Source organism: Silurus meridionalis, chromosome 7 (assembly GCF_014805685.1).
Source record: "Silurus meridionalis isolate SWU-2019-XX chromosome 7, ASM1480568v1, whole genome shotgun sequence".
Taxonomy (NCBI): domain Eukaryota; kingdom Metazoa; phylum Chordata; class Actinopteri; order Siluriformes; family Siluridae; genus Silurus; species Silurus meridionalis.
In genome coordinates, this window is record NC_060890.1 from 4,301,989 (window position 1) to 4,430,447 (window position 128,459).

Genomic DNA, 128,459 nt, shown 5'->3' on the forward strand with positions numbered 1-128,459 from the left:
TTATTTAAATTATTTAATAGCATGCAGGGTTTTAATGGATATATACAGGCTTTATTATTATTATTATTATTATTATTATTATTATTATTATTATTATTATTATTATTTCGTCCATGTGTAAGTTTAAGTTTAAGTAAAAAATCTATGAAATATGACATAATATTTTAAGAATAAGTGCATGAATGAATGAGTGCATGAAGGAATAATTTAAGGAATTAGTGCATGAATAAATGAGTCCATGAATGAGGAATGAGTGCGTGAATGAATGAGTGCATGAATGAAGAATGAGTGCGTGAATGAATGAGTGCATGAATGAAGAATGAGTGCATGAATATGTGCAGAATTAATGAATGAGTGCATGAATAAGTGCATAAATAAGGAGTGCATGAATGAATCAGTGCAGGAATGAGGACTGAGCACATGAATGAGGAATGAGTGCATGAATGAGTGCAGCAATGAGGAATGAGTGTATGAATGAATAAGGGCATGAATGAGGAAAGAGTGCATAAATAAGTGCAGGGATGAGGAATGAGTGCATGAATGAATAAGTGCATGGATGAGAAATGAGTGCATGAATGAGAGAACTGAATGAGACTTTTTCATGTGTCACTCTGCCATCATATGTTCACTCCTCCTCTGGTCTCGTGCAGAGAGAGGAAACAAGTGTAAGAAGCACTTTATGCTGCGCGCGAGCCCGTAGGAACAATCCCTCCTGGACTGCAGGAACATCAGCCAGCACCCCCCCACCCACCCTGGGTTCTCCGACCTGACTGGACTGTTCTGCTGGACCCTTCGGCGTTCAACAATGCGGTTCAAGTTCCTGCACGCGCTGCACGTGGTTTTGCTGTTGGACCTGGTGGAAGTGAAGCAGAGCGACTCGGTAACACCGGAGCAGGACGCGCCGAGAGACATGAGGAGTGTCCACATGTTCAAACTGTACCATCAATTCAATAAGGAGCGACACTCGCACCGGGACCAGAACACGGTCAGGAGCTTCCAAGCAGTGCAGGGTAAAACACTTTATATACTGTGTGTGTGTGTGTGTGTGTGTGTGTGTGTGTGTGTGTCACTCTCGCTCTCTTTCTATACAGTATATATATATATATATATATATATATATATATATATATATATATATATATATATATATATATATAGATAGATAGATATAGATATAGATATAGATAAAGATATATATAGATATAGATAGATAGATAGATAGATAGATAGATAGATAGATAGATAGATAGATAGATAGATAGATAGATAGATAGATGGTGGGAAACCTATAAAAACTAGCAAAATAAAATAACAAAGTAATAATTAAACAAATGTTAGACATTGACTGTACATATCATATATGTGTGATAGATATGTATGTATATATGTATGTATAATAGATAGATAGATAGATAGATAGATAGATAGATAGATAGATAGATAGATAGATAGATAGATAGATAGATAGATAGATAAAGTTACAAATATAAAAAAAAGGAAAAATAAAATAAAGTAATATTTAAAGAAGAAATTTTAGACAATAACTGAACAATATTGTGCTAATATTGACTATTGACAGTGACTCTACAATGTTTTTTTATATATATTTAAACATAACTATGTTGTAATATTATAAAAAAAAACAATTTTATGCAATTTATACATTTCTTACACTTTCGCACAAATTAGTTTTTCTCAGTTGCTTTGCAGCATTTCCCGAATCAGCCTTAACATTTGCAAACTAGTAAGTGCATTTCTCAAAGCAATTTGTACAAACAGCACCACACATTGGATTTCTTGCAAAAGCCTCTACTTTTCTCAAAATCATCAGTTCATCTCTCAAAAGTAAGTATGTGTTTCAATGAACATGTCATTGCCATGAAAATAACAAGTCCTTTTGTTATTATTCACATACAAGATCGTCAAAAAGTTTAGTCATGTCAGTATGACGGCGCACAGTTTCAGTATTTTCGGTGTTTTGCTCTGTCGCTAATTGAAGGTTCCCGAGATTCACCTTTGACCTGTTTTAAAGAACTAGTTGATCATTGGTTGATCTGATTCCTCACTCGCCCTGTATATTAGTCAATTCATCAATTTAAGTCACATTTACAATAAAAGTTTAATAGAAATTTAAGATTGACAGATGATGAGAACTGGTTTAACCTTTTTGCATTGAAAGAATTATGCAATGAACTGATGCCGAGATGTTTTGGTGGTTAAGAGTATTCAGGTGAAAACCAGTATAATATATTTTTATCAACATAAACAACTGATAATGTAGGAAACAACAAACAATTGTACACAATCAATGAAATTAATGTACAAAAGCATTCACAATTCACAAGCATTCACAAGAATTGATTTTTTGGTGTATGATGTTGAAGTTGAACAAGTAGTTTTAAGAATTTCATTACTGATCTGAGAAATGCTCCAAAGCAACTGAGAAAACTATAAAGTGTGTTCACCTCAAACAAATGCACAAACTACACACAGGAGATTTATTTGCATTATTTATTTGCACAGTAAATGTTTTTGCTTGATTGTTTGTTTATCTCTGCTCATGAGCTTTTCAGTGTAACAGTGTCTAATTTTTAACACAACGCCACCATGAACACATCGAATTTGTAAAAAAAAAAAAAGAAAACAGTTTGTACCCTACTCACTGTTTTTTTATCACTTATTTCAGTGTCCTTCAACACCAGTGTCATCTTTCACTTTAATCTGACTTCCATGCCTGAGTCAGAGGTGATCCTCTCAGCAAGCCTACATTTCCTCAAGCAGCACAACCGGCCCTTGAGCTGCCGACGTTCCAGAGGCTCCTCGTGTCACAAGCAACACCTTTGACCCCTTTAAAGCTGGTTTTCGAGGGCTGTCTCAAAACACAACCTTCCCAGCCTTTTTGGGTAACGTCACATTGTCTCCTCATAAAAAAGGACACTGGCAGATGTCTGACGTGTCCTCGGTTGTCCAATGGGCTCGTGCTCGAAATGAGCTTTTACTTTTGGTGGAACTTGACTCTGGAGAGAAGCCACAGGATCGCATCCCACCTTCCATCTTGCCTTATATTCTTGTTTTTGCTAACGACCTGGCCATAAATGAACCGAACAGCATCGCTATGAGCTTACAGAGATACAGCCCTGTGGGAAAAGAGAGAGCAAACAGACCACCCTCGGTCACTCCGAGCTCCAGGATCAGACGAGAAGCAGAGCACTTACAGAATTTCCTTCCCAACCTCCAGTATGACGATCAGAAAAACAAGCAACTATGGTACAACACTTACTTTGCTTTAAAACCCAAAACCTCGTCCAAGAGTCACTCTGCGAGACAAGGTCCTGAAGTCCGGACAGGAGGAAGTGTGACTCGGGAACTGAGCTTCGATAAAAGGACCATGAAAAAGGCTCGGCGTAAGCAGTGGAGTGAACCACGGGCATGCGCAAGGCGTTACCTGAGAGTGGATTTCGCCGATATCGGCTGGAGCGAGTGGATTCTGGCTCCCAAAGCGTTTGATGCGTACTACTGTGCTGGAACCTGTGGATTCCCCATGCCCAAGGTGAGACCCGAACTAAACATTTAGTAGTGAAGAATATATTAGATTACTGTTTTTTCTCAGTTGCTTTGGAGCATTTTTCAAATCATCCATAATATTTGCAAACCAATTTGTGTCAAATGAACAAATGAATGCTTTCAGAATAACAAGTCCTTTTGTCATTGTTCACAAATAAGATCTTCGAAATGTTTTGTCATGTTGTCAATATGACTGTGCACAGTTTCACTTTTTCCTGATTTAAACAAAAGGAGGAATTTCTTCAGCAGCACAACTGCATTTATTTGATTGTTTATTTGATTTGTATTGGTTGCAAGAGACCGGAAAGGATTTACATTTTTACTGTACTGTACAAGTGTTTTTGTTCCTGGTTGTTCATCCATTTTCAGAAATTGTAATTCTGTGTTTTGCTCAGTCGCCAATCGAAGGTTCACGAGATTCACCTTTGACCTGTTTTAGAGGACTCTTTGATCATTGGTTGATCTGATGCCGTTCACTCGCCTTCATTAGTGACATTCAAGATTCTGCACAATTCATTGGTTTCGGTCACATTTACAAAAAAAAAATTTTTATTAGAAATTTTAGATGACAGATGATGACAACTGGTTTAACCATTTTACATTCAATGAATTATGCAATGAACTGATGCTGAAATGTTTTGGGGGTAAAAACTATTCAGGTGAAACCAGAATAATATATTTTGATCAACACGACATAAACAACTGATAATGTAGGAAACAGCATATAATTGTACACAATCCATTAAATAAATGTACCAAAGCATTCGCAATTTGATCAAAGCAACGAGAAATGTTTTTATGATAAGCACAAGAGACTATTCACATGATGTGAATCCAAAGCAACTAAGAAAAAAGTTAATCCTCATAACATCTAGGCAATGTTTAAATCAGTTATCATAATTTGTCAAATTTCTATTAACCTTTTTTTTTGTCTTGAATTGATAAATTCTGAAGAGGAATCTTGAATGTCACTAATGAAGGTGAGTGAACGGCATCAGATCAATCAATGATCAACTAAAATATTTTCCTAAACAGGTCAAAGGTTAATCTCGGAATGAATGAAGAATGAATGAATGAAGAACCAGAAAAAGAAAGTGTTCGGTCTCTTAAAATCAATATCCCACATACAGTAAAGTGTACATTTGTGTACACTGGAATCTAAACAGTAGTTTACATCAGGACATACTGACAACATGACCAAACATTTTGTTGTGTGAACAATGACTAAAGGACTTGTTAGGAATAACAGGTCCTTTCCTGATGTAAACTACGGTTTGGATTCCACTGAGGCTGAATTTCTTCTGTATTGCCTCTATGAATTTCCACAGCACAAACGTACACATTACTATATGTGGGATATTGATTTTAAGAGACCGGACAGGATTCACCCTTTTACTGTACTAGTTTTCTCTCTTTTCCGTCTGTCGCCAATTAAAGCTTCATGAGATCCAGCATTGACCTGTTTTAGAGAATATTTTAGTTGATCATTGGTTGATCTTAATGCCGCTCACTCGCATTTATTAGATGGTTTTGACATGTTCATTGACACAAATACTTACTTTTGAAGAATTTTGAGAAAAGTACAGGCTTTTGCAAGCAATCCTGTGTGTTTTCCTGTTTGTACAAATTGTTTTGAGAAATGTAGGGAAACTGGTTTGCAAATATTAAAGATGATTCAAGAAATGATGGAGAGAACTAACACTGACACTACTCTTTATCATTCTAGATCTTCTCAGGGCTTCAGTTTACACTTAATCCAGCAATATATTGCATCTAATATTTATTTTTGAACAAGCCTTTAACTCTCACCTCACATCTCTATCTCCAGGTGGTCCGTCCTTCGAACCACGCCACTATCCAAAGCATCGTGAGGGCAGTCGGGATCGTTCCCGGCGTCCCCGAGCCTTGCTGCATTCCTGAGAAAATGAGTGAACTCGCTGTGCTGTTTCTTGATGCCAGCAGGAACATGGTGCTCAAGCTTTACCCTAACATGTCTGTGGAGACCTGCGCGTGTCGATAAACGCGAATGCAGTGGGAGTTTTGGTGTTCCGGAGACCACGGACAAGCCTTCAGAAGCTACCAGGAAGGCAAACGATATATTAGATCAGGTGTGATCATGTTTGACACACAGCTCAATGGTGGATTATAAAGTTGTATAAAAGAGTGTATACATTGTAAGTTTATTCCTAGTGAACAAGGAAAGTTTCTCCCTGAGACTCCTAATTATCTAGGTGGCACCGAATGAATCTAAGACCTATGTAGAATGATGCTGTGTGTATTTACAGGATGTTTTTATTTTTTCTGTTTTTATTTTTTAATTTTTATTGATGTAAATTATACAGAAAAAAAAACTGTAGAAACCTTCTGAAATCTCACTCAGAATTTAATAACAAGCAGCGAAATCATCTCGTGAATATTTTGCAAACATTATAGCCCCCTAACATCATTCTTTTCATAGGAAAAATAGAAGTGGATTAAACAATAAAATATACGAATGCTTTGTGAGAAAATGCTTATTTGATTCAAAACATAGCACGAAACAATGTATTATACATGGATATACATGGATCAATACCTGATACACATGTTCATCTCTGGGAGATCTGCTTCATATCAGAAAATGTATTCAGACCAGAGGACGCCTGGACACTGGAGTGGTGCAATGCTGCTGCCACCTAGTGCCTTTTTCCAAATTCAGAAGGTCCAGTTGAATATCTAAATATGAACACTTACATTGAAACAATATTTAATGAAATTAATTTTTATTTGTAGAGCTGTTCTAACAATAGACATTGTCTCAAAGCAGCTTTACAGCACTAAAGAGGTTATAAAGTAGTATTAAAGCCTTTATAAATGTAGTGCCTATAAGTTTATTTCTTATAACTGTAATTTTGTCCTTATTTAGTGAGCCAGTGTCGACTTTGACAGGAAAAAAAAAACCCTGTGATAGCTTGAGGAAGTAACCAGACTCAAAAGGTAACCCGTCCTCATCCACAACACTGAATGTCTATTCATTACAGTTCCATCATTGTTGAGCTGAAATGTTCAGTGATGGGAGCTGTTCATTCAACCTGTGGTCCTGAGCCATTGTAATAAACTTGATATTCATTTTAGTCCAAATCCATCCTCAAAATCATCGAGTTGCTCAGTAACTTTATGAATCTTTAGGCTGTTGATGTTGATGTGGATCCATTTCCCGCTGCACAGAGTGGTCTCCAGTCACCATTTCTAGATTTTTGGTCTAAGTAGAGAGTTTGACACAATTTCAAAAACCATTTATAATTATTAAAGTGAAGAACAAGACTATCTATCTATCTATCTATCTATCTATCTATCTATCTATCTATCTATCTATCTATCTATCTATCTATCTATCTATCTATCTATCTATCTATCTATCTATCTATCTATCTATCTATCTATCTATCTATCTATCTATAATGTTTAGAAAGATAGACGGATGGACGGACAGACGGACGGACAGACAGACAGACAGACAGACAGACAGACAGACAGACAGACAGACAGACAGACAGACAGACAGACAGCAAAAAAGAATGGGTCATAGGGGTATTCCATAAAATATTTACAAACCATTGAATTGTGTACATTTGTATGTATGGTAAAATGAAAAAAAAACAAAAAAAAAAACATACGTTCAGTATCCAATACTATAAAGTTTAGAGTTGAGTTTTTTTTACACTCATTTTACCAGTGTGTGTGTGTGTGTGTGTGTGTGTGTGTGTGTGTGTGTGTGTGTGTGTGTGTGTGTGTGTGGTGTACTGGGTTGAAACCAGTAAAACTCAGTTAAAGAAGAGAAATGACTCACACAGTGGCACACATGCAACTCCAATTTATATTATAGTCTTGGTTCAGGCAGGATCCTGCACTCATACACACCTCTGTGGATGTGTGTATGGTGTGTGGGAGGAGTCATGAAATAAATTGTATTCCAATTTGTTCATGAATAGAATTCATTTCTTTAATTAAATATATTCAGATGGGGAAAATGGTAGCTTAGTGGTAAAGGTATTGGACTTTGGACTTTAAAAGTTCTCCTAGACCCCTGAGCAAGGTCCTTATCCCCTTAGCTGCATAGTTGTATGAATGAGATAAATTTAAGTGGATCTGGATAAGGGCATCTGCCAAATCTGCAGATTATATGTTCAGTTTTTTATCAATTTCTCATTTATCTGAGCTTGTAGTCTATTCATAGCCTTATATTTACGAGGACATTCCTTTGAACACAGAACCCGTCCTTCCATTCCAATTATGTGATTAGGAAACAAAACATAAATTGGTATGACAGTACACAGGCCAATGTCCTTAATCCCATGAACCTAACAACTGGCCAAATCCATGAATTCAAAGCATGGAAAAAGAAAGCATTAAAAAGTTAATAAAAATGGATCTGGATTACTAATTGACCTTTGCTCTTCATCAAATGTATTTTTTTTTTTGTATATGAATTTTTTATTTACTTAAATGGACCAAAGGATCAAAAATCAAAAGGCAAGAAAGCAAAGTCAAAAATTCTACAGCTGACCCTGAAGGGGGATCAACATTCTTGTGTATCCTTGTGCACTCATTAGCCTCGCTAACGTCAGTGAAATGTTTACAAAAACTTCATTAACCACAAGACCCCGAAGGATAACAAACCTTAAAACACAACATCAATTGTCCAGATAAGAAGAGCCGAACTGTTGCTTCGGTCATCTCAAGCATGCGCTGTTTAATGTACGAGTATGAGAGTGAAATTTCGACGTTGAAAAAGCCAGATGTAAAGCGCAGAGCTAGAGAACAATGTGGGATTTCGTTATTTCTGGCTTCACCTATGCCTCATTTCGATTTGGTTCTGTGACGGGAAACCGATAACCCGAGCCACTCGGCGAAAAGACGGAAAGATCGATCTGGAGGACGCTCTGGAGGACGCTCTGGAGGACGCCCTAGAGGATGGCCTAGAGGAGCGAGACAGCTTGGAAAGCTTTTCGGAGCCTATGAAAGCAAACTTTCTGAAGATGCTGAAGCTGTCGGGGGTTCCTGAGGAAGACAGGAAAGTTCAACCTCCTCCATTTATGATGGAGCTGTACAACAAGTATGCCTCGGATATGTCCTCGGTTCAACGTTCGGTTGTCATACGCAGCTTTGTCGTACAAGGTAAGGTCACATTTTGAATGGCACACAATTAACTTTATGTATTAGTGAGCTATATTAAGGTCCTTTTTTGTAGGATCTCATATATTAGGGCCCTTATTATACCAGTAATTCCTTAAACATTGAGTTTTCTGTTCTCTGTAATCATTTATGATCTTGTGAAATTCCTAGTACTGAAACATTGGCGTGGCTATTATCGTTTGGTTTATTTCTTCCACAGAGGTGACCGTTATCAGTGAGAATAAATCTTCACACAGGCTCCGATTCAATGTCTCAATCCCCCGCTATGAGGAGGTCACCGTGATCCAACTCCGACTCTTCATGCTATGGCGAAGAAATCACTCATCCTGCGAAGACAGTCTGACTTCCATTAACGTTTATAACGTGGTGCAGACAAAAAAACAAGAAACGTCGCATCTCCTGGACAGGAAGGACATCCGTGACACGGGGCACACATGGGAGGATTTTGATGTGACGAGTGCCATTCAGAGCTGGCTTTATTCGCAGCATGGAGTAGGCGAACTGGAAGTCGAGGTGAAGAGTCAAGGCTGTGCAGCCTTCCAAGGCGAAGGCTACGAGATCTTCCTGGGTTTGGCGAATGCCACCTCGCCTGTTTTAATCGCCTTTTCGAATGACCTTGAGAAACGCAAACTCAAAGCCAAAAACGAGGTGCAAGAGATGATGACTCACGAAAACAAGAAGTTTCTATGGAGCACGGACGCCTTCGAAGATGAGACAAAGCACCATCAAAGAACAAAGAGGCACGCTGGTAAGAACTACTGCCGGAGAACCTCCCTGAAAGTCAATTTTAGGGATATCGGATGGGATAAATGGATCGTCGCACCCCCCGAATACGATGCATACGAATGTAAAGGCGTGTGCAGCTTTCCTCTTACAGAAGATGTGACCCCTTCCAAGCATGCAATCATTCAAACTTTGGTCAACCTGAGCAACCCGAAAAAAGCCAACAAGGCGTGTTGTGTTCCGACAAAGCTGGACCCTTTAACCGTTATGTACCAAGAGAACGGCATTATCACCGTGAGGCATCTTTATGAGGAGATGAAAGTGGCGAAATGCGGCTGTAGGTAGTGAGAAAGAAAACAAAAATCTAACTATGATTATGCTGCTCATGTTTTATTTTTGCTCTTTTTTTTTTTTTTTTTTTTAAATGGAGGCTTTAAGTTAAATATCATTTGTCCATTCAGCATTAAAACACTTCAATCATTTAAAAAATAGGGGGGAAAAATTTGCATTGTTATGTTTATGTATTCGACATTAGCCTTGAATTCCACACCATAGCCTTTTACCTTCTTTTATTACTTTGGATTATTATGGCTGCATGGTGGTGCTGATTTTAATTGACTTTCATTATCTTTGGTGAGATTTTCACGCTGGACAGCGTCACATCGAATCCAGATACACAATACAGTCCACCATGCACACACATATTCTCCCATTCATTCACACTTAGGGCAATTTTAAGTAGACAGACCACTGCCTGGCATATTTTTGGGGGACGGCAAAGGAAACTGAAGAACCTGGAGGACATGCAAATCTAGACAGACACTAAACTGACCTTCACCAAAACTTATTATGCAGTAATGAATCCCAGTGTCGCACCATTCCATGTTAAATTAATCATTCACTATATGAAGTTATATTTATTTACCCAGTTTTATACTAAAACACTAAAAACTCTGTGTGTGTGTGTGTGTGTGTGTGTGTGTGTGTGTGTGTGTGTGTGTGTGTGTGTGTGTGTGTGTGTGTGTTGCTCCTTGGAGAATATGTAATTAGCGCCCTCTACTGAGCAAAGAGGGGATTAGATGGAGATATTAGCCTCCTACATGATTCTGATGTGCAGTGAAATAAGTCTTAATAATAAAATCTATTTAATCCCAAGCATCTCTTATGGAATTCTTCTTTTCGGTTTATCCACGCTTGCATTTATACAGTTTTTATGTCTACCCTATTTGGTGCATTTAATAGGGATGTAAGATCCATGTGATGCATTGATATTTGCATCAGTAAAAAAAAATTATATATATATATATATATATATATATATATATATATATATATATATATATATATATACACTGATATACTGATATATACTTGACTGGTACCACCTTCTCTCAGGGGTAGAGGTAAGTATATTTCACTAATGCTTTTCCCTGGCTATCTTTAAGCGATGGTTGAAGACTTACCTCTTGCAGAAAAACACTTTCCAAGTTGTTGTTTGTGCGTTGTTGAAAAAAAAACAAAAAAAACTCAAGAGTTGTAGTCTGATTTATCCTAAATTTGTAATCTAGCATACCAGTGTGGATTTATTCATTGCTAGAGATTCAAAACACTTTTGTATGTCACTCTGGACAAGGGCGTCTGCTAAATGCCACAAATGTAAATGTATATAAAAAATGTGTGTGTGTATAATATATTTATATATAATTATTAGTAGATGCACTATACTTATACATTTTGTTAGTTAGAAAGTGAACAATATATGCTATGTAGGTTGATTTCTTCTCGCTGTTTCCTCCCACGTTCTCTCGGCACCACTGCTGCTACATAAATATATGATGTATCACAACACTGGCGAAAGAGGCGTGTCCTGAGAGTCGCAAAAAATATATATTAACATGGCAGAGGTAGAGCTGCATCTTTCTGGAGATGAAACAGTAAAAGAACGCCTGGTTTTATATCTTTTTTCTTTCTTTTTTTTTTTTTTTGTCTTTTGTCCTAGAAATCAGAAGGCAGTTAAGTAAATTGATGATTTGCTGTCTGTCTAAAACAAAGAAATAAAAGCAGACTATCTGTACTATATTGAATTGCATAGCATGTTATTTTTTCCTTTGCACCGTATTGATTCGCATTGTGTCGAACCGAAATCAGATCGCACTGCATCGTAATGGAGTGAATCGTATCGCATCACACCAGAAGCTGCTTCATATGTATATTTAATGTATCGTATCGTTGGCTATTCCGAGGTGGACTTTTATGTTTTGTGTAAACCTGATGCTTCTTAGCACTTTATCCCCTTTCCATTCCCAAGTATCTGTATATAGGTCAAAGCTCCTGAAGGTAAGACTCTGGCTTTCCATTGGCCACAGGGAATCAGCAGATGGCGCTGAATAAGAGATGAGGTATTAAAAGATCAGACGGGATAAAGAGCACAATTCGCCAATTAACAGCCTGCAAAGAGGAATTGCATCAAATGACAAAGGGCTTTCAGTTCCTGCGTAAATCTTCTACAGTATTATGTAGAAGCAGCTGGCCACAATAAGTCTGAGCAATTCTGTAGCATTTTATTGTATTTTTTTTATGGTTTCCTGAGTGCATTTTAATGGCAACATGTACAGTGATACACAATGTCAATCATCCAAAATAATAATTTTAGTGTAATAATAGTGTAATAATAAATCAGAAAATAGTGTGTATCAAACCTTAATGTTTGTAAATCTCTTCCTTTGGGACTGGTAAAAAGGCAATGTACAAAGACATTAACAAACTCAAATCTGGCTTTATATTTGCAAATCCTTTTACACTGGCTTTTTGGACAGCAAAGAATACCTGAAAATCCTACTTGAGCAGATACCTTACTGCAAACGTATTCTATTACATTCAGTTAAAGTTCACCAATTCCAATATAACTTGAGTAAATGTCTTCGAGTATCTGATTTGAACAATACTTAAGTATTTGACTCATATTGAACGTAGCTATTAGGGTTGCACAAGTCAGTGCACTCTTAGTGCCTTAAACAGGGAGAGTTGTGTTATAAAGGGCATCCAGCGAAAAAAAAAACGTGCCAAATCAAATATACGGATCACAAACCAGAGTTCCATACCATATCGGTCGAGGCCTGGGTTACCAACGACCGCCAGAGATATTGTTAGCTAACAGGGTAGCAGTAGAAATTGGGATACTGGTGGCCAAAGGAGGAGAAGGAGAGGAGAAAGACGTCTACAAAGACAGCAGGGAAATGAGAAGTGTAGGAGAGTGGAGGTTTGGGAGGGCACTTTAAATGTTGGTACTATGACTGGTAAAGGGAGAAAGGTAGCTGATATGATGGAGAGGAGAAAGGTAGGTATGTTATATGTTCAGTAGACCAGAACATTGTTCAGAAGTTCAGAAGGCACCGAACATTGAAGGTGGGTTTAAACTGTTCTATCATGGTGTGGATGGAAAGAGAAATGGTGTAGGGGTGATCCTGAAGGAAGAGTACAGTAAGAGTGTAATGGAGGTGAAGAGAGTTTCTGATACACTGATGAACGTGAAGCTGGAAGTTGAAGGAGTGATGATAAATGTCATCAGTGCCTATGCTCCACAAGTGAGTTGTGAGATGGAGGAGAAGGAAAAAAATTCTGGAGTTTGTTACATGAAGTGGTAGGTGTACCTAGGAATGAAAGATTAGTGATTGGGGCAGATTTTAATGGCTTTCAATGGTCTAATGGTTGATGGACGAGTGTGTGAATGAGAGGGAGGGCAGTGGAGTGGTGCAGTTGCAGGGAGAAGAGGTGGTGAAGGTGGATGAGTTTAAGTACCTGGGTCAAAAGTGCAAAGGGTTGGAGAGAGTGTTAGGTAGGGGAAGAACAGAGTGCAGGCAGAGTGGAGATATGCATAGGGGTGTTGCACCTTAATGACATCTTCAACAGAGGTGCAAAATGTAATTATCGAAGCTCATTGCAAATTAAAATACAGTGGAGTAATAAAATTGAATCTATTAATCTATTGAAGAATAAATATATTTGAGTAGAGAGTGAAAGTTGCTTATAGCTTTGATACTCAATAAAACTAGGAAGTAGCCAAAAATGACATAAGTACAGTAACAAAATACTTTTACTCAAATACTTTTCCAAACAAGATATTGTTAATCAGGGTTGGAGAATACATGAGCAATCTGTCTTTCAAGTAAGTCAAATAGCTTTTCATGAACACAATATAATGTAACAAAAGAAACAAAATTGTTACATATTACAGCATCAAACTAATTAAAGTTAAGCAGGCCTTCACACAGGACTATAGAAACTCTGTAACCCTCAACCCTTCAGTTTTGTAAATGACTTCATTGTAAATCGCTCTAGATTGGGGCATCTTTCAAACACCGTAAATGTTAATGTGCAAATATGTGCAAACAATACAAACACAGTTCTAGTATGGAGTATTGTGAAGGTGCAAATGCAGGTTAAATCTCTATCACGCCAAGAATAAGGCACGCGTGAACATGATCCAGAAGCACTTTTTTTTCATCTGTCCCACTTTGCCCCAGTAAATGAGCTTTAGCCCAGAAAGAATGGCAGCGTTTCTAGATCATGTTGACGCACACCTCCTTCTTTGCATGACTGAGATTTTGTTGCCCCCTCCCAACTTTTTGGAGATGTGATGCAGCAATCAAATACAAATGACCTCTTTTCTCCTTCAAATGGTACATTTCCTGTTTAAACATTTCATATGTTATCTATGTTCTGTTGTGAATAAAATATGGGTTTATGAGATTTGCAATTCATTGCATTCTGTTTTTATTTATGTTTTACACAGTGTCCCAAATTTTTTTGGAATTGGGGTTGTATTATTTGTTTGCTATTGCTTCACTAAGGCAACTGAGCTAATGAGATTAAAGGTTCATTGCAAGGAAAAGCCTCTTACGTGTGCTCTAACAAAAAAGCTGACTGTAAAAATAATCTCATTTAACAAACCCATGTGCAGGACGAGCATTTCACCAGACCTGACATCACTGTAGTCCCTGAGAGCAACAATCTGAAACAACATGGCTCAAGGTTTAGTCCTGTTAGCAATACTGTTAGCATTTAGCAACAATGCTTACTGCAATTTTTCATCCACACTTTTTACAGATTTGGCTAAAGTGCTTCTGGACAACTATTGCTCTCCAGAAAAACTTTTCGGTATGGAAGAGGTACTAAGCTTCGCCAGTAGCATCACCGAGATCCTCAACATCCAAGATCCAAGTATACTTGCCCGTATACTGACAGATGGGGTTAGGAGTACAACTGGTGATCCTAGAGTGAAGGTCACATATGATCCAGGTTTCATTCCAGCAGCACCTCCAGCAGTTCATGACATCCCACCAGAGCACCTGGTGGCTGTGGTTAAGAGCACAGTGAATGTAGAGGTCCTTGAAAACGATATCGCTTACCTGAAGATTCAACACATTATCGGGGAAGAGATCGCTCAGAAGATTGGGCCACTTCTTCTGCAGCATGTTTGGGACAAAGTTCTCCCTACATCGGCCATGATCCTGGACCTTCGTTACGCTGTTAGTGGGGAACTCTCTGGAATCCCTTATATTGTTTCCTATTACACTGATCCTGAGCCTCTTATCCATATTGACTCGGTGTACGATCGTCCTTCAAACATTACCACTGAGCTCTGGTCCATGCCGACTTTATTGGGAAAAAGATATGGAACATCCAAACCTCTGATCATTCTAACTAGCAGGAACACTGTTGGGATTGCAGAGGATGTTGCCTATTGCCTAAAAAACCTAAAACGAGCTACCGTTGTTGGAGAAAATACAGCTGGAGGATCGGTAAAAATTGATCAGATTAATCTTAGCAATACCGATTTCTACGTTTCTGTACCTGTCGCTAAATCCACCAATCCCATCACTGGCAAAAGCTGGGAGGTCGTAGGAGTGGCACCAAACGTTGAAGTTGATGCCAACGATGCCATTAACACCGCACTCACGATCATTAAACTTCGTGCCGAAATCCCTGCAATTGTCAAATTGGCAGCAACTTTGGTTGCGCAAAACTATGCTTTCGACAACATTGCTGCTAACGTAGCGGAAAAGTTAGAGGCGCTAGTAGCCAGTGGGGAATACAGCATGATTTCCTCGAGGGATGAACTGAAAGCAAAGCTCTCAGCTGATCTCTTGGAACTGTCAGGGGACAAGTGCCTAAAAATGACAGACAACCCTCCTGTTCTTCCTCCTCTAATGGTAAGAAGTGATATACTGGGTTTAAATGTTTGTTCCACCGACTTTTATACATATATAAATGATGTAATATTATGTCTATGTTTGAATTAATTGGTTTATTTTTTGTATATAAAGATCTCAAGCCCTAAAAGCTTGTGCCACTCATCAAAGATACGTTTCGCACCGAAGTGTTTGAGAACAACATCGGCTATATGCGCTTTGACATGTTTGGAGACTTTCCGCAAGTCGCAGAGGTCGCTCAGATCATCGTGGATAACGTTTGGAACAAAGTAGTAGAAACTGATGCTATGATCATCGATCTAAGGTACATATACCCTTGTTTTGCCCGTTCTCTAGATGTACAGATGTGTAAAAGAAATTGATTTTATTAATGTACTGAAAATTTTAATGATGTAGATTTGTTTAGAACTGCATTTAGGGTTGACATCATTGTTGATGCTTAAATAATCGTCTGAGCTCCCGATTGAGGTCATGCAAATGATCTATGGGTAAATCATCTCTGAGTTTGCTGAATTTTTCAGGCACATAAGCATCTAGACCATGTCCTTTAACAACATTTTTTTGCCTTGAAGCAGAAATTTAAAAGCATAAAAAATCTGGGAATGTAAACTTGGATTGAAGAAGGCATTCACATTGCTGTTCAATTAAACATCAAAGCAAATAAATATAAATAAAATGTAAAAAGTTCAATGTAATGAGATGTTGAAGAAACTCAAACTGGAGTCGAATGGATACTTTTGATTGTAATTATTACATAAATTAATGTAAATGTACCTTCGTTTTCTATTATGGCTTCCACCCAGTAGCTGGTGAAACAAGGTCACAAGTTCAAATCCCAGCACCACCAAGCTGCCACTGCAGGGCGCTTGAGCAAAGCCTTTAACCATCAACTGCTGGGTTGTAAGTCGCTCTGGATAAGATCGTCTGCCAAATAATGTAAATGTAATGCTATATAAAATATGGCCAGTATTTCTGTAATTTTGATATTGAATTATTTATGAGAACTCTTTTTTTGAAGGAACAACTTCGGAGGGTCCACCAACCCGATCGCAGGATTGTGTTCTTACTTTTTTGACGAAGACATGCAGATTGTGCTGGACAAACTGTACGACAGATCCTCGGGCACCACAAAAGTACTCGTCACCCTTCCCGAGTTGACAGGTTGGGCATATTTGAATTTTGTATTATTTTTTTTTTACTCTGAAACAATACCTGAAATGATCACACCCATCCTTTTCTCAGGCAGAAGATACGGTTCCAAGAAAGGCCTACTGATCCTGACTAGTAGAAATACGGCTGGTGCAGCAGAGGAATTTGTTTATATCATGAAGAAGTTCGGCCGTGCCATGATTGTTGGCGAACTCACCCAAGGCTCCTGCCAGCCGCCGAAAACCTTCCAAGTTAGCGACGGTGATGGTGTTCTGGTGATACCCGTCAGCCATTCAGACACTACTCAGGGTCCTGCCTGGGAGGGAACCGGGATTGCACCTCACGTTTCAGTGCCTGAAAGTGAAGCCCTGGATGTGGCTAAGGGTATACTCAACAAGCACTTTTTAGGGCAGAAATGAAGTTCTGGAACTAGAGATGTTAGTACAGCCAGATGGTCAGAAAGGGGGAAGAGTTCAAAGACTGAAAGCCATTGTACTTACTTGTGCTTACTTGTGTGTTACTTCTAAAACCTTCTGTAGTCCCTTTCTTTAAGCCGAATCTAATTAGAGATTCATGGCCTACACAAATATACACAAATAAATGTTGGAAATGATTAAAATAGTACTTCATTTTATATATGTGGAACCATAAATAAGTACTGTCTGTTTTGTTTTGCACTGTAACATCCACATGCTAATCTGATCAGAATTAAATAAACATGTATAGTCTGGAATGTCTCAAAAGTACAGAAGTCCCAAGAGTCCATACATTATAATTTCCTTCTTACTTGTTTTCTCGTGATCATGACTTCATTTTATACATTTTTATAATTTTATTTCATTAGGGTTTTTTTTTTGTATTCAACATAAGAACGTGTTCTAATAATAACCATAACCATTTGTGTGAGCGGGCGCGTCATGGTTATTATCCATGATGCTGCCTCTAGAACATGCTCTTATGCCGAAAAAGTAGTGAGTACTGATCACGAGGAAACAATGTTTGTTACGTCGAGATAACAAGAAAACGAAGTCACAATAACGAGAAAACAACTGGGTAGGTTGGCCTTTTACAACTTCCATACGAAAGCACATTCTAGTGTCTTATTTATATTTGGGAACGCTGAACTGCATCCAAGCAGGAAAAAGAAAGAAGAATCACATGATTCAATAATCTTTTATAGACCTCATAACCTCGCATATTGTGAACATAAGGAAATAATATGAAACAGCAATACATCCAGAAGATGGCGCTACACCACAATTATGTACTGAGAGTGCAACGTGACAACAGTAAAAAATAAATAAATAAAATAATAATAATATATACCTCTTTTATTAGTAGTTGTGTTTTTGGATAAAAATCCAACTAACAATTCTATTAAAATAAAGGAAAAGCCTGCTACATGGTATGAATCAGTCCAGCAGCTTCCAGAGGTTTGGAGTTTCAACTCAGGAAAATCTAAGAACCATGGAATGTCTAAAAGATATGGCATTGTGGTAGGTACAGGGCGGTTACTGAACTTTCACTGAAGTTTCCTTTCGGGCCCCCTGGTGGCTCGGAGGACCCTGAGAACATTAAAGAACGAAACAACTAAGATACTTAACATTCAAAAGGTAAAATAAGTGGAAACATTAGGATTGGTCATGTGTGTGTGCACAGAATTTTATGAATAAAAGCTAGATATGTGCTACACTAATATATTGCATAATATACCTACCCCCTACCCTGTAGGGTGGGCAGGTGGCTAATAAACTGAGGATGGACATTGATACTCATGATTGAGATTCCATTCTGACTGGGAAACTGAAGAAGCAAGTTAATAGAAAAGGTGAATAACAATGAAAACTATTGTCTGGGACCAGCCAGTAACTATGCTACCATATGATTTGCGAATTTGTATAATACGGAAGTCCTAAGAGGCCATGTATTATATTTTATAGCATTATAATATATCATTGGGGCTGCAAAATTAAATTCAAGCTATTCATCATAGTTGAACGAGCTTACAAACAGCCAAAGATGGGAAATAATGAAGAACTTTTTACTTTCACTAATTTTATTTTCCACAAATATCTGTACTTCATACTTCTTACATTTTTAAACTAGGCTCGCTACTTTAGTTTTAATCTATTTGGTGACAATATTTTTCCTTCTCATTGCGTAACATTTTCAGTGTTCAACCTATTTCTTGTTATTGTGCGACTTTTTCAACCTCCCGCTGGTGTATCATTTCCTGGCTCTCACACACCAGAGACGTAGGCTAGCCTATGACGCTAACAAGCAAGGCAGAAGGCAACAAGAAGTCTGAGGTTAATGTGGATGAGACAGAGGGGGTCAGGGATGTAAACATGACTGAGAACAGAGACATTCCTGATTATCATCATCTTTTCTCTGCTTGTGTTCTCTATGGTGGTTGTTCAGTCGGGATACATTCATTATTTAACAACATTCAAGATTCATTTGTATTAATATACTAATATGATGTGAGCTCCAGGTACCAGTATGACACTAAAACAGGCAGTAAGTAATGGCTACTTTTTATTTAAGTACAAGGAAAAGCCCAAACATCTTTACTTTAACTTGAGTGGAAAAGTGAAGTCAGTAGTTCAACTTTTACCAAAGTTTTTTTAAACATGAGAATCTGTACTTCTAGTTCAGGATGTGTGTGTGTTTTTGCCATCTCTGCCAACGTCTTTGGTTCAGGAGGGGTGATCCATGGTTGTGTCCATGGTAGGTCTTGCTAGGACCCATGTTGAGGTCTGATCTTGATTCTAGCTGGGTCACGATAGCTGAATCCAATGTTGAACATATTAATAATGCCATAAAAATCACCTTGAATGGGTTAATGCATTACTTACTGGGTTTTATACATATAAAACCCAGTAATAAATATAAATTTGGTTAATCTTCAACATCTTTTACTATGGAATTACGAGAAAACAAGAAAAAAGAATTAATATAATGTGTTACTGAATATTCTCTTAAGACTAGTATAAGATGTTAAAGATTTGGGAATATATTCATATGTTTAGACCCATAGTAATGCATTAACATATTCTGGGTAATGTTTTTGGCATTAATAAGGTTAAATTAATCAGTCCTCAACATGGGTAATAGCAAGAAATACCATGAGTACTACCATTGATCAGCTCCCTAAACCAAAGCCATCTGTATGCTAATTTAACAGCCTCTATGACATTAAGAACACTGCCTTTTGACACTTTTTTCAGCTCCTGACATTCTGACTTAGCTTACTCTCTTTTTGCATCATCAGTGTGGTGTTATCAGGGTACTGTCAGCAATATAACAAGGAACATAACTGGCTGTAGTAAAGTTAGTAATGTTAGATGGGAATTGAGCCACTTGCCCAAGTCAACTCTTATCTCCCAAACAAATGCATTGCTTAGTTGGCCTGCCAGTGTCCTGGGCAAAGGCTTTTAAATTTGTCCAGCTCTTACAAAGGGGATATTTTTGCATGGAGGGCAGTTGCCCCTGTTGGGTTTTATGGCAGTTCGGAAAGTAACTTCCATCATAGAACCTGTCTGGTCATAACCTTTTCAAATAAATGTTAGAATTTTTTTCAGAGATTTTCTTCCATTAATAAAGATGCAGTGTGTGCTGAATGTGGAGATGTGATGGACTTGACAGGACAAGACTGAATCAATAAATTAGTGTGCTAAGGGTCTGGCTTGGAGCTACCTTGGCCTGATTGTCCAAAATCTACCCTCCGTAGTTTTGATTAATTCATAATTTAGTTGAATCTCTGCCAAATCGGAATTCTTGTATACTCTTCTTTTTCTGCCTGTGGAAATCAAGACCATGGTGTCACTGGACTCCCAGGACAGCTTAAAACCACTTTGTTCTTACTCCCATATATGATGCACTCTGCTTAGATTGCATTACAGCTGCTAGCCAGTTGTGGAATTAGCTAGTCATCTTATAGTCTATAAGTTGCCAGAAGATATGGGAGCGGATACCTTGTTGGAAAAGCCTTGACCCTGGCAGGCAAACTTGAGCCATGACTCAAGCTCAAGCCCATGACTCAAGCTCACTAATGTGAGGCTTGCAGTTTCATTTCTGAAAGGGTGTTGGTTTTCTTACACTGAGGAACATTGACTGTCCTAAAATTTGGCCAAAATAAGGCAACTCAGTGGGAAGCTCTACCATTTAAGACAGTGCTCATTTTAGCAGGTGTGCTATTGCTGCTCAAAGTGCTACCTACAATATTATAGATAGCATTATAGAATAGTTCATTATTACTGTCTGTAGAGCATATTCATCTGATTCTTTCTGGGGTGACTTGTATAAAGCCTGTACCAAAACTATACCTGCGATTGAAAGCACCATTTAAGTATACAAATGTGCTCCAGTAGTGGTCTACGCTATTTTTTTTACAGCTAGTTCTTGACTTAAGGTATAGATGCTTTCCGATGACACCATCGTAACTTGGAAGTATCGTGAGCCGAGACATTGCCTAGCCTACATCAGGGTCTTAAAGAATGGTGATCAGTATAGGGTAGTATACTGTAATTTGTTAATCATTTAATTGTTACAAAATGTAACCAATTTACAGTACCATACCGTATAAACTTTACAGTATATATGTATGTAGCAGGGGGCACATGGACGAGCGCCGGTTCCTGCTCTGTTTCACCAAAACACCTAACACCAAAAACAAAATATGCGCTGTATAACCGAGACAACTGATCTCTGTTGAACTCTGGCGAGATTATGGCATCTTACAAGGCGGGAGATTGCGTACATCTTGGCAGGATCCCAATGTATTGTACCGCATATATGCTGCTACATTTTACTGCCACGCAAATCTTGAAATATTTGTAATTTTCTCATATTACTAATTGTAAGTAAAACAATCGTAACTGGTATTTTGACTGTGATACTGATTGTAAATGAGTATGCAAGTTTAGCTAGAAAATGCGATGTAATGGAATAAAGAATAGTTTTTCATTGTTTAAATTTTTTTTTATATAATTACAGTTAATTCAATGCTAAAGAAATTTTATGACAGTTTTTGTTTGTATCTGGGATTTTGACCTGAATATGTGAATTATGAGTTGGTCCCACTTCTATAGACAGAGCATCATTTTTCCACCTCAAGAACACAGTGTAATGGGGATCTATACGGGATGTCATTTACAGCATTTGGCAGACTTTCTTATCCAGAGTCCCTTATACTTATCTCATTAACACGTTTGAGCAATTAAGGGTTAAGAGCCTTGCTAAAGGGTTCAGCAGTGGCATCTTCGTGTTGCTGGGATTCAAGCAAGCGATTTCTATGATGGGCTACCTAAGAAGTGTAAACGTCTCTAGGTTACGACCGTAACCCTAGTTCCCCGAGGGAACGAGACGCTGCGTCGAAACGCTATGGGAACGCCCATAGCGTTTCGACGCAGCTCAAGTTCCTGAAGGGGAACGTCTCTAGGTTACGACCTTAACCCTAGTTCCCGAGGAACGAGACGCTGCGTCGAAACGCTATGGGAACGCCCATAGCGTTTCGACGCAGCTCAAGTTCCTGAAGGGGAACGTCTCAGGTTACGACCTTAACCCTAGTTCCCCGAGGAACGAGACGCTGCGTCGAACGTTCCCATAGCGTTTCGACGCAGCGTCTCGTTCCTGAAGGGGAACCTAATTTTCTTTTTCTTTTTACAGGTTTTAAGGTCATTTCCCAATGAAAATGGCTACCCATGTTTTTTTCTGTCCTCCAACAGGGATCTTTGTTTGCTTTCCCAGCTGTTCCCAGCTGCTTAGACTGAAATGATTGAAGGAAGATCATTCTATTTTCTCATTCCGGTCAACGAGCTATTGTTGTCCTGAATGAGGACTGCCCAGCGGAAGTTCATAGCAGGATGTAGAGTGGTTTGTGCAATGCACAGCACTTTCTTACTTCCTCATGCCTTTTGTTTTGAGAGGATGCTTGAAGACCATCGGGAGAGCTTTTCTGTAGAATCTTCTCAGGAGAAATAGACTCTGTATGAGGATGTATTTGTATGAGCATAGATTAGTGGTTAAGGCATTGGACTTTGGGTCCAAAGGTCATGAAAAGTCAGCTGTATGAATAAGACTGACTTTGTCAGACATATTCAATCAATAATGAAAAAATAATTAAAAAGCCTGTTAGTGAGGACACCACTGGGTTGTAGAGTATTATTTTACATCATAGCTTTTGTGCTTAGAGCAGGGCAGTGGGAATGGGAGGCATGTGCTGGTCAGTGTTGAGGTGGATTTGGAGTGTAATAACCTGGAATAATGGAAAGGGGAATATACACAGAATAGGGTGCCAATCCAACCACAGGGCATTATGCAAACATATTCATAATTGGGAAGATGCTGGATGAAACATAAAGGTTTGGGATTTAAATCTGAGCTCAATATCAAAGTTGAACCCTTGAAATGTGGGGTGTTTCAGCTCTACCCACTGCACCACCATGCTGCCCATCAACAGTAAGAAAAAACAATACAACATGAGAAAAGACTTTCTTTTGCTGACATAATCAGTGATTATCTATAATCATTATTTTTTAATGAATATAACATATACCTTATATATATATATATATTATAAATATATATATATATATATATATATATATATATATATATATATATTATAAATCTTACAAAAAAAATCCTACATTTTTCAGATATGGCAGATGACTTTATGGTCTTGTCTTTGGAAATACAACAATTACATAATACAGGCTAACTGAATTTAATTTTCAGTTTTATTCAGGTTATTTTTCAGTTTATATTACAGAAGGCCTAAGAGGCCAATGATTTTTCTTCTCCTACTTTTTCTTTCTTGTGAATGGGATTGATGTTTCATGCAGGTTGCCATCACCATCATTAAGCTAATAACTGGCCACTGTAGAGATGGACTTGATTTTCCACCTTAAATGCATAGAGTAGCCCACTGTGAGCAAGGGTTCTAACACACCATTGGTAAATAAGAATAAAGAATAAAATAAATAAAGAATCAGTATTATTTATTAAATATGATCAATTATATTATATAATAAGTAATATATAAGTAAATGATAATTAAATAAATATTTACTTACTGAACAAGCAAACAATTTATGGACAGGATTTAATGTGTAAAATAATATTTAGGCTTGTTATTAGATTCCTCTTGTTGAAAAATTCAAATTGTCCGAATCCAGTTGATTTTATTTAAATATAATTGAGAATGGAGAGCTCTTGGGCATATTGTGAAGTTGTCCATCATCAGACACAGAACATTACAGCCTAAAAAATATTCATATAGACACATGTTTACATGTAATATTTATTATTTTGATAGGTCAAGAAAATAAAGGATTGAATGAAAAAACAACTTTTATCCCAGAAGCCGAAGAAAATGAAGTTGTGTTCATGAAAAATCAAGAAGAAAAAGTAAAATATATGGGTTTTGTCACTTAAATTCAATATTCCAAACCACACAGTATCCTGCAAATAACATAAACTCGGCCCTGCCCCTGTTTCTTCCCAGTCTGAAGGAAAGTGAAGATTCTTATCATCTTATTACAAACTAAATCGCCTGTGGCACAAATGTCAATATCAGAAAACCTTATTATAAATAACTAATGACAATGCCAATTATATATATTTTTTTCAGAACAATTTAAACCAAATAGAAGTCGACCGTCACCGGTCCGTGGGTCAATTGGTACCGGGCTGCACAGAAAGTAGACATAATTTACATTATTTCCATTTTATTTATTATCTGTTTTTGAATGATGTTTTATTTTGGAAAATTACTTGATTCTCTCTGCCACATCTGTCTATGACTCACTCTTGATGCATGTGAAGATGCCTCGGTCACATGTTTTGCCTACATCCGCTACCTTCTTAAAGGGGCTCCGGCCGCTAACACATAATACATTACCACTAAATTCAAACCCCCAAGCGAGCAAAATTAACAAAAAAACAAGACAGTTGATTCCCGCTTATTTTTATTGTAAGAAAGGATTCCTATTCTGTTGTATTTCCACGCTTCACCACTGGATACTAAGAGGTCCTGAAGCAATTCGAAAATCCCAACATAACTGCATGGAATGTTGTAAGTGGAAGGCTAAACCTGAGACCCATAAAATGGCTGATCTTCCTCCAGCACGCTTGGGACTTCACAAACCACCCTTTTACAGTACTGGTATGAATTGTTTTGGACCTTTCCAAATGAAAATAGGCAGACACCTGGAGAGAAGATGGGGAATAATCTTAAAATGTCTTACAACTCGATGTGTACATATTGAGCTTCTCACAGCTATAGACACTGATTCCTTCCTTATGACTCTGAGGAGATTTATAGCACACAGAGGCGCCCCCTCATAACTGATATTTGACAAAGGCATTAACTTCCAGGGTGGAGAGAGAGAGTTAAGAGATGCCTTAAAGAATTGCAGCCAGGAACTTCAACGGCATCTTGCCAAACAAAAGATTGAATTTCGGTTAAACCCACCTAATGCCCCTCACTTTGGTGGCAGCTGGGAAAGGGAGATCCGATCTCTTAAAAATGCCCTCCGTACAGTAGTAGGTGCACAAAAAGTAACAGAAGAAGTTCTTCAAACAGTACTTATCGAGATAGAGGGAATCCTTAATAGCAAACCTCTAGGTTATGTCTCCTCCACTGTAGCAGATTTAGACCCAATTACCCCAAATCTTCTGCTCATGGGGTGGCCAGACAGTACTTTCCCTTAAGTGATATACCCTGCCGATGAATCCATAGGACGACGTAGATGGAGACAAAGTCATGTTCTCACTGATCATTTTTTGGTCAAGCTTTGTGAGACACTACTTACCCAATCTCCAACTACGACACAAATTGCATGCAGAGACTAAAAACCTTGCAGTTGGGTCTGTTTTATGATTGTTGATCCCCAGTTACCACGAGCCCTTTGGTTGATTGGGGGAGTGTTAAGGACATTCCCTGGAGCAGATGGACAAGTAAGGTCTGCAGAGGTCAATATTAAAGGTCGATTGTACACACGGCCAGTTACCCATCTCATTAATCTACCAGAGATAGCAGATGAGGAAGACACCAAAATCAAACCGACAGACTTTTAACTTAGATTTAGGAGCAAATATGCCATGTATATAAATATATAAAGTATATAAATTTGATTTGATTTGATATATTTGGGGGCGGCAGTGTAAGAAAGGATTCCTATTCAGTTGTACTTCCACGCTTTACCACTAGAGGCAGACAAACAGTATACCAAGCAATGACAAGTAACCTATAACATCACAGTGCACCATCCTCCATCAAGAGTATAAAAGGCCAGAACAGTCGTCATTGACCAGTGGCCATTCGACATCGAGCAACCTGTCACTCAGCACTGACCATTCAGCAGTGGTCATTCAGCAGTGGCCTTTTAGCATGGATTCTGCAACCTACCAAACAGCAGCTAACAGAAGATAGCAAGAATCACCTCATATTCAATTAATTCTATACCCAGTAAAGTTGTTCTGAATCCTGTACCGTGTTTTTACTGACACGCTGGGGTGAGTACAATCACCTGATTAGCGCACACAAATAGTGAAAATTCTTATTTGGTTCTTCGACCCGGATAGGAAAACTTCCTAACAATTATATTTAGAAAATACCAGTTTTTATGCTCATATCATTTTATTTTGTTGTATTTATCCAGCACACCTTAAAGGCCGGTCCGTGAAAATATTGTCTGACATTAAACCTTTAAATCCCGTTAGGGGTCGCCACAGCAGATCATCCGCATGTTTGATTTGGCACAATATTACGCTGGATGCCCTTCCTAACGCAACCCTCCCCATTTATCCCCATAACCCTTACAAACATATGCACTAGTTCACCAATCAAGACAGCACAATAAGTCCAATAAATAAAAAAATGTCACAAAAGTGGAACCAGTTAATATCATTGTTTAAATGTGGGTCCTCCTCCTCTGGATGCAGTGAGACTGTGTGCAGTGCAGAACAAATTCAACTTTTCCACATTCTGACTTGATGCCGGTGAAACGATCTCTCAGGGGGTTTTAAACAAAAAGCTGAACAGGCACGCAAAAAAGCGCAGCTCATGGTGCAGCAATGTGAGCTGTCATCATGTATTTTTGTATTACAACGCAATATAGTAATATAATGTAATTATGTCTTCTTCTTCTTCTTCTTCTTCTTCTTCTTTCAGCTTCTCCCAATAGAGGTCGCCACAGTGGATCATCCGTCTCCATAACCTCCTTGTCCTTTACATCTACCTCTTTCAAACCATTATATAATATAATAATGTAATAAATGTAAATAAACAGAGCCTTATTCTGCAGATTCGCATCGTTAGCATTTAAAGATGGCTCATTATCTGCAGCCAGTTTATTGAGGCATTAAGGCTTTAAATGCACGTATGGATGACATGTTGTATCCAAGCTGATCGACTGTGCAGTGAGATGGCAGGGTTTTAAAATACTCAAGAAAAAGTAAAAGTTGATCAATAAAAACAACAGTCACAGCTGGTTGGTCATGACTAAGGTATAAGAAGAAGAACCAGTCTAGTTGACCTTCAATATTTTTTTCTTTTTTTTTTTTTTAGTGATGACCACATAAGTATATAAAAAGTAAGTATATAAAATAATCGTCTTTGTCTAAATTAATAGGGGAAGAAATTATATTTGTTTCTGGAATTTTGTCTAGGGCCTCCAAATCTCTAGAACCTGCCCTGTGTACAGGAGAAAGCCACAGAGCACGTCTAACCCAAAGTGGTTTACAGCCAGATTTTGTAAACATTTTGTAAAATTTACAGATGGAAGGTTTCCTGGATTGGAGATTGAAAAAATAATTTTTATTTAATTTTTTTAAAAGAAGCAAAAGTCTGGTAAAGAAAATGATTTGGTTCTAAATCTGCTCATTTGCAAACTTGCCTTAAAACCTATACTCTTAAAGCACCAGTTCTCAGGCTACTGGTGGTGTTCATGTTGAAAGAAAAGTTTTTTTTCCTACAAAGGATGAAATATGACACCAGGTCTCCTTCTTGCTGCCAAGTCCCTGCCTCTGGACTCAGTGTGTTGAGGGGGCTACACGTCTCTGCTTCGCGCTTGCGTCCTGAGCATGGAAAAAAGCTTTTTAACACTGTTTATTTGAATATAATATTACTTTTTTCTTTTTCTCATAATTAATGGTGTCATTTTCTTATTTAGATTTTTTGCGCAAGTAAAAGGCGCTTACGCTTTTCGCAGCAGAAGCGCAACACCTGGAAACCTCTGTCGGAATCTAATAAGAGCAAAAGTCGGACTTATATTTTTTTGTGTTTTTCATCCTTTCTTTTTTCGTATACATATATGGGTTTTTTTTCCTTTCACTAGACGTCTCGGGGATAATGAAAAAAAATTATTTATTTATTATTAATTTTTTATAATTTTTTTAATTTGCGCGACTGAAAGTGAGGATGGTGGGCTCCGTGAAGAAGATGTTTCTCGCACTGGTCGTTTTGGAGATTTTGCTCTTCGCCATCACTGGGGTGGCAGAGGGACAAGAAGAGGACCAGGAAAGGTCTTGTCAAGGTGCCTTCGACTTGTATTTTGTCCTTGACAAGTAAGTCTTTAATCTTTTTGTCTCTTTTGTCCTAAAGGAACATTGATAATTGTTTGTTCATTTGTTCCATATTTCTTGGGGGTTTTAACCTGTAAGCTGTTTTGACTCAGACCTTTATTGGTGCTTATTTGTTCAAGATTATTTACCAATATTTCAAGTGAAGCTAGAAAACAGAAAGAAAGAAAGAAAGAAAGAAAGAAAGAAAGAAAGAAAGAAAAAGAAAGAACGAAAGAAAGAACGAAAGAAAGAAAGACAAGGATTACATGCTAAAAGAAAGAAAATTGATTGAAAGAAAAAAAGGATTGCATGCTAAAACAAAGAAAGCAAGAAAGACAATGATTGCATGCTGATAGATAGATAGATAGATAGATAGATAGATAGATAGATAGATAGATAGATAGATAGATAGATAGATAGATAGATAGATAGATAGACAAGGAGTACTGTACATGCAAAGAAAGAAAGAAAGAAAGAAAGAGTCTAGGCACTCAGTGTGATTCCGTCCCTCTTGTTTTTGTGTAATGACACAAACAGGATTGTGCTGAATATGCATCATAGCAATCTCCTTGTGAGGTTTTGTTTTTTTCTTCTTCTTCTCTCCACACACACACACACACACACACACACACACACACACACACTTCATCTGAGATACAGGGACGAGCGAGACGACTTCGTTTCTCAGGATCTTGTTTTGCAGGATATCTGAGTCAGTATCCACGGCCTACTTTTTTGGCTCTGATTCTGATGCCACATGGGAAATGTCTGTGGTGTCCGAGCTCAGCATTCGTCCTAAAAAAAAGTTCTGAGTTGAGATGAGATGAGAAGAGAAGAGATGAAGTATTTCTTTTATTGAAGCCTCGTTCGCTTATTCATGGTTTTCTATTGAAAAAATTCATGTGTTTAAGTATATTTCATTTATAGGTTTCCTTCATTATGGCCACATGTAGGGTTCTGGAACTGACCTTCGACCATCAAATAATGAAAAACATTAGCATGTGGAAATTCATTTTATTAGCGTGTAAATGCTAATTATTACTCCCAAATGTACACACAAAAAACGAAAATGGTGTTGTTTTGGAGGCGTGAGTGGATCAGTCAATGTTGTGGTCTACATAGTTCTTCGATGAGCGATACAGGAACAGATGAAGGATCTCAATTCTTTTACAAGGTTTTGGAAAACGTGATATTTAGCAAACTTGCTTACACACAAGTGTAGGCTCATAAAACCTTTCTTTCATGTGTGTGTGTGTGTGTGTGTGTGTGTGTGTGTGTGTGTGTGTGTGAGATCCAATTTATGGATGACTTCTACCAGAAGATCCATCGTCTTTGGGTGTAGGAGTATGTGTATATGTTTCCCTGTGATTGAAAATGGCATCCTTTCCAGGCTGAATTCATGCTTCATGTCATTGGGATACAGTCTGGATCCATCACGACCCTGATCATAGTAAACTAGCTCCTGGAGATCTATGAAGAATGGAAAAATGAAGTATCCCAAAACAATTAAAACGTGATTCTGGTTTCAGAGTAAATACAAAGTGGTATCGTAAAAAGTTTCAAAACTATCAGATGGCAGCACAAGGCTGCATGCACAGTCACAGGGAGCGCCGACCTACATAAGCCATTGTGCCAAAAGACATCGTCCTGTGTACACCAGGAGCTGTGCAACAGCTGCTATTCTGAACATGTTCCCGAAGATGTAGATCCAGCACAAAGAAATCACAGTAGGTGCTTGACACGCTTAGAAAAGAAGACTTCCAGGATTGCTGAGGAACGCTGGGAGCGCTGTATTGCTGTGCAAGGGGACTATTTTAAAGGTGATAGTGTGTAAACATAGATAAATTAAGTACTTTCTTGTAAAAAAAGGAGCTAGTCTCGAAACATTTTGATGCCACCTCGTAAAAGAAAGAGATAAAAACAGAAAAAATAGAAAAACAGTGTGTTGTTCCCTGAGCAAGGCTTAAAATTCTCATTTTAAGCCCTGCTCAGGGGCCTGACAGAGGCAGCTTAATGGTGGTGGTGAGATTAGAATTCATGACCTTCTGATCAGAGGTCTAACATCTTAACCACCTTCCCACAAATAACACAAATAAGCAATAGCTATTTTTTTAGCAGCAGAATTAGGATTTTTTTATTACAGTTTGTATTGTATTGCTTTTGGGGCAGTAATTAGATATCATTTTAGCCGGTTTTGCTGTTGCTAATGCAACTGTTTTGGATTGATTCTTTGTTGGAAATGTCCATCGTGTCAAATTTGTATTCCACAGGGTTTTTGGTTCTGGAAAGTAATTCTTTAACGATGCCGTTATGTGCAGCAGACGTCCCTTTCATGTGCGTCCCGACGGCAAAATAGTGAACTTCATCTGTTTATCCAGCAAACATTCTTCACTTGAACCTGGCCGTTGCATCATGCGGGTAATGACAAGCAGTTCGGAGCAGCTGCAGCGTGTAAATTCACTCCCGACACACTGTTTTTCTAGGACACCTTAAAATCCAGATGATGGGCTTGGATGGAGGAGCCGTTAGCTCTGGCACCATTAAAACATTACTACACTGTTACAGATTTTTATGGAGAGGTTGAAAGTGAGGAAATACAATGAAAAAAAGAAAATAGTCTGCTAAAACATGGCTTTCAAAGCTCCCACTCGAAACTTCCTCATTTCGAGTGGGTTAACAGACAGATTCGAAGAGATACTTCTAGATAATCTAACATGAGATTGCAGTTCTATTTTTTGCCACAGTGTCAGGAATATATGATCATAACCACTTCTTAAGCCATTATGGGGCCTGAAAGAGGGATGATCTGGATTAGTGTAGTGCTGACTCTGCACAAAGCTTAAACTACTCATTCGTCATTTCTTTGTGTGCTGTTTTGGAGGTTTGCCTGAAACTGGATTAGAAAGCAAGATATCCATGAAGTCAGGTCTCTTCTTCAATTAGGTTGCATACAAGTTGTTTTTCTTTTACCTGTTGTTATATATTACGACACTTTAATTTAAGTGTTCTTTAGAAATGCAGATAGGGATTGCGTTTTGGGTTCCATAGAGTAATGGAGCAGTGTGAAATCTACAGGGTGACATCATTAATTAGCTTTGCTGAATCAACAAATTTTCAAGTAACACATTTCACAGCCAATATACTGTGTGTAAATCTATGTATACATTTTGAAGCATCAATTGTATTAAATTGTGTTCATCAATGAATTCACTGTTTTTCTGCCTTGTCTATCATACTATCTTGTCCAGATAAATACATCTAGTGTATGTGGAAAACTTCAATCAGGCTGTTGTGACTGGCGGATATCTTCGGAAAATAATAATAAAAAAAGCGCTGTTTAAACATTTAATTCAATTTAGATTAAAGCAACTGTGCCACAAAATAGTTCATCAAGGTTCTCACATGAAAATGGCCACTTCCTCCCGCAAAACACTGTTTGGACAGGTGAGAAAAGTGCTAGCTAGGCACCAGAATTGCTGTTACCTCCGAAAGTCTGATCCGTCCAAGATCAACAGGCTGCATTGTGAGGTTAGGAAAGCGAAAGTTGAAAATGGTGACGAGTCCTCCGTCTGACCCGTTGAATTTGCTATTCACCGAGCTTCACGTTCATTTGCCATTCATCGCTCCACGTTAACCACGTTTTCATCAGATGAATCAGACTGCGTCTTTGCTTCCTGAGTTTTAAGCCGAAAACGATTCATTAGCAAGCTTTTACCCTACGCTACGTACTTGTTTGAGCTAAAACTAAACAATTAACTCATCTGTGAGGTTCTATTGTATCTTCTACTTTATAAATAAACTCACTTAAAAGTCTGCAGTTGGTGTCCAGACTTTGTTACATCAAGATGAAATTTTTGTTGAGGTAAAGATCCTCTAAAGTCGACTGAGTCAGAAAGTTGGCGCCTATTACAAGAATCAATTACATCATTTCCCGTGTGTCATTAATGAATCATCTATGCCTCCGACAGAGTTCAGGAAATGTTCAACCTTCACAAGGATTTTATTGCATTGCCTGAAGCACAAAGGGGGCAAAATGGGGCAAAAAAGGGGGGCCTTGTTATAGAGAAGAGGTGCCATTTTCCATGCTTTTTTTTTTCGTCCTGAAGGATTTTAGTCGAGAAATTAAGATAGAAATTAATTGATCTGTCCAGCGAGGAGTGTGAACTTCATACACACATACACTAATGGACCTCTTTTCTCCTCAGGTCAGGAAGTGTGAAGCACCACTGGCATGAGATTTACTCTTTTGTTGAGAGTTTGGCTGAGAAATTTATCAGGTATATGCGAATTTCTGTGCTTTTATTTATATTTTTTAATCAATACTCCCCAGGTAATGTAGGGATTTTACAGCCTTTGTAGGATATAGAAATAAATCTGAGATTATTGTATTAATATAAGTATTAACATTTCTCTTTTGTATTCTAGCCCCTTGCTTCGGATGTCCTTCATTGTGTTTTCAACCAGAGGAAACACGATAATGAAATTGACAGAAAACAGGTATCGGATTCAGTAACAATAAAATGAAACGATTGCTGGTGTTGTTGCAGAAGGAAAGCAGTATAAGGGTAGTGTATGTGACTCATGGGGTTCGACATCTGTTTTTTGGCGAGACTGAGGGTCACCTGACATAGGTAGCGGAGAAGCAAAACACAGTAGGGGGTTTAAGTAAATATTTGAAAGAGTGCTGAGAATACTGTTTTGTCAAACTACAATTATCAGAGGTGTAAAGAGGTAAAAAAACTGATTTGTGAGGTTTGATTTCCTAAAATCCAAATCAAATTGTACACATCAACACTGCATTTACAACATTGACAACATTAAGAGCAACACAACAGAGTCCTCAGCATGTCAGAATGTAACAAGTAGGTCCAAAAAATGGCAATTAAGCGACAGTTTCGACTGTCAGTAAATGACAGTATCGTGTAACAAGAAAGAACAAGTTAAAGAATTTAGTATACAAGGAAGAAATAAAATGAAATAATTTCAAATAAAGTCAAACCAAATATTCAGAGCTGACTGTGATTTGATGCTCAGACTCAGAGAGGGCTTTGAAATTCAACAAAAGCTGGTTCTCAAAGTTTTTTTGCAATTTATTGCTCTTTTCGGACTGAAAATTATGCCAGCAAAGGTAAAAAAGTTGCTTAGATGAGGGTAGGGGCGTGTTAAGCCTTAATGATATCTCAATATCAGAGGTGCAGAATGTAAGTGGTGATGTTCATCATCAATAAACATATAGTGAAGTGAAAAGTATATCATTAATTTAGTTGTGTAGAGAGTAAAAGTTGTTTATATATTTGATACTCAAACTAGAAAGTAGCCATAAAATTACAGAAACAAAGTCTATTTACACCTCAAAGACTTCACCCCACTGGGAATCATGAGAAAAAAGTGCATACATCATACATACATTAATTGTGGAATGTAAGTGATGTTACATATATTTGTACATGTACTGTATACATGCACACTGTGTTATAGGTTTTTGATTCTGTTTTATTACAACTATACACACAACTGAATTCCCACAAAAACTTGAACCTAATGTGGTTTATAGAGTGTAAATAATTCCAGATGTTATAATATAGATCGTATTGAGACCAAACACACTGAGATCGAACCTTTCTCTTGTTCATACTACCTTTTTTCTTTCTAAGGGACCAGATAACCAAAGGCCTAAACGTCCTGAGGAAGGAAATCCCAGGAGGAGATACATTCATGCACCTTGGTCTGCAGAAGGTGTCTTGTTCATTTTGTTCATTCTGTAAATACTGTAATAGAGTTCATACCACAGTAAGATTCGTAGTTCAATTTCTATATCAGAAGGTCTTGAGATCTTTGCTGTAACAGCAGCTCTGGATGAAAGCTCCTATTAGGTTTTTGTAGTTCCCTAGAAGGAGATAATTATGGACTTGATATGGAAGGAGTCTTCAGTACCAGCCAAAAGGTTTTATTATTATTTTTAAACAGGCTGGTAAGTGAATATCTGTTTATAGCTGCTGTAATGTAAGTTATAAGCGGAATGATGTACATTGCATCCGTAAAGTATTCACAGCGTTTCACTTTTTCCACATTTTGTAATGTTACGGCTTTATTCCAAAATGGATTATTTTACTCAAAATTCTATAATGACTACGTGAAATGTGTGTTTGAAATCTTTGCAAATTTATTACAAAAATAAATAAAAATACCATGTACATAAGTATTCACAGCATTTGCTCAATGCTTTATTGAAGAAACTTTTGTCACCAATTCCAGCTTCATGTTTTTAAGTATGATGCTACAAGCTTGGCACACAGTCTCCTAGTTCATGCTGCTGAAAAACATCCCCACAGCAAGTTCAATCTTTGTTTCTCATGGTCTGAGAGTCCTTAAGGTGCCTTCTGGCAAACTCCAGGTGGGCTGTCATGTGCCTTCTACAGAGGAGTGGCTTCTGTCTGGCCAATCTACCATAAAGGCCTGTTCGGTGGAGTGTTGCAGAGATGGGTATTTTCCTTGAAGGTTCTCCTCCCTCCACAAAGAAACGCTGGAGCTTTTTCAGAGTGGCCATTGGGTTCTTGGTCATCGCTCTTACTAAGCCCCCTCTTCCCAATCGCTCAGTTTGTCGCTCTAGGAAAAGTCCTGGTGGTCTCAAACTTCTTCCTTTTACGGATGATGGAGGCCGTTGTGCTCATTGGGACCTTCAATGCTTCAGAAATGTTTCTGTCCCTCGATACAATCCTGTCTCTGAGCTCTACAGGCAATTCCTTTTACTTCATGGCTTGGTTTGTGCTCTGACATGCACTGTTAACTGTGGGACCTCATATAGACCAGTGTGTGTCTTTCCAAACATGTCAATTTCACTGAATTTACCACAGGTGGACTGCAGTAAAGTTGTAGAAACTTCTCAAGGATGATAAGTGGAAACAGGATGCAAGGGAGCTCTTTCACATTGTCATTATGGGGTATTGCATGAAGAATTTTGAGTAAAACAATGAATTTAATCCATTTTAAAATAAGGCTGTAACATAACAAAATGTGTTAAAAGTGAAGATCTGTAAATACTTTCCAGATGAACTGTAAATGGAAAAAATAGGTTATGTAAATAACTGAAAAAGCCATACACTGGTACACGGGTGAAGCAAAAGAAGAAGGCCAAACAATACCTGTTATAGGGAAAAAAATGAATGAACTTTAGGGTATTGACTAAAACACTGACTTTTCCCTCAAACATTTGTTTATCCTTAACAGTGGTTAAGGATTTAAGCATCAGTATCACCAAGCTGCCATTCCTGGGGCCCATGAGTAAGGCCCCTAACCCTTGATGCTCCAGGGGTGCTGTATCATGACTGAACCCAGGTTCCTAACATGACTGAGATATACAAAGAAATAATTTTACTGTGCTGTAATAAGATAAGATAAGAAAAGATCAAACTTTTATACATTTACCAGATATTGCTTTAGACAATAAGAAAAAGAAACATACATGAAATATGAATAAAAAAGAATAAATGAAATTATGTATATTTCACACATATATATATATATATATATATATATATATATATATATATATATATATATATATATATATATATATATATACACACAGGGGCTGTCAATCGATTCAAATATTTAATCGCAATTAATTGTATTATTGTTATCAGTTAAGATATAGGTTCTTAAAGTAATTATGGTGTTTATGAAAAATCATCAGGACACCAAACACCAACATTTGCTATGTTTCCACATGGATGGTATTTAATTTTTTAAGTTTATTTTTGAAATATCTAAGTAAAGTTAGGACGTGAATAAAATGTGTTTTGCATTGCAGTTTTACTTTCAGCTCTTATATTTGTGTATTTATATTTTAAATCAGAATGGTCAAACAGAAATGCGTGCTGCATGAATCGCACTTTGAAAAAATGTGTGCCGTTTAAATATAAACAATTTGCGTTAACGCACTAATAAATGTTCATGCGACTAATAAGTATATATACATCCTTATACTGCTTTTAGTTTAAATAAGTGTGTGTGTGTGTGTGTGTGTGTGTGTGTGTGTGTGTGTGTGTGTGTGTTTGTTTGTGTGTTTTCTTTTACAGGCAAATGAGCAAATACATCAGGAGAATTTTGGTGAGTTCTGCTCAAACCCTCTGTGAAACTTCTTGATTCTAGAATTCCAGATTTCTTTATAATAAACACTACTAATCTCTTCATATCACGTTTTTTAGGCAAAGCAAGTGTGATTATCGCCTTAACGGATGGGGAACTCAACGAGCAGCCACTGATAGCTGCACAACAGGAGGTAAAAACACCTTGTGTCATTTTTTTTGCGTGCTTTTTGACTCTCATCGGAATACCAGTAGTGACATGGTTTATGTTTGTCTGTGGTTGTTTTTGTCGCAGGCTGCCAGAGCAAGAACGTTGGGCGCCATCGTGTATTGTGTCGGCGTGAAGGATTTCAATGAGACGCAGGTAAAACTTGATTTTTTCTTCTCCTGCTTTGCTTTTGCATAATGACTGAAATATCCATGGAACCTGACAGGGCCCCTGATCAAACCTCTTCACAAATCAGTGGGTTTTTTTTGTCTTACTGTAGCTTGCGACCATAGCAGACACCATCGAGCACGTGTTTCCCGTGACAGGAGGATTCCAAGCTCTTCGAGGCGTGATCGACTCGGTAAACAAGAGATCCTTTCCAAATGAAAGGCAGATGAACGCATACAAAAAACACATGCGTCCACAAGCAGCTTCAATGTATCATCGTTATATGTCAGTAGTGCTGGTAGTGGTTTGGTCCTGCAAATGCTTTCACTTTTCAAACTTGTCATTATTTTAATTTTAACAGATCATCAGGAAATCCTGCATTGAGATCCTGGCAGTTGAGCCTTCCAGTGTATGTGCAGGAGGTAAGGGCACAACGTTTTTCTAATACAGTTCGACATTATTGAGTCTTCTCCCATGGGATTTCTTTGTAACCTGATTTACTCTACATTGAAGACTGGAATCTTTCCATGGGAATTAACAGGAAGAAACTGGGAATTTATAAAATTGCAGGTTAGCTTATAACAATAAGAAAAGAACCTGGAAGAGGCATTTCCTCAGGAGGAACATTACATCATTGTGGTTTGAGCCTCTGCTGCTGATTGCTTTAACATGCCGTTTTGGTGAAATTCGTGAAACTGTCCAAATGTGAATCTGACGTCATAAAAATACTGATGGCGAATTCCTTTTTTAGAGTCGTTCCAAGTGGTGGTTCGGGGCAACGGCTTTCTGCACGCCAGAAAAATCGAACAGGTGATGTGCAGCTTCAAGATCAACGATACGGAGACCTTAAGTGAGACTTTTTTTTTACATGTACTTCCTGTTATGAGTTATTATATTGTGTGTTCAGGTTTTTAGTGCGATTCTGATCATTATTTTATAGATGTACATCCTGCTGATATAGAAGACACCTACATGCTGTGTCCAGCACCAAGTATAGATGAAGTCGGAAAGTAAGTAGCCCCGTTTAAGAGAAGGAACCAGACTCACACACTGATTATGCCTGCTAGGGGTCACATTCCTTTATTCCATTTCTTCTACTCCTCCTTCTTAGCTTTACCTAAACTGAGCTTGTAATTTTTTTAATTAGTTTTTCTATCTTTGTTTCGTATGCCAAAGCAACACAAAGAAAACTCCTTCTCACCCCAGTCAATAGCATCTCTCCCTTGTTGTCCTGTACTTTTCTAGAATCGACCTGCAGGAAAACTAATTGCATGTTTGGTTTTCCACAAACTCTCTGACCCTACTTTAACATATTTCGCTCTAAAAACAACAACGGTTTTTGGATTCTTCATCCATCTCGGCTTCTCTTCTTGTGATTACTGTAAGCGACTGTTGCCCTGCTCACACAAATATCGTTTTATTTTAGATCATTTCCATTTTGAAAAAATCTTGCTACGTTATAAGTCTCTAAACAATGTACATTGTCTCAAAGCAGCTTTACAGTGGTAAATAGCTTATAAAGTTATTTAATAGTGTATAAGTTTAATGCCTATAAGTTTGTCCCTAATGAGTGAGCCAGTGTCAAATCCCTGAGACATCATGAGGAAGAAACCTTAAGAGGAACCAAACTCAAATGGGAAACATCCTCATCACCGAATGTCCATTTATTACAGTTCTATCATTGTTGAGGTGCTGTTCAGTGAGGGTGCTGAAATGCAGAACTGTTTATGCAAACTGTGATCCTCAACCGTCCTAGCAGACTGTCGAAATGAATTCCAATCCAAATTCAGCCTCATAGTTCTCAAGTTGCTCAGCACCTTTATGGATCTTTAAGCTGTTCATGTAGAATCATCCTTAGGTGCACAGGGTGGTCTCTAATTGAAGAGATCTCCATCTAGAGGTAGGACTTCGAAAAGAGACAGGAACACTGGTCACTGGTACCTCAGGAGCGTGTTGTTCCTGTAGGAGTTCATGTAGTACCTTGCTTTTTATCGTCACAACAGTTCTTCTTTTCACTGCTTTATTTAACATTAAACTCATTCCTTTTGCTATTTCCTGTCCTCTGGATCAGATTTTAATCCTGTTTCATGCTATGTAGCCTTATGGATAGATCTAATTATTATTACAGGAGGGTTTAAAAGTCTGAGTTCTACCAAGTATATGTATTTCAATCTCATTTACATAGTACAGTGCTGTGAAAAAGTATTTCCTAATAAAAAATCTTTTTTGCATATTTGTGAGACGTAAATTATTTAGATCATCAAAAAATGTATATAAAGATAACCTGAGTGAATTCAAAATGCAGTTTCTAAATTATTACATTTATTAAGGTGAAAAAAGCTGTCCAAACCTGTCTGGTTCTATGTGAAAAAATAATTGCCTCTTAAACCTAATTACCGGTTGTGTGGTTAGCAGCTAACCAGCTAACTGGGAACATCACTGTAGAGGAATTTCAGCCCACTCTTCTTTGCAGAAATGTTTGAATTCAACCACATTGGAGGGTTTTCCAAGCATGAAGGGCCTGTTTAAGGTTATGCCACAGAACCTCAATTGGATTTAAGTCGGGACTTTGACTAGGCGACTCCAAAACCTTTTTTTTTTTTTTTTTTGCCATTTAGACATGGACTTGCTGGTGTGTTTTGGATCATTGCCTTTATAATCCAAGCACTCTTGAACTTAAGATCAGGAACTCATGGCCGCATATTCTCCTACAGGATTTTCTGGTAGAGCCCAAAATCGATCAATTCAACTCGTCCAGGTGCTGAAGTGACAAAGCATCCCCAGGCCATCACACTACCACCACCATGTTTTACTATTGGTATGATGTATTTATAAAATGTGGTGTTAGTTTTATGCCAGATGTAACCTTACTAACAGTCTCATCATTTTACAAAAGTCTTTGGAATAATCAAGATGTTTTTGGCTAATATAAGACAAGGCATTGTGCTCTTTATGGTCAGCCTTGGAACTTGCCTTGGAGCTCTACCATGGATGCCATTTTAGCTCAGTATCCTTCTTATTGTTGAATCGTGAACACTGATCTTGTGAGGCATGCAGTTCTTTAGATGTTGTTCTGGGTTCTTTTATTAGCTCCTGGAAGAGTCGTGATGCACTCTTGTGGTAGGCCGGCCACTTCTGGGAACGTTTACCACTGTTTCTACTTTTCTCCATTCGTGGATAATGGTTCTCACGGTGCTTTGCTTGAGTCCCAAAGCCTTAAAAATGGCTATATCACCCTTTCCAGACTGATACATGCAAATTAAATAGTCATGTGACTTAAGGTTGGGACAATTTTTTTCCTTAATAAATCAGCAGGCCTCTATCTCCATGGTGGTCAAGTGCACTTGTGCTTGTTTAACCCTTAAACTTTCACTTCATTGTTCATGGATTCATCCAAAATAACTTTGAATGCAACAACTCTACTGTTCGGTAAAGCAGATGTGAACTGTATAAAAAGAAAAGATTGCATATTTGTGACTGTTTTTCAAACAAATCGTGTGTTTTCTGTCTGCATCAGGGTGGTATACCTGCAAGTAAGCATGAATGAAGGTCTGTCGTTTATCACCAGCTCCGTACACATCACCACAACCGAGTGTGTAAGTACACATCACATTTAACTACACCCACAAAAGACTGGTATTGCTGACAGATGTTTTTTAAGTGCATGGTAACTGATTGGTAATATATTAAAGCTATCAGTCGAGTATGCATTAAAAGAATGTTTGGCAACCCTTATATAACAAGCTTTCTTTATCCATTTTCCACTTTCCTGCTTTTGCTCTTCTCAGAGCCTCCTCTTTTTCGATACATTTTGCCAGAGGGGTCTTTTTCCCTCACAGTGAGTTCTTTTCTTCTTCTCTTTGCTCTTTTTCCAGCCAAACCACAAGGGCTCTAGAGATTAACGAGCCCTGAAATCTCCTGAAAATGGTTGTAGAAAATGTAAGGGGGTAGCAGGGGTCGCCATGATGGAGTATATCACGTCTTCCTAGCTTAAAAATGGGGTGTGGTGTTTTTTCCACAAACCTCTAACTACAGTCATTATTCCCTGTTATTAATGATAAGACCGGGTCAGGGTACAGACGGTTTGCCAGTGATTATTTAAATGTGGTAAACAATGACATTGCATAGGAATGACAACATTCCTGAGAATACACTTCATTTTGTGCTGCATTTTCTCTGGCAGTTTGACGGCACTATTCTCCTCATTACCCTGCTGGTCCTGTTCCTGTTGTTGGCCTTGTTGTTCATGTGGTGGTTCTGGCCCCTGTGCTGCACAGTAGTAAGTCTACAATTGCTTTTTTTAATCTAACTTCTCTCATGGTGTCAGAGATCGCAATAAAAAAGAAGGTCATGGCTAATTTCAAGTGAAAAAACACAACTAGAAGTCTGGATTCTGTGTCTGTAGTGGATCTCTGTAGGTAAAGTTCAGGATAAATGCTGTTTCCTGTATCTAGTATGAAAATAAAGTTTCACTTAAACTCTAAAATGATAATGGCATAATGTTACTGGGATTTTTTTTGTTCACGATTGTTTAAAAATGCTTGTTTTATCTGTAACACATCCGCAGGTTATTAAAGAGCCCCCACCACCTCCACCCCCACAACCAGTAAGTCATTTTTATTTCCACAAAGTTTCTTTAAAAAATGCTGAAAATAGTGGAAATAGAGGTTCTGCACAATTTTCTTCCATTTAAAGACACTAATGGAAGAGGTTTACTTACTTCTGTCCAAAATACTAAATACAAAGTACTGTCTCAATTATATGACATTTAAAAGTACTTATTATATTATATTATATTATATTATATTATATTATATTATATTATATTATATTATATTATATTATATTATATTAGATTAGATTAGATTAGATTAGATTCAACTTTATTAGCATTTTGCAGAGTACAAATACTGGGCTAATGAAATGCAGTTAGCATCTAACCAGAACTGCAAATAGCAATATACATAAATAAATCTAAATATATAAATATACAAATATATTATTATATGAGTGCAAAGGTACAATATATATTACAATAATACTATATAAACACAGAATTTATTATTTGAAAGTGACCATAAGAGTGCAAAAAAGGACATATGAGGTAGAATGCAATAATTTGTGCACCAGTGAAAGAACATGCAGCAGTAGACAGTAACAGTAAAAGCGTCATGGAAAATGAGGTAAGTGTACAGTATGGAGATATGTTAATGTACAGTGCAGTCTTTATGAGTAGAGTTCGGTGTCAAAAGCCAGCTCAAAAGGTTTAAGTGATTTTGTAATGAAGTGTTTGATATCTATAGATTGTGCTAGCTACGTCCATATACTAAAATACACAATGCAGCTGGTGGGATGGTCCAATGTTTTGTTTCAAACATTGAAATTTTGTCTCATTCATTCTTTCTGTCAGGAATCTGACGACGAGGACGGCATGCCGAAGAAAAAATGGCCAACTGTAGATGCATCATACTACGGCGGACGAGGAGTCGGAGGAATAAAACGAATGGAGGTGAAGGAAATTGCATTCGTGTAATTGACTGCTTATAGAGTTGAAGCAATTAGGACCATCACTGACAATACATGATGTGGATCCAAGAAACTAAAGACTCTCACATAAACCAAAATCAAAAGCCTGTAATAAAACTATGCTAAGTCTGAACATCATATAGAGGTTGTAAAAAATATAGAAAATGCTATGAGATGTCTACAGGAGCCATTTTGCTCTTCAGTAATCCTAGTCAGGGTCTCAAACAATACACATACAGTATGAACAATTCGGTTACATGGCACCATTTCCACACAAATTCACACTAAGGAGGGAATAACTGTAGCCAATTCAACACCGGGCATGCTTTTGAAGGCTGGGAGGAAACCGGTGAGCCCAGAGGAAACCCACATGAACATGGAGAACTGTCAATGGTAATGTGAAACTCTACATTGTCACTAACGCAAGCTCATGATTGAATTCAAGGACCCTGGCACTGTTGTCATTATACAGAGTGACTTACATTTATCTCATTCATACATCTGAGCATCTATGGGGTTAAGGGCCTTAAACAGGGGCCCAGAAGTTGCAGCTTGGTGTGGTTGGGATTTGTACTTACAACCATTTTATCCAATGGCTAAACCGCTAAGCTGCTACATTTGCATGCTCAAATGTATATAAGGTCCTAGGAGCAGTTTGTGACATTTTACGTTTTTTGCAACAATTAACGCTTTAGGTCCGCTGGGGAGGGAAGGGTTCCACTGAAGAGGGTGCCAAGCTGGAGAAACCCAAAAATGCAGTTGTGAAAATGCCTGAGCAGGAGTACGAACCCTTCGAACCCAAGCCTAAAAAACACGGGTACAAGAAGGCTACTCAGAACAGGAAGTGGTACTCCCCAATTAGGGTAAGAAAAACTCACTTGTCATTCACTAAATATCTAGTTTAAGTCTTTTTTCCTTGTGTGTGTGTGTGTGTGTGTGTGTGTGTGTGTTTCAAAGTGTATATGTGTAATATTAAACATTTAAAATGTTCTCTGCTTATGTACTTATGTTCTTATATCCAGGGTAAACTGGATGCAATTTGGGCTCTGTTTCGCCGAGGTTATGACCAAGTTTCACTTATGAGACCACAGCCTGGAGATCACGTGAGTACTCAAACCTATTATCCAGAGACACTGTACTTCTTCTTCTTCTTCTCCTTCTTTTTCTTCTTCTTTTTCTTCTTCTGCTGCTTCTTTTGGCTGTTCCCTTTAAGGGTTGCTACAGCGGATCATACGTCACCATACCATTGTGTACTCTTCATTTGCCTCTTTCAAACCAACCATCTCCATGTCTTCCCTCACCACAACCATAAACCTCCTCCTTGACCTTCTTCTTTTCTCTTCTCCCTGCTGGCTCCATCCTCAGCATTCTTCTACCATTTCATATACCCCATGTCCCTCCTCTGCACATGACCAAACCATTTCAATCTCAATCCAGAGATATTCTACTAAGGACCTCTTATAGACCTCTACTCAGGACCCATTCCATGACATTCCATACATCCCTCCTACATATTCCATGACCACTATACATTAGCCCTATACTTCTTCTCTCCATCTATCATCTCAAAATATATCATATTTTGCATACATCATGGTCAACATCTGCCACCTGCTTCAAATCACTGACCATAAACGAAGTGGTGTAGACCGATTCTAGACATCTTTTTTTCAACGGTCTGGCTCTCATTCCTTTACATCAAACACATGTTTGGGAACACTTTGAACCTGATACGCTTTAGGTTTGAACATAGAACGTTCCTCGTACGTTTTAGGCTGAGCTTTGGTGCAAGTTTGGTGAAACAATGCAACTTCTCACTTTAGCTCACTGGGTTCTACTTAAAACCAGGCATTAATTGTGGAAACTATGCCATAACTGCCTGTAACCACGGTTATTTGCCTTGTTGCAAACATTCTGCGAAATTCCAGGAACGGATTAATTCAATTCAATTCAATTCATTTTTATTTGTATAGAGCTTTTAACAATGAACATTGTGTCAAAGCAGCTTTACACAGATAATGTGGTGATTAAAAGTAAATATGTTCTTAGTAAGTAAGTTTGTCCCTGATGAGCAACTGTGGCAAGGAAAAACTCCCCGAGATGGCATAAGGAAGAAACCTTGAGAGGAACCAGACTCAAGAGGGAACCCATCCTCATCTGGGTTGCACCGAATGTCCATTTGAAGCAGATATACAATGTTGCGGGGTACAGTGATGATGATTAGAAGCGAACTGTATCCTGAGTCAGTGTAGCAGACTGTTGACATTAACTACAGTCCAGTCCATCCTCAAAGCGCCCGTTACAGGAAGAGAAGGATATGGATTATTAAGTGTCCTTATTGTTGTATGAAAGTAATGTCACTGTGCAGTTTGGACTCCGGCAAGACTCGCTATGGCAGCATAACTAAAAGGGAGAACCAGAAGGTAACACAGACATGAGGGATCTCTGGGATAAGAGACGACCCACCACACCACCATCAACAAACCTGAGTGAACGTGTGAATGTGAGGGGACGAAAGCATACAAATATCCCAGTTCACCAAACACTCTATATCCATGATCCCTCCAGATCTGAGCCTTTACCTAAGAAAAAAATCTACTGATCAAAGGCTTGACTAAATAAATACGTTTTCAACCTCGACCTGAACACTGAGACTGTGTCTGAGTCCTGAACACTGGTTGGAAGGCTGTTCCATAACTGTGGGGCTTTATAAGAGAAAGATCTGCCCCCTGTCTTCATTATTTGAGGAACCAACAGATAGCCAGCACCACTGCATTCTGAACTAACTAAAGCTTATTTATGCACTTATTTGCACACCCAGACAGTAAAGCATTACAGTAGTCTAATCTAGAAGTAACAAAAGCATGAACTAGTTTTTCTGCATCCTGTAACGACATCATATTTCTAATTGTAGCAATATTTCTAAGGTAAAAGAAGGCGATCCTGGTGATATTATTAACGTGAGACTCAAAGGAACGACTAGGGTCAATAATCATACCAAGGTCTTTTACAGCCGTACATGCTGAAACAAAAACACCATCCAGAGATGCTACGTAATCGGAAAGTTTACTTCTAGCTGCATGTGGTCCTAGTAAAAGTACTTTCGTCTTCTCTGAGTTGAGCAGAAGAAAGTTATCAAGCATCCACTGTCTAATGTCCTTTACACACTTCTCAACATTGTTAAGCTGATCGCTCTCATCTGGCTTTGCTAAAATATACAGCTGTGTGTCATCAGCATAGCATTGGAAGCAAATCCCATGTTTATGAATAATTTCACCAAGAGGCAGCATATATAAAGAGAAAAGCAGAGGGCCTAAGACAGATCCTTGAGGAACACCAAACTTTACCTCATAGAGTGTGGAGAACTCACCATTTACATCAACAAACTAATAGCGATCAGTCAAATAGGACCTGAACCAAGAGAGAGCTGTTCCCTTTATTCCAACAACGTTCTCAAGTCTAGCAAGTAGTATAGTGTGATCAATGGTGTCAAAAGCTGCACTAAGGTCGAGCAAAACAAGTAAGGTTTACTTGTAAAATAATTTGGATTTATATTAACCGTCTGGATTTCTTGCCTGATGTTTTTTAATTTTATTATTAAAAAGTTCATGAAATTATTACTACCTAATGATGGTGTGCATGTTAGCGCAGTGCTTTCATTTCTTGTTATAAAAATCTAGGATTATGCTTGTTATTTTCTATGAGGGTGGAGAAATATGCTGATCTAGCAGCACTAAGAGATTTTCTATAATTTAAGAGGCTCTGCTTCCATGCTATTTGAAATACTGTTCATTTTGTTTGACGCCATTTACGTTCTAATTTTCGAGTGTTCTGTTTTAAGGTGCGTGTATGATCATTATACCACTGTGCAAATTTTTTCTCCCTGATCATTTTGGTCTTAAGGGGAGCTACATCATCTAGAGTGTAACGTAACATTGATTCTAGGTGTTCAGTGGCCCAGTCGAGCTCTGCGGGGTCGGACAGAGATCTGTCTAATATCGTAATTTCTGGAAGATTATTGATAAAACGTGCTGCTGTAGCTGACGTGAAAGTACGCTTAACACGGTAACGTGGTGAAGTAGAAATGCAATGACTGAGGCAGATTTTAAAAGAGATGAGATAATGGTCTGAAATAGCTTCAGACTGTGGAATTATGACTAAGTTTTTTATTTTTAATCCAAATGTTAACAACAAATCGAGAGTGTGTCCACCACTATGAGTGGGTCCTATAACATTCTGATTAATTCCAACTGACTCTAGAATGGACACAACTGCTGCTCTTAAGGAGTCTTCCTGATTATCAAAATGAATATTAAAGTCACCAATAATTAATGCTTTGTCTAAAGAAGTAGCTAAATTTGTGATGAAATCTGCAAATTCTATTAGAAAATCAGAGTAGGGCCCTGGGTGTCATCACAGAGAGCAGAGGCCGAGAGACGCCCTCCACGGAGACCGGGAACGGGGCCACGCCCTCAGCAGAGACTGGCAGCTGAGCGACCTCCCCTGCAGTGGTCAGGAGCTGAGAGGCAGTCCTGGCGATGACCCGAGGCTGGGCGGAGTCCTCAGCGGAGACCCGGACTGAGTTGAGAGCTCTGGGGATCCCTTGGGTGAAGCGGAGCACTGAGAGGTGGAGTCGCCTTCAGGGAGACTGTGGGGCGAACCGTCGCCTTCGGTGGAGCCCGGGGGCAACAGGACGACTTCCCTTTCGCAGTCTCGGAGGTGAACTGTGGGCTCCGGGATCCCCTTGGATGCAGAGGTGTTCCCGGGGATGCATTGGCGTGGAACCGGGCTCTTCTTCAGACCCTGGAACGGAGCCAAGCTTTCCCAAGAGTCCTGGGACAGAAACGAGCTCTCCTTGGGAATCGGGAGCGGAGCCGAGCTCTCATCAGGGACCTGGATCGAATCCGAGCTCTCATCAGGGACCTGGAGCGAAGAGGAGCTCTCCTGGAAGCCTAGGAGCGAAGAGGAGCTCTCGGGGACTCTCTGGAGCGGAACCGATCTCTCGGGGACTCTCTGGAGCGGAACCAAGCTCTCGGGGACTCTCTGGAGCGGAACCGAGCTCTCGGGGACTCTCTGGAGCAGAACCGAGCTCTCGGGGACTCTCTGGGACAGAGAGGAACTCTCGGGTACTCTCTGGGACAGAGAGGAGCTCTCGGGGACTCTCTGGGACAGAGAGGAGCTCTCGGGTTCGCTCATGGACAGGGAGGAGCTCACAGGTTCGCTCATGGACAGAGAGGAGCTCACGGGCTCGCTCATGGACAGAGAGGAGCTCACGGGCTCGCTCATGGACAGAAAGAAGCTCTCACGGAGGCCTGTGGACGGAACAGAGCTCTCTGTAGGAGCCTGGAGCGGAACGGAGCTCGTGTCGGAGACCTGGAGTGGAGCTGGGCTCCCTTCGGAGACCTGGAGTGAGGCGGAGATCTCCAGGAAATCCTGGGATGGAGCCAAGCTCTTTTGGAGGTCCTGGGCTGGAGCCAAATACTCACGGAGGTCCTGGGGCCGAACGGAGCTCTCCTTGGGACACGGGAACGGTGAGTAACGCGCTTCAGCTGTGCCGGGAGTGAGTGAGTACAGCGCTTCAGCTGTGCCTGATTTGCGCTGCGAGCTTGGGAGCACGCAGAGGCAATGACAGCCTCTGAAGGAGGCGTGGCAGGTGGATTCCTGACACCACCCCCCCCAAATGGGCGGCACCGGATGCCCCCAAACCGCCAACTGCCCGGTGGGCCTGGGCACTTGGAGGAGGGCCCATCCAGTCTTCCAGGGTCGAAGGGGACCCGGCCGGAACCACCACGAAGCCAGGAACAGCAAGGAAGGGCCCGAGGCGAAGCGACCACCACTGCGGAGAGCCGGAACGGGACAACGACCACCAGCATGATCGAGCAACGGCTGCGATCTTCCGGGTTTCCCGGGGGCGGAGCTTGGCTGCCGTGAGATCGCGGCCGAGCGAACCCGACCTCCGAAGTTCGGTCGCGCTGTGTCCACGACGGTAGTCCGATCATTTTTTTTTTTTGTCCGTATATACCTCTTCGGGGGTCGGTTATTCTGTCATGCGGGAAACGGAGGCGGAAGCCGGAGTAACAGCAAACAAAACTTTATTCATAACAAAGGCAGAGGCAAACCAAATACCTGCGCTCGCAGGGATAATCAGATAACGAAGTCCGGGGAAAAAGGAATAATCCAGTGGTGCGCACACAGCGCGGCCCACAACAGTTCAACGTCCGCGGATTTATGGAAAGAACAATCCCGGGTGCATCTGGAAAGAGACGCGGTCCACGCGAAGGGAGAGAGATAGGGAGAGAGTCCGAGTGGAACGGTACGTAGCGGGGATAAGCATACGCGAAACCATAACACCACAAACGCACAGGAACACACTTGAACGGGCATGAACGTGCAATAACCGACGGGGAGTGTGGGTGAATGAGGGGTTTATATTAGAGCCGGGAGTGAGTGAGTAACGCGCTTCAGCTGTGCCTGATTTGCGCTGCGTGCTTGGGAGCACGCGGAGGCAATGACAGCCTCTGAAGGAGGCGTGGCAGGTGGATTCCTGACACTGGGGGTCTATAAATAATAATTAGTGGAATTGACTGACTGGACCTGCTTTCGGACACTGAATATTTTATGTTGGTGTAAAGAACTTCAAATGTTTAACATTTGTGTTTAGTCTTTTGTGTGACGTTTAGATTATTATAGATAGCTGCGACTCCTCTGCCATTTAAACGGGGTTGGTGTATGTAACTATACCCAGGAGGACTCGCTTCATTTAATGCTACATATTCATTCGGTTTAATCCATGTTTCTGTCAAACACATTATATTAAACTCCTAGTCGGTAATAATTTCGTTTATAGTCAGCGTTTTTGACGTGAAAGATCTAATATTCAGCAATCCTATATTTAGATCAGAGCTGCTGGCTGTGCGTTCAGTCCTATTTAATTTAATGTTAATCAGGTTACTAAAACAGACTTTCTGATAATTCCTATATTTTGGTTTTGCTCGGGGGACAGACACAGTCTCAATTTGGTGGATCCTGAGTGACGACTCTGTGCAGCTAGCAGACGGTCGGTTTAGCCTGTCTGTCTGCTCCCTGGCCTTGGCTCTAGACAGTCACTTGTTAACTAGTGCTGTTCTGAGACTATTACCTATACTACAAGAAATAAGAGCAGCACCTTCCCGGGTGGGATGGATACCGTCCAGCCCTAACAGGCCAGCCTTGCCCTCAAAAATGCTCCAATTATTAATGAAGCCCACATTGTTTTTGGAGCACCACTCGGACATCCAGCAGTTCAGCGACCATAACCTGCTGTAGGCTACATCGCCACATCGCATTGGAATGGGGCCAGAACATCGGACATTGCCTTCGCTAATTTACACACCTCTATAATATTACTCTTAGTAACCTCTGACTGTCGAAGGCGTATATCATTAGCTCCTGTATGAAAAACTATCTTAGAGAACCTGTGCTTTCCTAAGAATCTAAGCTGACCTGCTATGTCCGGTGTCCTGGCTCACATAACCTGTGCTGCTGGTGCCCCTAAAGGTCTAGCTAATCTCACGTGTATCAGAATGGAGTCTCCTAAAACCAGAGCTCTTTCAGGTTTCTTAGCAGGTGCTTCACTGAGGAGAGCAAACCTGTTGGACACGTGAAGCGGAGAGGAATGGTGCTCCCGTGGGCAAGCCTTAGCGTTAGCTTTGGCTTTGCGAGTATGCCGCCGAGTCGTCACCCATTCGCCCCGCTGCGAGGGCTCTAATGCCGGAGTCGGGGGAATATTAACTTCACCTAGTGCATCCAGACTTTCCCCTGCAGAACCTGGACTGCTCTCACACTCACTACTTCTCTCTAGACTCTGGATGCGCTCCTCTAATGCTAAGATTTTCTCCGTCAAAGAGCAAACTAGCTTACACTTCTCACAGATAAAATTATCGCTAACAACGGAGAGAGACTGACTAAACATGTCACACTTCACACACTGAATGAACTGGATGTTCAGAGAAATGACGTACCTTAATGTGGTTAATTAGTGGTTACAATTAATTTACTAATGGAAGAGATGCACGACCTCTTCTCTAAATGCCATCACTCTCCCCGCTGCGCAGCGAGCAGGCTATGACGAGAGCGCCGAAGAATGCGCAGACCTACTTTTTTCTGCTGTCCCAAGCATGGAAAACAAGTGAAATTGGCATTATTTCCTGTATCAGGTTACCTTCTGAGAGTGCACAACCCCAGCGGTTCTTGTATTGCATATTTCCTCAAGTTTTTCACTGTTGCCTTCAAAAAAGGTGTACTTCTTCGCCATCACGAGTAGCGATAGGAAGATCGGATTATTTTAGATTATTTTTATTTGATTCAGATCTTTGAATCTCGTTCCTCAAAATGAACAAATCTTTTTTGATTCATTTTATTCTTTTGATCAGAAATAAATGAAAATTTTATATTTTCAATAAGCAGATCCCCCAAAACACGTCTACATACACAAACTTTGCCAATATGTATATACTGAGCTACGTGACAAAAGAACTCGGACCAGGGGACTCATGAGATAAATTACTCGATTCTGCATAACATTAATGGAACTCACATGATAAAAGAACAAACGGCTCGGGCTCGAGAGGTAAAGTATTTGATTCTGTGTCCTGTACACAACCTACAGAGATTTTGCGATGCTTTTCTCATGTAGTAGAAGGATCTTTTGGATCTTTGAGACGACTCGTTCTTCTGAGTCACATAAAAATTTTGTTCAAAGTGAACAAATCATTCCCACCCTGATGAATGCCATCCTTTTGGTTTTCATAGCAGTATTTGAGCATATATGTCTTGTTGCCATAGAGGTTGCCATAGGAACACACTTAAAGGCCACCAAGGGCAGTTTAATGTTCCCATAAAGCATTCTTCAAAAATGTTTTTCAATTCCATATTGTTTGAAAGCCAGATGCCATTTTAGTGATTCATGGACCTTCTAACACTCATGTCTATTAATACAGTAAGTTACAGAATTCGCTCGCCATCGTGCACTGGTATTTCTTGAGAAATGAGGAATTTATTCAATTTCTGTAGATGATTTAGAGGAACACACTTTGTTTTTTATTTCATTTTGGTTGTATCTTTAGGCGTTTGTTAGCACTTTGCACTTCCAGTCTGTATCTTTGACTGGAATGAAAGGAAATGAATGTGAAGGTACAGCTTAGTACTATTTTCTTTCTAAAAGTCTAGGTTACACTGTCCAAAGCAGTTTGTAAGTGTGTGTGTGTCTGTGTGTTTCATAGCACTCGTAGCATGTCATTAACTTTCACCAGTCTGTTTTTCTCATCTGTACTCTTTGGCCCGGCTCTCCTTTGCAGCTACACAGGGTCTCAGTTATGCAGCTTCAGAAAGTTTCAACAGCTCTGACGTCAAAAAGCAGTGGGCAGACCTTCGTAACCTTAATTAGTGGCTTCAAGTTACACACACACACACACACACACACACACACACACACACACACACACACACACACACACACATCAGCAGACTGGTGAGATGAGGTCATTTGCAGTTCCAGAGCAGCCACTTCAAACACGTAACACTTCATCATTAGACGAGGAACAAAGCGCTTTACGGGGCTGGGTCGAATTGTAGGCATGTCAGGAGATCATGGACAAATTCACACAATTCTGTTTTTGGGTTCAATTCAACTTCACATTGTTCAAAAGCAGCTCTGAAGAAATTCAGGTGTAGATTTCTATTTAGATCCATAATAAATCTGATGGACTCCATGTTGGACAAACCCAAATACATATTCCATGACCCCTATACATTAGCCCTATACTTCTTCTCTCCATATATCATCTCAAAATATATCATAGGCATACATCATGGCCAACATCTGCCACCTGCTTCAAATCACTGACCATAAACGAAGTGGTGTAGACCAATTGTAGACATCTTTTTTTCAACTGTCTGGCTCTCATTCCTTCACATCAAACACGTTTGGGAACACTTTGAACCTAATAAGCTTTAGGTTTGAACATAGAACGTTCCTCGTACGTTTTAGGCTGAGCTTTGGTGCAAGTTTGGTGCAACAATGAAACTTCTCACTTTAGCTCACTGGGTTCTACTTAAAACCAGGCATTAATTGTGGAAACTATGCCATAACTGCCTGTAACCACGGTAATTTGCCTTGTTGCAAACATTCTGCGAAATTCCAGGAACGGATTAGTGGTTACAATTAATTTAAAAAGATGGAAGAGATGCACGCTCAATGGCTTTTGTCAAAAACAGCTTAGAGTTTTATTCAGCAGGAGCAAACCTCGACCTCTTTTCTCCAAATGGCATCGCTCTCCCCGCTGCGCAGCGAGCAGGCTATGACGAGAGTGCCGAAGAATGCGCAGACCTACTTTTTCTGCTGTCCCAAGCATGGAAAACAAGTGAAATTGGCATTATTTCCTGTATCAGGTTACCTTCTGAGAGTGCACAACCCCAGCGGTTCTTGTATTGCATATTTCCTTAAGTTTTTCACTGTTGCCTTCAAAAAAGGTGTACTTCTTCGCCATCACGAGTAGCGATAGGAAGATCGGATTATTTTAGATTATTTTTATTTGATTCAGATCTTTGAATCTCGTTCCTCAAAATGAACAAATCTTTTTTTATTCATTTTATTCTTTTGATCAAAAATAAATGAAAATTTTATATTTTCAATAAGCAGATCCCCCAAAACACGTCTACATACACAAACTTTGCCAATATGTATATACTGAGCTACGTGACAAAAGAACTCGGACCAGGGGACTCATGAGATAAATTACTCGATTCTGCATAACATTAAAGAAACTCACATGATAAAAGAACAAACGGCTCGGGCTCGAGAGGTAAAGTATTTGATTCTGTGTCCTGTACACAACCTACAGAGATTTTGCGATGCTTTTCTCATGTAGTAGAAGGATCTTTTGGATCTTTGAGACGACTCGTTCTTCTGAGTCACATAAAAATTTTGTTCAAAGTGAACAAATCATTTCCATCATTACGCGATCCGGACTGATGAATGCCATCCTTTTGGTTTTCATAGCAGTATTTGAGCATATATGTCTTGTTGCCATAGAGGTTGCCATAGGAACACACTTAAAGGCCACCAAGGGCAGTTTAATGTTCCCATAAGGCATTCTTCAAAAATGTTTTTCAGTTGCATATTGTTTGAAAGCCAGATGCCATTTTAGTGATTCATGGACCTTCTAACACTCATGTATATTAATACAATGAGTTACAGTATTCGCTCGCCATCGTGCACTGGTATTTTTTTGAGAAATGAGGAATTTATTCAGTTTCTGTAGATGATTTAGAGGAACACACTTTGTTTCTATTTCATTTTGGTTGTATCTTTAGGCATACTCTTTGGCCCGGCTCTCCTTTGCAGCTACACAGGGTCTCAGTTATGCAGCTTCAGAAAGTTTCAACAGCTCTGACGTCAAAAAGCAGTGGGCAGACATTCGTAACCTTAATTAGTGGCTTCAAGTTACACACACACACACACACACACACACACACACACACACACACACACACACACATCAGCAGACTGGTGAGATGAGGTCATTTGCAGTTCCAGAGCAGCTACTTCAAACACGTAACACTTCATCATTAGACGAGGAACAAAGCGCTTTACGGGGCTGGGTCGAATTGTAGGCATGTCAGGAGATCATGGACAAATTCACACAATTCTGTTTTTGGGTTCAATTTAACTTCACATTGTTCTAAAGCAACTCTGAAGAAATTCAGGTGTAGATTTCTATTTAGATCCATAATAAATCTGATGGACTCCATGATGGACAAACCCAAAGAGGAACCAGAGTCAAATGTAAATCTCTTCAGGGTGATAAAAAGTAGTAAGTTTATAAATCATGACAGTATACAGAGGTAGTCAAGACATTACTATGGGCTCAATAAGAACAGTGTAGTCTCAGTACAAATCTGCAATCCAGGAGAATTTATTCACTTACTCAAGGATTTGGACTGTAATTAATAATTAATAATAAATGTAATTATTGAGGATGGCTATTATACTTGGATGTTCACTGGTTTGGAAAAATGGTAGCTCAGTGGTCAAGATGTTGATGATTAGAAGGTTGGAAACACCACCACAGCTGCCACCGTTGGGCCCTCGATCAAGGCCCTTAACCCTGAACTGTTTCATGAATAAGAGCATTTGCAAAAATAGCATAAATGTAAATGCAAGTATAAATCTTTATGATGAGCAGGAGCACATTGACAGCTTACATTATGGCAGCTTGATGGTGCTGGGATTTAAACTTATGACCTTATGATCAGAAATCCAACATCTTAACCACTAAAATATTAATAGTGTCAGGGGGAATCAGGAAGAGAGTGATAGAAGAGTGTTCACACCGAACTTGACGAATAGAAATACAGTGAGGAAAATAAGTATTTGAACACCCTGCTATTTTGCAAGTTCTCCCACTTAAAAATCATCAAGGGGTCTGAAATTGTCATCGTAGGTGCATGTCCACTGTGAGAGACATAATCTAAAAAAAAAAAATCCAGAAATCACAATATATGATTTTTAAACTATTTATTTGTATGATACAGCTGCAAATAAGTATTTGAACACCTGTCTATCAGCTAGAATTCTGACCCTCAAAGACCTGTTAGTCTGCCTTTAAAATGTCCACCTCCACTACATTTATTATCCTAAATTAGATGCACCTGTTTGAGGTCATTAGCTGCATAAAGACACCTGTCCACCCCATACAATCAGTAAGAATCCAACTACTAACATGGCCAAGACCAAAGAGCTGTCCAAAGACACTGGAGACAAAATTGTACACCTCCACAAGACTGGAAAGGGCTACGGGGAAATTGCCAAGCAGCTTGGTGAAAAAAGGTCCACTGTTGTAGCAATCATTAGAAAATGGAAGAAGCTAAACATGACTGTCAATCTCCCTCGGACTGGGTCTCCATGCAAGATCTCACCTTGTGGGGTCTCAATGATCCTAAGGAAGGTGAGAAATCAGCCCAGAACTACACGGGAGGAGCTGGTCAATGACCTGAAAAGAGCTGGGACCACCGTTTTCAAGGTTACTGTTGGTAATACACTAAGACGTCATGGTTTGAAATCATGCATGGCACGGAAGGTTCCCCTGCTTAAACCAGCACGTGTCCAGGCACATCTTAAGTTTGCCAATGACAATTTGGATGATCCAGAGGAGTCATGGGAGAAAGTCATGTGGTCAGATTAGACCAAAATAGAACTTTTGGTTTATAATTCCACTAAACGTGTTTGGAGGAAGAAGAATGATGAGTACCATCCCAAGAACACCATCCCTACTGTGAAGCATGGGGGTGGTAGCATCATGCTTTGGGGTGTTTTTCTGCACATGGGACAGGCGACTGCACTGTATTAAGGAGAGGATGAACGGGGCCATGTATTGCGAGATTTTGGGGAACAACCTCCTTCCCTCAGTTAGAGCATTGAAGATGGGTCGAGGCTGGGTCTTCCAACATGACTATGACCCGAAGCACACAGCCAGGATAACCAAGGAGTGGCTCTGTAAGAAGCATATCACGGTTCTGGTGTGGCCTAGCCAGTCTCCAGATCTAAACCCAATAGAGAATCTTTGGAGGGAGCTCAGGCCAGAAACCTGACTGATCTAGAGAAGATCTGTGTGGAGGAGTGGGCCAAAATCCCTCCTGCAGTGTGTGCAAACCTGGTGAAAAACTACAGGAAACGTCTGACCTCTGTAATTTCAAACAAAGGCTACTGTACCAAATATTAACATTGACTTTCTCAGGTGTTCAAATACTTATTTGCAGCTGTATCATACAAATAAATAGTTAAAAAATCATACATTGTGATTTCTGGATTTTCTTTTTAGATTATGTCTCTCACAGTGGACATGCACCTACAATGACAATTTCAGACCCCTCCATGATTTCTAAGTGGGAGAACTTGCAAAATAGCAGGGTGTTCAAATACTTATTTTCCTCACTGTATATTGGTAGAAGAAAATAAGTAGAAGTAATAAAGGAGAATGATTTGGTTTTGAGGAATTTAAACTTTTTTTTCTATGACCCATATTTTATAAGTTAGACAGAATTCCTCAGTGGTTTTCTAAGGAGCTCGGCCAAAATGCACCAGACAGAAAGACAAAAGAAGGAAAGGAAAACAAAGAGTGAGTAAAATGGCTGCACACCTCTGATTAAAAAGAGGTGGAGGGCTAATAGTCTGGCTGAGAGAAAGAGAGAGAGAGAAAGAGGTATGTGCCACAGTTGAATCTCTTCATTCTTGTTTCTCTGTTTCATCTTTCCCCCAGGGCCGATGCATCAACTTCACCCGGGTGAAAGAGGAGGCAGCGAAGGCCCCCATCAGCGCACAAAGTCCACCCCCGCCTCCTCCCGACTACTCCCAGGCACCACCTCCTGCAAGTCCACTTCCTCAGACTCCGCCCCCTCGAGGACCTCCTGTGGCCCCGGGTCCACCGCCCACCGAGCTCCACCTACCGCACCGTGTCCGCCTCCTGCTCGACCCCCTCCCAAACCCTGAGAGCCGACAATAAGAGCATCAGTTAGATTTTTTTCCAGCCGAAATATGCTCCTCTCACCAAAAGAGTAATCCACACAAAAATATTTATCAGCGTCAGATAGCCTTTAGTATGTGCTTTGTTGCTGGACAGCAAAAAAAAAAGAAATAAATAAAAAAAATATATTGTAACAATATCAACAAATCCAATAAAGGAAAGATGCTAATATCAACTACTGAATATACCACAAGTGGCAGAGACAATTATGAGTGCATTATATTGCCTTTTAGATAAAATAAAAAAAATTCTGTAAAAATAAATTTCTTTACCTGTAAGCTCATTTGGAAACAGTACAACCGATCAGGTTCACATGAAGTCAACTATGAGGTTTTGTTCGATTGCATGTCCTCTTTTTGTCCAGTGGTTCTAAATGAAAAAAGGAGGGATTTCTGGAAGCATGAATCTCGCATGTTTTTGGGTCGTTCTCTTATTGGCGTTCTCTTATCAATTCGAATTCGAATTTACCGAATACTCTCTCAGGTCAGTCATAGTGTCGCAAGTCAGGATCGTGCAAGAATGAATCCAAGTCACACCGTGTCTCCAGTAGTGTAGTGTAGCTGTCCAGCTGGCGAAAGAGGAACTGGTGAGGAGCTCGACATTTAGAAACGGCGTCTGGTCCGGTTATAGCTTGTTGCAAATGGTGTGTGTTCTTTGCTTTTTTTTGTAAAAAAGAAAAAAAAATCACGTCATGTACATGTATGCAGCCGGGGGAATATTTCTCATCGTAATTTGTACGTATTATATTCCATAGTTCCCACGACTGTACTGTATTTCCCCGTGCTTCCTCCATGTCCTTTTGTAACACCATTGAACACATCGTAACTGCAGGGCAGTTGACAGTATCTAATTTATTTTTTCCCCCCCAAGCAAGAGCGAGTGAGTTACTTGAATACGACAAGGTGTCCGCTGTACAAACCACCGCACACTGTGCATGTAAGGATTTCAAACAAGTCACTTTCTATACAGTTTTTTTTTTTTTTCTCTTGTTATTCACTCTGTTATATGACTTTTCTTGTACCCTCCCCTACTCTAAATATAATTTCCTAAACGTTTTAATATCCCTGTGTTTTGATCAAAAATGAGCACTTTTACATGTAAAATGTTTTTTAACGTTAATGAACTAAATAAGCAACGAGGCAATATTACAATTTTCTACAAACCACATTTTTTTATTGGCCTCGAGTCAAAAGTGTATTACGTCTTACGGTAATAATACGCTATCGTGACATGGACGTAACTTCGTAAGCATCTAGTGAAAGGCGAGTAAACTGTTTCCTTTTTATACGCTATCAATAAAGATCATTTTCCAAGCTTTTATTTGTTACGCGTTATTTTACGCCGCCGCTAAGTTACATGTGATGTCTAATCTTGTGTTCGGGGTTCGCTGCAGCAGGTAAAGCCTACAAACAGGGACGACATGGACTACAGTCAAATCGACTGATCACTGCATGTTTTTGGAATGTGAAAGGGTTAGCACGGTGGTTAAGATGAATGTCATGAGTTCAAATCCCAGCACCACCAGGCTGCCACTGCTGAGTCACTCTGGATGAGGGTCTGGTAAACATTAACGGCATCTGTGGGAAATTGTAGTTTAGCAGTTTCCGGTAGTTACCACAACCACTGGATTTTTGACCAGAATGTCTTGAGATCAAATCGTAGCACCACCAAGCTATCACTGCTGGGCCCTTCAGCAAGGCCCATAACTCTCACCTGCTCAGTGCAAAAATTGCTTTGATTAGATGGTTGTGAGTTCAAATCCCAGCACCACCAAACTGCTGTGGCTGGGCCCTTGAGCAAGGCCCTTAACCTTCACCTGCTCAGGTGTATAAATGAGTTAAACATAAGTCACTGTGGATAAGGCTGTATGCCAAAACAGGCGTAAATGTAAATGGAACAAATACTTGTTGGAAGTGGTTACAACACTGGACTTTGATCAGAAGGTCATAAGTTAAAATGCCAGCACCACAAAGCTGCTGTGGCTGGGCCCTTAAACAAGGCCCTTAACACTCAACTACTGGATAAAGGCCTCTGCTCACTGTCATAAATGTAATTCTCGTGTAAAATTATAGCTCAGTGGTTACACCACCAAGCTGCCACAGCTGGGCCCTTTAGCAAGGCCCTTTGCCCTACTTAGTTTTATAAATGATATAAGTCGCTCTGGAAAAGGGTGTTGGCCAAATGACGTAAACGTGAATGGTACACGCATTTTTGGGAAGGTCATGAGTTCAAATACCAGCATCACTAAGCTGCCACAGCTGGAACATCAAACAAACCCATTAACCCCTCAACTTTAAATCTTAATGGATTGTGTTTCTATGCTGATTTTGGATTTATCTGCCTGACTATTAAACTTTTCTTTTGCTGCAACATTACAGTACAGACCAAAAGTTTATATATATTATATATACAGTACAGACCAAAAGTTTGGACACACCTTCTCATTCAAAGAGTTTTCTTTATTTTCATGACTATGAAAATTGTAGAGTCACACTGAAGGCATCAAAACTATGAATTAACACGTGGAATTATATACATAACAAAAAAGTGAACTGAAAATATGTCATATTGTAGGTTCTTCAAAGTAGGCGTCAAGAGAATGCCAAGAGTGTGCAAAGCAGTAATCTAAGCAAAAGGTGGCTACTTTGAAGAAGCTTCAATATGACATATTTTCAGTTGTTTCACACTTTTCATAGTCATGAAAATAAAGAAAACTCTTTGAATGAGAAGGTGTGTACTGTATATGTACTGTGTATATATATATATATATATATATATATATATATATATATATATATATATATATATATATATATATATTTTATTTATTTTTTTTTTTTTTCAAATTAATTGCTACAGAAGTGAATCAAGATAACTCCCACCTTCAGTATTTACCCTGATGGTTCTCTTCATGCTCCATGGTTTTGTGGGCGTCACTAAAGTGTTAATAATCTGTGTCAGGGAAGCGGTTTGTAGGTGACCACCACAGGCACCCGAGTTTGATGAAAATCCGCTATTCATGAAACCTTTTGTTAAATGCAGCAGAAAATGACGGTGTGGTTTGGCTTAGACAGACATTTACACAAAGCCTTATTAAAAGATTGATTAACGAGGCTCAGTGTGTGCAGCATGGACCTTTGCAGGACTGGAACCACTTCATGTTTCAACATTTTGTGGACACATGACCCCATTCAATATTTAGTCTCCATTTTCTGTTATAAAAATCTCTAATCTTCTGAGAAGATGTTCCCCTAGAAAGTACATTCTTGTAAACAGAGCTAGTCTCAAAACTTCATACAGTGGTGGGCCTCTGAGTCAGGTGGCTCAACACTGGTGTCCATATAGGCAACTAGATGAAGATCAAATGGATCTAACCATGTGAAGATGGTTTCTCAGTGGTTATGGTTTTGGTTTAATGATCAGAAGGTCAACACCAGCATCACTCAAGCTGCCACTCTTGGGACCCTTGAGCAAGGCGCTTTACCCATTGTGCTCCAGGGTGATCATAGCAGACCCTGCCCTCTAACCCCAGCTTTCTATCATCAGTGGGATGTGCAAAGACCTTTTTTTTTCGGTGGGATCAATAAAATATTATATATATTAAAAAAAGATAAAGATTTAAAAATTATTTTTTGGCCTCCTCTCAGGCGTTTTTAATCATTTGTAGAATAAGAAACCTCAAATGATTAAAAACGTCTGAGAGAATCCAACCCGCCCTCTGACAGATTGAAGTTTCACTGATCCGTGACAGACACAGAAGCATTTCGGAGGCAGTAATTTAAATATTTAACAATGTCTGGGGGATTTTGTAAAGATACAGTATATTCTGTTCTATTTTAATTCCCTAAATACATTTTTGATTGTTTTTCAGTGCAATGATGTTTGCGTTGTACTTCACTGCACTGGCAATTTAGTTGATTTAGCTCCCCCTATAAGCAACTATAGGCAAGACTTGACAATTTTTATTCGAATCCTTGTTCAGCGACACCCCTAAACTCAACTATAATATGTGGACTATGTGTAATGTCTACAATACGAAGTCCTTTTGAATAAATAATGATGCTTTTGATTAAGCCCAAACACATATTTTAGAAATTTTAGGCCCTGTCCAATTTTAGAAGCTGCGTAATAATGCAGTCCATGTTGGCACATCATTTCTATATACACCCACCATTATATCATTATGAGCGGTGACGTAAATAACACTGATTATCTCTTCATCATGGCACCTGTTAGTGTGTGGGAGATATTAGGCAGCAAGTGAACATTTTGTCCTCAAAGTTGATGTGTTCAAAGCAGGAAAAATGGGCAAGCGCAAGGATCTGTGCGAGTTTGACAAGGGCCAAATTGTGATCTGGGTCTGAGCATTTCCAAAACTGCAGATCTTGTGGGATATTCCTGGTGTGCAGTGGTCAGTATTCATCAAAAGTGCTCCAAGGAAGGAACAGTGGTGAAACGGCGACAGGGTCATGGGCAGGGAAGGCTCACTGATGCATGTGGGAAGCAACGGCTGGTCCGTGTGGTCCGATCCAACAGATGAAGCTCAAATCCTGTAGCTCAAATTGCTAAAGAACCTAATGCTGTATTGCTTAATGAGTAGGGACTGTTTTGGCAGTAAAGGGGGGTCAACACAATATTAGGCAGGTGGTCATAATGTTATGCCTGATAGGTGTATAAAGTGTTAGAAGTTTACTGAGGAAGTTTTGAAACACTGCATGAATCTCCTTTTGCAACAATAGGTTGGGGTTTGGCTTTTAGTTTATGAGTGCTGTTTGTGGATGCTGGAAATCAAGTGACCCAAATGACTGAAAAAAAAAAAAAAAACTGTAATTAAGCATTAACTATAGGGAAACTCATGTTTCCTGTCTGTGATTGCACAGTAAAATGGAAGCACTCCAACTCCAAAAAACTTATCATGGATGGGAGGTTTTTGAGTTTTGCTTTTCCTCATTCAAAAGAAAAGAAAGCAGAACTCAATGTTAATGAACTTCGAGTGACGAAGCTGGTATTTGGTTACAACATTACCAAACCCGAGACCTTTTTCTGGCAATCAGACCGCAAACTAAAACTTCGTTCGAAACGTCCGAAAATCCCCTTAATTTTTTGGTTCCCTCTTCTTTGCTGTGGAGGCACAAATAACCGAGGGCTGTAAATTCCCCTATCCGTTGTTTATATGCTGCCCAAACCCCCTGTCCATGAGCGAGAGAGTATTTCGTTCGTCTCTGTGAAAAAACCCCAAGCTGCATGGAATGTGCTGATAGCTTTGATTTTTTATTTTTTTTATTGCACGACCGCTCTTGCGTCTGAACTTCTCTGACCAAGTCATCTGTCCGCCATTCCCGCCTTTCCCCTTCTGTTTTGATGCCCTTGTCTCCAAGGTGACGCTGGAAAACACATATGGTTCTCGAAGCATCGCAAGGACATGAAGATCAAGGGCAGGGAGGGAAAGAGAGCGAGGGATAAAGGGGCAGATCACTATGTGAGATGTTTTGTCCTGTCAGGAGTGATGTGTGTGTGTTGTTGTTTTTATTCCCCCTGATATTTGGGTGGCCCTCTGAGCAGATAGGAAAATATTTATACACACTGAAATGTGCGTTTTGTCTGCACGTTATCTGGGTTACAAAAATGTGTGCAATCCAGACGATTGCGTGTCAACGAAAAAGAGAAAAGTCCCTGGTATTTAACACGTCAGGGTCTAAACTCGGATTCCAAGGACCGAAAAACAATCAGAGATCGAAAAATCCTGCCACACACAATTCGAGATTCGAGAAAATCCACGTTTGCTTAGTTCTGTTGCAGCTCTCAAATAGATTTCTGCTCAGCCTTGATGCAAACGTGGCAAAACTGCCTAACCCTCCCCCCTCCTCTAACAACCCATCGTCCTCCTTCCACCCCCGACCCTCCTTCCTCTTTCTCGTCTCCCACCCCCTCTCTCCTTCACAGTGCCAAACCGCCTGGGCCTTGTGGGTAATCTGTGTGGCAAAACTGGAAAAAGAATACGCTGACTTGTTGCATATGTTGCGATCCTAGATGTGTCCTGCTCTGGTTTGCACTTAGGGTTGAGGTTTTATAGCTTTAAATTTACTAGTTCACAAAATTATCTCGGATCTCGAGGACATGGCAAAGAGTCAAAGTGGGGGATGGATTGTATGAAGGAATTTATTGATGTTATAGCTACTGGAATCCTGGATGTGTTAATTAGATGTGTGTACAAAACGTTTGTGGAGATCTGAAGTCGTAGATGTTCCTCTCTTTCGGGTTTCTCCAAGACCTGAGAAGCTAAAGCCTTTCAGCAAGCAGCTTTTTCGGGTTCCAGAGCTTCCATTAGTTAGTGCTGCCTGAAAAAAAAAAAAAAGGTAAAATGTTCAACACATAACGATTCAGCAACTCCAGTCCGAGTGGGAGGCGATGAGAATGTAGGGAAGGAACATGGGAATGTTCAGTAATGCAGACCAGATGATGGTCATTGCATTAGAACCGCAAAGGAAGTCTCAGTCGAGCCCTGTTGTGCAGCACACTTCGAAAAACAAGAAGGTGTGTCTAAAGCAATGCCAAATTCAATCGAAAACAAAGCAGACCAGGGTTTTAAATAGTATAATGGTGTCGTATGATAAGACTAAAAAGAACTAAGTCTAAATATAAGAAACAAATGCATGATTTAAGAACCATGTCAAAGGATCTGCCAGTGCAGTAAGATTTCTTGAAATAAGTAAACATATCTAGGTTTTAGAAAAGAACTAAAATAAGCATTAAAACACTTTTTCCAAGCAGTCGATTTAGTCTAATTGACTTAAAACTAGCTTGTAATTTTTTTGTGTGTGAAAAGATTTTAAAAACAGAGCTGCTGAACAAGAGAATTTCTCGTAATTAAAGAATTCTGTCTTTTAATGAGCCACAGCATTTCAACTAAAAATCAAAATCTTGTAACACACAGTAGTTATGATGCAAAAACAAAATGAAATCATTACTTACTTCTTCTCAAAATACTTAAACTAAACACTGATCACTAAAAGATATTCTGAGAGAAACTGAGAACTGAACTACAACATTATTGAACTTCTGAATAAAACAGCCATAAATACTTATTTTTATTTATTTATTTTATTTGTAAATCGTTATTGTGGTTGTAAATAAATGTGTTGGTGTCGACATGAAACAAGAATTTGGAATAAATAATATTAATGAACAAGTCCTAAGTGTGATTATTGAGTATTTTATACTGGGCAGCCTTTAAACAGTTACAGCTAAAAGTCTTAAAAGATAGAAGTCCTCAAATGATGTCTCTTATGGTAATTAATCTCAATTTGCAGGTAAAAATTAATGTAATAAATTTGAAGCTTTACTTACTAAGAAAAAACAATCTTAAAACAATAATAATCTTTCGCAATCTGCTCCTCAATATTTTATTCTTGAAATAAGCTAAAAATCTATTTAAGTCTTAAGATCTGGAACTGAACCACAATCATCATCATTATCATTATTATTAAGGAAAAGAATAACTTTACACCAGGTAAAGAAAGGAGGAATTGCAATAATCCCCCGAGCTCTTCTGAGGTTCATCTCCATCAACCAGGGACATCCATTACCAGATTAGTTTCTTTCACCCGTCATTATCAGCAGCAAGACCAGACAGTGAGATCTCTTTAAAGCTTCTGCTTGGCTTTGAGAAGAACTGCTTATCAAAGTGAGGGTGTACAGGAAGGAATGAAAAGAAGATCAGGTTTAGCCATCTTGAAATAGAGGCTCAAACCTTTTTCTCACAAAATATATGCATCTAATAGACGCTGTAGTGAAAAAGCCATAAAACGATTCTACAGTTTTATGATGGAAAGTTTGTGGGCACCTGACCTTAAGATTGTTATGTGCTTATTTTTTAATACTTCCCATTCCACATTTCATCCTCATTTGATCTTCACTCATCTGGGAAGATGTTCCACAAGATTTCATGGAGATGTGCTGTTTAAGTCAGTTAGTAAAGTCAGGTAGTGATGTAGGTGAGATGATGAGGCCTGGATTGCAGTAAGTATTCACATTTCAGTCATGTTCAATGGGGTTGGAGCTCTATAGTAGGTCATCTTCCACTCCACTCATTGTGAAGCAGATCTTCATGGAGAGAGCTTTGGGCATTATTATGCTGGAACAGGTTTGGGGAAATAGCTGGTAGCTCAGTGGTTAAGGCTCTAGGTTGCTGGTTGGGGGTTCAAGCCCGGTATCACTCTTGTGGCCCTTGAGCAAGGCCCTTAACCCTCAGTGTTCCACTGGTGCTGTTTCAGGGTTGACACTGTGCTCCGACTCCAGGTTTTTAACATCACTGAGTTATGCGATGATAGAATTTGGATTTTTGATCCAAAGGTTGTGAGCTCATATATAAGCCACACCAAGCTGCCACTTCTGGGCCCCTGAGCAGGGCCCTCAACCCTGTTGTATGAATGATATAAAAGTAAGTTGCTCTGGATAAGAGCGTCTAATGTGGAATATATTCATTCAATGCATAGAATGATATACATTTATAAAAGAAAAACATTTCACTAATATGTATTTGATTACAGTGTGATTAGAACAAAGTCAACTATTTGAAGCTTAGAAAATAGTCATATTAGGAAAAGAACATTGTCCCTACAGGTGCTAGAAATAAGTATGTGAAAGTTATTAATCATCCTTCAGGAGCAAACACATGGTAAAGATTCTTAGTCTTAAAATACAGAAGGACATGTATGGAATTGTGATTGGGTTCTGGAGTGGTGTTTGCAAAAGTTGCTCGGCTTTGTTACTTAAACTCTGTTAATAAACTCTATCTGGATTCAAAACATCCAAGACTTCTGGGCAAGTTATTCTAAAATAATAATAATATATTAATATATTAATAATAATAATAATCCAGAAAAATTCCAGACTATTAAATGCTGTAAATGTAAATCTCCTAGTTTAAGGACATGGAAAATGTCATGCATCCAAAGATATATTGCAGAATTGTGTGCAATTTGGGAAATGAACCAAATATGGCTGAAAAGTAATAAAAAGATACCAAAAAAAGGTGTTCGAAGTGTGTGTAAAAAAAAAAAAAAAAAAACCCTGTACTACCCTGAATAGAGCTTGCTCAGAGAGCAGAAATTTTCAGCTTATGTTTGCAGAACGTTAATTGATGTTTACCAGCTCGGAGGCAGTTATCCAGTTGTGCTTGCCAAAAATTGCAGGGTGCACAAGCGCAAAACATTTACTGACATCTGATGTTCTAAACAGCCACAGCGTACACACAGGAAATGTCCGTTTTGCTCCTCTTCGTGCGTTCTCCAATTTAAATTTACTTCTGGGGCTGGTGAAAGTTTGGTGATGAATGTCTGGTCATGCTCAGATCTCCTGGACACAAAAGAGGATTTTTTAATCAATTTGAATGATGTTCGAGACGTAAAGCTCTCTGTTTTTTCATCCTTCAACGTTATTAGTCATCAACAGCTGTAACCTCAAAGCCCATTTTGGTCCGTGCTTTTTTATAGATTATATTACATTGAGGGGGACATGATGCATTTTTATAGGCTGGTGTCAAGCGAATGCACAAAGCACAAACAAAACCGAGAGGTTGCCTCACAGAGTTTGAGGTATGCGAGTATTTCAAGAGCATGGGTGGAGAAGATGGTCAGATTTTCCAAAGAGGAAAATGAGCAATTTAGTTTGCAATTTTTTTTTCTTTTTTTAACTCTACCGATTTGCTCATTCTTGCAAACGCATTCTCTGCAGATGGTTCGTTCCTTGAACAATGTATCTACTACTAAGTAGCACACATTACTATTATACTTCACACAGCAACCCATTCATTTCCAAATATGCCATTTTTTTGTCTCGTTTTCTCTTTCCAGTGAGTTTCTGTGCACAGAGCACACTTAGCTCCTTGTTGGAATATATCAATAGATGCTTTTTCCCTTCAGACCTCCAGATCCCAGACTGTTTGCTCAGAGCGTGGGAGTTGCACGAATCTTGGCGCAGAGGCCAGGCAATGTGTTATTAAGGCTTTATTTCTCTTAATAACCTTTCCCTTTCTGAGCTCTTTCTCTTAGCCGTCATCTTTCGTTCTCACTTTTTGTCCTTGTCTGGTGCTGGCTCGAGTCCTGAATCGATTGAATTCTAACCTCAGACGTCCTTCTTCTCATTTAAAGCTGAACCACACGAGCCCAAAAGCGAGCGAATCTGCCATGTGATGTGATCTCTAATAAATCGACCACAAACCGCATCAAATCACAGAACACCAGGACTGTTTGCTCATTTCATACTGGTCTTATCTCAGCATGGAGAGTTATTTTTCACACAGCTGAAAGGACCTTTTACTTCAGGTCAAAGGAAGGGTGGGGTCAGCCACAGTGGAGACTTCGATATATGAATCGGGCTGTATGGCAGTCCCAAAATGTCATATTACAACAATGAAAATTAAAAAAAAATGAATGCTTGCTAATGAGAACATTTGCATTTCATTTCAGTGTTGATTTCCACTGACAACCCGTACAGTCACATCCTTTCTTCACATATCCCAGCGATGTTAGTAAACTGGGGTCAGCCAGTTAAAGAGTGGCTTCTTGGGGATTCAGGTACTTCAACCCCCAACCAACCTTTAACTGTGGTGCAGGAAACCTTCTGGAGGAAACCTTTAGAGGAGCCAGCCTCAAAAGGGAACCCGTCCTCATCAGGTAACCCAGTAAGCCTTATTTGGACAATTGTCTGGAGTGTTATCTATTATGAAATTACCTGCCCAGTCACCGCACCTAAATCCTACTGAATGGCTCTGTGAATATAAAGAAATCTCCAACTATTGAAGAACACCTCTGGCGAGTTTAACAAGAGGCACGGCAAAGTATTTCAGATGAATGTTTGGAGAAACTAAATGCCTGGATGCCAAGAGTCTGCAAAGCTGTTCTTCATGCTAAGGGAGGATTTTTTTTTTTTTGTGAAAATAAGTCCTGGACATTTATCAATTTGTTTGGTCAAATGCAGCCTTAATTTAAAACGAAAGGAACATACACGTGTTTCTCAAAAACAAAATAATACGTAGTGAAAAAACCTTTAAAGGAGGTATGTTTAAAAACTGTGACTGTACCAGCGAGTGTAGGAGTTGGGGGTGGGAGGGGGACTTAGGAAGCTTGAAAACAAGTTGTGCAGCTGTGTTGTAGATTAGTTGCCGTGGTTCAGATGTGGACCTGGCATCAGTAAGTCCAGGAGGAGGAGGAGTCTGGAAATGACAAGAGACTGAACATGCACCTGAGTGGCCTGTGTGGTTAGAAAGGAACGAATTCGACTGATATTTTGAAGAAGAACTGTGAAAGGAAAAGGACAGAAGTAGTGGTCTAGTAGCTAAGGGTCTCGGTTGCTAATCAGAAGGTTGGATGTTCACTGATGGAGACTGTCATTGTTCTCATTTGTCTGTTGTGTCCTTGCTTACCATGTCCACTGATCCCTATTCCAAATAGTGTGTACTGGATAAGCCAAAGGACTACTGATTTTCTGCCATTATTTCTTCAGTCAAGACCCTCACATGCTCTGTTATATAAATGTATGTTGATCATGAATTTATGTCTTGTCCAAAACTCTGAACATCACCTGATTTTCAAGTTTATACATTTGTTTTTTATACAGTCTCTAACCATTAGTGGGGAAGGTTGAGCCCTTGAGCAAGGCCCTTAACTCTCTGAGCCCCATGGGTGCTGTATGATGGCTGACCTTGAGCTCTGACCCCAAGTACTGTGAAGTAACAAGAATAAAGCACCATTCCTTATCTTTTCTTAGCAATATGATACAAATGTCTCCTGCTCCACCCCTCAGGATCTCCAACGTCCCGTGTAGTGCGTATAAAATGACTCCCAAAAGGCGCATCCAAAGACAAAAAGGCATTCCAACACGAAGGTTTTTCCTCCACAGCGTACTACGCTTTTGCAAAAGTCACGATTCAATCCATTGGGGTTTTTTAATCAGGTTCTACATATTTTCCAGGTTATTTGTACAAGTAAGGTATAAAAACTGCAACAAATTGTATTGTAAATGACTTTAGGAGGGAAAAAAAAAATGATAAAAAGATATGGAATGTAACAAAAAGATATATTTGTGGTAAAAAGAAGAAATGTGCTGTGAGCTACGAGACCGTATTTGCTTTTTGTGTTCTTTCACTGTATTTTTCAATTGAAGGCCACTCTGTGCAGCTTGGGACGGTTTCTCATCAACGCCTTGGGTGGTTCCATGAAATTCCGGAGTAAGAACGAGTGCTTTGAGGATGGATTTGGACTGTAGTTAATGTCAACAGTCTGCTACATTGCCTCAGGACTACAGTTTGCTTCTGATCATCATCACTGTACCCCACAACCCAGATGAGGATGGGTTCCCTCTTGAGTCTGGTTCCTCTCAAGGTTTCTTCCTTTAAGCTTTTCCTCACCACAGTCGCCACCGGCTTGCTCATCAGGGACAAACTTACTTATAAAGAACATAATCATTTTTTATCACCACATTATATGTGTAAAGCTGCTTTGAGACAATGTTTATTGTTAAAAGTGCTATACAAATAAAAATGAATTGAATTGAATTTAAAGGAAATATTTATTTAGCTTATTGCACAGGAGAATTCAGGAGAATGTAATAATCTACCTATCATAATCTATTTAATAATTATATTTTATAATAATAAAAATGTGATTTTCCCCACGTTATCGCAGTCATACAGCCGATCCAAAATATAAAAACTTACCCACTGAGCCACAACCTACCTGCATCGCAACTTACATTTATCTCATTCACCCAACTGAGAGGTTATGGGGTTAAGAGTCTTGCTCAGGGGCTCAGGAGTGACAGGTTGGTTAGGCTGGGAGTTGAACTCACAACATTTTTAGATCCAAGGTCCATTGCCGTATCCACTAAGCTAATATCTCAATCTAAATTCATAAAACTCATCCAAATGTATCTGTGTTCAGTTAGGTGTCCATAAACTTTTGACAGTGAAGTGTTTTTTTTTATTTATTTTTTTTATGAAATTGAGCAGCTATAAGGAGTTCTTTGGGTCTGAGGATCGCCGGAAAAGATCCTGTTGGAATAATGATGCAGCGGTTGATAAAATGTCTTTACTCTTTGATAAATCTCTTCATTCACAGCATCACTTGACTCCACCCTCGACACGTTTCATGCAGCCTGCAGAGGACAGAACGACTATCTAGAATAACAATCTCTAACTAGAATAGAACATCACTGATAAATTCACCTCAACGGTGACCGAACTGTAATGTTCAAGGATGGGTTTTTGAGTCTCTCAAGGTTTCTTCCTCATGCCATCTGAATGAGTTTTTCCCTGATATGAAATAATGATCTAATTGTCTCCTGTTCTCCTAATCGAAAGACCTTTTTTATATTCTTAATACTCCTAATATGTGCAAAAATGTATTCTTTATATGAGACTTACAGGGCTATAGGGAATAAATTCAGCTAAGAACAGGAGTAAAAAAGAACGTTCATCTTCTATCATCAAAATCCAGCTGATCCTTCATCAGAATGATGTCACATCCTGCTACTAGAAAAACACACGCATTCCTTACCCAATTGTCCATCTGGACTTATTTCCAGAGAAGCAATTTGATTTGGATTTGATTGATGAAGCTTATTAAATATATGCTAAAAACTAAAAACAGGACATGACTTTCTCCACAATGGAGTCTTCGGTAAAACGGCACTCATATAAATTGGTCTGAAAACAGTCCACAGTTTAGACAAAAACGTGAAAAACTCTAACATTTTCAACGTCAGTAACAAGGTATTAAACAATGACATCAAGGACACTTCCGCTGCTTTTTATTGGCAGATACTGCCATCTGGTGGTTTGGTGTTGTACTGTAGATGTTTTTTTTAGCTTGGAGCCTGATGGTTATTTGACTAGCTGCTCAAAACAGAGTTGCAAGAGGGCCGAAGCTGGCCCATGATGACCTTTGAAAAAAGGGGGGAAAATGTTATTCATACAGATCTTCATTTCTACTTAGACATTGTTTTATTTTTAAGCTAAATACATGTAGCTAAGAGAATATGAATGTTTTATTTAATGAACATGTGGAAGGTGTGGGTACTGCACTTAACGAATTAATAATTATGGAGAGACTCCCATATGAAAATCTCAACATCTTCAGCTCTGCTACCTTCAGCTCCACCTCATGTCTTTTACTCAGTGCCATTGTCTCTAATTCATTCAACATCTCAGGTCTCACCACAGTCCAATAAACTTTCCCTTTACTCTTGCAGATACTTTTCTATCACAAATCACTCCTGCTATCACTCTTCTCCAACAACTCCACCCTGCCTGCACTCTTTTCTTCACTTCTCTAACACCCTCTCGATTACTTTGCACTGTTGACCCCAGGTACCTGAACTCCTCCACCTTCTCCACCTCTTCTCCCTGCAACCGCACCCCTCCACTGCCCTCCCTCTCATTTACACACACGTACTCTGTCTTACTCCCACTGACTTTCATTCCTTTTCTCTCCAGCACGTACCTCCACCTCTCCAGGCTCTTCTCAACCTGCTCCCTACTCTCCCCACAACTCACAATATCATCCGCAAACATCATAGTCCATAGAGACTCCTGTCTGACCTCGTCCGTCCACCTGTCGATAACCACTGCAAACAGGAAAGGGTTCAGAGCCGATCTTTGATGCAGTCCAACCTCCACATTAAACTAGTCTGTCGTTCCTGATGCACACTTCACTGCTGTCACACTGTCCTCATACATGTCCTGCACCACCCTCACACACTTCTCTGACACACCTGACTTTCTCATAGAGTACCAGTTTATTTCAAAAGACTGTACTTTTCTCAAAATCCCTAACTGATCTTTCAAAAGTAAGAATTTGTATCATTGAACGTCTCATTGCCATCAGAAGTTCTTTTGTCATTGTTCACAATCAAGATCTTCAAAATGTTCAGTCATGTTGTCAGCATGACGGCGCACGGTTTCAGTGTTTCCTGATGTAAACTACAGTTTTGATTACAATGACTGAAAATTCACAAGGCTGAATTTCTTCTATGGCATCTATGAATTTCAACAGCACAAATGTACACATTTATTCATGTACTGTACTAATGTTTGTTCATTTCCTAGTTCTTCATCCATTTTTAGAAATTGTAAGTTTTTCCAAGTTTAAAATATTTAGTTTTGTTTTAGATATTTATTTAGACCTGTTTTAGAGAACTAAATTTGGTTTATTTGATTATTGGTTGAACTGATGCTGTTTACTCGCCTTCATTAGTGCCATTCAATACTCTGCACAATTCATTGATTCAAGACAAAAAAGTTAATATAAAACTAAGCTTGACAGATTATGACAACTGGTTTAACCATTTTGCATTTAATGAACTGATGCTGAGATGTTTTGGGGTTAAGACTATTTATGTGAGAACCAGTATAATATTTTTGGATCAACACAATATAACAATTGCTGGAAACGGCAGACAGTTGTACACAACCAATGAATGTACCGAAGCATTTGCAATTTGTTTAAATCGACACGAAATTGCTTTTAGGACGCCCGCAAGTGACTACACGATGTGGAATAGTTTTATGATTTTTATTTCTGATCTGAGAAACGGTCCAAAGCAACTGAGAAAAACGAATCAGGATTGATTTTTGGCCCTTTATGAAAAAAATATTGGTCGAGTCTGGTTTATAGTTTATAGCGACATCTGCTGGATTTGTTTGCACTCGCACCGTCAACTGGAGGATGTTTTTGAGATGTTTTTTATTTCAGATTTATTTCTTTATTATTATTATTTTTTATTTGCGTAAGACAGAAAGCACTTCGAAAGTTTTTTATTCTGGAACATTTGCAGAGAGGTGGCCTGGTTTACCGTACATAAAACCCAGAGCATTGCTCAATCCTGCATTTACTGAGAATTGTTTTTCAACACCAGACCATTCCTAAGAAATATCTTCTTGTTTTGCCCAAAACATTTAATCAAAAGCAGGTCATGGAGATCTTACTGTTTATAGTGCCAATCTTTTCTCTCTTTTTTTGTAAAAACAATAGGTCATGGATGTTGAGCTGGGACCAGAATTTAGGTGTAAAAGCATAATTCTTTGGGTTAGACGATAGAATTAAGCTGAGTTTGCAGGAAAAGGCTGAAACCCTCTGTCATCCTATATGCTCCCTGACCCTAACTCTTTTTCTAATCTTTAAAACCCAGTGCTCTAAATTCATATTGAATCAAATGTCAAAACTGCATTTAATTGAATTTTTTAAATTCTTGTTTCTGTATTAATTTAAACATGTTTTAATTTGCCAACAGGCACCTAAAGAACTCGCCGATTGTGTGGAACAAGATTCTCTGGTCTGATAAAACCAAGATTGAACTGTTTGGCCTTCATCTTTTGTCTGGAGGAAACCAGGCACCTCTCATCATCTGGCCAGTACCATCCCAAAAGTGAAGCGTGGTGGTGGTGGCAGCATTATGCTGTGGGGATGTTTTTTAGCACCAGGGTTGAAGAAAAGCTGAAAAAAGTATCATGATCATGATGTCAGTGTAGGACAAGTTCCAGGAGAACATTCTTCATGGCATGATTGTCCAAACTTGTTCCAGCATGACAATAACAAGAACAATATTATAACCTGAATCTGAAAGCATCACCTGCTCTAAAAATCTGCACATTTTACAATGTTCTACATGGGACATGTCACAGGAAGTTACATCGTTCCCTCGAAGATTATGGGAATTTTGATTTCAATTCGACTGTATTTTGGCACCGCGATGAGCTTTGAAAGTACAAGGTCGTATATAAGGACAAGAGAAAATAAATAGAACTGATAATTATTTCAAAATAAATAAAATATTCTATATATAGGAATGTAAGGAATAATACAAAAGGTGTAAGAACATATTCAGGGTTTCTGCAGGTGTCGTAAAGTGACTTTTTAAGACTTTTTAAAGCCATAAAGAATAAAATGTAAGTCCTACATCACAAATGTTGTTAGCGACTGGCCTTAACCAGGCCCTAAATCCATTTATTTTTTCAAGCCAAGTAGCACTAAACTTGCACTTCTCCAAAGCCGGAAAATAAAATCCGTCTTAAGTCTGTGGTACAATCCAAGAGATTCGCTCCAATAACAGAAAGCTGATTGGCTGTTGCATGTTGCATGAGCTTTACAAAGGAAAATTATGACCTGGTGAAAATGATTCAAGACCAAGAAAAGAGAAATGAAGACTTTTTATAGCCTAAAATTGATCTTTTTACATTTTAGACTTTTTAAGTCCCAGCGCAGACTGATGTTCCCCGTAATATGATATGGTGTTGGACTTGGAAGGTTATGAGTTCAAATTCCCAGCAGGTCCGTCATCGCCAGCGTTTCTGCAAAAGTCCAGCGATACGGATTCTTATGCGTTTGATGTACAGCTTCAAAAATTTCTATTCAAATGAAAAATGAAAAAATGCAATAGGGCTGATTTCCTGTCTTCTATTTTCATGTACGACAATCTACCCGTCCATTTATTTACGTATGGTACAAAAATCTTCATCCACCCACTTGGGTATATACAAATACTTACGGTAATTATAATTTATAATTTATTATTACTATAATAATCATTGTTAAAAATAATTGTTTTATAGTTTTAAAAGTATAAATTATAACTATAAATTATTATAATGATTATTGTTAAACTTATTAAAACTATAAATAATTATAAATATTATAGTTTTTAATAGTGATTATAGTAATTCATATATTTTATATTACTGGTATATTTATATTAATATTATATTACTATAATAATTATTGTTAATAAATTCATATTATATTGCTACAGTATAAGATCGCCGCAGGTTCTTCACCCTCATCTGCTCAGCTGTATATAAATGGTACAGTAATTCTGGACTCACCCAAATGCAAAACCTCGTATCTATATCTAGTGGCATCAAGAATGTTTGACAAAAAATGTCTCCTGATGCAACATGAAGGCACTATAATGAATCTGGATTTCACCTGGTCAAGGATTCTGACTCTTTTTCACTCCCCACTAGATATAAAAAGAAAAGGAGCTAGGACGATGGTGATGGGGAACATCCTTTCTTCATACTTAGCAAAAGTATTGGGACAACTGACCTTTGCACACAATTGGATCAGACGTTTTTGGATGCAGTTGCATGAAATTATCCCTTTGCTTGAACCAGGAGACCCAAAACCTTTTCCAGGAAAGCCAGATCCATGAAGATGGGCTTTAAAATGGGTTGGAGTGGTCCAATATCTCCTGCTGTAGAGCCGCCACACCCCAGGCCTCCTCATCTCACCTCCCATCAGTACTCAACTTTACTGGAACATCTTCTCAGAAGAGTGAAGCTTATTATAACAGCAAATAGTGACTCTGTGTGGACTGGGATGTCCAGAAAGCATCCCTCATCTTCAGGTTTTCACAAACCATTTGCTAAATCCTGTAACTTTATACTGTAGTTTCTTCTCATTCAAGTTTTCTGCCACAGCGAATAATCCTTCTCCATATCCCCCCTGTCCTCTACATCTGCCTCTTTCAACCCAACTACCTGCATGTCTTCCTTCACCACATCCATAAACCTCCTTCTTGGTCTTCTTTTCAAAAACTCAATTTCAGCTGCACTGGTGCTTGGATAACTCTAGATGGCGATGTAATGTCACATAGAAAAAGACCCTCATGGTTTCATTCCAAGGTCAACATCAAGTTTACGTCTAGAGCAATTTTCACAATGGACATTGTCTCAAAGCAGCTTTACAAAATGTAAGAATGAAGGTGAATGATGTGGTTTTTATCCCTGATTGAGGAAACCTGAGTGAATGTGGCAGGAAAAACTCCCTTAGATGTTATGAGGAAGAAACCTTGAGAGGAACCAGACTCAGAAGGGAACCTCATCCTCATTTGGGTGACATCAAGAGAATCTTTAAAACAATATAAAACACTGGAGAGTGAGAACTAACATGAGCACTGGAGTGTGTGATGATGCGTAATGTCCTTACTACAGTCTTATACAGTCAGTTGACGTTGTGGAACCAGGAGCTACTAAGCAACTCATAAAACATCTGAGATCATCAGCTTCTCCATGCCAGAGCCTTTAAATGTCTAAAGAGGTCCAGTGTCCAAACTCTACATGAAACATCTACATCTCTAGATGGTTCGGGATGTTCTGGGGGTCGGCGTCTACTCTTTAAAGGCCCATAATCTTCATGAGGTGGGATGTGACTGGAGCTGGAGCAACCTCAGGATGCATCAGGATGGGTAGAGAAAGAGAAGCAGTGGAAAGGAATTAGCGTAGCTGCTGCTCATGATATTAACAAGCACAAGTTGATAATGTGCATGTGATCAGATGTTCTGGAGCACAAGGTTATGATTTGTGTGTCTGAGCCCCCGAACACTGTCAGGAAGACTATTCCAAAGTTTATGAGCTAAATGTGGGGATGTTCTACCACTTTTAGTGGGCTTTGCTATTCTAGTAACTACTAGAAGTCCAGAGTTTTGAGATCTCAGGGAGAGTGAGGGCTTGTAGGTAAGTAGCAATAGTTTGTAGTCGACTGGAATTTTAACAGGTAGCCAGTGTAGGGGTGAGAAGATTGGGGTTATATCAGTACACTAGATGTTTGTGGACACCTGACCCTAAAATGTGCTTTCTGAACTTTTCATTCCACACCGATTCCTCATTTGCTGTTACAAATAAACTCCTCTTCTAGAAAGATGTTTCAGTAGATTTTGTGGAGATTTGTGTGTGTGTGTGTGAGATTCATTCATCCACAAGAGTGTAAGTAAAGTCAGGTACTGATGACGGTGAGGTGAGGATGCCTGGGGGTTCAGTCAGCATGAAAAATTCATTCCGAAAGGCATGTAAAGCATGGAGCTCTCTTTCAACACAGAGGCACTGTCATGCTGGAACAGGTTCAGGTCTCGAAGTTTAAGTGAAGAAAGATTTCATGCTACATCCAATGACATCTACAATCATCTGCCTCTCAACAGTTTTTTGGAGAAGAAGCACATATGGCTGGAAAAGTGAGGTGTCCCGAAACGCCCCCAATAAGACAATAATCGCTCATCTACAAGAAAAAAGTTTTTCGAGTGATTTTATTGATACTTAAAATATCTGTGAGGAAGAACAAAAGGCTTATAAATGATCACAAAGGGATTCTTACGTGTAAACATTCTAGAACCACATACACATTTCAATTCTCAATATACACATTAATCTGAGATTCATCAGTCTTTCAAAGGTGACCTTTCCACCGCTGATCCCCCCCTGATCCTCCTCTTCCCCAGAACAACAGCAGGCTTCGGAAGAGAACGATGGCTTATGGATGCTTGTAAAAGGAGAAGGAGGCCTTCAAACGTGCTCGTCAGAAGAAAAACGGAGAGGATCGTCCATGGCTTTGCGTCGAAGCTCTTACGGTCTTTCGGTACATGTTCGAAGATTTAACGAGAACAACCCCCAACACACACGCAATCATTCGTCAACCTCGCGCAGACACTATTCAAGATGGAACATGTCCGTTTTCTACTACAACAAACTTAAGAATGCTTGCGAGCAACCTCTAGAATAATAAAAAAAACAGTACAGTAACATCCTTCGTGGAGACGAGGACGTTCTCGCGATTAGCTCACAGCTTGCCCACTTCATGTTTAACAACGAACACCAACGTGGTACAGCGTAGGATCGGGAAACATGAAACGATATTCGGCATTTTACCTTAAATGCTGAATAGAGAGAAGAAAAAAAAAAAAGCTTTTAGATGTCTGTTGTCATAACATGAGGGTTTTAGATTCTGCTTATTGTAAGGGAACTTATCAGACCTGTTTCATCAGCGGACCGGAGGTCACAGTCGACGTTGCGGACTTAAGCAAGATACGAGAAAATACAGCGACAACACTGAGCATGAATAAGGGCTGATCATGACGAGGGGGTGATTCAGTCGGACAGGACAGTGTCTTACTAAACAGGAAGTAACTGTACTGTTAGAGAACAGTAGATTTGTATTGCACAATCAGTTGGGGTGGAAGTGGGATGGGGAGAACAACGTGACAGTCCTGCTTTTTATATATATATATAAAATACAAATTATAGACCTTCCATTTGGAGGATCATAAGGAGGCAGTGAGCTAATATTGAGTGTCACAGGGGGTCAAACACAAAGAAAACAAAAACAAACCAACAAAAAAAATGTTCACACACCCTTATATTAGCATTATATACAATTTTATGGCTTGTAATTTGTACCTTTTGTTTCTTCACTTTAAAATCTTACCCTACAACAACCAATTGGACTATTGAGTGTAATTAAGTACAAAACAAAAGGGTAATTTGACCCTGATGATGTTTCCACACTGAAAAGTGTTTGCTAAATACTGGTGCACCCTTTCTTCCTCCTTCTATGCTGCTGGTTTTCGAGCGAACTACTTTACTGCTTATGGTTTTCTTTGTATTTTATTTTTCCGGGTAAAATAAGAAGGAGGAACGTCAATGTCGTCATTGTAAGCGCAACCCAAATGACAAAATGATGCAAATAAGATCTAGGGTTACAAGATAAACAACTCTTACAAATCTATTAGAGTTGTTTTTTTCCATAAAGCGTTTCGTTAAAATATATATCTCTACGTGTCGAGTAGAGCGGTTTACACGGTCTAGAGAGCGACGGGCAACCTGGTGAACTGAAAGAGTCATCCTACGAAAAACAGAAATTGCATAGTAGATTTGTGCCTTTGCTCTGAATTGTCGCACGGGATACAGGTTTGAAACGAGGGCGTACGTGGGGCCAGCCACGTTTTTAAAAATAGAATAAAATTAGACCTGGTTTTTTTTTTTATATCAAAGAGACGTTGGCTTCGAAGCCAACACACGCAGGCACACCTCGGGAACGATCAGCATATAGGATTTGTTTTCCCCATTTTAAAAGGCGCAAATACACACACACACACACACACACACACACACACACACACACACACACACACACACACACACACACACCCACACACCCACACACACACACACACACACACACACACACACACACACACACACACACACACACACACACACAGAGACGCTTATACATATTAGCAAGTGTGCAAATGAAGCTCCTGTATTCTAAAAAAGTGAAGAAATAAAAGCCTTGAGACATCGTCTGGAAAAGGAGCACTGAGGTATGGGTCGACACGATCCTCTGTATGTTTCTTTCCTTTCCAGAGTCAAGAGATTATGTGCTTTTTTTCCCACCCTTGTTTATATTGGCACTTTGCTAAAGCAAGCATAGATATTACTCTTTCGGTTCATCCTCCAGTTCACTTTTTGAACAATCGCTTTTAACCCGGTGAGATTCAAAGCGGCTCTCGTGGTTATACGCAGAGAAAATTCTAGATAGAATTTCTTTTTTTTTTACTTTCGCTAGTCTTTCCACACGAAACCAGCCAGGTAAAGTGATGATCCGACACGTGACGTCCGTCTTCATTCTTTCGTTTAGAAACCAGAAGTTTTGCAAGGTAAGACAAAAAGGCAGAGATAAATAGTCATGTACAGGAACTGGGCATCATATTCTTGTATTTCAGCAATTTTCTGTTCCTGAAAAAAATAAAAAAGGAAAGAAAGCACAAAAAGCAGCCCTCTAGCCTTCTTGCGTTCTCTCTGCGCTCTTTCTGGCTTTAAAAGTCGGCCTGGTTCACAATGACCTGGACGACGAAGTCTTTCTGGATCTTGGTGTCTTGGAGGCGCGTCTTGTCCGTGAGCAGTTTGCCGGAAAAGAACCAGCGCTGGCGTACCACCTCGATGCCCTCCTGGGCCTGCAGCTGCTTCTTCAGCAGGCCCACGGGATCGGCCATGCTGGCGCTGAGACGCACGTCCTTGCCTGTCGAGAGGCGCACCTTGAGCTGGAATTCCTTCTTGGGGGCCGTCTGGGCGTCTGCGTTTTCCGGCAGGGATTCCTCTTCGCTCCTCTCTGTGATCAGGTTGACGGGCGGCGCCAGGCAGTACACGGGCAGCTGGTAGCGATTGCCGAGCTCGTCGTAGCACTCGGTCAGAGATCCTACAAGGATGGAAACGGACATTGATATTCAAAGGGTTTCCTAGACATATTTCATTTCAAAATTTCAGACTCAAATATGCATTTGATTACGCATAAGATTATAAAGACCCTATTTAACATCTAAAATAGTCATTTTTTAAACTTATAACGCGTTATGTTACAATCTCTGATGTATGCTATTATAGACTTTAGACAAAATCTGCATTTTCACACCCTGAAAATGACTATTTACGAGGTATCGCGACTCTCTCACCGTGTGGTAGAGTGACGCTGGCTCCGTCCAGAATCGCCTGAGCGAGCTCGTGGTCGTTGCATTCCAGTGCAACAGCGGCCGCTTTCAGAGCGTCCCAAATTTCTTTGCGGCCCTCGAAAGCCGGCGCCGTGTCCCAGAATTCGTCCCTCTTGCTGCGGAGCTGCCCTTCTGTCATGGGGTAGTCGCTCTTCCACCTGGGCTTATCCTTCTTCAGAGGTTCGTTGCGTGCTGTGTGAATTAGGATGGTACATCTCATTAATAAATCACTGCATCACGCAGAATCAAACAACAGCATTCATGTGTAATATACAATTATGATAATATATCATAATTTAATTTAATTTGTAAATAGTTTTATATACAATAGTCTACTCTATAACCAGCCCCATTTCTAGAAATGATCATGGGGATATTCCTAGAGAAGGATTTTATGTAATGTACTGCAGTAGCATTAGGGCTAAAATGATTCTTTGAGTAACTCGAGTACTTCGAATACAAAAAAAGCATCAAGGCAAATCATTTGCTTCGTCTAGTCCATTTAACTACACAGGGAGCAATGTGTTTCCCCACGGACCATTATTACTGGCACACCACCCGCTAAACTCTGAAGCGCTCTGGACAGGTAACACAGAAGATGCTGCAGAATGAAAAATGGAGAAAGTTTTCAAAGTTTGGGATCATTTTAAACTAAAACAAAGCTTTTAAAGCCATCTGAAATAGATTTTTTAATTTTTATTTATATTTTTGTATATAAATAATAGAATAGCCTTTATTTGTCACATATACATTACAGCACAATGAAATTCGTTCTTCGCATGTCCCAGCTCTGAAGCTGGGGTCAGAGCGCAGGGTCAGCCATGATACGGCGCCCCTGGAGCACAGAGGGTTAAGGGCCTTGCTCAAGGGACCAAGAGCGGCAGCTTGGCGATCCCAGGGCTTAAACCACCGACCTTCCGATCAGTATCCCAGCACCTTAACCACTGAGCTACCACTCCCCCAGAATTTCACATGTTCCAGCTTGTCTGGAAGCTGGGGTCAGAGTGCAGGGTCAACCATGATACAGCGCACCTGGAGCACAGAGGGTTAAGGGCCTTGCTCAAGGGCTCAACTGTGGCAGCTTGGCAGTGCTAGGGCTTGAACCCCTGACCTTATGATCAGTAACCCAAAGCCTTAAACACTGGACCACCACTGCCCCCTCTCCCTCTCTCTCTCTCTCACATATATATACATATATATATATATATATATATATATATATATACATATATATATATATATATATATATATATATATATATATATATATATATATATATATACACACACACACACACACACACCGATATACATACATATACACACACACACACACACACACACACACACACACACACACACAGAGTATATAATAATATAACTGTAATATGGCAATTAAATGCACTAAATGGGTTTAGTTTTCACAGATATTCTTGTATGCGACTCGTCTTTTAAGAGACTTGTCTTATATTCTATTGTGTATTTAGCATTGCGCTTTATTAAAGAAAAAGTACTTTATATTCGATTACTCAATTCACAGATGGAATAATCAGCAGAATACTCGGTTCCTAAAATAATCAATAGCTGAGAAAGAGTAACACCAAGTCTTTTATGTCTTTTGAGACAACAAACAATTATTGGACAGTGAACGACTCGAAAACATTTCTGTGGAGTCCAAATGGAGATTTTGGCTCGTACAGAAGAACTTGTGTGTAAGATTAAGAACAGGAGAGAAGATGTGAGCAGACTGCTTCACCCCCACAGGTGGAAGCTTAATGGTTTGAAGTTGTTTTGGAACAGGGAAGGTTGGAGACTTATTCCAGAAAAAGTGAAAGGAATCCTGAACCCACATAGCTACCGTTCCACACTTCAACATACACCATGCGATTCCGTCTGGACTGCGGCTCATAGGAACCGACTTCAGCATGCAACAAGGCGATGAGTCGACGCGTACGTCTGAGTTGTGTAAGCGTTATTTAGAGAGCAAACGGTCGTCTGGAGTGTTATATATCATGGAACACAGACACCGCACCTAAATCTTACTGAACTGCACCGGGATGAACTGGATTGTAAATAAATCTCCAACTGGTGAAGAACATCTCTGGCGAGTTTAACAAAAGGCACAGCAAAGTATATCAGCAGAAAGTTTAAAGAAACAAACCGTCCAGATGCTGTGTGTATTAAGCTGTTCTTCATGCTAAGGGAGGAATTTTTTTCAGTGAAAATAAAATGGAGCATCTGGACGTTTATAGATTTGTTAGGTCAAAGTAAATTTGTACAGCCCCTGTGCATAAAGGATTGAAATCCATTGGGATGAATGTAAACACTGCCTGCACTCCAGGCCTCCTCACCTCACCTACACCAATACCTGACTTTAACAACACCCTTGTGGATTTGCACAAATTTTTAACATTCTCTGAAGCAGAACAGCACCAGCAGCCACTCAGGCCTGTAACCGTAAAAGTGCAGTTACAGTGGCTTTTTTATAGACTCTATATGCTCTTACTATTAAACATTAAAAACACACTTTTGTTGAGGCCTGTTTTTTCCCGTTTCGCATGACAAATGTGAAGAGGTGGAAAATCACGTTATAACTTCAATTACACTTATATCCGATCAATCCCCATAAGATTATGCTCCTAGATTAAAAAATAAAAAAAATGTTTTTATATAATAATCCTTATTATTATATATGTGTAGAATGACAACTGAAGATCCACTAGATTTCCATCGGATCAGTCCGTGGAACATAAAGTCACCATAATGCACGGATGAACGTCACGAGCTCCAGCTGTTTATTTGAGGAAGTCATGGTCGCTCCCTCTTTAACTGCGCGTTTTGGGTAAACACAGCCTGCAAAAGCCATTATCCAGACAATAAGGCATGCGCACAACGACGCAGAACACAACAGGACCCCTATTTTGGGTCAACAATGGCACCATTGCACATGATAACTCGGCCACAATGGCCTGGGAGATAATATAATCATTGAAAATCAGTTACCTGGACAAAAACACATGAGCATATGAGACACATAAGCACATGAGGCTTATCTGCAGAGTGGGCTTTGCTTTTATAAAGCTAAGGGCAGTCAGGCATGTCAGAGAAAGACACCTTCCTTAAGCAAAGAGGGGGAAAAAAAGCATACTAATACCCCAAACACCTGTATGATGGGAAGTGGGAATCAATAAGAACCTTTCTGGATTCTGAAACAAAATTACATAGAAATGTACTTCTGCCACTTCCACCCAGCCAAGCCCAAGCTGCAGATCAACTGAACACGGAGTCTGATTTACGCTTCGGTTTTTGCTTGTAACTGATTTAGTGGCAGCAGAAACCACGGTTTTCGACTGGTGCGTTATGAAGGCTGTGCTTTCTGTTTACGGGGCCCACACTATGTTGCGGTGGTAAATACACTGCATTTGCTCGACCGCTGTGGAAAAACTATTTGAAAACCTCTATCAGTTTGCCACCCACCACTTGCCTTCACCGTATTTCACCCTCTTCTCATTAACTAAACACCCTCTCATCCGTACGCGAGGCAGCTGATAAACAGCGCCACGTCAAAAACTGTGTCGATGGGAAGGAATAAAACCGAAAATAAGATATCACTCTGTGTGTGTCTGTGTCTGTGTGTGTGTGTGTGTGTGTGTGGAGTTGTGGAAAAGATGCTACGATGCTCGGCGGCAAGTGAAGCAACAACCGGTGGTTTTAAAAGGTCACCTTTCATCCAAACAAATTATTTATAGCGTGGGCGGCTTAGGTGCAGCCACGTAATCAGGATTTGCCCCGCTGCCTCGTTTCGCACTACTTCATGACAGGAGGAAAGAGACTTAGTTAGCGGGGACATGCCAAAACCTCAGAGACCTCCGAAAGAAAACTGAAGATCGGAGCAGGACTCATATAGTATAGAAATATAGTATTAACCTTTCTGAAATATGAAATGAATCATTAGACAGGAGAGAGAGGAAGAAAAGGGTCTGGACGTACACAGACCAGGAAACGTAGAATTACAGCGCTCAGCTCCTGTAATAAACAATGGGAGAACGGCAGGAGAGGGCATTTACAAAGTGGATCCACACATCCTGGTAGCTTAAGTAAAGGCTTCTCCTGGGATTTCCCCTGGGGCAAGAGCTCAGTAGATAAGATGTTGGACTACTAATTGGAAGGGCATGACCAAGGGCAAGCACTACCACTTTTAGACCCCTTGAGCAAGGCCCGTTTCACCCTGTACTGCTCAGTTGTACAACACCATCAAAGTAAATGATTTTTAATTATTTTTTTTTTTTGGTCTGGAGTGTTTTACCCCCAATTACAGCGCTTTATTTATTAACATAAAAAAATATATGCAAACGTTGAAACCGTTTAGAATTCAATTCAATGCAATGCTGTGGAGCATCCGAGAGATGAGAAAGCTCTTGTTCTCACTTCATAGCTGTGTCATTACCTTACCAGTTTCTCTCTCTCTCTAAAAGCAAAGCAAAAAAAACAGCATGTCAATTTACCCAGAAAACGGAAAGTATAATCGCCTCTTTCCTGAAGACTTTCCTGAGTGGGGATTGTTTCCAAACTGCACGCAACTGTATTAGTCCTCAACGACATGTTACAAAATTGAGTAGATGTTTTGTTTTGCAAAGCACTTTTTTTCTTTAAAACTTCAAAACCGAAGCTACTGATGTATCATCCTTTTGATCTTGATCCTGTATGGCTCAATTCGATTTAGTATGTTTGCTGGTTTACGATTAGAGTGCAATATAAAAATCGTACACACGTTCTGGACGCTCGAGTTTGAATTAAAGCGGAAGTAAAGCGTACCTGACCACTAATTTACTTCTCTAATCGTGCCGATGACAAAATTGGTACAAAGAGTCTATAATGGACTGGAAGAAAACGTCGTAATTTTGGGTTTATGACTAGGAAACTCCCCCAGACTTTATCTCCATTGAGAACTTGTGGTTAATAGTCAAGAGACGGGTGAACAAAAAAAGCCCCACAAACTCCAAGCATTGATTATGCCAGAATGGACTGCCATCAGTCAGGATGTGGCCCAGAAATTGATTGACAGCATGCGAAAAGCAGAGGTCTTGAAACAGGGACAACACTGCAAATATTGGCTCTTTTGCATAAACTTAATGTAAGTGTTAGAGGTCACAAAACTCACGGTTCCGATCACATTACGCTTTTAGTGTTGGCATTATTGGATCATTGTTTGGATCAGCAAAAAAGGGGCGAGGAAACGCTCCCGTACATGCGATTTGAATGGTTCGGGAGGCTTTTCAATTTATTCTGCTCCTTCGTTAGCAGCTGTTGTTGACTGTCCCCCGTTCACGTGAACACGACTGCTCTGTGTAGTTACAAAACTGCTTAAAATACAATAGCGGCAGGAAGGCAAAGAAGTCTTCCATTTTGCGATCGTTAAAAAAAAATACAGATTAATCCGCAAGTTAAAAAAATTCGCAATTAATCCGTGGGTTATCTGTTGCACGCCCAGTAAATGTCAATTAAAGCCTTTGACACTTATAAAATGTTTGTAATTATACTTCAGTGTACCATAGTAACATCTGACAAAAACATCTGTAAAACACTGAAGCAGCAGAATTTGTGAAAATTTATATTTGTCATTCTCAATACTTTTAGTGAAGGCTGTATTAAAGAATTCGTTTGTACTGGGCACCTTGAACAGTCTGTTGAAATCGCACAGGTCCTAAAGCAAACGGCTTTAGGAGATTATTTGCGTTGATTAAAAACCTCTGACGTAATGGAGTCTGACTTATTGAGAAGAAATCAATAAAAATCGACAAGCACTATGTAGCTAAATGTAGGGTTTCTGCAGGTTTTGCCAAGTAGCACTAAACTTGCACTTCCACAAAGCCGACAAATACAACAACCACGGAAACTAACAAACAAAAACAAGGGAGCATCTCAATGAGCATTAGAGGGAGCGTTACAAAGGGAAATTAAGACCTGGTGAAAAATGTTTAAAGCAAGACAAGATTACATAAGATTAATAAAACAAGATTAATATAAGATTTTTACATTTTAGACTTATTTTTAGATCCCACAGAAACCCTGTAAATGGCTGCTAAGGTCTACGCAGGTTTTAAGTGTCTCTTTCAGTAAGGTGTACCTGCTCGCTTTCACCATTGCACTGCCAACCCACATACCATGCTACACGATACAGATGAAGGCATTGGCAGGTTTAGGAGACCCAAACCTGTTCCCGCATAAAATGCTCCTGTGCGCAAACCCAGCTAAATGAAAACATGCCTAACATGGGTTCAAGTGGTAGATCTCTGATATAGAACTCTGAACTTCACTGAACACGTTTGGAGATAGATTTTTCATGCTGACTGAACCCCAGGCCTCCTCACATCACCAATGTCTAACATCCTTGTGGCTGAATTAATCTCCACAAAATCTAGTGGAACATCTTCCCCGAAGAGTGGGGGTCATAAGAGCAAATGTGAAATGGGATGTTCAAAAAGCACACAACCTTAAGCCTGGCTGTCCACAAACTTTTGCTCAGGGAGAAAGTAAGCGTTAGGAAGAAGGGGCGCCTCGTGAAGCCGCACATGGTGTACACGAGATTGGGCCCTGGTAAGGAGGCCCCTGTCTCTGAAACATGACTACGTTCTCGAGTTTAAAATTTCCCCTGCTCAAATGTCCTCATCAGTCAAACCAACCAATTTCAAATACAAACAAACAAACAAAAAAACCCCCATCAAATCAAGTAAACAAGTAGCTACAACACGATACTCGCATTTCCTCTGCAATTTATTTTTCCTCCTGGTTTTTGCGGTGCATTCTGGGATTATTTTTATGGAGTTAATGGTCCAGTGCACTGAAAGAACTTAAAGCGGTCGACTCCCTGCCTGAGACGCACCCAAGGTCACAACACTCCTCTGTAACGGTCACAAGTCTTTTGCCATTGATTATATTATCTTGTGTCCAAAACAACACACGCCATGTTGTCAATAAAGATAACCCATTGAGGGCTGGTTTCTGTAGGTGTGTATTACAATGTCCCCCGAGGTTATACAGGTTCATCCTGTAGGCTTTATCATTTACAGCAGTAAATCTTCCTTAGTCAGCCATGTACATCGATACGTGTTTTGTGCATCGAGTAACAGCTTAATGGTGTTTACACGCTCGTGGCGGGAGGAGAACCAAAATTACAAACTGCTCCGTGAAAAGGATCAGCTACATTCTTTGCTTGGGGGCTGCAATCAAGGTTTTTCAAATCCTCTGCATGTTCAATCATGTTTTGGTTTTGTACGCTGTGAAAATGCACAGTTCGTCCATTTCGCCTTTCTTTCCACGATACATCAACCGTCGTACAAGGCCTCTTACACAACCGAGCGCCAATTAAACTAATTTATTCTTACGGAAATATCATTTTCACGTTTTCAGCTGGGGGAAAATGAGGTCTGGGTGGACACATGGCACTGGACAGAAGGCTGAACCTGAGCAAAAACCTGCCTAGAAATCAGGCCCTCAGGATCTTTAAACAGTTTCTGTGTATATAATATACAAAGGATTTTTCCTGGCAATAAAAAACACATGATATCAGCACCAAACAGTCCTTTTATAGCCATGGCTTAGATATAGCTATATAGCCATAAACTTATCAGGGATAGTTAAGCATTAATAGGTATGTTAATAAGTGTTGTCCACATGACAATTGTTTATTAGCAAGAAAGTTTCCGGAATACTCAGGATAGAGTGTTGTGTACAGAGCGTTACGCACTAGCAGTGAGAACACATCAGCATGACTTGACATTAGATAAGCAAATTCAAACATTACAAACAAGCAGGCAACTGAAACCGAACCAGAAAGTGATTTTTTTCACTAATACTCAACAACTCGTTTACATACAATGGCTGTGAAAATTGTGGAAACACTTTCTTTTTTGGTTTTTGAAGCACATGCATATTCCTTTCTTTCAGTAAAAGACAAAATCACACTAAAATTGGACAATGAATGAGTGAAAGAAAGTGCAAATTGGACATTTTTGTCTTCAACAGAATTACTTGAGTAAGACAGAGAATAGGAGAGAAGATGTTAGCAGACTGCCTCACCCCCAACATGGTTATCGTTTCATACTTGAACATATCATACTTGAGCAAATCCGTCTGTACTGCGGCTCATTGGAACCGAAGCGAACGTTCAAAATCCTTAAGCTTTATTTAAAGAGCAAACAGCTGGAATGTTATCTATCATGGAACGGCCTGCCCACTCACCGCACCTAAATCCTATTAAACTGCTCTGGGCTGAACAAGAAATCTCCAACTAGAGACTACAACACCTTTAGCGAGTTTTACAAGAGGCTGATTGTTTGGAGAAACAAACTGTCCAGATGTGTGTATAAAGCTGGAATTCACGCTAAGGGAAGATTTTTTATTGAAAATAACGTGGACATTTATTTATTTTCATACAGTTACATTTCTTCGATTGTTGCATAGAAACAGAACAGCCTGGAAACTGTTTTTCCAAACTTCTGACAGACTCTGTATAATGTTTTCTATCCTGCTAAAGTAAATATAAGTAGTGTACATGAGTGAACCCTGCATGGTGAACATAAAACAAAACCTGATCGTCGAGAAGCTGAAATCGTGAACATCTGATAGTTACAGCGAGCACCAAGATTTCAAACACGGTAAACCTTCTCTGCGTTCGGCCCAATGTTCGACTGTGCTGTATTACTATGCAAGTGCCATGTGTTTACGTTGACAAAACAAACAAAAAAGCCAGAGACCTTGCATAAAAGGTTATAGGTCAGACACCCGGTGCAGATGTTCAGGATGCCGCTTATCATGTCAGCGGTGGACGATAAGGTTCTCAAAACGGTTAGTGCATTCGATTCTACATCTAAATTTGAACCCTGAGAATTTGTTCGGGTTCTGGTGGCAGGAAATTTCCTCTCACGTCACGGGAACGCCCACGTGTGTGAGAATCAGGCAGAATATTATTTCCAAACAAACAGGAACAGGTGTATAAGCGAGCACGTGTGTGTGGAAGCTAACGCCCATCGCTGGGCTACAAATAAGCATTAGTAGGGACAGTCGCAGTAACGAAACCGTACAGTCATTGAGGCGGGAAGCAAACATTTTCTTCTCGTTTTAAATATTACATTTATTTTTAATTAACATATTAAATACATTTAGCCCGAGATCACCTCACACTTTGAGCGAATTTAAAAAGATATATATTATTACACTTGAAAACATGCACAACAATGGCAGTGTATAAAAAGAAAAGAAACGAGAGTTAGCGCAGTGTCACGTTTTTATGAGTCTCGCGATATGGATTCTTTTAGCATTTGATTTACAGCTTTAAGAGGAGAAGATCCCAACAATTCTGCACATCGCGGGAGTAATAATTACATTATTTCCATTTATTTCATTTTATTTAATCAATTTAATTTGTGCCAATTTATAATTTTATTTTTATACATTTAATTTTTATATAATATTATAAAATAGCATTTTCTGTATTATTAAACCAAGCAGGTATTTTATTTAATTTATTTATTTTTTGTACAAATTTAAACTGTTGATATTCACAAATGTTAATAATAATAAACTGGCGTAAATTAAATAAAAAAAAAAAACGAAACAAGCGATTTTATGTTTCGCATTTCTTCCCCCTAAACGTTCCCCAAATTGAAACGAACCATGACTTAAAAACCGAGGGAAGTACAGAACCGTGAATTTGTGTACTGTTACATCCCTAATATAAACTGTGTCTCGGTGTGAATTCTATGTTCTACATCACTAAGACCAGCACTGTGCTTGAGCTGGAACGCCGCAGTCCTGCTACTCGCTCTAATGCTGTTTGAACTTTGGTTGCTCATCCAGGCTGGATTGGTGACTCTCTAACCTACATCTTATAAAATGCTGATCTGCACCTAAAATAGCAGAAGTGTGTCATGACCCTCCGGGCCTGCGTATTCACGTACTATGGCCTATTAAAGCTGCATCGAGAACACAGCTTTCGCACGGTACTCGGAAACCTGTATGTATGCAAACGCTGACATGAAGTTCGAGCAGCATTTCCCAAACCTGACGGCACATCCGGTGGTTTATCGATGTGCTCCAAAAGATCCGTTTTAACTTCATTTAGGGCTTTCAACAAGATTTAAAATACAAACGTGAGACTTTGTTAGGATGGCTTCGAGGATATGAGCTGACTTTGTGAGATGCAGCAGAGCTTTAATCCTTCATTCTTCCCAACTCTGACATTCAGGCTAAATCATGAGCCTCTCCTCTCACTCGGAACAACTGAGTCATCATATAAACGCGGTGCATTCCGGGAATCCAGAGTTTGTCATCTCCACTAGGTTAGATTCCTCCTTATCACCATGATGAGCGTTACTGGAAAAAGATCTGCACCCTATCATACGTTTTAGGCCACAAACCACGCTGTGATCGCTCACGTCTGATATCTCTGATTGTCTTTCTTTCCTCCTGTTGTAACTACACTGGCAAAAACAACATCCCCCGTGTGACATCGGAGCGCCGTGCAGCTGCTAACTTCTCACGGGAATTACGCGAATGCGGCCAAGTCGTGACGGGGCGTTCAAAAATTAATCGTTCAATTTGATTCAGAAGAGCGAGTCGTTTACTTTCTACTGGACGCTCACAAGCAAAACATTGCAAAATCTCCGTGATATGTACCGTAAACAGAATCAAGTGGTTCATCTCTCGACTCTAAATCTAAATCGTTCTTTTATCACGTCACTCCTAGAAACTCTACAATGTAATCGATCAGAGTTCTCCGTTTTCCAAATGCTATTGTGAGAATAATTATGGGACACACGTGACAAAAGAAACGGTATGGACCAGAAGATGATGAGAGGTGAGCTACTCATTCTGTTTGTCATCATTTGTCATCAGCTGCATGATCATATTTTCATCATGGGAAGTGTAGTTGAAGTTCGTTTATGTAGAGGTGTTGAAAATTAACTATCTGATCAAATGTACTAAACCACTCAAAATAAGACTCCTGCATTTTGATGACAAGTTTCAAAGAACCGAGTCACTAAAATGAGACGATCTTCCCATCTTCTGAAGACTCAGAAGAATCCCTCAGAAGACAAAGCTACACCCCTCCAGCTCATCGGTGGACGGCGCGTCCAATCCAATCCGACTCGAGCGTTCCAGGCCGGAAAAACATCTCAAATGGGTTGTCTCAGAAATAAATCAGGACCTGTTCACAAGTGAGAGAAACGAAACCAGTATATTTGACTTTTTCGACAGAAGTCGTCGGCGTCTTACCTCCGCGTTTCCTCTGGCCTCTTCCTCGGCGGGACGAGCCTTGGGACTCGGGGCGCTCTCTCCCCACACATCCTCCCATGGTGCTCAGATCCACAGGGGCCACATCGCAGTCAGGTCACGACTCTTAAACCTTCTCGGCCCTTGTCTTCCTTAAGCAAGCGACGTTTTCATCAATTTTTAAAGATCACGTCTTAATATTACGATGGAGGAAACGTCCAGGTTCAATTGCAATATTTCGTCTGGCGAGATCAGACTCGGGATGAGCGAGTTAGTTAAGTCGTTCCTCAGTTCGGTTAGATACCTACAAGAACTTTTTAGATTATTTAAGCGTCTTCACAGGTAGAGATCACTTTGAAAGAGATGTACAGGTGATCCCCTACATCCTTTACTGTCTTTTCTCCTAATACCAACGAAAGTTCTCTTAGTTTCTCAGGTCCTGCAGTAGAAATCCTTCCTCAAGGGTCTGGAGATACAATGAAGATGTAGATAGAAAACCCGTCTAACACCGATGCCTGCGTCTGATCCGAATCATTACTAAGTAATTATTATTGAGTAATAAAGTATCTAAAATCGGATTAAATCGGATGAACAATTTTTTCAAGTTGGTTTCTATTTCTGAAAAAAAGTTGGTCTCGCGAGATTTGGCTCGAGCCAAATGGGTTAGTTGAACTAGTTAGTTTAGTTTAGTTAATTAGCTAAACTAGTCACATTAGTTGTGTCACTTAGCAACGTTTCGTGACTAAAATGTGCCCTAAAATGTCAAATTTTATAGTTTTTTGTGTATAAAAGACAAAAAGGTTTTCTTTTACTTCACCGCGACGAGCTTCACTCCGACTCCTCACACACAGGGGGAGTTATTCCTGTCAGGAAAAACAACCCCGTTTTACCTCAAACCTCTCCGGTTTCACTCCACACTCACGAGTAGTCCTAACTAACACCCATGTCAGCTGTCGAACTCAATCGTTATTTCGCCGTAAATGTATTTAATATATATTTTGTTCTTTTTCGCGAGCTCGCCTCAGACTTCCCTGTTAACTATAGCGTCTCACTGATCAGCCTCAGCTCCTCTTCACCTAGTGCGCATGCGCGGATTCCGATTCCGCCGTTCGTACGTAACGGATCTTGTTAATTATTTATTTATTTTTATTAAATATAAATCACAAATCTAACAACGTACAATTGCATTATTTTCGTCTTCTAATGATTTGTAATTATGTTGAAAATTAAATTAAATTAAATTAAAAAAACACCCGTCTACGCATGCGCAGGTGGGAGGGAGACGCTTTGAAGCTGTTCGCGATGGCTGCCGACGTCGCAAGTCTAGTCAGTCTGTTGGAGGAATTCGTCTCCGGACAAGCCGACAGCTCGGCTACGACGATCGCGACAGGTGCGGTGTCTTGAAGTTGTGAATGTTATACACGTAACGCGCTGCAGTTAGACAATGCTGCGTCTGTAACTTGTTGGTAAACGTGCATTGTGTGTTCCACGCGTATTCCGATTAATCCCGCCCCACCTGCTTTGTGATTGGATGGCCTTCCTTTCGTTCAGAATTTTCGCTCTTTCATTGGTTGTTTGCGCGTTTGTTTGAATGTCTGGGCCAATCAGAACGCAGGAGGTGGAATTATAGGAATACGGGTGAGAAAAAAAAGAATAAGCGTGCCTAAGATGTTGCTGGTTGGTTTACCACATCCTGTGTGAAGCAGGAGGAGAAGCGCTCTCTGATCACCAGATTATTACAGTCTTGCAAAACACATTGCAGGAAAAGTGGATGCTTTCAAAGACCCCTAAGTGCACAAGTGGCCTCCAGTGGGGCCCCAGAGAACTAAATCCTAAACTCTCTGTAGTTATCTGTATGTTCAGGAGGATGGTCTTTAGGATGCTTAAACTTTACCTGGGATTTGCCCTTCCTATTAACTTCATATTTGTTTTTTGTTTTTCTTGAAGGTGTCAAGACGGGACAGTTCTCAATCCTTCAGCTGGTCGAGGCACTAGGGTAATGTATTACACACACACACACACACACACACACACACACACACACAGGTACATCAAGTGTCCGTTCACCAGGGATGAACCGACTGATCATAAAGTAATGGGGTTTTCAAAGTGTGTGATTTTGAATGAGAGCTTGAACATGAGTAGAAGCGATTTCTTCTGCCTCTGAACAGTGTTCAACAAATTCTCATATTCCTTCACCAAACCTTGTGAAAAGATCAGGAATGAGACTGGTTTTAAAAAGCATTTGGTATCTGACTGAACAGGAAATAAGTGGCATCGTTCCGATTGTGCGCTCAGGGTTCACCAGGAAGAGGGACAGAAAGAAAGGAAATCAGGGAGGGAAGGAAGAAATTGAAAGGAAGGAAAGGAGGAATTGAAAGGAAGGAAGGCATGGTAGAAAGAAAGAGGGAGGGAATAATGAAAGGAAGTTCAAGATTATTCTTTAGTGGATTTTCACAGTGGATGTTGTCTCAGAGCAGCTTTACAGAACCTATTTATAGAATAAAAAATGTGAATATAAGTGAACGATGTGTTTTTATCCCTGATGATGAAGCTTGAGGTAAGACTGTGGCAACGAAAAACCCCCTTAGATGTTATGAGGAAGAAACCTTGAGGGGAACCAGACTCTAAAGGGGAACCCATCCTCATTTAGGTGATATCAAGAGTGCGTGATGAGTAATGTCTTTTCTACAGTCTTATACAGTCAGTTGACGTTGTGGAACCAGGAGCTACTGAGCAGCTCATAAAACAGTTCAACATCTGAGATCATGAGCTTCTCCATGACAGAGTCTTTCAAATGCTCAAAGAGGTCCAGTGTCCAAACTCTACATGAAACATCTCCAAAACATCCTCATCTCTAGAGGGTTCGGGATGTTTTGGGGGTCTACTCTTTGAAGGTCCATAATCTTCATGAGGTGGGACGTGACTGGAGCTGGAGCAACCTCAGGATGCCTCGGGAAGGGTAGAGAAAGAGAAGCAGTGGAGAGGAATTAGCGTAGCTGCTGCTCATGATATTAACAAGCAAGTTGATCATGTGATCAGATGTACTGGAGCATGAGGTTGTGATGTGTTTTGATGAAAGGGGATGAAAAGAAAGGAGGAAGAACGGAGGGAAAGATGGAGGGTAAGAAGTAAGGAAAGATGCAAGGGATAAAGAAAGGAGTTAAAGAAGTAGGGATTGAAGAAAGGAAAAAAGGACAGGAAGGACATATCAAAAGGAAATAATTTAAAAGGGGTGGAAGTAAAGAAAAGAAAGAAGATGGGAAAGATAAAGAAAAAAGGATATGAGGAAAGGAGAGGAAGGAAAGGAAGGAGGCTTTTAGTTATCATTCATGCACTGCCTCACCGTAAAATTCTTTCTTCACATATCTCAGGTTGTTGGGAAGCTGTGGGTCAGAGCGCAGGTCAGCCATGATACAGCGCCCCCTGGAGCATAGAGAATTAAGGGCCTTGCTCAAGGGCCCCAGGAAGTGCAGCTTGGCAATGCTGGGGCTTGAACTGCCAAATTTCTGCTCAGTAACCAGAGCCTTGTGGTTTAGACTGAATGTGAGATGATCGCTGACAGATGAGTTTTGGCAGATGTGATTAAGATCTCGTATGAATGTGGCTCCACCGCTCAACAGACAAAAAAAGCACCATCGGTTACGAACCGTGGGTTTGTCGATTCTCGTCATGACCCGCTTTTTTTTTTTTCCAAGAATCAACAATTTACTGAGATCGTATCGTAATAATCTGATGATAAAAATGAAATCACACCAACAACTTGGTGTCTGAACCAGTCCACCTCTTAATACCATCATAAACTCATCCAGCGAGAATGAATGTTATCACTAAAGCAAGAAACCCAATGAACACAATTCAACAAGTCTCCTTTCACTGTAGCCACAGCTGCACCACCTGCATACATCATCTCTATCAGAAGCATCGATATTCACCTCCTACAATGACCCTGTGCAATGTTGTGCATTTCTTTCAGTATATTACAGATTTGAAACGAATGCAAATTGTGTATTTTTATGCAAATTCTACAGAAAAGAAAAAAACCAGGTAGAATTGTTTCATGAAAAAACTTAACTGTTTGGACCGACTTTTCCTCACGATGCCCAGCTCTTCTTCAAAAGCCCGTCTTGTAAATGTCCTTACAAGTGTATCTGCAACCACATCGGTTTCTTCTCATCTGTCAGCCACAGAAAGAAACAGCTATTAAATCCACACAAATATATTTAAGCTTGTGCAGGTCGCTATTATTGGACGCCTGCTAGATGGCCCCGGTGTCGCCAACTCGAAATCTGGTTGGTTAAAGAAACAACTCCATAGCAGAATTTAACCTAAAGACTCCGTAGTCTCCATCCTGGTGTTGCATAGAGAGGATCTGAGGAAGAAAAGAAGCAAATTAGAGAAGAGGAAGGTGGGAAAGAAAGAAGAGGGAAGAAATAAATAAAGAATCGAAAGGAAGGAATTAACAAATAAACACGAGGGGAAGGAAGGAAGGAAGGAAGGGAAGAAGAGGGAAGAAATAAAATAAAAATCGAAAGGAAGGAACGAATGAATAAAGAAGAAATGAAAAACAGAGAAGGAAGGAAGAAAAGAATAGGAACAAGGCTCGGAAGGAATGCTGGAAAGACATGAGCAAGAAGGGGGAAAGAACGAGTAAAGGAACGCAGGTGAAGTAGTAGTTTGCCCCCGAAGAATTCCCCAAAGCACCCTGCTTCTTCTCCCGTGCGTGCCCCGCCCGCACAGAGCTCGTCGCAGTCATGCTGATCACACACACCTGACTCTCATTCACTCACTCATCCCATCTCCTATTGAAGCCCCTCACCTCCACACACTTGCAGTGCATTATTGTTTGTGCATGATCGTATGTGTTGGTTCATGGCGGTCTGTGTAATCGCGTATACGTATCCCGCTACGTACCCTTCTTCTCGGACTCCGCATTCTCTCAACGGCCCCGGATTACCCGCTCCTGCTGTTTTCCATGTTCACGCTGTCTGCACCACGTTTATCCGTTGCTGCCCAGCGCTGCGCTTTCCATAGCGCGGATCCGTGGATTCTCTACACGAACTCTCTCTGCTTTCACAGAACTTACATACAGACTTACAGACATAACCGGGTTTCACTGTACTTGTAATAATTTAATATATGTTCATGGGCAAAAATATATTAAAACATAAGTGAGTGAAGATTTTTGTTGGCAGTTATTTACACTTTAATGGCTGTATGTTCTTATTTTCAGAGGACAGTAAATCTGTACTGCTATACAAGCTGCACACTGACTACTCTAAAATAAATCTTATTTCTATAGTACAGTGGAACCCGGTTATCTCGCCCTCAGTTAACTCGACAACCCTATTAAGTCGACGTTTTTGAAGTGGAACCGCCAAATTCTCGCTTTTTCTACGCATTTTTTATCGGTTATGTCGAACCCTGATATCTCGAGCACAAGGGGGGAAAAATTAGAATTTTTAACGTCAGTTATGTCGATCGGCACTGTGCAGCCGCAGAAGAACTCGCGAAAGTGGCGGAAAAATCAAACCTTACAGATACTACAGGTGTTTGTATTGTATACTGGTGAATCTCTGCTGTTAGTACCACAACCTCTCTTGGCACCCTGTCGTCGCCTTCTCTAAATCCACAAATACACAATGCAATTCCTTCTGTCCTTCTCTATACTTCTCCATCAACATTCTCAAAGCAAATATGGCATCTGTGGTGCTCTTCCTCGGCATGAAACCATACTGTTGCTCACAGATGGTCACCTCTTCTCTCAGCCTGGCTTCCACTACTCTTTCCCATAACTTCATGGTGTGACTGATCAACTTAATACCCCTGTAGTTACTGCAGGTCTGCACATCTCCTTTATGCTTAAAGATCGGTACCAGCACACTCTTTCTCCATTCCTCAGGCATCTTCTCACCTTCCAAAATCCTGTTAAACAATCTGGTCAAAACCCCACTGCCATCTCTCCTAAACATCTCCACGCTTCCACCGGTATGTCATCTGGTCCAACCGACTTTCCACTCTTCATCCTCTTAATCGCTGCTCTCACTTCCTCCTTACTAATCTTATCTACATCCTGCTTCACCATCTCCACATCATCCAACCTTCTCTCTCTGATTTTCCTCATTCATCAGCTGCTCAAAATACTCCCTCCACCTTCTCAACACACTCTCCTCACTAGTCAACACATTTCCCTCTCCATCCTTTACTGCTCTAACTTGCAGTACATCCTTTCCAGCTCGGTCCCTCTGCCTGGCCAATCGGTACAAATCCTTTTCTCCTTCCTTAGTGTCCAACCTCTCATACAGCTCCTCATATGCCTTTTCCTTGGCTTTCGCCACATCCCTCTTAACCTGCTGCCGCATCTCCTTGTACTCCTGCCTACTTTTCTCATCACTCTGTCTATCCCACTTCTGTTTTGCCAACCTCTTTCTCCTTATGCTCTCCTGCACTTCCTCATTCCACCACCACGTCTCCTTGTCTTCCTTTCTATTTCCAGATGTCACACCAAGTACTTTTCTAGCTGCCTCCCTCATCACTCCTGCAGTAGTTGCCCAATCATCCAACACCTCCTTAACACCACTGAGCCTCTCTCTGACCTCTTCCCTGAACCTCACACTACACTCTTCCTCCTTCAGTTTCCACCATCTTATTCTTCTTTCAGTCCTCACTCTCCTCCTCTTCATCCTCGCCTCCAAAACCATCCTACAGACCACCATCCTATGCTGTCTAGCTACACTGTCCCCTGCCAACACCTTACAGTCGCCAATCTCCTTCAGGTTGCATCTCCTGCATAGCACATAGTCCACCTGTGTGCACCTTCCTCCACTCTTATCGTCACCCTATGATCCTCCTTCTTTTTAAAATAAGTGTTCACCACTGCCATTTCCATCCTTTTAGCAAAATCTACCACCATCTGCCCTTCCACATTCCTCTCCTTAAAACCATACCTACCCATCACCTCCTCATCACCTCTGTTCCCTTCACCCACATGCCCATTAAAGTCCGCCCCAATCACTAACCGTTCTTTCCTAGGTACACCATCTACCACTTCATCTAATTCACTCCAGAATCTTTCCTTCTCCTCCATCTCACAGCCAACTTGTGGAGCATAGGCACTGATGACATTTATCATCATCCTTCAACTTCCACCTTCACGATCATCACCCTATCAGAAACTCTCTTCACCTCCACTACACTCTTACTGTACTCTTCCTTCAGAATCACCCCTACACCATTTCTCTTTCCATCCACACCATGATAAAACAGTTTAAACCCACCTCCAATGTTCCTGGCCTTACTCCCTTTCCACTTGGTCTCCTGAACACACAACATATCTACCTTTCTCCTCTCCATCATATCAGCTACCTCTCTCCCTTTACCCGTCATAGTACCAACATTTAAAGTACCAACCCGAACCTCCACTCTCCTACACTGCTCCTTTCCCTGCCGTCTCTGTAGACGTCTTCCTCCTCTCCTTCTCCTCCTTCGCCAACAGTAGCCCAATTTCCACGGTACCCTGTCGGCTAACGATACCTGTGGCGGTCGTTGTTAACCCGGGCCTCGACCGATCCGGTATGAAATTCTCATTTGTGATCCGCATATTTGATTTGGCACGTGTTTTACGCTGGATGCCCTTCCTAACGCAACCCTCCCCATTTACCCGGGCTTGGGACCGGCACTAAGAATGCACTGGCTTGTGCCTCCCTAATGGCTGGGTTCAACAATTTACTGAGATCGTATCGTAATAATCTGATGATAAAAATGAAATCACACCAACAACTTGGTGTCTGAACCAGTCCACCTCTTAATACCATCATAAACTCATCCAGCGAGAATGAATGTTATCACTAAAGCAAGAAACCCAATGAACACAATTCAACACGTCTCCTTTCACTGTAGCCACAGCTGCACCACCTGCATACATCATCTCTATCAGAAGCATCGATATTCACCTCCTACAATGACCCTGTGCAATGTTGTGCATTTCTTTCAGTATATTACAGATTTGAAACGAATGCAAATTGTGTATTTTTATGCAAATTCTACAGAAAAGAAAAAAACCAGGTAGAATTGTTTCATGAAAAAACTTAACTGTTTGGACCGACTTTTTCTCACGATGCCCAGCTCTTCTTCAAAAGCCCGTCTTGTAAATGTCCTTACAAGTGTATCTGCAACCACATCGGTTTCTTCTCATCTGTCAGCCACAGAAAGAAACAGCTATTAAATCCACACAAATATATTTAAGCTTGTGCAGGTCGCTATTATTGGACGCCTGCTAGATGGCCCCGTGTCGCCAACTCAAATCTGGTTGGTTAAAGAAACAACTCCATAGCAAAATTTAACCTAAAGACTCCGTAGTCTCCATCCTGGTGTTGCGTAGAGAGGATCTGAGGAAGAAAAGAAGCAAATTAGAGAAGAGGAAGGTGGGAAAGAAAGAAGAGGAAGAAATAAAATAAAGAATCGAAGGAAGGAATTAACAAATAAACACGAGGGGAAGGAAGGAAGGAAGGGAAGAAGAGGGAAGAAATAAAATAAAAATCGAAAGGAAGGAACGAATGAATAAAGAAGAAATGAAAACAGAGAAGGAAGGAAGAAAAGAATAGGAACAAGGCTCGGAAGGAATGCTGGAAAGACATGAGCAAGAAGGGGGAAAGAACGAGTAAAGGAACGCAGGTGAAGTAGTAGTTTGCCCCCGAAGAATTCCCCAAAGCACCCTGCTTCTTCTCCCGTGCGTGTCCCGCCCGCACAGAGCTCGTCGCAGTCATGCTGATCACACACACCTGACTCTCATTCACTCACTCATCCCATCTCCTATTGAAGCCCCTCACCTCCACACACTCGCAGTGCATTATTGTTTGTGCATGATCGTATGTGTTGGTTCATGGCGGTCTGTGTAATCGCGTATACGTATCCCGCTACGTACCCTTCTTCTCGGACTCCGCATTCTCTCAACGGCCCCCCGGATTACCCCGCTCCTGCTGTTTTCCATGTTCACGCTGTCTGCACCACGTTTATCCGTTGCTGCCCAGCGCTGCGCTTTCCATAGCGCGGATCTGTGGATTCTCTACACGAACTCTCTCTGCTTTCACAGAACTTACATACAGACTTACAGACATAACCGGGTTTCACTGTACTTGTAATAATTTAATATATGTTCATGGGCAAAAATATATTAAAACATAAGTGAGTGAAGATTTTTGTTGGCAGTTATTTACACTTTAATGGCTGTATGTTCTTATTTTCAGAGGACAGTAAATCTGTACTGCTATACAAGCTGCACACTGACTACTCTAAAATAAATCTTATTTCTATAGTACAGTGGAACCCGGTTATCTCGCCCTCAGTTAACTCGACAACCCTATTAAGTCGACGTTTTTGAAGTGGAACCGCCAAATTCTCGCTTTTTCTACGCATTTTTTATCGGTTATGTCGAACCCTGATATCTCGAGCACAAGGGGGGAAAAATTTGAAATTTTAACGTCAGTTATGTCGATCGGCACTGTGCAGCCGCAGAAGAACTCGCGAAAGTGGCGGAAAAATCAAACCTTACACATACTACAGGTGTTTGTATTGTATACTGGTGAATCTCTGCTGTTAGTAAGTGCACATATGCATTTTTTTTGTTAAATGTTATGCGATGAACGGAGCGGCGCTCGGCTTCAACTCCTTACCGGCCCGAGCAGGGTAAGGAGCACGGCTCTCTCGGTAAGGAGTTGAAGCCGGAGCTTCAGAGAAAGCGGCCGAAAGCACCTGCCACGCCCTTCGGCCGTTCACGTTTGAGACTTTTCTGTCCCTCGTTTTGGTTTCGGGTTCGGTTTGGATCTTCCGGTTTTTTCTGGCTTGGCGCCGTGCCGCTTGATCGCGGTATTTTTGAATTTCCTATTTTCTCTCTCTCTCTCGGCTTATCTCCCCTCGGCATCAGCGGACGTAAGTTTTTCGGACACTTTGCTTTGTGTGTTTGTGCGGATTACTTCAGCCTGATGGTCATAAGTTTTCAGAAACTTAGTTACTGTTTATTTTCTTTTTTCCACATGTGGACTAAATGTGAGACGGCACTGTGCAGCCGCTGTTTTTTTTTTTTTTTTGAGCGATCTGTGTGTTTATAATGTTGGAGAATATAATAAAGGTTTGTATGGAGAATGGACGGTGGTTTGTATTGTATACTGGTAAATCTCTGCTGTTAGTAGGTGCACTTATGCCTTTTGTTGTTAACAAACGTATGTACATTTTTATAGCATGCCTTCATCAAACAAATCGCGGCAACGCTGTTGTGTAAAAAACCCTCCAAAAACACGTGCACGCACATTCTCACTTATTAACGCACATCATGTACATAAAGAAATTTCAAGCACGTTAATATATTGCCGCTATTTTGATTTTTGTTTATCTCGATCATCCGTTACCTCGATGCTTTTTGGCGACCCCCTAGGACATCGACATAACCGGGTTCCACTGTATTGTCCTAAATACTAAAATGGTTGCTGAAATGTGAGGGGTGTACTTACTTTTGTGAGATCGAACAAACATTGGCATGATCTCATAACAGGAGTGAAACACATGTCTGCGTGTATCTTGACAGGTTGTTTCACTTCTCCTTAGGTTAAGTTTAACAAGTTCTCAGACTCAGACCCGTGGCCGAGGGGTGCAGCTGCTCTCCGAGGTCCTGCAGGAATCCTACAGCGGCCTTTCTGAGAGTGAAGGTAAGCTTTTGTCTCATCCTCTACGTACACCCAGAGCTCCAGGAAACTAATGCAGAATTTCTGTGTGTTCTGGGGTTTAAAAGTAACTTTTATTCTGATTCGGATGTCTGTATGTCTGTCTTTGTCTCTCTGTCCGTCTTTGTCTGCCTGTCTGTCTGTCTGTCTGTTTCTCTCTGTCCGTCTTTGTCTGTCTGTTTGTTTGTCTGTCTCTCTGTCTGTCTCTCTGTCTGTCCGTCTCTCTGTCTATTTGCCTGTCTGTCTGTTTGTCTATTTGTCTGTCTAAATGCCTATCTATCTTTGTTTGTCTGTTTGCCTGCATGTCTCTGTCTGTCTGTCTATCTGTCAGTCTGTATGTCTGTCTATTTGTCTGTCTGTCTGTCTGTCTCCATCCATCCATCCCTCCATCTATCTATCTGATATTTTCTTGCCGCTGAAATGAAATTTTTGGAGAGCGAGTGTTTGCATTAGGAAAAAAACACCACCAACCGTTTGCATCTGTACCGTATATGGCCAAAAGTATTGGGACACCTGTCTTTTCCAGTCATATGTGACTCTTCTTCAAACTGTTAGAGGCACACATTTATACAGAATTTCTTTGGATGTGGTCTTTTTCCCTTCACATTTAAACTAGGAGACCCAAAACCTGTTCCAGCATGGCATTGCCCCTGTGCACAAAGCCGGCTCCATGTAGATCTGCTTTACACGGTTTGGAGTGGAAGATCTCCTGCTATAGAGCTCTATTGAACATAGATCCTCACCTTGCATGAGCCAAAATCTTCAGAAAATCTAGCGAAACATCTTCCCAAAATTGTGGAGATGATTTAAATAGAAACCAATCTTATGGTCTTACGGTCAGGTGTCCACAAACTTGTGGTTATATCGGATTTATGTTGATGTCTTTGGCTCTTGCGTCAATAAGTCTGGACGATCCGGTAGATCATGCGACGCTTGAGAAGGATATAATAAAGGATTGATGGTAAACTCGTTGTAGAAGTGAAGATGTGGTGATCTTTGAGAGTAACGTCTTCAATCCTCTGCACAGTGAAGGTCCTGGTAGCGTTCTACGAGAACAGGCTGAAGGATCACTATGCAATCACGCCGCACGTCCTCCACGGACTCGCAGCTCTGGTAAGCCTGTAGATGACTTCATGAGGCAATGCGGGTTCTTTATGGAAGTTATTTGTCTCCATGTGACTTAAAGATAATAACGCTGAGGTTTCGGCTGCTCCAGAACGTTTATAAATGTTAATGAGTGGAATTGAAACGTTGATGTTCCTCCAGGCGAAGTGCTCAGCACTGCCTCCGGGTGCAGCAGTATCTATTCTAAAAGCCCTCTTCCAGGATGTTCATGTTCAGGTGAATTCAATTCCAATATATGGAGCAAATCATTCTCACCAAATACACTTTCAATTTTTGTTATATGCCAACTTTCTTCTCCTTTCTCTCATTTCGACAGTCCTTGATGTTGAAAGAGCGCTCATATGTCTATAACATCCTCATCAGCCTCATGGATTCGAGGGAAAAGGGTAAGGACTATTTACGCGTAGGGGTGTAAGAAAATATTCATGCACTTGAGCATTGCGATATTTCATTTGCCGAAACTGTATCGATATTTAAAAATAAAAAAAAACTTGTTCATGACGGTTGTTTAGTTTATATCCCGACCGACAGATAGATGGCAGTCTTCTTATCTTGGAACCTAAACAGTGACAGGAAATACTAGCATAATGACACACCACTAATGTCCGCCTGTACTAGAAATATCCCAGATCTTGGATCTGATTGGTCAGGCAGGTCTTTATCGCCTTATTAATGTAAATAAGCCGAGGGACCAACCGACGGACGACTTCACAGGCGGTTTTCCGTTGTTACTGAAATCCATGTAACATAACGTGGTGTTCTTTTAATTGTAAATCCACTAATAATCGTGCTTTTTATATGCTTTATTTCTGTTATCTGATTATTGATACATTAAAAAAAAAAAACTGATAATAATCATAAAAAAATCATATTCAATTTTAATGCCAGTTATTATTTATTTGTTTTTATGACCATAGTACTAATTCTTGTAATCATAATAATAAGCAAAATAGCATTAATAATAATTAAAATGTAAACTATCCAATTTTCCACTTATTAGCAGTGAAGCGGGACATTTTTGGAACTAAGAGCTGGTGATTTTTGAGGCGTCTGGACATCGTTCGTAACGAGTGCGAGCTCGTTAAACCCCTTGCTCTTAGATATAATGGAGCAGTGGTGTGGTGAACAATGAGTGTTTGCTGTAAAAGGCTTTTGTAAGAATGCTTTTTAGTGTAAGTGCAGCACTAAGGGAATTTCAGCACCCTGTATAAATCATTTTAAACGTATATATTCGGTTTTTTTTCTTGTCGTTAAGAGTTTAATGGCTGGAGGCAAAGTGAAAGAGTATCACATGCTCATTGATCCACTGTAATTCTGTCGCACTGTCCCAATTCTGCAGAGCTGAAGGGTTTGGGTCCGGACTTTGTGTTCGGATTTGTGCAGGCCATGGATGGAGAACGAGATCCTCGCAACCTCCTGCTGGTTTTCCAGATCGCCAGAAACATCATCCACAGGGGTTATGACCTCAGTGAGTCCAGATTCGTAGACATATAATCACTCATATTCAAACGATCTCCGATTGAAGTACAATGTTTGGTCTGTTGTAAACTGGAAACTTTCCATGGGACTAAACTGGAAAGTTACACAATTGCAGCGTAGCCAATACCGGGGAACTTAAGTTGGAAAATAAAATCTTGCAGGATAATTGAACTGGATTTTTATTTCTATCCTGCACATTCATTAGTCACATGCACACAGCACACTTACTGCAGGGCCCCCTACACGCACTGGTCACGCCCCCTACACGCACTGGTCACGCCCCCTACACGCACTGGTCACGCCCCCTACACGCACTGGTCACGCCCCCTACACGCACTGGCCACGCCCCCTACACGCACTGTGTGTTCCTCCATAATGCACTTCTTGGCGAGTATTTACGTAAATGACATAAATATTACATAAATGTTTAAAACTTCCTTGTGCCGTGTGTAAGATATTTTGCAAACAAAATTATACTAATAATTAAATCAAAGTTAAAAAAAAAAATAAAAATTTTTTATCTGTGTAAATATATTCTGCCCCTTTTGCAACCTTAGTATGGACACTTGGTCAGATGAGATGAAGTAATGCCCCATTGGCAGGCTTTTGTGTTTGGCAGCTTGTTTAAAGTCAGCAGATGTCTCTGACTCATTCTTTATTCCTTCTCTCCCCCTCAGACCAGTTTACAGAGGAGCTCTTTGAAGTCACGTCCTGCTACTTCCCGGTCGACTTCACACCTGTACGTCGAATTCCAGCTTCGCTTTCAAGCACAGTAACAAATCGTGGGAATTTTACATTTATGGCATTTGGCAGAGCGACTTACACCTGAGCAGGGTCTCACTCACGAGCTCTGTAGTGGTAGCTGGTGGTGGTGCTGGGATTTGAATTTATGACCTTCCAATCCAATATCCAATACCTTAACCACTAAACTCCCACCTCCTCCTCCCCATTTCATGTCCTTGAGCAGTCGCTTAACCTTAATGAATCTTAATGAATGAATAGTTTTCAGTAGTAATGGGTTGTTGCATGCTGTGGGGTATAAATTCCTTAAAGCCCCAAAAGGAACTTAATAACCCTCGTTTTCTCCTGTTCTTCATGTTGTCTTCAGCCAGCCAACAACCCTCACGGCATCACGCAGGAGGACCTCATCCTGGCTCTCCGGGCCGTTCTAACAGGCACAGCGCGATTTGCAGAGGTTTGTCTTGAAACAAGGCATGTTTTTGCATTTTACCAAAACACAAAGAACATGAATGTGTCTTAAAAACCATTAAAGACCCAGTGTTTCCACACATTTCACAACCACTGGAATCTTTACCCATTAATAATGCTCTGAAAGTGTTCCTTTTAGAGCGAGTTCAAAATCTGCCAGTTTTGGACGCCCCTATGGTACCTTAGTGAATTCATCCAGACATTATGTCGCTTTATAAACGTAATAGTGTACAGTATTTGACCAAATACATAGTGTTATTCCTAAAGGTTCTGAACATCCGGTCCCGCTGTGGATTCCCGCAAATTTTTAGATGATACGCAACTTGCTGTTAGTAAGGTTAGGTAACACGCAAATTTTCCGAGCCGTGAGTTTCGAAACACAAATTAATAACCATCATTTTATATATACAGTGGAACCCGGTTATGTTGATGTCCTAGGGGGTCGCCAAAAAGCATCGAGATAACCGATGATCGAGATAAACGAAAATCAAAATGGCGGCAATATATTAACGTGCTTGAAATTTCTTTATGTACATGATGTGCGTTAATAAATGAGAATGTGCATGCACGTGTTTTTGAAGGGGTTTTTTATACACAACAGCGTTGCCACGATTTGTTTGATGAAGGCATGCTATAAAAATACATACAGTACATGTTTGTTAACTGTCAGGAATCCACCTGCCACGCCCCCTTTGGCGCCCCCTTCAGCGTGTCAGGTGCTTTCTCGGCCGCTTTCTCTGAAGCTCCCGGCTTCAATCGCGCACATATGGTGCTCATTTATCATCATCACCAGCTCCTATTTAAACTTCCACACTCTCACTGTCCGTTATTGTTGGTATATGTTGGTTCACGGCGGTCGTTGTTATCGCTCATGCGTATCCCGGTACGTGCCTTCCCACCGGCACTCTCTCAACGGCTGCGCTTTTCTTCCCAAAGCGCATCGCGGATTCCCCCCCCCACCCGATCCTGCCGGTGTTAATTCTATGCTTTTGCTGCTCATCCCACGTTCTCCCGTGTGCTGTTCAGCGCCGCGCTTCTACTTTCGCCTCCTGTTCATCACATAACATTTAACAACAAAAGGCATATGTGCACTAACTAACAGCAGAGATTCACCAGTATACAATACAACACCTGTAGCATCTGTAAGGCTTGATTTTTCCACCACTTCCGCGAGTTCTTTTGCGGCTGCACCGAGATAACCGGCGTTAAATGGCAATTTTCCCCCCTTGTGCTCGAGATATCAGGGTTCGGCGACATAAAAAAGTCGACATAACCGATAAAAAAATGCTTAGACAAAGCGAGAATTTGGCGGTTCCACTTCAAAAACGTCGACTTAATAGGGTTGTCGAGTTAACCGAGGTCGAGATAAGTGGGTTCCACTGTATATCCTTTTCTGATGCATAGCCAACGATATGAGACAATAAAGATACATATGAATCTGCTACCGATTTCGAATCGATCCAACACGATGCTATACAATGCAGTCATATCGGGGGGTTTGTGTATTATTTATTGGAATTCGTTACATCGAAGCCACGGTTTCGAAGTTTCACACTTCCTTCACATATCAGACCTTGGCTACGTGCAGGTCTGCCAAGAAGAAATAACTCTCTTCATCCTGTTTTACATTGTATGACACTCATAGCAGTGACGCTAATTTCCCTATTCAAACGATTCTAAGAGCACACTTGTTGCTTGCTGTTTTACTGATTTGCATCCTTCCCTCCAACAGTTCCTGGTGCCATTACTTATCGAGAAACTTGACTCGGAAGTCCAGGATGCCAAGGTGGACTCGCTGAAAACGCTGGTAAACCATCATTCACACTTTCACTATGATCGGCTTTTGAGTGCTAGGTCAGAGATGGGAAAATGTTTTTGAAGCTAATCGTGTTCCTTCTCCCTTTAGGCGGCTTGTGGTCCTGTATACGGACACAAAGAGCTGGCGGAGTTCCTCCCAGGCCTTTGGTCCTCCATACGCCGAGAGGTCAGGCTCTATTGCTGCTTGTTTATGTTGTTGCCAGATAGGCAAATATTGTCATGTATGTCATTCCCTGGTAGTATTCAAATGATTTGGATAGTAGTTTGGACAGCAGTTCAATGTCCTGTCTTTGGGATGGAGAATTGACTGCAGACCAGAATACTGTACGAGGCTACGTCGACACAAATACAAATAAATTTGTAAAGATTCTTCTAAAAGCGTTCCGCATCCACACTTTCGTTTTCACTCATTGCCCAAAAGTCGCCATCCACATTGAATCGTCAGAGAACGATCACATCCCTGTACCCGTGCATGAGCAAAACGTAAGACTCGTTTGGCTCGTGCCATTTCATGCCTGACCTTTATTTCCTTTCCGGCTCTTCGAAACTTTGCAGCAATGTCGAGGAACGGCGCATCACAAGACTAAAAACGTGTGATCAGCTACATTTATTTACTTCGGAAAGCGCTTTCAAAAAGTTACTTTTCCATCGATTGGAAACACCGTCTCCGTGTGGACGAAAACCTGAAAATGAAACGAAAAATTTTTGTTTTCAAACTAAAACGTATTAGTGTGAACATGGCCTTAGATTATTGAAGAGTAAGGATTCAGGATCTGTCTCAAGGTATTAATGGTTATTCCCAGTTTCCTTGAGATGTTTGTTTGGCTCTTTTTTTAAATTTCCAAGACTTTTATGTATTTGTTATTTATTTAATTAATTTATTGATTAAAAAACTTCGAGAGGATGGTGATCTATAGAGTTTATGACATACCTGATATCCGGATTTCTGGAATAAATACAAACAACTTTAGTTTTGGCAAATGACTGCTTTGGAAGAGGAAACAAATATGGAACCGGTTGCTATTGGACGGAAATAAACTACAGGCTGTTAACAGGAGCTCTGGTTCCTTCTGATCTACAAAGCTGATTATTTTTTTTATACCAGCACAAGTTTAAGTGCTTAAATCCTCATGTAATCGTGTTTCCCAAAAATAGGATTTTCCCCCTTAAGAGTATAAATCACTTCCTGATGTATTAAATTGAATAAAAACCAGTAAATAGTTTTTCTAATAAATCCGCACAGTTACTCTGACTTTCCCAGTAGACGTCCACCGATTTTACTGATACCGAAAGCTACGTTGGATTGTACTTGCTGATAATCTATAGTTTTTAAAATGGATACTGGATAAAAAAATAAACACTCCATGTAAAATAGTACTGATCTTTAATAAAAAACATAAAAAAAATCAGTACTGAATTCTGAAAATGTGGTAAATTAAATAATTCTGAATATTTTAATTAATAAACATAATTAAATAATTAATTATAGATAATAAATATTATATAGCGATCTCCGTGCAGTGTGCAGTCTTGTGTGTAAAAACAAACAGCAGGTAGTGTCAGTGATTCACCTCTAGAGGCCACTCTTGTAATGACAGCATACCAGAAGCCGGAAAAACTATTTATGCCGATGGCCTATTGTTATTATACCAGCTTTCGGTGACTTTGACTTGCACATTATTTATCATTTTACAGTGTGCCATGTTGGAGCTTTAGGCTGCATTCTGACACTGAAGCATTTTCGTTCTGTAGGTTTTCCAGACAGCGAGCGAGAAGGTCGAGTCAGCAGGTCTCGCTGCTCTCGGGGCCATCACATCCTGTCTGGCTCGCACGGTCCTCACATCAAACTCTGGAGATGCTCTGCAGATGTTCCTGGAGCTCGTCCTCAAAGGTACCAGGTTCAGTGAAGGTCTCAGTCCCAAAAAAGCACAAATTTGCTGTGATGTGGTAGAAGATTTCCTAAAAACAAGCATTCTCTTCTTTCAGTGGTGCTGGATTTAAATGAGGGAAATATAAAAAAAAGATTTTTCATTATTATTTTTTATTTATTAGTTTTTTATTAGACTTATTTAATACTTAATTAATTATATACTAAAAAAGCACTGACAAAAAAAGATAACAAAGGCTTGTTTTTTTGTTTTGTTTTTTTGCCAAAAAACATCTTGATCAACCCCAAGACTTTTGTGGACTGATGTGACTATTTGGAACATCTGGCGTAAAATTAACACCTTTCATAAAAATAACATTAAACCAATATTGAAACATGGTGGTGGTAGTGTAATGGTCTGGGGATGCTGTGCAGCTTGCCAGAATTGATAGAACCTTGAATTTTGCGCTGTACCACTTACAATGTCTGGCCATCAGTCCATGACTTTCAAACCTAAGAGCATTTAGGTTACGCAGCAGGACAATGATCTGGAGCACAGCAATAAGTCCATCTCTGAATGGCTCAAAAATGAACTAAATGAAGTTTAATGATGGTTTTGGAGTGACCTAGTCAAAGTCTGGACTTAAAGCTGATTGGAATGTTTGAACAGAGCGTTCATGCTGGGAAAACCCTCCAATGTGGCTGAATGAAATCATTTCTGCAAAGAAATACTCCAGTTTACAAGTTATTAGGGATAGGGGGCAATAACTTTATCACATAGGCAGGTTTGGGCAGCTTTTTTCCTCGTAATAAGTGAAATCAGCATTTAAAAACTGTTACAAGTTACCTTTGTGTATTATAGTTTATATAGTTTGCTCAATTATTTAACTGTGACAAATGTGGGGGAGAAATTATAACAAATCAGGAGGGGGGGCAAATACTTTTTGATATTTTTCTTACAGCCCTGTATTTAAAAAAACACAATAAATACACCCTTCCAGCCATTTCCAAACCTGGATATATCACACTGATAATAATGAGTTAAATCATTAAGTATAGTTAAAACATGATTCGAATATGTATTTATTAATACAACAAATTATTGGATGCATAATCGATTAATTAATCACATTTATATATTATGTAAAAAAAAAAAGATTTATACAATATTTATTTAGGTTGACCAAGACCCCCTCTCTCCTTGTGTTTCAGACTGTCAGCACCATCTGTGTGAGCCGGACCTGAAGCTGGTGTGGCCCAGCGCCAAGCTGCTTCAGGCTGCAAGCGGCGCCTCCTACAGGTCGAGCCTCATTGTGACTGCAGCCGTGCTGCCTGCACTGTTTGAGCAGTACAACTCCAGAACTCAGGTCAGGTTCCTCACATCTGCACGATAGGGATGCGCATCTCCATAACCAAGGCAGATAAGATTCGCATCGAGATGCATAGCAAAATATACATTAAAGATGAAGCAGCTACAGACGCGATACGCTTCACCCCCATTTCAATTTCGATTTGATTCGACACAATACGATTCACTGGAAAACATTATGATGCTCTGCAATTTAATACGGTGCTGATAGTTTCCTTTGGTTTCTTGAGTACCTTCTGACTTCTAAAGCATGGCCCTTTCACAAACAGGCCTTTGTAGTGCAAAAAATTTAATAAAAATAAATATATCCAGATGTTCTTTTCCTGTTCTGTCTCTATGAAGATGCAGCTCTACCTCTGCCATGTTAATCTGTGTTCTATGTGTCTCCCAGGACACGCCTCGGTCTCTGTAGTGTTGATACGTCATCTTCACAAATGAGGACAAATCAATCTACATATCAAATATTGGTTTACAAATTATTGGTCACTTTAGAAATAATAAAAGTGTAGCACATCTAATAATCACTTACATTTCGTTCCAAAATCAAGCGGAGAACAGGTTACACCTGTAGCATCCGACTCTTATGTGAAGTCCTTTAAGTAAGCATAAAAAAGTCAATGTTAATGTATTTCTGATTGTCGTGTGTGTGTGTGTGTGTGTGTGTGTGTGTGTGTGTGTGTGTGTGTGTGTGTGTGTGTGTGTGTGTGTGTGTGTGTGTGTAGTGTGCTCATCGGCGCACTCTGTTGGAGGTGTTGCAGGGCTTCATCCAGCCCACAGTGAGCAGCCGGCCTGCAGAACGAGGTGTGTGTCAATTCAACATGAGACAGACAGACATGAATATAAACGGACAGACAGACATGAAGATGAATGGATAGATGGATGGATGAATATGAAGATAGATAGAGAAATGGATATGAAGACAGACAGACAGATAGTCTTGTTATAGACACCATTGTCAGAGCTCCTGAACTACTGTAATGTGGAAATTCATCAATGCTGAGGTATTTTCTTGGTTCTTCTGTCCTTTGCTTCTATTTGAAACCTTCTCAGAGGACAACGTGCTGCTCCCCTTCCAAAAGTCTCTCTGCAACGTGGTGTTTTCCGCTTTGGCAGAGTCTAATGCGGCGCTTCAGGTCACTGCTATGAAGGTCCTCGCCACACTGGGCAAGCAGTCTGGTGGGTGGCTGCAACACACTCGCGCACACACTCGCACACATGCACAATTTTATAAAAATGGTCAAACAGAAACGTATGCTGCATTAATCCCACGTTAATAAAATGAGAGCCGTTCAAATAAATGTTTTAACACGTTATTAACGTGTTTATTTCGTCAGCCCTGTATATGTGTGTGTGACGTCATATGTTTTTCTTTTTTCCTTTTTAATAATTTCTTTATCATTTTTGTTTTCTTTCCCAAGGCATGTTAACGGAGGCGGACATGGAAATAGCAGTGGAGCACCTGACGAGGCTTGTTGTAGAAGAGAACGACGCCCAAGTCAGGTAGCATCTGAAAACAGGTCACGTTTCTCACTTCTCGTTCAAACTAAACATCATGTCCTTCCATCGTGTTTATTCTAGTTCCGCGGTAACCGACTGCGCGGGATCTCTGGCTCGTCTCCATCCGTCCTTCTTCGTTACCCGAATGGTTCCTCGGCTGAAGGATGAAATATTCACAGGTAGGTTCAGTCTTGATTTCGGACTTGATTTAACTTGAGAGTGTCTGAAATACACTCTTCTCTCTGCAGAGCCCATGGCCGAAGAAGATGCTTCTCCGGCTCGGATCCGAAGCAGAGCGGCGGCACGGGAGCGCAGCGTGACGGCCCTCGCCTCCGTCTCCCTGCGGATAAGTCTGGTGCAGGAGAGCGTGCCGGTACTACTGCAGGTTTTAGCTGCTGCACACAAAGGTACATAGTTCAGTTCAGTTTTATTTGGATCGCGCTCATACATGCCTTTCTCTAGAGATGGAAGCTCGGTTGTTAAGTCGTTGGACTTTGGATCGGAAGGTCACTAGTTCAGATCCCAGCCACACCAAGGACCTGCCACTGCTGAGCCCTTGAGCATCCTGCTCAGTTGTAAGACGCTCTGGATGAGAAATGCTTATGTAAATACTTACGGCATTTGGCAGACATGTTCATCCAGAGCGAATTGCATTTATTTAATTTATACAACTGAGCAGCTATGGGGTTAAGGGCCTTGCTCAGGGGCCCATGAGTGGCAGCAACTTGGTGTGACTGGGATTTAAACACACAACCTTAGAAGCCAAATGCCTTAACCACTAAGAAGAAGTGTTCTATAATCTGTGCTTTATTTTTTCGGTAATGTCTTAAAGCTGAACTCGATCCCCGCCTCGCTGTGTGCAGGTAGCAGCGGGTTCTCGGCCGAGGAGGTGATTTGGGCGTGTCAAGGTCTGTGGAGGATCGCGGAGGAAACGCATCACACGGTGGAAATTGCCGACTTTTTCCACGCCACAGTCATTCCGCGGTTAATGGGCCTGTCCCTGCACGCAGCTGTGCACAGTACGTACCTCACCTGTCCATGCAAACATTATGTCACCTGTCCACACGCAGATTAACAGATTGAGGGTTAATCTCACTCATTTATCTGAGCACCTATGTGGTTAAGGGCCTTGCTCAGGGGCCCAGTGGTGCTCAGTCACCGCACATAAAATCCTATTGAACTGTTCTGGGATGAACAAGAAAGGAATCTAGTGAAATGCTGTGTCCGGATGCTAAGAGTGTGTTAAGCAGTTTTTTTATTTGTTAGTTTTTTTGCTGAACATCTGTTTAGCTGGTTCAACATCTGATTAACAGGTGTTGTTTTGTTTTTTCCCCATCAACCTCAGCACGTACAACACGGACAAGAAAAAAAAAAAAAAGAAAACTAAATATACAGCGCACAAAACAATGCATACTAATGCATGCTTTTTTTCCCCCTTCATTGCAGGTCAGAAGTGCTCTAGTCCCCTCACTGAAGAGGCCGTGCTCTCTGCTCTAGTTCCTGTCATAAGCACTGCTTGTGCAGCATTACAGCCAGCGTAAGTCGCTCAGACAACAGGAAAACCACACACACCCTCCCACAAGTACCGCAGTAGGCAAATCAGCCGCTTTCCGACATCTGCAGCGAGTTTATTAAAAAACAAACAAAAAGTGAAATGATCTATTATTCTGTACAGATAGTATTTTTGACTTCGGCTCGATGCAGACTTTATGGATGAACAATCTATAGGAAGTTTGATTATGTGCAAGTCTGGTAAGGTCTGCCAGGGTCTTCTTCACCGTTATTATTATCTTAAAATTTGCAGGAATCCCGGCAGCAGGACCGAACTTTCAGGAACGTTAGGAATAGCGTTTTAAACTAAGTGTACAGTGTTTGACCAAATACTATTACATTTAAGTGACAATGTCTAAATGAATTCACTGAGGTACCATAGGGGCTGCGTCCAAAATTTGTCCGGAACTCGCGGGGGTCTTAGAACGTAACCCTCGAGGGGACCACTGTATACAGTATGGTCTCAAGGGACAATACTATAGAAATGAAACTAGAATATATTTTAAAGTAGTCAATATGCAGCTTGTATAGCAGTACAGATTTACTGTCCTTTGAAAATAAATTCACATACGAAGGCCAAAGATCACAGAATTTGACAGACATAAAACTTGCATCAGCAAGATCACTTTCAAAACGAAATCAGCAACCAAGATATGGCATTCCAGCTATTTAGAAAAACCAGGACGGCCATAAAAAGGGTTTGGAAGGTCAAGGAAACACTAAATTTGCTCAAGCTTCTCCATTTCTCTTCTTTGAGAGACCGGAAGAGGTGTATTAGCATGTGTTAGCATGTGGCAGCTTTATTGGAATGCCAGGCTGACCCTTACAGTCTACAAGTTTGATCTGGAATGTATTTTGGTTGCAGGGTTATTAAGGGGAGCAGCCAAGAAACCACTTTTTCAGAAGCAGAAGAGGGTGAAAGATATACAAACACTCACAAAGACTAGAATGAAAATCAGTAGAAAAGAGTATAATGGAGTGACGATTTCAAGGTTTTGAGATAATTTGGATGATGAGAGAGATGGAAAATGAGTCCTTGTAGCTTTTAGTAATACCTGGTGGAGGTTGTGTTCTGGTTTGGGGCTGCATTTCTGCCAGTGGTGTTCCGAATTGATGGGATTAAGAGTGAGGAAATAAGCAGACAGGTTTTAATTCATCATTCCATTCTGTGCCTGATTGTAAGTTTTAGAGGTTTTTTGTAACACGCCAACATATAGCAGCACAAGGCTGCACGCACAGTCACTGGGAGCACCGACCTTCATTAGTCAGTGTGCAAAAAGACATTGTCCTGGATATTTTTTGTTATTGTGAAGATTTTATGATTTTAACTATATTTATTATGCCTCGTAAAGCTGCTCAATCACGATCGAATGTTATTCTGAATGTACCGTTCTGTTAGTTTGTGGGTGAATTTAAAAATAATTAGGCTACGTTAATAACTACAGGAAATTATAGTTTGAAAGCCAACCTTTATCATCAAATACAGATATGATTTTTAGTAAAAAATATATGTACAATTCAACTTGCAATATGTCTCTGGCATTGTTCAGAGAGCCTTTCTAAATGTGGGGCGCAGGGGACCTGGCATATAACATCAACTTTTCATATAATTATATACAGAGCCGTCTTTTACTTCTAATAGTGACTCAAAAATATATAAATAATAAAGGTCAAGAAGATCATAATGATCTGAACGTTCTGAATTAAAACAGCCCTCTGTTCTTTCTAGACCTGCTACTCGAATGGCAGCTCAGGCCGTGTCCCTTTTCTTAGACGGAGACGTCTCTTGGCTGCCCGAAAATGCCTACCCATCCAATATTCAGCTCCTCGAGGTAAGACACTCAGTTCCCTTTTTACTTGTATTCCTGTCTCGCACAATACATCCCTCACACGTTTGTATGTTGAGAGGGGTGGTAGCTCAGTGGGTAAGCTGTTGATCAGAAGGTCGTGATTTTAATTCCCGCACCACCAAGCTGCCTCTACACTGTGTGTGTGTGTGTGTGTGTGTGTGTGTGTGTGTGTGTGTGTGTGTGTGTGTGTGTGTGTGTGGGGTTGAACCCCAAACCTTCAGATCAGTAACCCAGAGACCCTGTACTTAAGCCTGTATAGTTAACAACATTTATTGAGTGTAAAACGGGAACCCGACATGGTTGGAAAATCCAGAAAGCTGCCCGTTTTGTGCGTCTTGTGTCTTTTACTCGTGAACATTCGTACGGTAAGAACGAGCCTGTTCTTGTGATGTTTCCTCACAGAGCCAGTCAGACGGTTGGTCCCAGTCACAGCTGGTGTGTTTGCTCATGGCCTGTGTGTGTTCCCTTTCACAACAGGCAAGTTCATATCAAAAACACTCAATTCCTTCTCATGAGTCCAAATACATATTGTGGTGTATTATAGCTTTTTTTTTTTTTTCCTGTGGAAGGTGGACATTCCTGACCTGGACAGACTTTTGGTGCAGTTGGAGGAGCTGATCTTCACATGTACTCACCCGTTCTCCTACACGTCCGCGGCGAAATGTTTCGCTGGCCTGATCAACAAGAGAGCAGCAGGTGGGGGGGCTGAAGTGAAATACACTCTATGGACAAAAGTTTTGGGACCCTCGATTTTTCCAGCAATATGTATCTTTCTCAAACTGTTAGCACAAAGGTTGGAGGTACGCAATTGTATATATCGTAGATGAAATTTTGAGAGCCAGCTCTGTGAAGATATGCTTTTCATTGGTTGGCGTGGAAGATCTTCTGCTATAGATCTCCAAACCTCTTGAACACGTTATTCACGCTGACTGAAACCAGGGCCTCCTCACCTTCTCGCCTACATCAGTACCTGACTTTACTAAAAAGCTTTGAAAAAAATCTATTGATCTTCACAAAATCTCTGAAACATCTTCCCAGAAGAGTGAAAGTTTTTATAACAGGAAATAGGGACTATATGTAGATGTTCAAACAGAATCTTATGGTCATGTGTCCACAAACATTTGACCACCAAGTGTATTTAAAGCTGAGACTTCATTTCATCGGTCTGTATAGTGGTTGTATTGTGATTTGGAACTGAATGTAGCTTGGGTTTTGTGTGTTTAGGCCCAGCCCTGGATGCTGTTCTGGAGAAGACGTTGAGCAGAATAAGTGCGACGTTAGAATGCGAATCATCTGCACAGCGAGTTCAAGCCTTCACCTTATTAATCTGGGTAAAAAAAAAAAAAAAAACTCTCAAGATTCCATGTATATTACAGATTTCCTTGTTGTAATAATTCAATTCAATACAATTGTTCAGTGCCTATAAGTTTATCCCTAATGAGCGACCTAGTGGTGACAACGGTGAGGAAGAAACCTTAAGAGGAGCCCATCCTCATCTAAGTGGCACCAAAGGTCCAAATTCATATTGATGAATTTCTGCTGTACCACAGTTGTCTAGAAATCTCAAATTGGAACAGTCAGAGGTTTTCTATAATCCTAACTGGTGCGAATCATATTTATGGAGATTTTAATAGCGTATATTCTACATAATCTAGATTAAAATAAGTTATTTTACAAGTAAAAGTTCCATCATTGACGTAAAGGAGATTTAATTTAAACGTTAACGGAAGGAGTCTCCAGTGTCAGTACGAGTCCAATTCGAGTGTGAACGGGTGGCTTTATAGACACTATAATGTAAGTGTTACAGCTTACTTAATAACTTAAGTTGTTTTAGTGTAATTGTTAGGAAGATTTTCCCCTCAGGTCCTTATGCTCTCTCTTTGCCACACTGTAGAGGCGCCTCGGAACAATGAAAGAACAACCCACACGAATCAAATCACGTCTGGTTTATTCAAGATCACTGTTCAAAAAAAATGTATCAGAACAAAGTATTTATACACACAGCTTTGCAACAAAGGCGCCACGGAGGCGGGGTTATTGCGCAATGGGAGGGAGTCAACGTCCCTTCTCGCGAGATGAGCATCTGACTAGGTAGTAAAACACAGGTAGTGAACACAGATGTTCGTTGTAAGAGAACAGAACATAATCTTCTCCTATGTGCTTTTCGTGCTGTACCCAGGCTCAGCATTAATCAACATTGTTATTTTAAAGCCAACTAAGACATAGGTATGTGTAAGGAGGAACAGAATATACACGTAGAAAAACAGGAACATGTTCGGTGACCTTCAACTACTCCTGCCTAATCAAGCTGTGGAGTAACATTTTAGCAACATAAATCTTGGTACAATTAGTTCATTCTCAGGACACAAGCAAGCACATATAAAATACATTCTCACAGTAATATCACAAGAAATGTAAAGAAATTACCCCAAAAGTCTTTGAAATTAGGCTTCTGATCTGCAGACTTTGAACGTGGTCGACCAAAACCTAATAATAGAATCAGAGCTCCAAAGTGGATTAAAGTGACCGATTTACACAGCCTTCGATGGTTACAAGTCTACAGCAGTGAGGTCATAACGAGGTCATGTAACCAGATGTTGTTCACTGCACAATGGTTGTTTCACTCTGGGTTTTTAGACTTTACAATGGATGAAGTGTCTTCCAAAATAAATAGATCCTGCTGGCAGAATGTTGTGGGAAAAGAGCAATGAAAATCCTTCAGGGTGTCATGTTCTAGGACAGTGATAAACTTGGAGGTGGTAACAGTAACTCTGCTCCTCAACGTATCACGTTTTATACATTACAAATACTCACGGCAAGGGTTTCATTAGTGCAGTTACTTTTACATCTTCACCAAATAACCTGGACATGATCACCAAGGCAAGAGGCCTCATGGTCTAGCTGTCGGGTTGGCCGAGCGGTCTCGGGTGCTGCGTTCAGGTCACAGTCTTCTCTGGAGGTGTGGGTTCGAGTCCAACTTCTGACAGGCTTTTCCCTTCTTGGCCAAGTTTTCTGATCTGAGCCCATGCGGAGGAGATCTTTTGAGTTTGAATTGATAATGAAAGAAAACTGTTCATGTTGATGGGATTGATTGATTGATTGGGATTTTACTGAAAATAAAAGACTACTCCAAATGCTTAAAGCTGAGCATGGCCTCAGACTGAATCCTTTACATTGTAACCCAAATTCAATTGAAGATTTAGCTGATACTGAAAAGAATCCCAAGGGGTTTTCAGCACCGTATGAAATCCAGAAGAGTAGATAAACAAAAATCCCTGATATTTCATGACTTGGACAAACAAAATATAAAATTCCCTGACTTTCTCTGCCTGGAATAAATAATTTAAAGTTACATTTTATTCCAGAAATTCCATGACCCGTGGGATCCCTAATGGGAATTAACACTTTAATTTTTCCTTATTATGTAGGTGACCAAGGCTTTGCTTCTGCGCTACCATCCTCTGTCACCAGTCCTGACTGATAAGGTAGGTTATTTATCATCTTAAACTCATGAAGAGATTTGCATCCTTAGTCTTTTTTTTTTTTTCAATTTTGGATTTCAGTATGTGTTTGAATTCAGTCAACTCGACCAGCAGTGTGTAATTCTGTCAAATTCTGGTTCCATGATTTCCATCCCTTTTTCCTGCAACACAATTTGAGTAAAATTATGGCTGAAAATCTTTTTAACAGGATCATAAACAGTGCAAAATAAAGAATTGGAAAAATGTTGATGTTGAATAGAAAATGCTCTGCATCAAAAAACGTTTGATTGAATAAACTAAGTTTATCATCTGTGGACTTTGAAAGTGATCGAAACACAATGAGCTCTGTAATAGAAACGGAGCTCCAAAGATGGTTAAAGTGACCGATTTTCACAGCTTTTGACATTGTTGAAAAACTACCGAAGCGTAGCACTTTTAAACCGTTATAACGTGGCCATGTAACCAGATGTCATTATATACTCAGTGCTTGTTGTAGTCAGGAGATTTTTGGTTTTGTTTTAAAATCTTTGCTTTTATTTTCTGCCTGCGTCAAACACTAGATCAGATGGAAAATATTTGTAATGACTTGTAGGGACAATTTACAGGGACCTAAATGGTGACTGCTCTATATAATCATATTTAAATAAAAATTGTTATACAAAGAAAAGTTTTACCTTTTAAGACGGGGAAATTATTAAGGAGATTTTATTTAACGTTAGTGGAAGGAGTTTTCAGTGTCTGTATGAGTTTGTGGTAAATATGTTGCTTTTAAATTGGAAATGTATCGAACTTCAAGAGAGATGCAAATGACTTTACACTGCTATAAAGCGAAAACGGGAAACAACTCGTTTTTGGGAAATTTCACAAGAAATTATCGAATAAACACATTTTCTGATCTGCGACTTTGAAAGCGATTGACTGAAACGTAATGCGCTCTGTAATAGTGTTCCAAAGTCGGTTAAAGCGACCGTCTTTGATTGTTAAAAAAAATGTTTTAAACATGGTCATGTGCCCAGATGTTGCACAGTGGTTTTCGCAGTCAGGAGCTTTTTGACTTCACAATTGCAGATCTCACAGGCTGATAACCAAAACCTGCCACATCAGCTCTATTTTGGAAAATAATAGACCCCTGTTTTAGGAGATGTTCAGATTTCCATGATATGAATCGCAGGTTTGTACAATATATGATGCCACATTTTGGCATCAAGATGCGCCCTTACACGCCTAGTAACTAGGGGGCCAGGCACTGCAATTGAAAGAGGTTTTTATGGTTTTGTTTTAAAATCTTCATTTTATTTTTGCCTGTGTCAAACATTAGATTAGATGGGAAATCTCTCATAGGGACAATTTATGGGGACTATGCTCTACAAAATCTAGAAAGCATATAAAAATAAGCGTTATTTTACAAAGGAAAAAATAAGTTTCACCTATGATACAGGGAACGTTTTTGTAAAGGGGATTTCATTTAACATAGATGGAAGGAGTCTCCAGTGTCGGTGCGAGTTTGCGGTAAAGATGTTTCTTTAAATTGGGAATTCTAAATTCTAAAGAGAGGGAACAACGACATTACAGCTGCTATAAAGAAAGGATAACAGGAAACAACTTGTTTTGGGGTAATTGAAAAAAAAAAACACTGAAAAAAACGATCTTAAAAAGGATCGAACATAATGTAATAAGAAACAGAGCTCCAAAGTCGGTTAAAGTGACCGTTTGCACAGCTTTTAACAGTTAAAAAAAACTTTTTAACCTGGTCATGTAACCGGATGCCATTTAATGCACAATGTTTGTTGCAGAAAAAGAAATAAAGACCCCTGTTTTAGGAGATGTACAGATTTCTAAAACGCACTTTACAATGTGCCCTTATACGCCTGGTAATTAGGGGTCCAGGCACTGCACCTGATCAGGTTTTGTTTTTAAATCGTCACTTTTTCTGCCCTAAATATAATAGAAAGAGTTCTGTATTGAAAACATTTTACATGAAGAGTTTTGTGGGTATTCTTTTGTGTGTATAATTTTCATACCGAACATCACCTTGTCTCTTTCAGCTCTTCGGCCTTCTAAATGATGACCAGTTAGGTTCTCGGGCGGCAGACGGTTTCTCACTGCTCATGAGCGATTCTCCGGACGTGCTAAACCGTAGCTGTCACGCCGACGTACGCATCATGTACCGCCAGCGATTCTTTACCGAGAACTCTGCAAAGCTCGTACAAGGCTTCAACAGCGCAGAGCTAGGTGTCTACATGTCACTTATTACAGTAAACCTCAAGCACTGCTTGATCGTCACGGCGTATCTAATAACGCTTTCCGTCTCTTTTTCAGAGAAGAGATCAGTGTTTCTAAAGGCCCTGTCTCACCTGGTCAACAATCTGCCCAGACAAGTGCAACTCACTGAGCTTCCTGCTGTGAGTAGATCAGTCTGCTGGGACATGAGCTTCACTACTAACAGTGATCTGCTCATAATCACAGTCCTGGTCCTAATAACATACACTATATCGCCATAAGTGTATGGACACCTGACTTTTCCAGCCATATGTGCTGCTTCTTCAAACTGTTTCCATAAAGACAGCCAGAGGCAGTATCTCACAAAAGTGAGTGCACCCCTCATATTTCAGCAAACATTTGAGTATTTTTTCTCGAAGGGACAATACTATAGAAATGAAACTTGGACATGAAGAGTAGTAAATGTGCAGTCAGAAAAATAACTCAACATTCAGCCATTATTGTCTAAATAACTGGCAACAAAAGTAAATACACCCTCAGTGAACATGTCAAAACTGTGTCCGAAGTGTCAATATTATGTGAGCACTATAGTTATGTAGCACTGCCTTAATCCTCCTAAGCATGGATTTCACAAGAGCTGCACAGGTTGTTGCTGAGATCCTCTTCTTGATGTCTCTTCCACCTTTTGCTTGAGGAGCCCCACAGCCCCATTAGGGCTCAGGCCTGGAGACATACTTGGCCAATCCTTCAGCTTCCTCAGCAAGGCAGATGTCATCTTGGAGGTGTGTTTGGGGTCGTAATGGTGGAAAATTTCTGAACATCGGTTTCAGAAGAGAGGGCATCGTGTTCTGTTTCAGAATGTCACAGTACATGTTGGAATCCGTTTTCTTTAATGAACCGCAGCTCTTCAGTACCAACTGCACTTATGCAGCCCCGGACCATGATGATACCACCACCATGCTTGACTGTAGGCAAGACCCAGTTTTCTTGGTGCTCCTCACCAGGGCATCACCACACAGGTCATGCTTCCAGTAATTCATGCTCTCGGACAGGTTATCAGTATGAGAGCATAGAACTTAAAGCACCAAATTTAAACTTCTCTAATAAATAATACACCTGTGTATGGTCCTGTAAAGCAGACAAAAACATGAACATGATGAATAGGACATGAGGTTTTGCATGGGTACATGACGTACAGCTGTTATCACTTAGGGTGTACTCACTTTGGGTTGCCAGTTATTTTGACAATGGCTATATGTATATTTCAGAGGACAGTAAATCTGTACTGCTATACAAGCTGCACATTTACTATTCTAATATATATCATACGAGTTAAATTTCTATAGTATTGTATCTTTATATATATATATATATATATATATATATATATATATATATATATATATATATATATATATATATATATATATATATAAGTAAAATTTCTATAGTATTGTCCCTTGAGAAGAAATACTCAAATGTTTGCCAGTAAAAGAAAAAACAAAAGTGGAGGTTTTCTAAAAGCAAAAAGGGACTTAATGTGAAAAAGGATACTCAAAAATCAGCAGATGGTCAGGTGTCCACAGACTTTTGTCCATTTAGTGCATATATTAGCAATTACATCTGTAAAACAGAGGTCAGGTTTTAGTTTTGTAAGTCTTGGTTTTAAACCCCTGTATTGTTGTTGTTTTTGTTGTTGTTGCCCAGTTGCTGCCCCTGCTTTTGGAAGCACTGACGTGTCCTGATGATGCAGTGCAGCTCTCAACTCTCTCCTGCTTTCAGCCACTGATAATGGAGCCTCCACCGGCTCTCAGCACGCAGCTGGAGGCTCTGTTCACCCGCCTGCTCGCTCTCACCACCAGCCCTGCTATGGTACTCCACTCTACTCTTCCATTTCAGTGACTCCAATCATTCCTGATTGATTTAAAATCTTTTTGTGCTGATGTGAAAATAACGCTGTTACAGAAAGTGAGGATGGCTGCCCTGCGCTGCGTCCACGCCCTCTCCCGCCTGCCTAGTCACATGGTAAGACTCAAATTCTGACCTTTGTGCACATATACAGCTTTAGAACTGCTTTGACCTTTGAACGCTTTCCAATGGTGCTTCTGCAGGTGCTGCCTTTCCGTCCCAGGGTGCTGAAAAGTCTCGCTCGGCCGCTGGACGACAAGAAGAGACTGGTGAGGAAGGAGGCGGTGGCGGCACGCAGCGAATGGTGCGTATTTATTACAGTACATTACTGGACAAAAGTATGTGGACACCTGCAATCAGATTTAGTCCCCATCTGCTGTTATAATAAGCTCTACTTACTTGGGAAGATGTTATTTTGGATCTTGTGAAAATTTGTGTAGAACACAAGGGTGTTAGTAAAGTCCGGTACTGATGTACGTGAGGAGGCCTGGGGTTCAGTCAGTGTTCATTTCAGTTCAATTTCTTTATGGAGCTGGTTTATGCACAAGGGCATCGTCATGCAGGAGCAGGTTTGGCTGAGAAAGTCAGGTGACCAAGTGGGTGGGTGGGTGGATCGGATAGATGGATGGAGCAATGGAAAGATACAAAAAGGGATGGATAGATGGATCAATAGAGGGATGGATGGATGGATGGATCGATCAATGGATGGATGGGGCAATGGAAAGATACATAGAGGGATGGATGGATTGATAGAGGGATGGATGGGGCAGTGGAAAGAGGGATGGATATGGCAATAGAAAGAGTGATGGATGAGACAATGGAAAGAGAGATGGATGGGGCAATGGAAAGAGAGATGGATGGATGGATGGATGGATGGATGGATGGATGGATGGATGGATGGATGGAAAGAGAGATGGATGGGGCAATGGATGGGGCGATGGAAAGAGAGAGAGAGAAAGATGGGGCAATGAATTGTTTTGACCCCAGGGTGAACTCGTGTACGAGTATATGTTTATGTTGCAGGTTTTTGTTAGGGAGTCCAGGAGGAAGATGAGGTGAGGAAGATCCCCCGTCCACCCACAGTCTCTTTCACCACCATTCTACTCATTTATGACGTCACACCAAGTCGCTCTGAAGACGCACAATGCAAAGGAAGTCAGCTGGTCCTGTTTAGGACTACATGAAGAGGAATGTACTGAAATAATGCACTTGGATGGAGCTTTCAGCTGCCCTTTTTTTCTGAAACTGAGCAGCAAATCCGGGGGCTGAATTCTAAACCTGGTTCGCGATTTAGATAGATATAAACGGAGTTCTTTTTTTGTGTTAAAGATTTCATGTATGATGTGGAAAAGAGAATTGAAAATGATTGAAAATATTTAGAAGGCTACTTTCACACGAGGCATGTTTTTATTTTTTTATTTTCACACTGTAACCATGACACACTCATCTGTCCTTATTACTGACTGTTTAGCTCCTGATCTACTAGAGATTTATTATAATTATTAAATAAAAATATCTGGTGAAAAAGTGTTAGCTGGCCTTCAAAGTTTTGAAGACAGTGCAAGAGATGAGGATGAGCTTCCAAACACACACTGTTTATATTGCTGAATTAAAACAGGGGTTTGGCTGCAGGGTCCCTGATTTGCTCCTGATCTCAGGTGTCTGGGTGGAGTTTGACATGCTTCATGTCCATGTTGATTTTCTTCCATATTTTTTCTTTCCTTCAGTGGTTCAGGAGAAAATAAAACATGCTGGTAATTGACTAGCTTTTCTAAATGGCCCCAAGCATCATGTCTCTGACTGAACTTGCATTCAAGTCACAGGGTATATTTCCATCTCATGCATCCCAGTATTCCAGTGATTCTCTCATTACATTCTGGACTAGACCATGACCGAGAAAGCGGATCTCTATTAATCTGATTTAAAGCAACGTTTTTAGTCTAGGACTAGGTTTAATCTCTGTTTGTCTCGAAGCTAGCTCTGTCACAAAAAAGTACTTTATTTGTCTATGTTCACACACCATCACCTTCAAAAAAGTCCCCTTTGCATAGCAAGACAGCGCTCCTAGCGTTCTTTCTGAATGTGTCCTGGAAGTTTTCTTTTTAAATTGTGTCAAGCACTCTCTGGATCTCCACAATGGTGTCAAAATGGTGACCTTTGAGCTGGATCATCTATGGAGAAAGGGCGAAGTACGCAGGAGCCAAATCTGGCAAGTAGGGTGAGTGCTGAAGTGAGATCACCGGCGAGAAACTCCACTCGGTGTGGAGAAAGTTTTAATTGATGATTGGGGGGCCCCCTAGCGTTCTCTTGGGCCCATATGCCTGGCATACTCTGCAGCCACCCCCAACCCCCCCCCCCCCTTAACGGCGCCCCTGCCCTTATCCAGAGCGACTTCTGTTTATCTCAATCATACAACTGAGCAACTATGGGGTTAAGGAGCATTGCTTAGGTGCTTTGGGATTGGCTGCTTGGTGTGGCTGGTATTTGAACTCATGACCTTTCGTGATTCAAAGTCCAATGCATTTACCACAAAGCTACCACCAACCACTGCATACGGCCTTGTGCTGCCATCTGTTGGTGTTCCAAAACTACAGTAGTCTCGAAACCTTTCAATGCCACCTCATGTACGATTATATGGGATGGCATTAAAAGTTTCAGAGTGTATACATGTGTGTATATATACACACACACACATTTTATATATATATATATATATATATATATATATAGAGATAGATAGATAGAGAGAGAGAGAGAGAGAGAGAGAGAGAGAGAATTGCATTTGCCACATGGCTAATTTGTTTAGCAGATTTTTCCGGTCTCTCACAGATAGAATAATAGACCAAAAAACTTATAGGGAATTATGGTTTAAATAATGAAATGTATTAATAAAAATATAATTATTAATTATAAAATGAAGTAAAATGTTAATACAGCACTGTATACATAAAGTGCACTGTATATATAAAATCCTCATCCTGACCAAGACGGAGTTGTGGTGCATCTTCAGTTTGTTGATACAAAGACAATGAATGTCCTCTTTTTTTTTTTTTTTTGCATACATCAATATTTGCCTGAATAGTCAAACAAAAAAAATATAAATAGATTTTTGACATTATTTGACACTTTAAATGTTAGCAGACCCCCAAACCAATAGATAAATGAACCTTCTAAAAAGTGCTGCATTCTGTCCGTGTTTATTAAAGATATGATTGTGTTGTGAAAAAAAACATGACCAAGTGTAAAAGCTGCCTAAATGATTTTTTTTTTCCAACATCAATGATTTCCAGATTTTAAAATGTTCTCAATCCTGCAGGGTTCGATTTGTCATTCGTTTCATTTCACTCAGGCCTCACAACAAAACTAATGCCAAGGATAAAGTGGACAGTATTAGAAGATTAATAAGTCTCTTTATAAATGTGTAAAATGGAATTTAATCCCATTATTCTACTTTTGTATGGTTTGTGAGAGACATTTGCATGTTCCTTTTGTTTCTATTCAATGTACTCGGTAATGTAACGCTGTAAAGATTTACTTTGACCAAACAAATCCATACTGTAAATATCCCGACTTTATTTGCATTAAAAAATCTTCCCTTTGCATGAAGAACAGCTTTACACACTTTCAGCACCTAGACAGTTCTTTTCTCCAAACATGCTTCTTGTAAAGCTCAACAAAGATGTTCTTCACCAGGTGGAGATTTCTTTACAATCCAGTTCATCCCAGAACAGTTCAATAGGATTTAGGTGCAGTGACTGTCCAGGCCATTCCATGATACATGATACATAACACTCCAGACGACTCTCTAAATAACGCTTACAGCGATCAGACGTACGCTTTGTTTGCTTCGTCATCTTGTTGCATGCTGAAGTCAATTACAATGAATTGAATTGTATGGTATTAAAGTATGGAACGGTAGCCATATTGGTTCAGGATTCCTTTCATATTTTCTCGAAATAAGTCTCCAACCTTCCCTGCTCCAAAACAACCCCAAACCATTAAGCTTCCACCGCCATGTTTGACTGTGGGGGTGAGGCAGTCTGAATTTCTTCTGTTAGAGACAAAAATGTCCCATTGCACTCCACAGAACCTTCCTAATCTTCTTAATTCACAATGATTCCCCCCTTTTTTTGCTGTTTAATGAAATGCTGTCAGATTTCGGTCTCAGAAATCACCGTTCCTCATCTGAAACATCCCGCTGAACCATAAGTTTGATGACGTGTACCAAATACCTGATAAAAATAAATACTATTATACAAAAAAAATGTCCCATTTGGACTCCACAGAACTTTCTTCCACTCACTCATTCACTGTCCAATTAATGTTTAGTTTTTTTGCATTTTACCGAAACAGAAAAAACATGCAGGTGTCTCAAAAACCATAAAAGACTGTTCCCACATTTTGTTTCCACATCTCTCGATTTTTAGTCAAGTCAAGTTTATTTGTATAGCGCTTTTCACAACAGACATTGTCTCAAAGCAGCTTTACACAAATCAACAGTGATGGTGAATGGTGTGAATTTGTCCCTGATGAGCAGCCGTGGCGACTGTGGCAAGGAAAAACTCCCTTAGATGTTATGAGGAAGAAACCTTGAGAGGAACCAGACTCAAAAAGGGAACCCATCCTCATCTGGGTGACATCAAGAGTTTGATCATAAATTTTTAGTTGAAGAATCGATATGAAGTCTGCGGACTCAGGATTCCTCTACACGAATCCGAGTGAATTTGACAACGGCTCCTCATCCAGACTTCGTTTTCGATCGTTTCACATAAGTTGCTCATCGACACTGAAACATCTGAAAATGTTGAACGTCCCTGTACTGCGCATGAGCAAAACCT

The 128,459-nt window shown here is 40.1% G+C and overlaps 6 protein-coding genes across 7 annotated transcripts; 5 read left to right on the plus strand and 1 right to left on the minus strand.

The window, feature by feature from the left end:
* The first annotated feature begins 598 nt into the window (after nucleotides 1-598).
* On the plus strand, nucleotides 599-6,797 carry gdf10b (growth differentiation factor 10b). Its single transcript, XM_046854223.1, is given in 4 exon segments — nucleotides 599-1,010; nucleotides 2,687-2,831; nucleotides 2,833-3,550; nucleotides 5,393-6,797. Coding segments are annotated over 4 exon segments (1,260 nt in total). The 5' UTR covers nucleotides 599-805; the 3' UTR covers nucleotides 5,585-6,797.
* Nucleotides 5,591-10,571, plus strand: gdf2 (growth differentiation factor 2). Its single transcript, XM_046853831.1, has 3 exons — nucleotides 5,591-5,672; nucleotides 8,356-8,721; nucleotides 8,939-10,571. Exons 1-3 carry the CDS (start codon nucleotides 5,591-5,593, stop codon nucleotides 9,805-9,807), a joined length of 1,317 nt encoding a protein of 438 aa, XP_046709787.1. The 3' UTR covers nucleotides 9,808-10,571.
* Nucleotides 10,572-14,403: 3,832 nt separating this feature from the next.
* rbp3 (retinol binding protein 3) lies at nucleotides 14,404-17,569 on the plus strand. The gene is given in 4 exon segments (XM_046854269.1): nucleotides 14,404-15,681; nucleotides 15,789-15,978; nucleotides 16,693-16,835; nucleotides 16,917-17,569. Coding segments are annotated over 4 exon segments (1,857 nt in total). The 5' UTR covers nucleotides 14,404-14,483; the 3' UTR covers nucleotides 17,243-17,569.
* A 10,285-nt stretch (nucleotides 17,570-27,854) lies between these two features.
* On the plus strand, nucleotides 27,855-58,262 carry antxr1c (ANTXR cell adhesion molecule 1c). Its single transcript, XM_046854029.1, has 18 exons — nucleotides 27,855-28,397; nucleotides 32,600-32,671; nucleotides 32,820-32,891; nucleotides 34,049-34,130; nucleotides 36,473-36,503; nucleotides 36,602-36,675; nucleotides 36,777-36,845; nucleotides 36,970-37,050; nucleotides 37,219-37,279; nucleotides 37,609-37,707; nucleotides 37,798-37,867; nucleotides 40,375-40,453; nucleotides 41,041-41,136; nucleotides 41,425-41,463; nucleotides 42,268-42,366; nucleotides 43,079-43,246; nucleotides 43,406-43,486; nucleotides 56,681-58,262. The coding sequence occupies exons 1-18, from the start codon at nucleotides 28,252-28,254 to the stop codon at nucleotides 56,921-56,923; spliced, it is 1,662 nt and encodes a 553-aa protein (XP_046709985.1). The 5' UTR covers nucleotides 27,855-28,251; the 3' UTR covers nucleotides 56,924-58,262.
* An 18,740-nt stretch (nucleotides 58,263-77,002) lies between these two features.
* ubtd1b (ubiquitin domain containing 1b) lies at nucleotides 77,003-92,609 on the minus strand. The gene is made up of 3 exons (XM_046853783.1): nucleotides 91,535-92,609; nucleotides 80,222-80,449; nucleotides 77,003-79,968 (listed from the first exon to the last, which is right to left on the minus strand). The coding sequence occupies exons 1-3, from the start codon at nucleotides 91,611-91,613 to the stop codon at nucleotides 79,589-79,591; spliced, it is 687 nt and encodes a 228-aa protein (XP_046709739.1). The 5' UTR covers nucleotides 91,614-92,609; the 3' UTR covers nucleotides 77,003-79,588.
* A 193-nt stretch (nucleotides 92,610-92,802) lies between these two features.
* On the plus strand, nucleotides 92,803-125,401 carry mms19 (MMS19 homolog, cytosolic iron-sulfur assembly component). Of its 2 annotated transcripts, none has more exons than XM_046853774.1 (31): nucleotides 92,803-92,921; nucleotides 93,479-93,527; nucleotides 102,131-102,231; nucleotides 103,274-103,359; nucleotides 103,513-103,587; nucleotides 103,688-103,757; nucleotides 104,711-104,839; nucleotides 105,528-105,589; nucleotides 105,959-106,045; nucleotides 107,792-107,866; nucleotides 107,966-108,043; nucleotides 109,630-109,768; nucleotides 110,957-111,111; nucleotides 111,836-111,914; nucleotides 112,164-112,289; nucleotides 112,532-112,613; nucleotides 112,692-112,789; nucleotides 112,859-113,017; nucleotides 113,474-113,629; nucleotides 114,057-114,147; nucleotides 115,891-115,993; nucleotides 116,414-116,488; nucleotides 116,581-116,707; nucleotides 117,236-117,342; nucleotides 119,440-119,496; nucleotides 121,539-121,725; nucleotides 121,813-121,895; nucleotides 123,421-123,585; nucleotides 123,679-123,738; nucleotides 123,825-123,925; nucleotides 124,645-125,401. In XM_046853774.1, exons 1-31 carry the CDS (start codon nucleotides 92,834-92,836, stop codon nucleotides 124,673-124,675), a joined length of 3,081 nt encoding a protein of 1,026 aa, XP_046709730.1. In that variant the 5' UTR covers nucleotides 92,803-92,833; the 3' UTR covers nucleotides 124,676-125,401. The 2 variants fall into 2 exon arrangements, with proteins under 2 accessions (XP_046709730.1, XP_046709731.1); XM_046853775.1 differs by lacking the exon at nucleotides 92,803-92,921 and adding an exon at nucleotides 93,228-93,384.
* Nucleotides 125,402-128,459: the final 3,058 nt, after the last annotated feature.

Coding starts and splice junctions, on each gene's coding strand:
- antxr1c (XM_046854029.1), top strand. CDS start 28,252: ATGGTGGGCTCCGTGAAGAAGATGTTTCTCGCACTGGTCGTTTTGGAG. Junction 32,892..34,048: donor ATGAAATTGACAGAAAACAG/GTATCGGATTCA, acceptor TTTCTTTCTAAG/GGACCAGATAACCAAAGGCC. Junction 37,708..37,797: donor CAACGATACGGAGACCTTAA/GTGAGACTTTTT, acceptor ATTATTTTATAG/ATGTACATCCTGCTGATATA.
- ubtd1b (XM_046853783.1), bottom strand. CDS start 91,613: ATGGGAGGATGTGTGGGGAGAGAGCGCCCCGAGTCCCAAGGCTCGTCC. Junction 80,450..91,534: donor AGGCCAGAGGAAACGCGGAG/GTAAGACGCCGA, acceptor TAATTCACACAG/CACGCAACGAACCTCTGAAG. Junction 79,969..80,221: donor CAGCGTCACTCTACCACACG/GTGAGAGAGTCG, acceptor CCATCCTTGTAG/GATCTCTGACCGAGTGCTAC.
- gdf2 (XM_046853831.1), top strand. CDS start 5,591: ATGCAGTGGGAGTTTTGGTGTTCCGGAGACCACGGACAAGCCTTCAGA. Junction 5,673..8,355: donor CAAACGATATATTAGATCAG/GTGTGATCATGT, acceptor TGTAAAGCGCAG/AGCTAGAGAACAATGTGGGA. Junction 8,722..8,938: donor ACGCAGCTTTGTCGTACAAG/GTAAGGTCACAT, acceptor TTTCTTCCACAG/AGGTGACCGTTATCAGTGAG.
- mms19 (XM_046853774.1), top strand. CDS start 92,834: ATGGCTGCCGACGTCGCAAGTCTAGTCAGTCTGTTGGAGGAATTCGTC. Junction 105,590..105,958: donor TCCCGGTCGACTTCACACCT/GTACGTCGAATT, acceptor TGTTGTCTTCAG/CCAGCCAACAACCCTCACGG. Junction 123,739..123,824: donor CCCGCCTGCCTAGTCACATG/GTAAGACTCAAA, acceptor GTGCTTCTGCAG/GTGCTGCCTTTCCGTCCCAG.